Here is a 144,179-nt window from a genome sequence, read left to right on the forward strand (position 1 = left end):
ATGAGTATACCTACAGAACAGATTTCTATCACTAGTGCTCCATCATTTCCTCTAGGGTTGTGGGTCCTGCCTAACACTTGTTTTCTTACTTGGGCCATATTTTTTATCACTTATTACAATGAAAAGAAAAATAATGAATAATAAAATTATAGTTTAAGTCTTCTGAAACAACTGGATATACAATTTATATTTCAGCTGATGGTTGACATTTAATGTGAACATAGTAACAAGAATATATTATAAGATGTTTTGTGGTTAGAATCTGCTTATATAAACAAATGGTATTTATTTTCTGACAAATTGTTAGTTAATTTCATATATTTATTAACTCTCACTCAGAAGGTAATACTTTATGTATTTACAATATTGAGGTGAGACAGAGTGTTTATCTTACAACTATCTCCATAAATGCCTTTCAAATTCAAAGAATTAGGTCTTAAAATTATAATTTGCAGGTAATTTTTAAAAGAATCTGGTCTTTTGGGATGCCTGGGTGGCTCAATCAGTTAAGTACCTGCCTTCAACTCAGGTCATGATTCCAGGGTCCTGGGATCAAACCCACATCTAGCTCCCAGCTCAGTGGGGAGTCTGCGTTTCTCTCTGCCCCTCCCCCTGCCCATGCATGTTCACTCTGTAGTAAATAAACAAAGTCTTAAAAAAAAAAAAAAAAGACCCCCCATTCTATTTTTCTGCTTGTTAGATTTTGCTCCCTATTCCAACATACAGAGTGTGAAGGACGTTATCATGGATGTTACTAGATAAAAAACAGGTTTCTCAAATACATTCATTAATGATCTACTTAATTTCATAGCTATGTCTGTGTTTTCAATTAAAATTGAATTGAATAAGAATATTTGAATGCCAATCTAGTAGACATTACTTTAAAGTGAAAGCCTGGGGGATTAAATATTTTCTTTTAAGGAGAAAGGAGAGAAGGAAAAGGAAAAGAAAACTACTATATGATCTTCATGAGGAGTTAGCATTTTGCTTGTATAAGAGGCAGTGATGTGAGGGGTTAAGAGTACGGCCTCTGATAGGAGACTGTATATGCCTCTTCCTAGCTATGTGAACTTTGACTCTTCCTTTAAACTCTTTGACCTAATTTTTTCTCCTATACAACAACATACTAATATAAACAGCTCATGGAGTTATGGTGAAAAGTATATACACCTGTATCTAGGTGAAGAATTTAGAACAGGACATGATACATACAAAACATTCTGTAAATATCAGCTATTGACAGTATGCATGTTTTACTTTGTGTGTAAATAGCTAAAATACTTAAGAGTGTGAAATATCTAAACTTGATTGTTTAATCTGGCTAATGCTATCATCCTATTGATATAAACAAATTGTATGTCACAAAAGTATTGCTACAAATTGCAAAAGTATGTATACATTTTCTAGGATAACAGATAAACTCCTGGATATCACTCAAGACATTCTGTTAGTAATAGTCACTAGCATAGATTAGGTTTCATGCTTGCTTTTATTTTTATTTATTTTTTTTTAAGATTTTATTTATTTATTTGACAGAGAGAGAGATCACAAGTAGGCAGAGAGGCAGGCAGAGAGAGAGGAGGAAGCAGGCTCCCCGCTGAGCAGAGAGCCCGATGCGGGGCTCAATCCCAGGACCCTGAGATCATGACCTGAGCCAAAGGCAGAGGCTTTAACCCACTGAGCCACCCAGGCGCCCCATCGTGCTTGCTTTTAATATGCACTACAGTAACATTTTGAATTGATTAATTAGCTTATTGATTGAAGAACTGGAAAATTTACTATCTTGATTCAACTTTCCTGTTTTATTTTATTTTATTTTTTTATTTGACAGAATGAGAAAGAGAGCACAAGCAGGGAGAGCAGCAGATTTTTTTAGAATTTCACCTTAAAATATTTTAAAATATACTTTTTAATCTGTTACATTTTTGGCATAGCACTTTTCCTTGTTTTTGATATTTATTGATTATATTTAATAATCTTATATAAACATAGTTGTTTTTAAGCTGGATTTTAGGCTTTTGCTTTCAAAAGACATTCCATGGTTAAAAATTTTATATATATGCCCCTTCTAAAAACCATATTGTGGTTTTAAATCTAAATCACATAAATATGCATAGACACTTAACATACTTATAGAAACTTTATCCAAAAATATACGATATCATATGCAATAGAAATAAAGAAATATCATATATATGTATGTGTTTTTCTATTTCAATTATTAGCTATCATGCTGACCAAGCACCTTAAAAGTACACAAACTTGATTATTTAGGGAGGTTTTATTTTCATAGTATGTAACTTTAGTATTACCTTTATTCATAAATACCTTCACAGTTGAAAAATTGATTTAGCACTTAAAACTGGATACTTATTTATTACAATTATTTTGCAAATGGCTTTACAATAAACACCTTTATTTTTCAACCCTAGAACTAAAATGAACCAAACCACTATGTGACTCTGGGTCACTCAGATGCTATATTTTGTATGTTAGATTCCTTTTTTATATTATGTATTTATACATAGCATTTTTGTTGGTGGGAACTGAATGTAAAAGTTAAGATGTAAATATTTGCTAAATTCTTACTTTGGATTATATTACTAGATTTTTAAAAAATTCTGTGTATTTTTCATGAAAAGGTGCTCAGCATCACTCAGCATCACAGAAATACAAAGCAAAACCACAATGAGATACTACCTCACACCAGTCAGAATGGCTAAAATTAACAAGTCAGGAAATGACAGATATTGGCAAGGATGTGGAGAAAGGAGAACCCTCCTACACTGTTGGTGGGAATGCAAGCTGCTGCAGCCACTCTGGAAAATAGCATGGCGGTTCCTCAAAAAGTTGAAAATAGAGCTACCCTATGACCCAGCAATAGCACTACTGGGTAATTACCCTAAAGATACAAATGTAGTGATCTGAAGGGGCATGTGCACCCAAATGTTTATAGCAGCAATGTCCACAATAGCCAAACTATGGAAAGAACCTAGATGTCCATCAACAGATGAATGGATAAAGAAGATGAGAGGTGGTATACACACACATACACACACACACACACACACACACACACACACACACATATACATAAAATGGAATACTACGTAGCCATCAAAAGAAATGAAATCTTGCCATTTGCAATGACATGGATGGAACTAGAGGGTATTATACTTGGCGAAATAAGTCAATCAGAGAAAGACAATTATCATATGATCTCCCTGATATGAAGAATTTGAAAGGCAGGGTGGGGTTTGGGGGGTAGGGAAGGAAAGAAATGAAACAGTATAGGAACAGGAGGGAGACAAACCGTAAGAGACTCTTAATCTCAAAAAACAAACTGGGGATTGCTGGGGGGAGGGGGGTGAGGGAGAGGGTGGTTGGGTTATGGACACTGGGGAAGGTATGGGATATGGTGAGTGCTATGAAATGTGTAAGCCTGACCACTCACAGACCTGTAACCCTGGGGCAAAAAATACATTATATGTTAATAAAAATAATTAATAAAAACAATTCTGTATATTTTTAAAAGTGTGAATTCTATAAAAGTAGGATTTTTCTATATAAACATAAATCTCTACATATATACATCTCTTATAGACATATATATATGCATGTGTGTATATATATGCTAATGCATAAATTTTCTACATAAAAATACACAGATATTTATTTGTATTGATATAATGCTTTTTTTCTTCTGCTAGATTTTTGCCAGTTACATGATCTGCTTGATTTTTCCCTCAGAAATAAACAAATAATCACAAACTCACGAAAACCAACAAAAATAGTAGGCAAGTTTAGAAAGTCTTTGAAATAATACACTGATAATTTATACTGTGAACCAATTGAACTAATTCATAAAACAACTAATCTTATTAAAATTAATGGCCAAGAGGCGCCTGGGTGGCTCAGTGGGTTAAAGCCTCTGCCTTCGGCTCAGGTCATGATCCCAGGGTCCTGGGATCAAGCCCCACATCGGGCTCTCTGCTCAGCAGAAAGCCTGCTTCCTCCTCTCTCTCTGCCTGCTTGTGATCTCTGTCTGTCAAATAAATAAATTAAAAACAAAAAATCTAAAAAAAAAAAAATTAATGGCCAATTTAATGAACAACAAAGAAACTCAAGCTGACATCATCAAACAGTGCTGTATCGTTGCTTTGACACTAATTTGCTATAATAAGACATGATGTATCACAAAAGAGGTCTGTACAATTAATTGCTATTCTCAATGGCAATTTTGAGGAATTTGAAATTTATTGTTATTTTATCTTTCCCTCTCTTTTATTTTAACCAACTTTTTTTAGAGAGGGTTTTTTGTTTTTTTGTTTTTGAAGATTATTTATTTAGGGACGCCTGGGTGGCTCAGTGGGTTAAGCCTCTGCCTTCAGCTCAGATCATGATTTCAGGATCCTGGGATTGAGCCCCACGTCGGGCTCTCTGCTCAGCAGGGAGCCTGCTTACCACCCCCTTGGCCTGCCTCTCTGCCTATGTGATTTCTCTCTGTCAAATAAATAAATAAAATCTTTAAAAAAAAGATTATTTATTTATTTGACAGAGAGATAGAGAGAGAGCAGCAGTAGGCAGAGCAGCAGGCAGAAGGAGAGGGAGAAGCAGGCTCTCCGCTGAGCAGGAAGACCAATGTGGGGCTCGATCCCAGGACCCTGGGATCGAGCCCCACATCAGACTCCCTGCTCAGTGGGAAGCCTGCTTCTCCCTCTCCCACTTCCCTTACTTGTGTTCCCTCTCTTGCTGTGTCTCTCTCTGTCAAATAAATAAAATCTTAAAAATTAATAAATAAAGGCTTTTTTTAATCTCATAAACTTATTTAATGAATATGGCATGTAGAGGAAACAAGGCAAGTTGGCAAATGTTAGGATTTATAACCTGGTTATCAGAATCCTTAACCCATTCTTAACCTGGTTATTAAAATTTTGGATATTTTCTGTATCTCAGTTCTACTTTCTTAATAAGTAGTTATTGCCATTTTTAACCAAAAGATGATTAATTTTTTGCAGTGTGTTACTACATATGTTTTGGGTCATTTCACAAATACTTACTGATCAATAGGTCAAAAAAATTCTAGATGAAGCCAATGTCCTATGTGCTTAGATAATTTGCCATGAATCAGATGGCTTTCTAACTACCATTAAATCATTCTTTATATTTATTTTGCTGGTGGGAAAATGTTCTATTCCAATCACTTTTATTAAAAAATGTAAGAAGTTATAAAATTATGACTCTTATTCAATGATATGCTTATCATTAAAGCTTTTAATAAATTGGAAAATGTATTTAATGTCGTTTTATTTTTTATTATTATATACTGAAAGGACACCAACATGATCCAATTTTAATATAAGAACAATCTGTATATACCATTGATAAAAACAATTTCATGTTGTTTTTCAGTTCCAGCTATCTTTAATAGCAAGCCAAATTAAATCTAAACCAAAGAATTTTATTAAGAATTTACTGTGTTAAAGCAATTTGCTTTATGTTGGGAAATCCTTAAATAATGTAAAAGGGGCAGATGTCATCATATATCTTTGGCAGGGAGTAGAAAAAATGTAATCTTTGGAGAAGGATTTTAAGGCTTAAAATTAATGGAGTATATAAATAAATAGATATTAGGACCTAAACAATTAAATGATATGTTAGTACTTCAAAAAAAAAAAAAGGAAAATCACTTTAAACAGAACAAAATTCAACAAAACTTCTATTTTTTTGCAAATAAAGGGTAAAAAACTGTTAATGTTTTTGATATATAATATTCACAAAATTCAAATAAAATGACCATAAATATTTCCCAGTAGAAACTCTAATAAGGGAATAGGGGGAAGAGGGCTGAGATCCAAGGGTTAAGTAGAGCCTTCTCTTGAACTCCTAAGGTAGAAAAGAGAAATGTCAGTTCTCCAGCTTCTGTGAGAGATGAGAGAAGTGGCACTATCTTTGAAAGGTAACTTTAAATTTCAGTGAAGCAACTGTGAAGCTCCAAATATTAAAGACATGAGCGCTTTGTAATCAATAAAATGTGTTACAAACAACAAAGCAGAAGATTTCAATATGTTTGTCTCATGAGAGCAAATTCCAAGGTCACATAACTGATTGGATTTGGATGACGGTGGGGTTACTAATAAGGTTAATTTTTCACTTATGAGACTATAATTAAATTAGAAACAAGAGGCTGAAGAAATTGTCACTTAGGGTGATGATTCATAATATGATGCACCAATTATAAGTGATTATATTTGTCAGTGTTCTCCAGAGAATAAAACCAGTTAGATAGTGATAGATAGACAGATAGTGAAAGGTAGATATAGATAGATACATACACACATGCACACATACATACATACACATACTATAGATACTATAAGTATACATAGATATATAGATAGAGATAGCTGGTTACACACATTCATATATACATTTGTAGAGAGAGAAGTATTTTGAGGAGTTGGTTCATGAAATTATGGATAATTGGAAATTAGGGAGAATATGTACCACAGAATTATTCTCTGCAAACTGGAGACCCAAGAAGCTGGGGTTGTAGTCACAGTGCAATTCTGAAGGCCTGAAAACCAGGGGAGCCAACAGTATAAACCCCACCTGGAATCAGAATTTTAACCCCAGTTGGAATCTGAAGGCCTGAGAATGAGGAGTGCCAATGTCTAAGGACAGATGATGGGTGTCGGGGTTCAAACAGATAATGCAAATTCCCCCTTCCTTCATCTACTGTTCTCTTCAAGCCCTCAGAAGATTGGATGATGCCCACCCACTTGGTGAGGGAAATCTTCTTTACTCAGTCTAGAGATTCAGATACTAATTTCATCTGGAAACACCCTCACAGACATACCCATAAATATTATGTTACCAGCTACTGGGGTATCCAACACAATAATATAAGTATGGTGTTAGGGAGATCTAAAAATTACTAAGTAGGCCTAGTTTAGAAATTAGTCTCAGGGCCTCAATTTTAGCTTCAGTGAATTTTTACAGTGTTATATCTTACTAATCCAATCTGTTTGATATTAATCACTTGTCCCATCTTTCAGTAGATATGGAGAGTGCTGATAACTTGAGCATGACAGCCCCTTTCTGTGTCTTGAAACTTAAAAAAAATTATAAATCATTTTATTTTCATATTTTCTAAGTTATTAATTGAATACTCTATCAAATACTATATTCCAACATTAATTAGTTTTAATACTTCTATTGTTAGCTAATTTACATATATTTCTAATTGAAATAGTCAAGTGTAGTTCAACAATCTTTTGCCACTCTGTAATCTTTTGGAATATTATAATGTAAATTATTTGTGCTTAGTTTCAGTTGTCTTTAATTGTCCAAATATGTCTTAGGTAAGGGATTAAGCTTGAAATATATTCTTCATCTACTTTTTCTGGAAGCTATGTTTAAATTTTAACAGAGTGGAGAGAAACTTGCTCCCAATAACTTGAGAAAAGTAATTTCACAGTATGACGCGTTGGTATTTTCAGAATTGATTTAGATTCAATAATTCAGTTACTAGGACCTTCAGTCTTGAATCAGGCCCTACTAGTGCTGCCTTTGACCATCATAGATTCCAGGTAGTCTATTTGCCTGCCAAGTTTAATGTTTCATCATAAATCTCTACCTTGTTAATTCACATAGCTGACCTTGTTCTTTCTCAAAATATTATGGGCTATCCTTACCCCTTATGTTTAGCCTCAGACTGCAGCATATTAATTTTCCTCTTTTAAAATGTTTCTACTCATCTGGAAAAACAAAGATTTTAGGCTAGTATTTTAGCTTAAATTCTTGCTGCAATTTATTATACTTCCAAGAAATTCCTTGAATCATTCATGCTAAGGAGGTTTGCTGTCAGACTGACAGCTGGATTTGTAATGTCAATAGAGGTAAACTATCAGAAATATGCCATTAGCTTCTCTTTCAATCCATTTTAAATGAAAATACAGAAAGAAAGGGGGGATTTTAATGCACAAAAGTAAGTGAAGTAAATCTTAAATGGTTTGTAATTGTTTTTGTTAACCAGTGATTACCAAAATCCAATTGCAATCTTCTCAGTGATTATAAGGACCTAAATGTTCAAGAATTCTATTTGCTATAAATGCCACAGGGAAATGGTTACATGAATGAGCAGGAACATAAAGCAGCTGACAGCTATTCTGTGACTGAATTGACTATAATGTCAATCAAAATATTCTGCATCCAAGTGGAAAAACTAGTCTTAAGTGCCAGTAAGTGTTTAAGGGTTGATTTATCTTTCATCTCTTTCTTTAACCAGCAAACTCCTTAAGTAGGCATTAGCATTAATTCTTTTAGTTCAAGTCATATATACTGGAGTACCTATTTGATTGTTAATGCTATAATCAGTCATCACAACCTTAGGTTAAATCTAGCAACTGGACAGTCACCAAAATAGAAACGGAAAGTAGCCTAGTTGAATTTTATGCATATTTCACAGGGAGAAGGGAGAACTCTAGCATATGGGGTTTTCTCTGGTAAGTATACACATACTTGAGATCTGATTCTGATCAATACAACAATAGAGAGATCACCAATTAGGTGGATAGAGCCTTTATTATACACTCTTCATTTTAACCCAGCCTTACTACTCCCTTTATATCCTAATGTACAGACTTGGTCTTTGAAGTCTTTTGGACTTGAGGGCCATTCTTGACTCTACTACACTGACCCTAAATGCTTCTCAATTATTTCAACTTGAAGTCAATATTGCTTGCTTTGTGTAAACCCACTTAATTTCATTCATCCCCTGGGATCCAACACAATGACCAACCCACTTAGGTCCACTAGGAACAAATTACTTCTGACCAATAATACTGGTAAAGTAGATTAACATAAAGGCAATTTCTGTCTTTTATTTATATGAATTAAATTATGTAAGTAAATTAATTAAATTATATAAATAAATGACCTAAATAAAGCATAATATATCCATACATGATAAATGATACAAACTTATAAATAATATACAAATTTCTTAAATTAGTAAATATTTTTGAATGAATATCAATAAAAATAAAATTTGCTATTTATCTTTATCTCTTCAAAAAATAGGCAAGGATGAAACAACAAAATGACAATAAATTTTCTTTAGGTAGTGAGATTATAGGGAAATCTAAGATTTATTGTTCCTGGAATTCTTTGTCATTGTCCTAAGTTTCTATTTTCCATAAATTTCATTAATTACATTTATCCCTACCCAGCACACACATACATAATCAAATGCTGTCAAATGAAAGACTATGAATGCACCATAGTGCATGCATAGACTATGAAGCAGAGGGGTATGCCACAAGAGTACAAATATAAATAAAAATTTCTAGGGAAAACCCTTAAAAGTAGGGCAGTAGTATAAAGTACTACAATATCCACAGTTCTCAGTGTCTCACACTGAAAGTTAGGTGTAGAGAACCTGCATGCTCAGTGGTCAACATTGTAACTGAGAGGGGACCTGCACACATTACATTCTACACATAATGTTGCTTAGGAAACCTTTAATCTCAGTGGCTTAAAATGATAGACTTTTATTTAGCTCATAAAGCTTCAGATAGACAACCTACCTAGGTCTGGCTGGGTAACTTTTCTGGTCATGTTTGGGAATACTCACATGCCTGGGACTGAGCTGGCTATCATTTGAGAAAATAGAGGTAATTAGGTCTTGCATTTCTTTTCTTCCAGTAGCCTAATTTGGAAATCGTCTTTTATTAGAGATGAAAAAGTTCAAGAACAGAAAATTGACATGTGAAAAAGCTTCTTATGGTATCCCATTTATGATTCCTTTGAACAAAGGGAGTCATAGGACTTAGTATGAAGTCAGAGAACCAGAACTCTGTACATTTATCTGGCAAAGGGTATCTATATAGAGAGGAATGAAAAATTGGGGCCATTGACAGCAATCTAACATAGAATATCTATGTAGCAAGGCAAATTTCTTAATCTGGGAACTGGACTTTTTTTTTTTTTAAGATTTTATTTATTTATTGGACAGAGAGAGAGAGATCACAAGTAGGCAGAAGCAGGCAGAGAGGGAGGGGGAAGCAGGCTCCCCGCTGAGCAGAGAGCCCAGTGTGGGGCTTGATCCCAGGAACCTGAGATCATGACCTGAGCCGAAGGCAGAGGCTTAACCCACTGAGCCAACCAGGTGCCCCGGAACTGGCCTTTTTAAAACATGCCAGAATTTAGAACCCAATGATTCTTATCAACCTCTACTTCTCAAGCTAGCTCAGATGAGCTGAATCAGATCTGCTAAGTTACTAAAAGAACATTGTTAATGAGCCTCTAGCCTTATAAATTTTGTCTCCTCTGTCCCCCTTTGCCCCATGGGCACTAACTAAATATCTCTATTGGCTCTTATTTGTGACAAGTCATTGACTTTTCCACAGTGATGTCTGAGGATGAGGCACACAAAAGACTCCATGAAGCTGGGTCATAAGGGAAGTAAAGTCCTTAATCAAACCAAGGCACATGTCAACATGAATTAGGAGCTATTTGTCAATACTTAGAATAATAAAAAGTTATTCAAACTCTATTGACTCTACACAAGTCTTCTGGGGTTACATATATGTGTTCATTCACAACCAATCAAGATCCATCACTTTATGCCCAATGATGGGATAAACCATAGTAATGTTTGCTTTTCCAGAACAATCAGTCCCACAGAGTTACTAGGATTTCCATTTCCCAAGGCAAGGTTAGTGTCCAATTTCACATAAGGCTGTTACCCCAGTCTAGGTAATATAAACTATGAACACAGTCACTGAGGTCACCTAAGTTATCCATAAATCTACTGAAGTCAAAGCAAGCAAAAAATGAACTGTTGGTCAGCTGAGATTTTTTTTTTTTTAATGAGTTTCTTTTTTCTTTCTCTGTGGGGAAAAAATAAGCATAAAATGTCCTTCCACACTCCTTCTTACCCTCCTAATTTCCTTGTGTAGGATTTCATCCAACACAGGGGAGGCGTGGCAATGCTGATTAGAATTGTATTGCATTGATCCCTTAAAATTTTCTAATATGGTCCCTACATTCCTTTTTCCTAAATATAGCTAGTGCTTTCACATCTCATACAATTTTTTTTTCAAAATATCTCGCAATTTTCTTCAGAGTGATCATTTTTACTCATTTCCTAAGACGTTTATTTTTGTGCACTATTGTGGTGCTATTCATATATTAGAAGAAACCACATACATACTTTTGCTTAAATGTGCCTTTTTAAAAAAATCAGGTCCATCAAGACTATCAAGTTTAACTGGGTAAAATGGTCACTTTTACCATACTTTCTCTGAGTGGGTGGAGGGACCACAGGCTCCATTTGGCTAAGATCCTGGGGGTGGCTAACAGAATTCTAATTTAGATACTAATACGGTATCAGCAGAAGTATGTGTCCACCACCAAAGATCCAAAGCAAACAGGTAATTTGAAAGTGAAGTGGATTTACTGTATAAGAAATTTCCATCTTGACAGGTTCCTGGTACACAGAGAAAAGGGAGCTATAGTTCAAACTATGAAGAAAAACAAACAAGCAGACAAACACACACTTATACAAACAAGAAAATACCACAAAAATTTATGTGCTTTATGGTCAAAAGGTGAAGGATGGATACAGTTCAAGGAGCAAGGGAAGTTAGCCACGATGGGACATGCTATGAAAAAACAGTGGCAAAACAGATGGGCTGATTAAATACACACACACACACACACACACACACACACACAATAGTTGTGACCGCTCCACTAGAACACAGATTTATTAGACAAGCTAAACTGAACTAATTTAAATGTATAATAGATATGCCAATTCAGGGGAGGAAACAGAATCATATAAATTGCTCAATTAAAACGACAGAACGCAGAAAAAGAGAGAAAGACAACAGAGGACAATTACAGTGAATTAATGCTATGAATTAACAGCCGTGAAAACAATTACAAATATGGTAGAGTAGTTAGGGTCTCTTAGGCAAGGGTAAATTAGTCTGCAGCACAGCTCTTTGGCTTCCCCTATCCAAAATGGCCAAGACAGATAATACTGATTATCCAATGCAGGCTGAAAAGTTTCAAAGAGGCGTAGTTGGAGTTTAAATAAAAAAACCCAGTGATCATGAATATAAGCTTCAGAATCTGACATGAAAGATGATAACCTCACTTAGGTGAATTCACATGGATGAATCTCAAATGATCATTTTTATTCCCTTTCACAGTGGCAGAACTTTTTTGGGAGGAGGTCAAGGGCATAAAATCAGCAACAATTGTGGTTAGAGGCGAGTGGGAAGGGTAAAAGTGAAGCTAAGAATTTCTTAACTTTCATTATTCAACACTGCATGAAAACAGGGTTGCTGATCACAAGGAAAACTGAGATTATCTTGTATTTCCTTACAGACATGTTACAGAGTTCTTGAAATTGAGGGGTTTTTGTTTTTGTTTTTTGTTTTTCCATTTTATTTTATTTCTTTTCAGTGTTCTGAAATCCATTGTTTATGCACCACACCCAGTGCTCCATGCAATGTGTGTCCTCCATAATACCCACCACCAGGCTTACCCAAACCCCCACTCCTCTCCCCTCCAAAACCCTCAGTTTGTTTGCAACCCAATCTCTGAATTTACTTTAATGAGATTCAAAGAATATTACTTCAGTATTAATTTTCTATTTTTAAAGGTCCCATTTAATTAGAAATATGAAAATAATTAATTGAAGTAATATACTGATCACTTAAAGATGTTAAATGATAACACCTTGTACACTAAGCATGATTTTATTTAAAAATGTGACCTTGTGGAATATGGAGCCATTTGACGTAAAAGGGGTATGACAATATGCCTACAAAATGACTACTAAAACTTACCAATTAATATCTTCAAGAAACAGAAAGGGACATAATTTTGTAGAGAAGGCACATGCAAAGCAATAGAAGAAATTAGTTAAAAATTAAAACTTATATAGAAGAAATTAGTTAAAATTAGTTAAAAATTCAACTTATTAAACTAATTAAAAATTAGTTTAAAATTAAAACTTTTGTTCTTCAGAGGCATCATTAAGCAAGTGAAAATGTAAGCTGCATGTTGGTCATATGTCTGACCACGGACTTTTTTCTAGAATATGTAAAAATATAAATAACTCAAATAACTAAATTTTAAAAAGACACATAACTAAAAATTGACAAAATATTTTCAACATGTATTTACAAAACAATTTATAGACAGTAATCACATGAAAAGATGTTCAACATTACTAGTCATTGAGGAAGTTCAAATTAAAATCAGAATAAGAAAACTTTGTCTAATACCCAGAATGACTAAAACTAAAAAGATAAAACTAAAAGTTTTATCAAGAATGTGGAACAACTGAACGCCTTATTTTCACATTTCAGTGGAAATATAAAACAATTACGATAGTTTTGGGGAACATTTTCATAGGCATTATCTAATAAAGTTAAACATAGTCCTACCCCGGGGCGCCTGGGTGGCTCAGTGGGTTAAGCCTCTGCCTTCAGCTTAGGTCATGATCTCAGGGTCCTGGGATCAAGCCCCACATTGGGTTCTCTGCTCAGCAGGGAGCTTCCTTCCCCCTGTCTCTCTGCCTGCCTCTCTGCCTACTTGTGATCTCTCTCTGTCAAAGAAATAAATAAAAATCTTAAAAAAAAAAAATAGTCCTACCCAATAACCTAGCAATTCTACTACTGGGTATTTATGCAAAAGAAAACATATGTTTATTTTTAAAAGCCACACCCAAAATGTACATGTAGCTTGTACTCCTTTTCTATCACTGTAACAAATTACCAAAACCTTCCCATCATTATCTCACAGTTCTATAGGTTAGAAGTACAAGAAGGCATAACAGTCCACTTCTTAGTGTTTCACAAGGTGGAAATCAAGGTCTTGGCTAGGTTACTTTATAAAATATCTGGGAAAGAGAATACTTCCAGTTTCATCTAGGTTGTTGATAGATTTCTGCTCTGTATAGTTTTAAGACCCCCTGCCCCAATTTCCTTGCTGGATGTTATCTGGACATTTCATTCAGCTCTTATAAGCTAGTCTTGGTCTGCTTTGTGCTGTATTTGCACAGCCTACCAAACTTTTATAGATTTAACCAACTTAAGTTGGAAGTTTGAGTAGCTGGCATTTAAGTAAAGGAATATCTTAGGGTCCTCCTTAAAGGGGCTCTGGGCATATGTATTGGCAGAGGTCTACTATGCATATTGGATTGAATTTTACGCCTCAATTTTAGCATAAGTCATAGGTGATAATTTCAGCACAAGGCGTAGGAATGACTCTTGGCCCATGATCACTGGTTGTGTCTCTCAGGCAGGCATCAGACCCAATTCTACAGAGTTCTCAAGGAAAAAAAAAAAAAAAAGAAAGAAAGAAAGCTAACCTGTGCAATATGTAAGCCTACTGGGTTGTTGCTCAAGTGTGAAAGAACAGTTAATGTGGCTTGCTGACATCCATACTCCTAAAATCAAACAGCTCACTAGGAGCCTACAAAAACCCTTTGCTGCTGCCTATGCCTCTTTCATCAAAATAGAACCTGATCCTCAGAGTTATCAAACAAAACAACCATGGTCCTCCCAAGGCAGCGGCCACAGAAGTTTCACGTCCACTCCTCTTAAAGGGACAGAGAATACTATCACTCTATCAAACCTGTGAAAATACACACTGACCTGTGAAAATACATACTGACCTAGGCTCTGGGTTTCACTGAGCAGCAGGGCTCATAAACATGAAAAGAGGCTAACTCAAACCCAATGAATAAACTCCATAAACTAAAAATGTCTGTGGGGAAGTCCCCTAAATACGATGACAATGACTTGGAAGTCTCTGAAGGAATAATCCCATAAGATGCCTATTACATACTTGCTGAGTATATAAAAATACATAGTTCCTCACAAAGGGAAAAAAAAAAGATGATGAGCTATTGCCCCACTCAAAATAAAAGGCCCCACCAACTTAATATATATTCCTGTGTGTTATTTGGTCAATCAAGGGCTGTGACATCATGACATTGTTAAGAAACAATTCTTGACCCCCTCAGTACCCACAACATTTACGTGAGCCCAACTTCATGCAGGCCATTTTGTGTTTGGGAGGCAATGCACTCCTCATTTATATATTACACTTAAACCCACTTACACAGATATTCCTAAACTGGCCCAGTGGGAGTGCCACCACTGCAACAAAAGACTCTAAAATCTACCCCTACTGCAATGCAACAGACTGTATGTATGTTCATGACCCCATGAACTCCTTCCTTGTAGAGGTTGTAGTGGTCTCCTTTTGTGTGTCCTGGGATCTCTGGACCAACTAAGAACTTCTGGTACAAAACATGTCCTTCTTGGCTTTGCACTACATACCATTAGAACACCAATCTGCACAGTGAGTTCTTTTGGACACAGAGGCTATTACATACCCTAAGCCTATGACATTCCACATTTTGCTGTCCGTTATCCCTGGGGTCGTGGAGGCAGCACCTGTACTCTTGGCAAAGCCATTGAGACCTCCTTGTTAAAAAGAAAATATATAAAATATATATAAACCTATAAGACAAACTAGAATTTGGGACTTCTGGTATATCTCTCCCGCCTAGAGTGGAAAATGGTTTCTCTCATCCTCAGTTTCTTGCCAGTTATAATGAAATTGTTGAAGTTCACTCCTCTACCATGCTCATCACAAGTGTGGGGAACACTTTAAGATGATCTAATGTACAGAAAAAGGAACCTGTTTATTTTGTGAATCATAATGGCACTACATGTGATGACACCTGTCAGGAGAGCTGCTACCATCTATCTCCTTACCAGGACGTTCCCAATCAAGAACGGTACCCAAGAGTCAGAAAAACTGGCTGGACTTCCAGCAATCACCTTACAGCTCAAAGACTCCCTAACGATGGATTTCATCTGAATATTTTTTACAGATTCTTGGGCCACTGCCATGGTCTGCTCTCTGGTCCAGCTAAAGGCAATAATTCCTCATTCAACTTGATTCTTTGGGGTAAAGGACTAGCAATTTTCTTGCCCTAGAAATACCCAAAAATGTAAATTAAGGTCAAACGTGTCTCTGCATCTCTAAAACCATAAGGCAACAAGATGTTCCTTAGCCAGGCAGAAAAAGACACGATCTGATAAATATATAAATAGAAAGTTTCTCCATTTTATTTTTCATGATTCAAATGTTTTATTTTATAAATTATAAAGCATATGAAAAGTATGCAATTACAAGCTTCAAAATATTATACATAAACACTATATATTACATTCATATATCATTTTATAAAGCCTATATTCATGTGTGCATGCACATACTCATTATGTGCTTTAAATGAGCTGATGCTCATTATTATAAATTAAAAACTCATACCATTATTAGTACAAACTAAAAATGCATTTAAGTCCTTATCAAAGTGCCTAGCACATCATAAGCACTAAATAAGAAGTAATTTCTATTATTTTTCTCTACCAATAGACAATTAACTCTATGAGAATGAAGATCTTTTACTCAGTATTAAAACCCTGGTATTTGACATAAGACCTACAATATAATGCACACAATATATGTTTGCTAGATGAGCACCAACAAATAGCTGAAAAAAAAATATATGTATGTATGTGTATATACATACACACACACATACACATACACACATATGTATCTAGTTTTTCAACATTTGTTTGTTTTAGTGTAATTACCTAAGAGTTTATTGAAATGGTAAAATTTAGCATTTCCTTTACCACGTCTTTTTCAATTAGGCATAGCTCTTTACATTTAATTTCAAATTCATTTCTCTTAGTACCTGCTGTTCTCAGACACATTTAGTATATGTAGATATGTCCCAAAAAATGGAAGCATCAATTTATCAAATGGCTCAAATCCTTTCAAGAAATTAAAGTATCTCATCCAGTGAGATCTTGAAACAGTTCCGTGAAGAATAAAATATACAGGGCAAAAATTAGACATCCTTTGTTGCAAGCAGGTTCTTATACACAGCATTTGAACACAACTCACTTTTTGGGCTTCCATTTCTGTGTTTGAAAAGCAAAGTGATTCAAGTAGCTTATGTCTATATGAAACATTTTTTACTCCAGTTCATTGCAATTCCACTGCACCCAATTCAATCTATATCATCCTCTTTTCAATCCACACTGTTTTGATGAAACCGACACCACATTATCAGACACTGCCAGCTGAAGATAGGAAGGGTAAGACAAGATTCCAAGAAACATGGCCACACCGTTCATTCATTTCTGTGCTATGGATGTCTTTGTGTTATGACAGCAGAGGTAAGTAGCTGCAACAGAAAACATTTATCCCTCACAGACTAGAATATTAGCTGTGTGACCCTGGAGAGAAAAGTTTGTCCAACTCTATTGTAGACCATAACAATAAGCTCCCACATCATAACCCACTCTTGTTATATGTCCGCAAACCTGGAGATTCAGCTTCAACATGTCTCAAGCCCTGGGAAATGGATTTTAAAGAACCAAACCGACTCTGAGATTTCTCTTTTCTGTTCCCTTTCCCATCGCTATCACTCCATGCTTCCAACTGAGGATCTCTGGTCTAAATGTGGAATGATCAGAGGATATGCATCAACAGTGGAGCATCACTAGAATGAGGCTACTTGGACGTACTCATCTGTCCCTAATGGGTCCAGCTATGTCTAGTATGTAACTGAAAAATAAAGGAAAACACATAAAGCTCCCTAGTAACTACAGCAAAAGTATCAGCATAGAAGAGAACAAAGCAAATAATAATAATAATAATAATAACTTTCAAAAATATTAGCTTTGTCTTTAAATATTTATCAACAGAACTCCTCTTATCAAAACTTTGTTGCAAAAACACTATCTAAAAACACAAAACTTGGGGCGCCTGGGCGGCTCAGTGAGTTAAAGCCTCTGCCTTCAGCTCCGGTCATGATCCCAGGGTCCTGGGATCGAGCCCCACATCGGGGTCTCTGCTTGGCAGGGAGCCTGCTTCCTCCTCTCTCTCTCTGCCTGCCTCTCTGCCTACTTGTGATCTCTGTCTGTCAAATAAATAAATAAAATCTTTAGAAAAAAAAACAAAACACAAAACTTGCCACTGATGTGGATAAAATCCCTTCCTAAGGCCTTAAAAGCACAGACCTTAGAGAATTCCATAATCCACCTAACCCTTAATCACAAATAATCCTATAAGCCACCATTTACCCATATAAAATAAATTATATAAATAAGTGTAGATTATGTTATTTTACTGTTCATCCTCTCATCTTTGGAAATGTTTCTTCAGTACATTTTAAATGTAATGTGTTCTAGTGAAATAAAAAACCAGAATCTGAATTATCAATACCATTCCAAATATTCTGAATATTCCCTTTTATTACTCTTTGCTGCCATCTGTTTGTAAAAGGACCATAAAGACTTATACCACCCTGTAATTGTGCACTGGCAATATAACATTTTTCACTTCCCAACTCCCATATCAATGCAAATTATCGTAATATATTCATATTTGAAATTAAAGCATCATGTCCAAAATGCTGTGTGTGCACAAATGCATCATGCGTGTTGCGGACAGTGTGTGTTTGCTTCATTTTTGGTCTCTATTTTAAGTTTAATCATCCTCTTCTAATTAAATGGAAATGTTTTTAATAGGATAATTAAAAAAGGAAAACTGGGTGCTAAATAAGAAATAATATTTCTAGGAAAACTGACCTTATCCCAAAAGCAGACAGTAAGCAAAATGGATGTTATTTTGTTAACATTTCTCAAAATGATGGAGTTAATCTTTTATGGAAGATGGCAAAAATTTGAGGAGTTTTCATCTTGTTTTAATGTAGCTCCATAGAACTGAGAGAGAGCAGTGCTATTATCAGATTCCTACTATGATGGGTGTCCTTTCCACTGGGGATTTGGCAAAACTAGTGATGAATCAAATTATTAAAATATCTTTATAATTTTTTTCTACAAACTCTGGTCTCACTCTTCTTCCCCAGATTTTCTTTAATACCTGCTATTAACTTACTTTGAACCAAAGAAATAGGTTTATTTAAATGTGTATAAATTAATAAAGAGTAAAATATGTAAATTGCTTTGTAAAAGTAAAAAAAATGGTTCAGGTATTTTTAAATGAAATATATACAATAATACACATATGTACATTCACATCTACAAATGCATGTTTCTATTTATATTTATTTTGTGTTCCTGTTTTAATACTAGTTTCAGGGAGATTATAATAAAACCAAAATGAGAGAAGACCAAAAAGTAGCTTATCAGAACAAAGTAATACCTCCTCTTAAATAGGTCAGAGGGATAAAAAATACAGCATTGGGACTATAGCTGATAGTATTGTGGTAACATTGTGTGGTGACAGATGGTGCCTATACTTAGCACAGTGAGTAATATAAAAGGTATAGTATTGTTCATTTACTATGTTGTATACCTGAAACTAATATAATGTTGTTCACTAATTATACTTAGAAAAAAATAGAAGTAATGTAGCAAAGAAGGAGAAAAAAACTCTAGCTTTCAGTACCAGTTAAAATTTTCCAGTATCATACACTGAAAGGGAAACCTTAATTATATAACTCTCAATTGTCAGTGAAAAAGAGAAAAAGAAAAAAAAAACAAAAACAAAACAAAACCCAAAAAACCTTGTTCACCAGAAGATATTAACTATTTTTTTTTCATGGTACTTATCTCTCAGGAAAATGTATCTCCAGTCTCTCTACTCTCTCTATAAAAATCACTGAGCAAAATAACGGAAGCTATCCTAAAGAACTCTTCTACAACTCTTAGGCTACTTAGAGCGCAGTTTCTTTTATTAGCACCTGGTCACAGCTGAAGGGGCAGAGCTCACTCATAATTCTCTCCATTCCATATTAGGGGAGGACAGGAAATATGATCTGGATTTTAATTTTCGGTGTTTTACCTTAACACTTGAATAAAGATTAATGTTCTCTTTCATGTGCAGAATGTTGGTTCTAAATTTCATTTTAATTTCAGACACGTAGACTATTTTGGATACACCAGAGGAGACAATTTTTAGGCGAAATGTAGCCATTTATGTAATTCAGCCTATCTGTGGACACAGATGTCAAATACTCCCAGGAATCTTACTGAAAATCTGGTTTCAATGTATAGAGTTTGTAATCCTTACTCTATAGCACAAAGGACCATAGTGCGTCTCTAAGGAGTTCGGAACAGGCCAGTACCCTGATGGGTACAATGAAAGGTTTGTTAGCCAAATCTCAATCCCACATTGTTAAATAAATACACTATCATTTACATTTAAATACATCATTTGAATGTTAAAGTACATGACTTTTATGAACATATAATTTACATATTTTAAATGACAGTAAATGAACAAAAGCTTTAGTGTGTCTCACAGTTTTCTGTGCAAAGTAGTATTGAAGATATTAAACATGTGGGTCTTCCTGCTGTTCATCAGGAAAAATGTGTCATTTTGACTATAAATTATTCCAAATTATTTAGGTAAAGTTTCATCTTAGAGGGTATTTGGATAAGAAATCTCAGAGCTGCTGCCTCTAAAAGAGAAACCTGGTGGTTTTTGCTATGAGTGGGGGGAAGTAGTAGAGAATATTCCAGTAGACTAATAATGGTATGTTTTGGAGTTACTAATAAATAATGTATGGTATAGATAGGATAATTATTTTTTTCTCTATTTTGTGGGCTATATCTGAGAAAAATCATACTGAGCATTTTTTTTTTTTTTTAGTTTAAAGCATTGAAAGCCAACACATAAAAAGCCCTAAAGGAATGTTTTTTTAAATGACTCAATACAAGTAATCATATTTTCCACAAAGATTGTATACAGTCAGGGAAATTCCCATTCATGTAAAAAACTGATGGGCAGAAAGCACTCTTCTGACATCAGTGGATACATGCGTGGTGTCTGTGCATACAGGAGGGAGACCAAAGACACACAGTAGGACCCACAGGGACACACAGCACAGCACTGAAAATCTGCCAGGTTTTCACAGGTTTATACTAACATATATAGGAATTTAAAAAGTTCAAGACCTTGTTAATGTTTGGGTATTCTCAAGGAGTTTCTATGTCTACATCTAACACATAATAGTGCATTTGTTTAAATAGTCTTTTTTTTATCTTTTGGTAAATTTTTCTGTAAAGCCATTTTTAACTTCTTAAAACTGGAAAAACTAGGACTGCTTTAAAAATTAAAAGTGAAAAGCAGCTTAAGTATGTCATCAGTCAAGTTATCCTTTACTCTGCTAATCATTCATATTAACCCTCATCGGTTATGACATAATCAAACCCAGTTAGAAGGACAGAGGTAATTTGGTGAGAGTGTTAATTAATATTCCTGGCAAAAAACTATAATGATATATCAACTATACACAGACCTGTTTCTTATTCTCATAGACATTTGCAGAGTTTCCCTGTCTATGCAGAGTTTTATCGATAGTTAGCCATAGACAGTATAACTTTGAAACCCAGCTAAACTTCAGTGACTTTCAGGTAAAATTTTATTATAATTTCTTTGATAATCTGCAATGGTACACTAGTAATGACTTCCCTTTACTCCTGGTTACAGACATGGGAAACCATTAAAAATAATAATAATAAAGCCTGACCAGTTATAGGTGACTATGCTTTGGATACAAAGAGATGGAAACTTTCATTTTCCTGGGACTTGAGCAGAGAATCAGTTTGTCACTGACAAACTTTCCCGATTTGGGTGCCAAAAGTTCATTCACCTTGTTGCTACATCATCCTCAAAAGCCTTGTCATTTTCTATATGAAGCCATTTTCTACATGAAGCCATTCAAGAAGGAAAAAGTAGGAAAGCCCAAACGCAGGAAGCTTCAATGTGACAAGCCTCAGGGCACACATCCCTTCCACTGTCATCTCATTTACTTAAAATTGAGGCAGATAGCCATAACCAAGAGCAAAAGAGGCTAGAAAATGTTGTCTAGCTGCATGGCCCACAAAAATGGGAGAATGGGTTTTGTTGACAGCTAACCGTATCTCCTGCAGTTTCTGAGTTAAATTCTATAATAAGCATACAAAACAAAGGATCCTTATTGTTATGGACCTTAAAAATTCTGACATTCTCATATTTTAACTCCAGTTTGGTAACAAAGTACTTTTTTTTTTTTTAATTTCTTAATTGTAACTCACCCAATCCCTGCAAAATGTAGCTCCAAAGTTTCTAAAGTGTTTTTGTTTTTGAAATTCAAAGATAATGGTAGTTAATGCAGTTGTGTTTCATTCATTTTCTAGTTCTAGGATGAGAGCTTGGAATAATTGCTGGTTAACATAAACATGCCAAACACTCATTTAAGTTTTAAAAGTTCTTTCTCATTGCCATTTTTAAATTGCATTTAATTGTATTTTTAAAAACGAAAATCCAACTTAAGTTCTTATTAAAAACATATAGGTAAATAACAGAATAATAAAACAATTTTGATTTTGAAAACACGAGGTCTTGTATTATTTCTTTTAAAATATAGTCACCTATGAAACACTTTAAATTTCTTAATGAGTTTTAAACTGTGGACAAATTTTTGAAATGGCTATCTTTGTTTGAAAAATTGGAAATCTGGCCTTCAACGATTTTTGTTCTTAAAAATGCAGATTAATTTAAAACAAGAATAATGTTCTCTTACATAAGTAAATGATATTATATCTTTGAAATTTTATAGTGATAGCCTTGAAGCAATGCTTCTGAGAAGTATGGCAAAATGAATCTCCCTAAATAGGAATAAAATATAAATCCAGAGTTCTGGCCTGATTGTAAAAAGTACTAGATAGGAAAGAAGAAACGAAGTCTAGTGTTTCAGTTTTAATGTGTGGAGTAATTTTCTTCCATCAGTTCACATACAGCTTTCAATACCAATCTCTTCCCTGTAAAGCTGGATAAATCAATCCAATGAGTGTTGACATTTTAGTCTGTCACAAACTGTTGTTATGTGTATAACAAGTCATTAACTTGAAAATGATTAAAAATATAAGTACATGAATAATGAAAAAAATATATAATATATAACATCCATGCCTTTAAAGAGTTTACAAGCTACTTAAAAAGAATAAAGTCCATGTGATAAAAATGCCAAGTGTGTGGTTGAAGCAACAGAATTTTACCAAGATTTGCAGATTTAATTGATCTATTTTATGGTCTACTTCTAGCTTTATCTATTCTGTAATAACTTAATAAGTTTTTATATGTTAGTTCTTTGTCAGCAAAATATAATTTTAAAAGTCCATGTCAAAATCCAAGGATTATTCCTTTAATAAGTCTATGATTTTAACTAAAAATAAATTTTGTACCAATCTCACAACCATTTCTTATAAGACATGTGAAAATTCTAGACACTCTATCAGTGTCCCTTCCCAGATAGGGTCAAGAAATAAATCAGAATTTTTGAATCTTTGGTAGGGATAGATAGACCAGAAGATAGACCAGAATTTTTGAATCCTTTGACAAAGCATAGTCAACAGTTAATTTTTTTTTAGAAGTACAAATTATGAAATACAAAGCATTTAAAATATTCTTGATTGCTGGGGATGTACTAATGAGCAAACATAAGCAAGAAAAGAAATATTATATATTAAGGACAATTTTATCTTTATACTCTAAGTTAAGGTTTCCCATATAAGCTATCAGACAATGATTGAATTTGAATTTTAGATAAACAACAAACATTTTTTCACTACAAGTATGCATCAAGTATTGCAAGGGACAGGCTTATCTTAAAAAAGAAAAAAAATATGTTATCTGAAATTCAAATTTAATTGTAAGTCCTGTATTTATATTTGATAAATCTTGTAACCCCAGAGTCATAGGTACTCTTATTTTTTTGTGTCTTACAGGGACACACAATCATTAGAAAATAAAACAATGCACAAACAAAGATCACACACCAAAATCTAGAGACATATAGTCTTTTTCAGAATTTGGATGATTTTATATTTTAGAAAGAATATATGCCATATAATATGTAACACCACAGAGTGGGATCAGGAAGAGTAACACGAAATCAATGACTTAAATATTTCTGTAGCAAATTATGATTATTACATGGATTATATATATGTCTGGATAGAATAAGGCCCATTCAGATCTTGGCACCAAATCAGGTGTAGGTACTAAACCTATAAAGAAATTATTTTGAGGACTTTGAGCTCATGGATTTCAGATAAGTGGCTTTAATTATGCAGACTACTCTAATGACAGAATTATCATCTTTCAATTATTCAAGCATCAGTTCTCAGGAATAGGTTAGTCTCTGTTTCCTTAATTTTCTTCCTTCCCTAAAGAGGATGGCTTCTTCCCCAAGGATGGGATGTATACATGCTGCTTTGATCACAGAGCAGATCTTGTTTGTCTCTCACCTACATGACTTTCATGATCTTTTGCCATCCCAAGAAATTCTCTGATCTCACCTGATCCTCTTTTCCCAGATGGAGAGTAAGCGTAGAGAATGACTAGGGAGTTAAATTTATGAGATAAATTCAATTTTCTGTTTGGAATGCAGGAACTTAGTTACATTCAACTTAGATATAGTTGAATGTGATGGTGAAAACTGAAATTTGCCATGCTTACTACCTTGTCCTAGGACCTCTGAAAGTTACTTAACACTTCTGTTAATTGGCCATTGTCAAATTTAGGTAAATCTGTATAGTGTTAGCAGACACTATAGAAGATCTACACCTTCTTTGTCAGTTGGTTAAGATGTGGATATTTCCTATCATCCAAATAATACATTATTAGATATAAAATCTGTATTATCAGATATAAAGAACTGAAGACAGTTGATTTCTGTCTGCTACAAAGTAGATGAGAGTATAAGTTTTATTAATGTTAATGAATATGTTCTTTAATACCTAAGAAATCATTTTCACCATGTTCTTCCCTCTGTTTTTCTCTTCCTTGTTATCTCACTTTCAGAACATCTAAGAAATAACTCTAAATAGTCACCCTACATCAACTGAGATGCTAATTTCAGATCGATACTATTAGAGGAAGATGGCTATAAGACACATAATTTACCAAAGTATTGAACTGAACAGTTTTTGTATGTGATTATGTTATTTGGTTTTTGTTGTTTTTAATGAAAGTTATAATAGCATCTGTAGACAGATGTGTGGTCCAGTAAGTAAATGGAAGCCAAGAATATCCAATAACCTACCAGAAAGAGAATAAAATAGTAATTTTGATAGCTATCAAAGCAGGATTCAAAGCCCCAAATTGCCAAGCTGGGGTGGAAAAGTCCACTTTCACATTCATTATAGGAACATGGCCAAAGGTATAAAGTATATTTCTTTGGTAAAGGTTTTCAAGTAATTTCAGCCCCTCTCCCATTTAAACATCCTGACACTAAACACTAAGGCTTCTTAAGCTGAACATCTTGAAGATTGTAGTGATATCAATCTCAGCAGCATATAATCCTCACAGAAATCTCTGAGGTAGTTATTAAGATTTAATAATAGGATATCACATATTAGGACATTTTCTTATAAACAATATTGTATATTATTTGAGCATAATCAATGGTAAAAGAGTTTCACCATGCCAAGTCTATACTCATGTTTTAGCTCTGCTTTCAGTTTGTCAATAAAGTATTATAATGACAGTTTTCAACCATATTTCCAACAATTTTATTTCACTTAGATATTTAATGGATTTTTTTTCATTTATTAGAGTGAAGAATTAAAGAAAAAATTCAAGCCACTATCCAGAACAATGAATACTTTGCAGAAAAAGACCGAGATTTAATATTTAGGAAGGATTTCTACTCACTGACTGAAGTTCCTTTCTTCCATGCAAGTTTGGTATCTTTTCAAGAGTGTGATTTACTTAGTAGATTAGACATTTTTGTCTTACTTATGTAACTCTTGGGGTCTCTTTGCCATATCAAAAAATTATCAAATCTGATCCAATCCTCTTTTACTTAAAAATCTTATATTTGTATTTAGTCTACCAAGTAACTTTCAGCCTGGTTTCTCAAAATTTTTGGAGAATCATCTGAGATAATGCACAGGAACCCATCATGAAAATGCTGAAGCACTAACAAAGTTAAAAATGCTATTTCTAGAGAAGGGTGAAGTTAAAAAAAAGTAGAGTAAGATAATGTATGTATGTGGAAATGTTTTGTTAGGCGACATGCACTATCATAAATCTAATAATATTCAATATTCAACAGGTAAAATAGAAAATCTAACTGCTATTTTATTTTTAAAAGCACTATGCCCATTCCCAAGGCCTTGAAAAGTCATTATCATTCCAATTCCTTCATTTGTATTATTTATTATTTTATTTTATTTTACTATTTAATGTATTATTTATGTATTACTTCTACCTTTAACATGAGGAAATATATACATATATTTTTAAGGATAGGATTCTGTCTTACTCTTATGTATTTATCCTCAGCACACAGGATGAAAAACACGTATCTCCTTAAAAACCAAAGTCCAGTCATTAAATATATCTTAGATAAATTTGGTTTGTAGAACATTATAAGAAAATGTTGCTACCAACCTAACAGTAAGATCAAAGTAGATAACCTAAAAAATTTTATTTTTGAGCCCATCAGACACTTACAGTCACAAAGCAACCAGTGAACTAAAATTCAAAGGACAGGATTAGTTCCTTTGATGTTATAAGCTGTTTAAAGAAGGGGCACCTGGGTGGCTGAGTCGGTTGAGTATATGGCTCTTGATTTCTGCTCAGGTCATGATCTTGGCTAAGGTCATGATCTCAGGGTTCTGAGATCAAGCCCCAGCTATAGCTCTGTGCTGATTGTGGAGCCTGCTTGAGATTGTTTCTTCTTCTCCTCCCTCCACTCATGGCCTCTCATGGAACTCTCTCTCAAAAAATTAATTAAGTAAGTAAATAAAATATGAAGAATGAGGGCACCTGAGTGGCTCATTAGTTAAGTGTCCAATTCTTGATTTCTGCTTAGGTCATGATCTCAGGGTCATGAAATTGAGCCCTGAGTCGGGAGAGACTCCACTCAACGGGGAGTCTGCTTGAGATTCTCTCTCCTCCTTCCCCTTCAAATAAATAAATCTGTTTTTACTAAAGTATGAAAAATAAATTTTATAACATTTCTATAACAAAAATATATGAAAATAAGAATGCAAAGTACAGTACATTAAATACATTGTCATGAAGTCCAATAATATGGAAATCCATTATTATGAAGTCCTTAGATTTTTTTTAAGTTAATAAAGTAGCTTTGGATCCAAACTGGGATAACTTTAAAATTCATTTTTTAATGCCCAAAGAAACCAATAAAAAATAAGACAAAGAAGAACAGATAAAAATTCATTAGAGAAGATGAAAGGGAATGCTATAAGTCATTCACCAAAAAATAACATAGGAAGTTAAAAACAGAGGAAACAAGAGAATACAGAAAACATGGGAATCAAACATCAAAATTTAAAATACAAATTTATCAATAATTAAGTTAAATGAATCAAAGACCCCAATTAACAGGTAGAGCATCATAATACACAAAAAGCAAGATGAATTATGTTTTTACAAGACACAAACCTAAACATTAAGACACACACAAGTAATTTGAAGGTAAAAAGATGGGAAAAAATTACCACACAAACTAAGTGGGAGAAAGCCAGTGTGACTTACTAATGTGAGACAAAATAAAATTCAAGATAAAGGGAGTGACCATAGATAAAAGAGTCCTTTTTATTCACTATTTTAAGTTTTTATTTAAATTTTAAATTTTAGTCAGTTAATATATAGTGTAATATTAGTTTCAGGAGTAGAATTTAGTGATTCATCACTTAAATGTAACACACCGTGCTCATCACAAGTGTCCTCCATAATAACCACCTCTTTCCATGAACCCTCAGTTTGTTCTCATCCTTCAGAGTCTCTTATGATTTGCCTCCCTCTCTCTCTTACTCACTTTTTTTTCTTTCTCAAACAATATAAATGGTGCTAGAATGTATTATGCTAAGCAAAACAGGTCAGAGAAAGACAAATACCATATGATTTCACTCATATGTGGAATTTAGAAGAGTCATTTTCCAGTAAAGGAGTAGTCGGTTAAACAAGAAAACATCATACTAAATGTTTATTTACCCTCTAATCAAGTTTCTGTGTGCAGGAGAAAAAAGACTGACAAAGCTAAAGGGAATGAGGCACAAATCCCCCAATCATTATTGAACACATTAGCATACCTCTTAATAAATAGAACAAACAGAAAAAAACCCATAAAGATGTGGAAGATTAGAACTCTATCTTAGTAGTTGAAACTCAACCTCATTAGTTATCACAGAAATGCAAAATTAACTGTAGTGAGGCACAGGAGATACACACTAAAATGGAGAAATGGAAACACTGACAACACTGTAGAAAATGTGGAGCAACCAGAGCTCTCATAAAAGGCTGATGGGAACACAAAATGTTTCATATATATTGCATGTAATTTCCAGTTTAAGAAGGTGCATAATTCCACCCCTAGACATTTATCCAAAAGAATGAAAAACAAGGTCTACAAGAATCTTTCTAAGGAATGTTCATTATAGGTTTATTCATAAAAGCCAAAGACTGGAAATAATGCAGACTTCTACCATCAAGTAAATGTATAAGCAAATTATAGAATATTAATACAGGGGAATACTACTCAGAAGTAGAAAGAATGGGTTACTGATAGATCTAACAGTATCAATAATCTCACACATATTATACACAATGAATGAAACTAGGAATAAAAGAGTGTACACCATGTAATTCTATTTATATAAAATTATAGAAAGGCAAAACTAAACAATGGTTAGATCAAGATCTAACAATGGTTAGATCAAGGGTTTCTTACTGGTAGGGGTCTTGTTTGGTTTGACCACAAAGGTGTACATGGAAACTCTGTGAGGGTAATGGAAATATTCTGTGTCTTAATATTTAGTCATCAAATTTGATTAAATGATACATTTAAGATTTGATCATTTCATGATATATAAACTACATCACAGAAAAGTTTTGAAATTCATGTAAGGTATATCACTTTTTAAAAATATTAATTAAAATGTTTTAAGGAAAGCTGGCAAGAATGGTGGAAGCCTGATTCTACATAAAAGCTCCAAACAGCAACAATATGACCCAATCTTAAATTAAATTAAAAAAAAAAAGAATAAGAAAGACACAATCACTTTCTTCAATAGCAAACAGAGTTGGTACCATTCCATATATAAATTCACTTCCTCTGTGTTTCTCCATTAAATAGACTCTAATTGACCTGAGGATAGTGCTATTTATTTTAAGGGTGAAGACAGAACATGTACTGATAGGGTAGATGTAACCTTCTGACTTAGGGCTTTTCAGATCAGAGATTTTGATATTATTTAAAATATTTTCCTAGTGTCCCTCAGCTTTAACTTATTAACAAGTAAGAAAACATTAAGATGAGAAATAGAAAGGCAGAAATGGAAAATTGAAATTGAAAGTTATCATAGACCAAATGTTAAAATGTTAAAATGTTAAAAATGTTAAAACAGAAGCCAAAAATGATAGTCACTTTATACTACGTGAAGAGTATCTTTAATTATATATTTCTTTTCAAAATAGTAAATTGATCTAACCAGAAGTGTATCTGCCTATAACATTTTCGGCTAAGGTAATCAAACTACTATACTATTAGTGACAAATATATCTCACATCCAATATGAAGCCCCAGTTCTAAAATAACTATTACAGATAGACTGCTATGTACTAGAATACAGACAGATCAATGATGGTGCTGATGAAAACAATGATGACAAACAAGATACTCAAATCTCTTCTTCTTACTGACCACTTATTATGTGCCAAGCATTCTCCAAACACTTCCTCTAACTCTTCATTACATGATCCAACTGTTAGCATAATCTTTCAGAGAAAGTATTATTTTCTTTTAAAATAGAGAAAACTGATGATCTAAAATGTAAATGCTTAAAGTACCACAGGTGGTAAGTTGATAAATCAGAGATCAAACTTGGATCCAAATTCGGTTATGTCTTATAACATGTATTTAACCATGACTACATATAACCTCACAAATAGTAATCACCTTACCCTTAAAAAGTAAAATTAATAATCATGTTCTATGTACTTTTGTATTGCTAGCATAAAGCATGGCCGTGGAAAAGAGGAGGTCATGTATATAAATAGTTCCTAAATCGATCTGTACAAAAAAAAAAAAATTAAAGAAGAAAAGAAAAAGAAGACACATTTTGGCCTCAAACAAGCAGTATCATTTCCACAGAATATGAGGGGGAAGAAAGAGAGCTTCTTTGCTTTTATTTTTTTTCCTTTAATCTTTTGATCTGAAGGTCAGGTACTTATAAAGGTGCTTGCAAAGACTTGAAAGGACTATACTTAAAGTAGACCCTGGAAACAGCATCTATTTCTTCTCTGAGATTAGAATGAAGGGTTTGCTCATTGTCTTACCTGTTCGTGAGACTCGGAAAGAAGAGCAAATCAAAAAGTTTTGAAGATGAAATATAGTGTCAGTCTGTCTTCATTAACTTCCTTCAGCCCACGGACCTACCAAAAGAACAGAACAAAAATATACTTTAATGCAAGTTTAGAGTATCTCATCCTTGTGATAAGAATACATAAAATCTTTTCAACTTGTATAATTCTTCTGCATCCTAATTAAATCATACTTACTTTACTATTAATAGAGTAGTTTTCTGAAGTGAAAAAAAATCCAGATTTGGAATTGGCATGTTTATAATAAACAGGAGATTACTTTATAGTAACATTTAAAAAGTGATTATTAAATTCATTTACAATAATTTCTACTATTGAAAAAGGTTTAGGATCAAAAGTGAGCATATTTAAATCCTGCAAAAATTTTCTGTGATAAGAAATCTAAAAGAAAATACTCATTTCCAGATATTGTTAGGATGGTCAAACCCAGAATTTTTTCCAAAAAAGAAAATGTATGTCAGATATTATAAAAATCACTTTTCATTTAAATGAAAAGAACCACGATGAAGTGTAAATTACAAGAGGGAACATCTATATTTCTCATGATCATGTCAGATATGGCAACATCCACAGAAATAAGTACTAATAAATTATTATTCATAGATGACGCATTTCATCTTATGTTTAAACCGTCATAATTTGTGGATGAATACTGGTTTTGGAAGAGCTTAACACACACTTTTCTAGCAGGGTCTTTTTATGCCTCTCTGGTTATACAGTCAAGCCAAACTGACAAAACAGACCGGGTAAAAGTCATCATTAAACAAAGTGACCTGGAGTGTCAACAGGAAAGCTTTTGACTCTACCAGCATATTCAAGCTTATTTGTTAGACAATTACTTAATCCTTATCCTGACCAAATCAAAGCCAGATATCCAGAAGCTAGAAGTTAGAAGTAGCATAAAGGTCTTCTAAACTACATGTAATTCTAACCTATTCAATCGTTGACCGTAAAATGCTAAAAAAGGAACAGGAAATTAAATCCAAAATAAGTAGGAGAGTGACATATTAATTAGAAATCAATGACAGAGAAGGCAAATAATGAAAATTAACAAATTCAAAGTTAATTGTTAAAGATTTATAAGACAAATCCCCAGAAAGTATGAACAGAGACATAAAAAAAGAGAAAAGGAAATATATGGCACAGAAAAAGATGGAAGATGCCCCTTGTCTGATTTCAAGGCTTAGAAAAGAGGTACAGCAGTCAAGAAAGTGTGATACTCATATTAGGGTAAGGAAACATAGCAATAGGATATTATGAATTCTAGAATTAGACCTGCATATACGTGAGCAGTTAATTTTTGCGAGCAAGATAAAGGATATGTGAGGATAAGGCATGGTTCTTGCACCTCACATGGGTCACCAATTCAGGACTGGTATAATCCAGAAAGGTGCTGATTTCATTATATAATTTCATTCATTTCTGCCATTACACTTTTGGAGTCCAGGGTTGTGTGTGTGTGTGTGTGTGCGCACACTGTGCACAAATACACACATGCATGCGGGCATACACATTATATAAATATATACTACACATATATAGTGCTCATTTTTCTCACAACTCACTTTCTCATATATCTCATATTTCATATGTACATCTGTATATATGTGTGTCTCATCAAGGAATGTGAGGTTTTTATCCTCCTAGAAGTTTTTATTTTCCATTGAAGAGGAATCTGAGAAGATGGTTCATGTGTCTTGAAAGTGAAGTACTTTTCAGATCCTTTGACATCAATCAAATCATTAATTATTCTCTCCATATATTCCATTTTAAATTGCTTCTACCGTAGGCAGGATTTATAAGTGAAATATATTTTTATTTCCCTTGGTATGGCAGATTAAGTGAGGTATGTAGTTAAATTATTAGAAGTTCACAAATGAATTGTGGATAGAAATCTATATGAATTTGAGCTCTAAATTTTTATACCACACATGCCCTTAATACTGTCTCATTGTATTCTGTAATTGGTCACAGTGTTTATGCAACAAATACTTATTAATAGCTGTTCTATTCAAAACACCAGTTCAGGGATCACCAGTGGTAAACACGTTCCAAAAAAGTTCAAACTCCTTTTTTTTTTAAAGATTTATTTATTTATTTGTCAGAGAGAGAGAGAAAGGTCTAAATTTCTTATCTTAATTGATTTCCCCAAGTCCCCCAGTGGTTTATGCTGTGGACTTACTTGGAGGCCCTGTGAGTCCCATAATAAGTATCATGTTGCTTTCTTTAGGTTGAGGGGTACCTTTCCCCCCAACCACTGTGTTCAAATAATCCTTACTAATTCAACTAGACTTACTGTTTCTGGCTACCCGTGCAGTTTCTGAAACCTGTCAGAACTCCCCAAAGATGCTTACCTCGTAGATGAGTCAGCCACAAACCCAAATGTTTGGCCCCTCAAGTCTCATTGTGAGAAATCTAGAGTCTATCTCACCCCAATTTTCCACCCTGAAAGATTGGGATGGACAAGCAAACTCGAAGAGCTCAGAAGGCAAAACAAGCAGAGCTCAGTCTGAAGGAAGCTTATCAGAGATCTTGGAGAGCAGCTTGAGAGGCAGAGAACCACAGGCCTTGGTGGGTATTTTCACATGTGTCTGGGAGCCATCCACAGAGTCTTCAGCAGCTGTCTTCCCATCTCATTGCAAAACTGTCAAATGACAAAATTTAAAAAGTTTCAAGGAAAACTAACTCATGGATTAGGGGAATATTCACAAACTGTGGAGCACTCTCCCTGGGGCACGTGGGGGCAAAACCAAGTTTTAAAGAGCATTAGCAGTGGCAACATGGAAAAGGAATGATTGGCTAGGAGCCTGGGGTCTCCTTTTAAGGGGAGCAGGTCCTATTTCCTAGAGCAAGGCAAACTAGCTAAAGCTAAGTTGGAGGACTGTGATTGGTGTGTGTTAGGTTTCCCCGAGTGACAGGTGTTTCCTGCAAGTGTAGGCTGACTTAGTTTTAGATTTGTGATGTGGGCTGGTCCACTGGGGCGGCCTCCATTTGTGGGTCCCAACAGACAAATTAACTTTATTACTGAGCAGTTCCCCTCCTGTGTATATATTTAATAGAAATGCGCACATAGGTACACCAAACTTCATGGTGAAAAATGCTCAGAGTAGCTTAATTTGATTAAAACTAAAACAATCCCCTTACCCATGAATAGTAAAATCTGTTAATTGTGGTATAATCTATACATTTGAATACTCTAGAGCAATAAAGAGAAAGGGACTCTTGCTCGCCACAGCAATATATGAATCTCACAATTATGTTGAACAACAGAAGTGAGACTTAAGGGAGTATGTAATTTATATTTCAATTTTATAAATTTTATAAACAGACAAAATCTATTTTGATAGACCGTTAATTCCAGGTGGTTAGTGACTGGCAGGTGGGGGGATGGGCAAAAGAACACCCTCTCGATAGTGGTAGTTAAGTATTTGTGATCTGGTTAGTTGTTTTGGGTAAAAATGTACAGATTCAAGTTTATGTAGGCTTTTTACAGGTATAGATTTCAATGAAAGATGTGTTTAATAAGTAGCTTAAAATATAAGTCAGAGGAGAATGGTAGTTTGAAGCAGGGCAGTAATACAATGAAAACTAGTTGAATCTATTTTGAAGGTAGAGGCAATACTCTGTTGTGAAAATTGAGTGTGTACTATGAGATAAATAAATTACAGTTGTCTTCTGAGAAGAAAGTTAAGTGTGCCGTTCAAAAGAAGCAGGAGTGTTTTAGAAGCAAGATCATATACTTGGTTTGTAATATGCTAAACTACATTTTCTTTTAATAGGTCAACTATAGATCAGGTTGGAAACTTTTATATACCCATCCATAGTTCAGAAGGGAAATTTTGGAAAAAATTAAGTATACAGCAAAGATGAAAGAAAATAATAATCAGAAAGTATATACATAGCAACTATTAAACCAAAAGAAATTTGGCATATCTATAGTAGTATTACATAACCACTGTCCATTGTTTTGTGTATGTATGTATGGGAGAGAGAGAAGTGTGTGTGTGGTGGGGGGGGGGAATGCAGAGAGAGATGGAGAGAGAGAATCTTAAGCAAGGGGTCAACCTGGGGCTTGATGTCACAACCCTGAGATCATGACATGAACCGAAATCGAATCAGATGCTTAACCGAAGAAGCCACCCAGGTACCCTCTCCACTGTTAAGAGAATTTTTACAGATAGAGAAGGAAAATATGTACTTATAAAAAATAAATTTAAAATTCACAGAATTATTTATATACCTCTCTCAGAAAATAAAGATTAAGCAAACAATAAGTCAAACAAACAATAGTTTTGGTGTACTATACTTGAAAAGCACAAATAACACAATTGGTCTGACTGTATGAAACACTAGCCATAACACAGAATATATATATGTTCTTTTCAAGCATGTTTGAAACATTTTTTTCAGTTGAATACATAAAGCCATAAAGCAAATATCAAAAACATGAAAGGCTCTTATTCATCAGGTCTCTAAAGACAATACATCTTTCTTAAACATCAGTAAACTCAGACACTGATGTAAACTGAGACAGTCTATTTTTTATGTCCAATATCCCATATCCATGGGGAGACATATAATAGGATGCACTCAGAAGTGTATCTGTATAGATGATAAAGTATATGTAACCATAGTTGTAAATGAATAATAAAATCTGTACTTAGATATATTTGGAAAAAAAAAAAAAACTAAATAAACCATGAATCAAAAAATACCATAAAAACTACAATCCACTTAGAACCAAACAATAATAAATTTCTATAAATCTAAACTGGTTCTCGAAAGCAGCAGTGTTTTCTTCTCAGAACTCCTTCACAATCTTAGACGATATTGAGAAAACTAAGAGCTTTTGTACATAAAGTATTCACCTTGAATATTTTCAGTATTCACAATTAAAGCTGAGAAATTTTTAAAACACAATCTATGAACACACTGACTAGCAACATGAATGAATCAATTTCTAATACTAAAGTCTTGTCTTGAGAAAACTCATGATTTCCATTTTTCTCCCAAACTGGTTATATCCATTTATGGTGTGTATTTAACATCTTCCTCCTTCTCATGTCATATTGCTAAGATTACAGTTTTAGAGCTGTAAGGTACTGCTAATCCTAGCTACTTCAATGTTAAAAATGTGGCTGGGCCATGAGCCACAGCTTGATTTGCCTTAGACAAGGCTGCCTCCCAGCCCAGGGAAAGATTAATTGCTTCCATGGTTTTTCTTTTACAGTTCCTTACATTGGGCTTCACATTTTGGACCCCAGGGCCCTTGTAAAATAGGAAAATCAAAAACAGAAGATGTTTTGTTCCATCTTTCATCCACTGGGTTCCCACAGGCAATGAACTGAAATTTTTTTAAAATGTAGAAAATTAGGGAAGAGAAAATACCTTTAGTAAAACCATGTCTCTCTTCCTATTTCAAGTGTTTTGCATTCTGGCTACATACTATATTATATTTGGCACAGGGACCAATTTTTTAAAATAGATATTCTCAGAGGTAAACAAATGAGAAGTCATCAGCTTTGATGCCACTTCAATATTTGTAGATTTCAAGCAGGAATAGAACTGCAACATCCCCTCCAATGCCTATTTCCTTTTTTGGAAAAACCAACCAACCAACAAAACAAACAAAAAAACCTGCTTGTTGCCACAGAAATGCTCAACAGTGACTGTCTCTCATCTTGACAGATTATCTCTCCTTTAACTCTCCTTGCAGGAGAGTCTTTATTTATTAGCCATAGTAATTTCCAGAAGGTTCACTTAAGACTGGATCTTTTGGCCCTTGTTGCCCGTTTGCTTTCTCATTTAGGAGAGGACCTACTCAAAGTTCCTTGGGTATATTCAACCAATTAATGGAGAAATGTCATTAGCACTGAACCAGGCTTTTTCAGGGCCCAAAATCATTAAGTTTTGAATGATGGTCAAGACTCTCACAATATTCCCCGATAACTGGGGACCTCACTGATGATGTTATTTTCTCCTGTCGTTTCAGCATGAATACAGTAATCACAGTGTTGCCAATAGATCTGAGGGTGGCTCCTATGGATCCATCTCCCTGTGTTCACATGTTCATGCAATCTAACTCTCCTGAATATAGATGAGAGTTGTGATTTGTTTCCAACCAATGCAATACAGCAAAGGTGGTAAGATATACTTAATCGTATGTATGTGATTACACAACATGTAACACCATCTTGCCTGAATCAATCTCTCTCCCTCTCTCCATTCTTGGCTTTGAAGAAGCAAGCTTTCATGAGTCCTACAACTGCAAAGAAATTAATTCTGACAAAAACATAAGAAAAGTTTAGAAGCAGATCCTTTCCCAATCAAGCCCTTGATGAGAATCCAGCCCTGGATGATGCACTACTTATAGTTTTATGAAAATCTAGGCAAAAGATCCAGCCAAGTCATGCCTAGTCTCCTGACCCACCATAACTAAGGAAATATATTTATATCGTTTTAAGCCACTGAATTTGTTGTAATTCATTTTGCAGCAATGAACTCATACACAGCATCTTCACTTTCCGTCAAAAAGATGATATTTTTGGAGGGAGGAGTCAAGAGAGTGGAGAAGTAGCAGGCTGAGACTACTTCAGGTAGCAGGAGATCAGCTAGATAGCTTACCTAAAGATTGCAAACACCTACAAATCCAACGGGAGATCGAAGAGAAGAAGAACAGCAATTCTAGAAACAGAAAATCAACCACTTTCTGAAAGGTAGGATTGGCTGTGAAGTGAATCCAAAGAGATGGGAAGATAGACCGCGGGGGAAGGGCCGGCTCCTGGCAAGTAGCGGAGCAACGGAGCACAAAATCAGGACTTTTAAAAGTCTGTCCCGCTAAGGGGTATCGCTCCAGAGGCTTAACTGGGATGAAGCCCACGCGGGGTAAGCGTGGCCTCAAGTCCCGCAGGGTCACAGAAGGATTGGGGATGTCTGAGTGTCGCAGAGCTTACAAGTATTAGAACGGGGAAGCCGGCTATAGAGACAGAGCCGAGGAGTGAGCTCACAGCTTGGGGTTACCTTGAACCAGTCGCAGGCTCAGTCAGCTCGGAGCGTGGCTGGAGGCCAGGGTGACAGGAGTAATTGGGCGAAATTCTCTGAGGGCGCATGGAGGAGGGGGCCCGGGGCTCTCGGCTCCTCCGGGCCGGAGACTGGGAGGCCGCCATCTTCATTCCCGTCCTCCGGAACTCTACGGAAAGCACTCGGAACAAAAGCTCCCAAAAGCAAACCCAAGGGGATTACTCAGCTCGGCCCCTGGTAAGGGCGGTGCAATTCCGTCTGGGGGAAAGACACTTGAGAATCACTACAACAGGCCCCTCCCCCAGAAGATCAACAAGAAATCCAGCCAGGACCAAGTTCACCTACCAGGGAGTACAGTTTCAATACCAAGGAGAGCAGCAGAATTCCAGAGTAGGAGAAAGCAAAGCAGGGAACTCATGGCTTTCTCCCCATGATTCTTTAGCCTTGCAGTTAATTTAATTTTTTTTTCTTTTTCAATGTTTTTTTCTCTTCTTCTGCCAAAATTTTTTTTAACTCTTACCCTTTTCTTTTTTAATGTTTTTTAGCTAGTTTATCTAATATATATATAATATATATATGTACATATATATATATATATTTTATATTCTTTATTCATTTTCTTTTTTTAATTGTTTTATATATTTTTTTTCTTTCTGAACCTCTTTTTATCCCCTTTCTACCCCCTCATGATTTGGGATCTCTTCTGATTTGGTTAAAGCATATTTTCCTGGGGTTGTTACCATCCATTTAGTATTTTACTTGCTCCTTCATATACTCTTAACTGGACAAAATGACAAGGCAGAAAAATTCACCAGAAAAAAAAGAACAAGAGGCAGTACCAAAGGCTAGGGACCTAATCAATACAGACATTGGTAATATATCAGATCTAGAGTTCAGAATGATGATTCTCAAGGTTCTAGCCGGGCTTGAAAAAGGCATGGAAGATATTAGAGAAACCCTCGAGGGAGATATAAAAGCCCTTTTGGGAGAAATAAAAGAACTAAAATCTAACCAAGTTGAAATAAAAAAAGCTGTTAATGAGGTGCAATAAAAAAGGAGGCTCTCACTGCTAGGATAAATGAGGCAGAAGATAGATTTAGTGATATAGAAGACCAAATGAAGAGAATAAAGAAGCTGAGCAAAAGAGGGACAAACAGCTACTGGACAATGAGGGGAGATTTTGAGAGATAAGTGACACCTTAAGACAAAACAACATTAGAATAATTGGGATTCCAGAAGAAGAAGAAAGACAGAGGGGAGCAGAAGGTATATTGGAGAGAATTATTGGAGAGACTTTCCCCAATATGGCAAAGGGAACAAGCATCAAAACTCAGGAGGTTCAGAGAACCCCCTCAAAATCAATAAGAATAGGTCCACACCCCGCAATCTAATAGTAAAATTTACAAGTCTTAGTGACAAAGAGAAAATCCTGAAAGCAGCCCGGGAAAAGAAGTCTGTAACATACAATGCTAAAAATATTAGATTGGCAGCAGACTTATCCACAGAGACCTGGCAGGCCAGAAAGAGCTGGCATGATATATTCAGAGCACTAATCGAGAAAAACATGCAGCCAAAAATACTATTTCCAGCTAGGCTATCATTGAAAATAGAAGGAGAGATTAAAAGCTTCCAGGACAAACAAAAACTGAAAGAATTTGCAAACACCAAACCAGCTCTACAGGAAATATTGAAAGGGGTCCTCTAAGCAAAGAGAGAGCCTAAAAGTAGTAGATCAGAAAGGAACAGAGACAATATACACTAACAGTCCCCTTACAGGCAATACAATGGCACTAAATTCATATCTCTCAATAGTTACCCAGAATGTTAATGGGCTAAATGCCCCAATCAAAAGACACAGGGTATCAGAATGGATTAAAAAAAACAAAACCCATCTATATGTTGCCTACAAGAAACTTATTTTAAACCCGAAGAAACCTCCAGATTTAAGGTGAGGGGGTGGAAAAGACTTTACCATGCTAATGGACATCAGAAGAAAATACGAGTGGCAATCCTTATATCAGATCAATTAGATTTTAAGCCAAAGACTATAATAAGAGATGAGGAAGGACACTATATCATCCTCAAAGGATTTGTCCAACAAGAAGATCTAACAATTTTAAATATCTAAGCCCCTAACGTGGGAGCAGCCAACTATATACACCAATCAATAACAAAATCAAAGAAACACATCAACAATAATACAATAATCGTAGGGGACTTTAACACTCCCCTCACTGAAATGGACAGATCATCCAAGCAAAAGATCAACAAGGAAATAAAGGCCTTAAATGACACACTGGACCAGATGGACATCACAGATATATTCAGAACATTCCATCCCAAAGCGACAGAATACACATTCTTCTCTAGTGCACATGGAACATTCTCCAGAATAGATCACATCCTCGGTCCTAAATCAGGTCTCAACCAGTATCAGAAGATTGGGATCATTCCCTGCATATTTTCAGACCACAATGCTCTGAAGCTAGAACTCAATCACAAGAGGAAATTTGGAAAGAACCCAAATACATGGAGAATAAAGAGCATCCTTTTAAAGATTGAATGGGTCAACCAGGAAATTAAAGAAGAATTGAAAAAATTCATGGAAACAAATGATAATGAAAACACAATGGTTCAAAATCTGTGGGACACAGCAAAGGCAGTCCTGAGTGGAAAATATATAGTGGGTACAAGCCTTTCTCAAGAGATAAGAAAGGTCTCAACTACACAATGTAACCCTACACCTAAAGGAGCTGGAGAAAGAACAAGAAAGGAACCCTAAACCCAGCAGGAGAAGAGAAATCATAAAGATCAGAGCAGAAATCAATGAAATAGAAACCAAAAAAACAATAGAGCAAATCAACAGAACTAGGAGCTGGTTCCTTGAAAGAATTAATAAAATTGATAAAACCCTGGCCAGACTTATCAAAAGAAAAGAGAAAGGACCCAAATAAATAAATTCATGAATGAAAGAGGAGAGATCACAACTAACACCAAAGAAATACAAACAATTATAAGAACATACTATGAGCAACTCTACGCCAACAAATTTGACAATCTGGAAGAAATGGATGCATTCCTAGAGACATATAAACTACCACAACTGAACCAGGAAGAAATAGAAAGCCTGAACAGACCCATAACCAGTAAGGATATTGAAACAGTCATCAAAAACCTCCAAACAAACAAAAGCCCAGGGCCAGACGGCTTCCCGGGGGAATTCTACCAAACATTTCAAGAAGAACTAATTCCTATTCTCCTGAAACCGTTCCAAAACATAGAAATGGAAGGAAAACTTCCAAACTCATTTTATGAGGCCAGCATCACCTTGATCCCAAAACCAGACAAGGATCCCATCAAAAAAGAGAACTACAGACCAATATCCTTGAGGAACACAGATGCAAAAATTCTCACCAAAATACTAGCCAATAGGATTCAACAGTACATTAAGAGAATTATTCACCATGACCAAGTGGGATTTATTCCAGGACTGCAAGGTTGGTTCAACATCCGCAAATCAATCAATGTGATACAACACATTAATAAAAGAAAGAACAAGAACCATATGATACTCTCCACAGATGCTGAAAAAGCATTTGACAAAGTACAGCATCCCTTCCTGATCAAAACTCTTCAAAGTGTAGGGATAGAGGGCACATACCTCAATATTATCAAAGCCATCTATGAAAACCCCACCGCAAATATCATTCTCAATGGAGAAAAATGGAAAGCTTTTCCGCTAAGGTCAGGAACACGGCAGGGATGTCCGTTATCACCACTGCTATTCAACATAGTACTAGAAGTCCTAGCCTCAGCAATCAGACAACAAAAGGAAATTAAAGGCATCCAAATCGGCAAAGAAGAAGTCAAACTATCACTCTTCGCAGATGATATGATACTATACCTGGAAAACCCAAAAGACTCCACTCCAAAACTGCTAGAACTTGTACAGGAATTCAGTAAAGTGTCAGGATATAAAATCAATGCACAGAAATCAGTTGCATTTCTCTACGCCAACAACACGACAGAAGAAAGAGAAATTAAGGAGTCCATCCCATTTACAATTGCACCCAAAACTATAAGATACCTAGGAATAAACCTAACGAAAGAGGCTAAGAATCTATACACAGAAAACTATAAAGTACTCATGAAAGAAATTGAGGAAGACACAAAGAAATTGAAAAATGTTCCATGTTCCTGGATTGGAAGAATAAATATTGTGAAAATGTCTATGCTACCTAAAGCAATCTACACATTTAATGCAATTCCTATCAAAGTACCATCCTTTTTTTTTCAAAGAAATGGAACAAATAATCCTAAAATTTATATGGAACCAGAAAAGACCTCGAATAGCCAAAGGAATATTGAAAAAGAAAGCCAAAGTCGGTGGCATCACAATTCCGGACTTCAAGCTCTATTACAAAGCTGTCATCATCAAGACAGCATGGTACTGGCACAAAAACAGACACATAGATCAATGGAACAGAACAGAGAGCCCAGAAATAGACCCTCAACTCTATGGTCAACTAATCTTCGACAAAGCAGGAAAGAATGTCCAATGGAAAAAAGACAGCCTCTTCAATAAAAGGTGCTGGGAAAATTGGACAGCCACATGCAGAAAAATGAAATTGGATCATTTCCTTACACCACACACAAAAATAGACTCAAAATGGATGAAGGACCTCAATGTGAGAAAGGAATCCATCAAAATCCTTGAGGAGAACACAGGCAGCAACCTCTTCGACCTCAGCCGCAGCAACATCTTCCTTAGGAACATCGCCAAAGGCAAGGGAAGCAAGGGCAAAAATGAACTATTGGGATTTCATCAAGATCAAAAGCTTTTGCACAGCAAAGGAAACAGTTAACAAAACCAAAAGAAACTGACAGAATGGGAGAAGATATTTGCAAACAACATATCAGATAAAGGGCTAGTGTCCAAAATCTATAAAGAACTTATCAAACTCAACACCCAAAGAACAAATAATCCAATCCAGACATGGGCAGAAGACATGAACAGACATTTCTGCAAAGAAGACATCCAGATGACCAACAGACACATGAAAAAGTGCTCCACATCACTCGGCATCAGGGAAATACAAATCAAAACCTCAATGAGATATCACCTCACACCAGTCAGAATGGCTATTAACAAGTCAGGAAATTATAGATGCTGGCGAGGATGCGGAGAAAGGGGAAGCCTCCTACACTGTTGGTGGGAATGCAAGCTGGTGCAACCACTCTGGAAAACAGCATGGAGGTTCCTCAAAATGTTGAAAAGAGAACTACCCTATGACCCAGCAATTGCACTACTGGGTATTTACCCTAAAGATACAAATGTAGTGATCCGAAGTGACACATGCACCCGAATGTTTATAGCAGCAATGTCTACAATAGCCAAACTATGGAAAGAACCTAGATGTCCATCAACAGACGAATGGATAAAGAAGAAGTGGTATATATACACAATGGAATACTATGCAGCCATCAAAAGAAATGAAATCCTGCCATTTGCAACAACGTGGATGGAACTAGAGGGTATCATGCTTAGCGAAATAAGTCAATCGGAGAAAGACAACTATCATATGATCTCCCTGATATGAGGGAGGAGATGCAACATGGGGGGTTAAGGGGGTAGGACAAGAATAAATGAAACAAGATGGGATTGGGAGGGAGACAAACCATAAGTGACTCTTAATCTCACAAAACAAACTGAGGGTTGATGGGGGGAGGGGGGTTGGGTGAATGGTGGCTGGGTTATGGACATTGGGGAGGGTATGTACTATGTTGAGTGCTGTGAAGTGTGTAAACCGGGTGATTCACAGACCTGTACCCCTGGGGATAAAAATATATTATATGTTCATTTAAAAAAATATATATATATGATATTTTTCTGTTTTATTTTCCCCAAACTTTTCACAGACTGAATCCTAATAATGTCTATGCTATTTTAGCACTGGAGACCAAATGAATTTTTGGTTACAGTGATAGAACTATTCCTTTTATTTAAGCAAGAGTGCAGGAATGTAAAAGTTACTGAAAAGTAGATATAGCACTAAAATCATTATTTAATTTAATCTTAAGTGGCTGATTGAAAAACTGTCCAAATCCCTACCATTTCCCTGTACTAAATTATAGCCTATGCCATTTTAAATGTATTTATTCTATTTTTATTAAAAGTAAACATATATTATGCATAGCTACATTCTAAATAAAAGTCTTTTAATAGTTGGGGACCTCATGCAGAATATTTAGAAACATTACTGATTTAACATTAAGTTACATAAAACAAGAAACATCAATAACTCAGTATTGTCCCTAAAATAGGAAAATTAATGGAACAGACTCTTCATATACCTGAATAAGTAAAATCCCCCCAAAACTCAACCTAATTAGGAATTTGGTGCTCTTTGTAATAGATAATATAGTATTTGATGAAACATTATTTTTATATGGAATTAAAAACATATTTCATAAAAAGACAGCTATCAAATTATCTATTTTAAGCACATATTTTTATAAAACCCATAAATACATAGAAATAAAAAACATCTAGCTGGTTACCAAACGTAGTCAGAAAGCTGGCCAAACATGGAAATAAAAAGATCTACATTTAAAGGTCGAGAAAGCAGAAATGCAAAATTATATTTCACACTTAAATTCCAGGAATATATTGGTAAGAATTTCAAGAATAAAGGCAGGAGGGAGAAGCTGAAACAGAAAAAACTGACAACATAAAATACCCATCAAACAGAACTCAGTCAGATAATTTTCGTTTATACAACTGTAACACAGGTGCTCTTTGAGCGGTAAGGTAAGCAATGGTTTCTATCTAGAGATAAGAGTCAGAAAAAGTAGGGGCGCCTGGGTAGCTCAGTGGGTTAAGCCTCTGCCTTCAGCTCAGGTCATGATCCCAGTGTCCTGAGATCGAGCCCCACATCGGGCTCTCTGCTCAGCGGGGAGCCTGCTTCCTCCTCTCTCTCTGCCTGCCTCTCTGCCTACTTGTGATCTCTGTCAAATAAATAAATAAAATCTTAAAAAAAAAAAAAACACACTAAAATAGTCAGAAAAAGTACCCTGAAAATAGTAGTGAAGGATGAATAGTGAAATTTAATGATCCTCAAGGTAATTAAAGTACTAGGCTATAAGACATGAGTCACCTGTTTAATTATCCCAATTATTTCTAAAAAGAAAAGACCTGTGGTAACAATACTAACTAACAGAACAATGCTCCGATACCTGGTAGACTAAAATTTGATGCTTATTCATAGCTGAGTCTCCAAAGGAGTGTAATTTTCTACTGATTTTGTGTTTGTTTGATTTTTCTCATTATACCCTATTGAAAATGCAAGTCCAGCTAACTAATATAAATTCTGGCCCAGAATTTATTCTGGGGTATTCCTAAATTTATTCTGGGGCAGAATCTATATTTATTTTTAAAAATGAATTCCAGAACAGACATAAATAAGAGGCATAAGGGGAAATACTAGGTTTGAGGTTTCATATGATATACAATATCATATAATATAAAACTACAATAACTGATAGAGCTTTGCTTGAAAGGCTCAGATGAACTATGTAAGAAGAACATATTATCAGATTTGGAAAGATGTGTTTTAATAACATTGATGATAATCTCCTTTATAATATGAACTGGTATTTTTTTATTTATTTAAATTCAAGTTAGTTAACATATAGTATATTATTAGTTTCAGGTAGAGTTTAGTGATTTATCAGTTGTATATAACACCCAGTGCTCGTTATGTCAAGGGCCCTCCTTAATGCCCTTCACCCATTTACCCCATCTCCCACCCATATCCCTCCCATGCACCCTCAGTTTGTTCCCTGTGGTGAAGAATCTCTCACGATTTGCCTCTCTGGTATTTAAAAAGGTACATGTTTTACTCATCCTTAACAAGACTTACTGTTTATTTTTAAACATTTTATTGTTTAAGAGTGTTTTACATATAATAAAATGCAGACATCTTAAACGTTCAGTTCAATATAATTTGAAATTTTTATACAGTGTTTTAACCACCCTCAATACAAGTTATAGAGAAACATCATCACCACAAAGACTCTCTTTTCGACAGTTTTCAATCAATTCTTTTCACCCACCCAAAGACCACCACCACACCACAGGCTGGTAACTATAAATAACCAGTGGAATCATACAGTATCCATTCTTTTTGTGTTCGAGTTCCTTTGATTTGCATATTGATTTTTAAATTAATTTGTCTTTGATTATGTGTTCTTTATTTCTACATTGTATTTAAATGTAGACGTTTATCTGTATTTGTTCATCTAAATTTAAGAACATTCTTGAATGAGTGTCCATGTGTATGTCTGTGCACATGGGTATCCACATACATGTGTATGTGTACATATATTTTCACTTACCTTGAATAAGTGGCAGGATATTGAATTACTGGGCCATAAAATAGGTGTATATTTAACTTTCTAGGAAACTGTTAAATAATTCTCCAAGGTGATTGTACCATTTTTACTATCCATCATCAATGAATGAACATATCCTGTTTCCCATACCCCAAAACATTTGACATTATTAGTCTTTTTCTATTTTAGCCATTCCAATCTGCATATTAAAAGATTGTTATTTTTCTAATTTATTATTAAAGTTTTTATTTAAATTCTAGTTAGCTAACATATAGTGTCATATTAGTTTCAGGAGTAGAATTTAGTGATTCATCATGTACCTGTAACACCCAGCGCTCATCATAAGTGCCCTCCTCAGTACTAATCACCCAGTTAGCCTATCCCTCTCCCACCCCCCTCTCTCAACCCTGTTTGTTCTCTATTGTTAAGAGTTTCATATGGTATTGCCTCCTTCTCTCTTTTTTCTTTCTTTCCTTTACCCTATCTTCATCTCTTTTGTTTCTTAAATTTAATTGTATTTCTTTTTGAGTACATATGCTTTTACTTTGTTTTCATATTTGAATGGCATCTTATTTGGACATAGAATTCTACTTTTTCTTCCTTTTAACCATGAGCCTAGTATCTCCAAGAACACACTTCTAGTCAATGTTTACTACCGCAAGCAGGACTGTACACCATAATCAAGCATGGGGCCCTTCTGTAAGAAATATAAGGAAGACTGGGGTGACTCTCCAAATCTTAAGAAGAGAAACTTGATATTATTATCTTTCTTATAGTTTGTAACATTTCAGTGTTTGTTTATGCTATTAATAACTCAAGAGAAAAATTTAAAAGTTTCCATTGTTATTGATGCTTCCATCACTAAGTTACTAATACTTACAGAGAATATATTCATTTTTCATCTCAACAGAAAGAGCTCGTGACTTTTATAAAGAAAATTTATAGAAACTGAAATTATTCAAAGCTTCCTCAGGGTAAGGAGGGATATGGTCACTTTCTACTACTTGGGAAGAAATCAAGATAGAATTTCTTTACTTGAAGAAAAAGAAAAAATTATGTGGTACCTACCCATAAAGAACTTTGACTGACTCTAATAAAAGCCTTTTATTTCCAACACTTTCAGTGAAATTCTTTGCTATGATGAGTCCCCCTCTAAGAAGCTGCTCTTAAAACACCTGTCTCAATAAACTAGTGCAACCCCACAGATTTTTTTTTTTAATGCCTTGGATTATTCCAGAGGGACAAACCAAATTGAATCAGATTCCAGAACTCAATCTTTTTTACTTCATTTTTCTTCATATTTCAAGTTTTTATTTAAATTCTAGTTAGCTAACATATAATGTAATATTAGTTTCGGGAGTAGAATTTAGTGATTTATCACTTACATATAACACCAAGTGCTTATCACACCAAGTGCCCTTCAATATTTTAATGACACTTTGCTAAATCATTTAATTATCACTTAAATAATTCAATCAATTATTTCTCATAGTCTTCTAGAACAAAGCATTCCTGGACCTTCAATCTTCTCATTTCAATAACTCATCCTGAAGCTCTTATAGGAAAGATAATGAAATACAGAATTGTGGTTTATCCACTGTTCCATTATATATAGCCACTAGGAAATATATTCTTTTCCAATAAAATCATTATTCAGAGCATCAGTAAAGAATTCCATTTGAACAACAAAGATGAACATTGTACAAAAAGAGCAATCATATAAGAACAGCAGTCTCCTGTATCTTCCTAAGTTTGAGTCCCACTCCTGTGCCAAAAAGTACAAAATCACTTATCTTGACTCTCAGAGATTTTCTAAAACACATTTGTAGCTATACCTCCCACTGCTCCCTGATAAAAACAAAACAAAAACCAATTAACCAATCAAATGAAAAACCTTTTTGAACACTGAGATTTAGGTTGTTAAGAGACCAAATGTGGGGAGACTCTGAAAATGCTAAATTGCTAAACTATAATAGAAATTGCTAAGATGCTAAAGTATTAAGATAGAATTTCTCTGCTAGTATGCTCTCCAAGTCTTCCCTTCACAGGCCCTCAAATCAGATTATGTTGCTGACAAAATGTAAGAAAAATGTGTAACTTAAGACTATCGCTGCTTCTAAATGACTGTTTTTCTTTGCCTGACTGTAGCTTTTATAAACTTGCAAAGAATATAGTTTTATGATAGCCCACTCTACCCCCAGCAGGGAAAATATTCCTCTTAGCCCAGTATATTTCTGACTGGAGTAAAAGGAATATTTTTAACTTCTCTTCAGCTGTCTCATGTACCATGTAGTCTTAACAATTTAGATAACCAGAGATTTTGATTACTCCACTTAAAAAACTACCCATGCATTTTATTCATGTCCTTAAACACATTGCTTTTTAACTTTTATTTTGCCAGTTGTATTCTTCTTTGAAATTCACCAGGCATATTCTAAAAATAATTTCTAATGCCATTTTGTCTTCATCCCCTTTACTAAAGTTATTTTTAACTATTCAATAATATAGAAATAAGTGCCCTTTAAAAACATGTGATTGCATATTATTAAATAGATTGACACTTTTTTCCTGATTTTTGTAGAACTATTTCATTGATAAATCCACGTTTTCTGAAATCTGTACTTTTTTTAAGATTTTATTTATTCATTAATTTCTTTCTTCCTTCCTTCCTTTCTTTCTTTATTTTAGAGAGGGAGAGAGAGAGTGTGTGTGTGTGCAAGTGGGGAAAGGAGCAGAGAGGGAAGGAAAAGGATAGGAAAGACCCTCAAGTAGACCCTGAGCTGAGCATGGAGTCTGTTATGGGGTTGATTTCAAAACACTGAGATCATGACCTGAGCCAAAACCAAGAGTCAGAGGCTTAACTGACTGAGCCACCCAGGTGCCCCTAAAATGTATACTTATTTTTAAACATATTTGAAAGCTCAGAAAGATCGTTTTCTCCCTCCCTAACCCATTCACATTTATAAAATAAGGTAGTTGTTCCAGTTTCAATCTCCCTAATCCCCAAACCAAAATCTATACTAGTTGTAGAATTTATACACTATTATTTGAATGCAGTTCCCTATTACCATATTAATTACACCCATCTGGCCTCAGCAGCTACAGTTTCTGGTTGGTTATAGTTGTGGGAAAAATTATGAGGGGAGTTAGTATAATAAATTTTATATCCTGGTGCTCCAATTGATCCTGATAGCATCTTTCTCCTCTGTCATCCTTTCTAGATTTCCCTCACATTTAGCTATTACTTCTACTGCCTGATTTTTTTTTTTTTTTTTTTTGCTTAGTGAGGTAAACAAAATCTTCATTGCTGAGTGGTCTAAGCCCATTATTAACACGGCCTTATTAGGTTGTAATTGCCCCACTTGCCAATTTACAGTTAAAACTGGAAATTGGAGAACAATAAGATACCCCATTGGATTAAGTGAGGGCTAAACATATTTTTTCCCCCTCCTCATTATGTAGAAAAACTCCTTGTTCCCATGATGATCAGGGACCAATTTGTTGTTTTCTCTGGAAAACCCTGACGAATAGTGATGTCAATAGCTGTCTAAAAGTTTTGAAACATTTTGGAAGCTATAAAGTTAATGAGTTTGTATTCAGAGACAAGCCAGAATGAGAAATCCTCAACACACGATTATGGAATGAGCTGATGAAATAATCAGTAACAGATTTCCAAACTGAGCCCTGAGAAAATTAATGATTTGTCAGGACAGGAGCAAGAAGTGGAGACCAAGAGCAGACTCTGCAGATGACTGCTACACGAGAAATATGTTCCCTCTCACTAACAGTCAAATGAATTTAAAATGAATTGTTATCTGAGTGGGAAAAATGGTAACTGTTAAGATTGTTTTTATGAATATTAGTATATATTATTGACAAATTTTGTTAAAGTAGAACAAAAAATTAACATTGGATAGAATTCTAAATATATTCACAATTACTATTCACTCTGAAGATAATGATTGTGATTTTAGTAAAACACATGTTTTCATCGGAAAGAATTAAAATTAAGTAGTAGAAATATACAGTGAAATTCAGATAATCTTAAATCTAGGATTGGTTGAGTTTTTTTTTTTTTTTAAGGATTTTATTTATTTATTTGACAGATGGAGATCACAGAGAAGCAAGGCAGAGAGAGAGGAGGAAGCAGGCTCCCCGCTGAGCAGAGCGCCCAATGCGGGGCTCGATTCCAGGACACTGGGATCATGACCTGAGCCGAAGGCAGAGGCTTTAACCCACTGAGCCACCCACGTGCCCCGGTTGAGTTCTTTTTTATTGAAGGTTTGGAAGATGATTAAAGTAAATGTAGAACATTACTTTATAGAATAATTTTAGACAAAGCTTCTACAAATTATATAGCTTAACTTAACATCCTACGTGATCTTAGATGGCTATCAAAGTCAGCTGAGCTTTTTTGTTACTCTGGAAGCTGGATCAGTATTTTCTCCCCCATAACTGAAACAGCTTTTTAACAAAAGAGAAGGAACAAGATATACTTTTCTATTGAGTTACTGAAGGTAAATATTTGAGCCTCTGAAATCAGAGCTCTGTTTTGCCATTAACACTCTTCAGCTTATTAGACTTTATTCTAGAATTTAACTATTAGTACTAGTACAATAGAACTACCCATATACCATTTTACAAAATACCATTTTATTATTATTATTGCTAAATTACTGGTGTTCTAGATGTAGAAAACAGTCTGGTTACTATAAACATTTGGAGCACGCTGTCTGTTTATAGCCATTTGGAGACTTCTCTCACAGTGTGTGTGGGATAGGTGTGTTTGTCTGAGTTATCACCCTTCTAGGGCAGTTTTCTTTTTTCTCCTCTACAGTTCATATTTTCTTTTTTTGGCTACTGCCAAATTAACCTTATTTTTTAATGTTAAAGGGAAAGAGTACTAAACTGAAAAAAAAAAAGTCAGATATTCTCCATGATCTTCTCTCTTGAATAAAGAAAATGGTGAAAATTATCTGGCAATTTTCTGATAATAATTAGATGATGAAAAGTTTAGGAAGAACCAGCAGAGTATTTGGACCATGGATACCCCTTTGCAAGGACCAGCTAGCTCATTTCTCTTCTCCTGTTACGCCTTTATATGGGAGACATAAATAACTCAAAGAGGGAATATAAGTTGTTAATTTTTGGAGGAGACACAGTGGCGGGAGCCATACAACTTATCTGGAAGATAGTAGTAGAAGTGATGACCCCAAGCTGAAACTCACGGGGGAAAAAGGGTACCAAGAATAAATTCTGTATAATGCATGGTGGTGATCACGTTCATCTCTACTTTCATCAGTGATATAATGAACAGAAGGAGTTAAAGCATTTCATATTATCATTAAAAGAAAGGAAAATGTAATAAAATTTTCAGGTCACTCAATTCATAGTCAAACACATATATACGTTGAAGCCTGAGAAGAGTCATTCTCATTGATTTCTGATAGTATCACTTTTGCCAAATTACATATGGTCACAATAAACAAGGCAGACACTTAGGAAGTTTTATGAGAACAGCCATCTCCACATGAATTTTAATAGTCATACTGTCGTAATTCCTCCGCAAGGTATTTACAATAAAAATGTTGACAGAATTTTTAAGTATTTCTTATTTTTATTATATTTATTATTTTAAGGTGGCGGTGACTTAGGAAACATCTTTATTTGCCATAAAATACATTGTGTGGTGAAAGCTATGTAAGTGAAATATGAAAATTATCCTAAGAGGTTTGTAAATTAATCAATTCAGTGCCTGAATCTTAAGAGAAAGGTGCTTAAGTTCCACTTTTAGGTGGACTTTCTTATGAAATTACCAAAAACAATAAAATATACCTGATGTAACTATAACAATTGCTTAAAATATATGAAGTCCTCAGTTTATTTTTAATATCACCAATGATTTAAAACAACTGTTAAATTGTTAAGCATATGTCTATACCTAAACTCCATCTATATCTGTATTTATATAAAATATCACAGTTAAAAATACAGATTAGCAATAATGTCCTACTTATGTGGTACAAAAGAGGTGGGCAGATATTCAAAAGGGAAATCAATTACTACACAATTCATAAAACTAGTAAAAATTTAGCAATTTGTTAAAAGATAAATTTGAAAGAACGGAAACAGAGAAAGAACCCAACAGGCTAGTGGAATATTTTTCATTCTTGGAATTACAGACGCGAAGTGAATTAAGATGTCAGAGACAGACTGACTGCACAAATTCAAGGTGTCAGTCAAAAACACTTCGTGAAAAATGTTCCAGGGGCAACTTGGTAGTGTCTGAATTGTCTCATTGTCTCAAAAACTGAATTACATATCCAACTGACAAACCCAGCCTGTACACATGGGGATGTATACTTCTTATTTCCCTAACTTACTTTGTCTAAAATAGGAGTAGTTAACAGCTATGTTGCCTCATCTTATTGACATCATGAACCGAACGGAGACTTTTATTTGATCAGAAGAACCCCATTATCAGTGTAAAGAGGCTTTGGAGAAGGGGCATTAAATTAAGCTGCTACTTAGATAATTTCCTTTGCCCTTTAGCAGGGGTCAGTTCAGAGTGACTGACCTGGCAGTCCTACTGGCAACTCCTACTGCCTCCTTGCTTCTCAAAAATGTAGAAGTCAGATGGCTGCCAAACTGAAGTAGCTTTCACAAACACTGTTGGATACTGTGAACTCATTAAGAAGAATGTCCAGGAGAAAGCAGGGGTCTAGCCCCCCAAAAATGGCTTTAACAAATACTCCAAGCCTCGAGTTTTGTTACATCTGACTGACAAGTAATCATAATTCATCTAAATCCTACCAAAAACAAACCAAAGTAAAAGGCAAGCTCTGGTTTGACCAAAGTCAACCTGTTCGTATAGACCCTAAAAGGCCTCCTTCCCTCCTTCAGATGTTTTTACTCAAAGCTGTAGTGGTTAGCATAGGCAAATATGTAAATCATTCTCAAAGCCAAACTAAAGAAGCAAGATGAAACCCCTCACTCCTACTGTGTTGTCTGAGGTGGGGAAGCTGACAGCCACAAGCCTGAAACAAAACAAAACAAGTCAAAATGGAAATCATTTAATATCAACTCTTGAAGTTTAACTGACTCAGAAGTCCCATTTGCTTTTGATTATTGTTTTAAGGGTTTGATTTCTGGAGAAAGTAATTTGAACAATTCAACTCTATGGAATTAATTAAATATATTAAGAGACAGATTTTTTGCCCAGTATGTGCATAAGCTGTCACAGGAAAATAAAAAGAAATAAAATAAAGCGATTATTGAAATGACAAAAATAAAAATTCCATTTAATCCCTCCCCAATATACACACATATTTTCTTCACTGGGAAGAGTTGTGTGTATACTTCTAATGCAGACTATTGGTGTACTACAGCTAAACATGAAAATTATCAATAAGTCAAAGTGTCTATAGTCCTTCACAATATAAATATACACATTGTCAAGAAATTTATCAGAGTAATTATCACCTGTCCATACCATTTGCTATTACTTCTAGTGATTGGAAGTAATCCTGGTGTCCTGTTGAGCTTGAGAATTTAATTCAATTTATTATGTGATAGAGTTTATACGTACCAAATCTAATAATAACTCGGGATCTAGAAAAATTGTGTTCTTTTTTTTTAAGTTTTTAAGGATAGGTACAGTTTAGTTTCAGGCAATTTATCATGAAGAACACTTGAGAGTAGGGAGAAAATTAGTTTCTTTGCTATGTTACAACTTACTTCCTCAAGGTGGTGTTGGGGAAGAAGGAGATTTTCAAGATGTGTTTAAAGTCATATATTGATATGATGGATTAATAATGAATAATATAAAGGCAGTAAAGAAAATAGCATAAAAATACAATGAGAAAATTTGTGAAATTGTAGCACTTTTTAAAAAATTATATCCTACAATGACCCAGTATCTCAGATGGTGCTTTTTGCAATGATCTGCCCCCAGGTTCCTTGTTTTCTCTCTCATATTAAAATCTCAGTCTTTGCCCCATTTTCTCTGCTTCTAACTTATCCATTTATAAGTGATTGGTTCCATTTCTAATTTCAGCAATTCTCACTTAGGAAGTTGGAGGGAAAGATGCAAAATGTGATGATCACAGAAATTTGAGTTAAAAATTATGAAGGTGGAAAAAGGACACTGAATCCAGAAAATGAGTTGGCAGAAATAAGCTAGAGAAGCTGGGGCACTGCTATCCTATTCCTGCAAAGTCCTAGTACCTATGTAATTCATTTAGTTGGTTAGGTCTGTTGAAATTGGTTAGTTTAATGGACATTTTGTGCCTGTCAAATGAACAGCATTATTTTTCTGGTAGCCTAAATTTTCTTTTATGGCACTATCACATCTTCATTTCTTCCCTACTTATGAAGTATTTCATATTTTCCTTGACATAAGGGCAGTAGTATATATTAATGCTGAACATCTTTTTACTAAATGTAGCTGAAATTATAATCTAATATCATTGTGACTCAAGAGTTTTGAATGAGATCAACTCTACCCCACAGCAGCAAAAGTAAGTAAACCTTTTTTGGCCAGTAACAGACATTCAGTGATTTATAAGCCTCTAATACTTTTATTGGTTAAGGTGTAATTGCTTAACCCAAGTCAGATAAGAGACTTAATAAAAGAATTTGGTTGGAATCACTGAGCCAGAAAATCTTTATTTCCTTCATAAAAGTTAACTGTAAAAGTAATATGTATTTGGAGTTGCTGAGGGCTATTGGGTAGAGAGGCACACATGACAATGAATCCACTGAGAAATTATGAAGCAGGAGATGTAGAGAGAGATTCAATTGATGGTGTTATTTAAGCCTCTGCATTAACGCAAATGAAAATGTCAAACCGAACATGAAATTTTAAGTTTTCAAAGGCTGCAATATCCCATTATTGCTTAAGTCAGTTTGGTTTTCCATCAAAGGAAAAATCATGAGCAATAAAATAATGAAATAATTACTGATGAAATGGAATTAATATCTTTTTGTCCATTATAATAACATTAACTCTACTAATCTATTTGGTCATAAATATTTTAAAATATTATAAAGCATAAGGAAATCAAATGTTGGTGTTTAGTGGAAGGTATTTCTACATTTCATAGCAACCGCACAAAATTAAAGTAAAACAGAATGTATCAGTAATTTAAGAGAAAATTATTTGATCAACAATTTACTTTTACGAAATTCCAAATATTTCACTCATTTACATTGGTGTCTATCAAAAATAAGTTTATAATTACTATTTTAAGTTCCAGTATCATGGACAGTTCATTTTCCTCTTGATATAACCATATTCATGTAAAGTAATATTATCTTGTTTTGGCAATTCAGAAACACTGAAAAGGAAGATACATCTCAATGTGTTTATTCTACTTCATTTGGAAACTTGTAGATAAATAATTAAAAGTACAAAATGCATTCTAAGACTACAAAAGAACCACAATTTAATTAAGGAAAAATGTCATTTATGCTATGATAAATTTAACAACTATTGACTGCATAAAGCCTAACTTTTAAAACTTGTATGAACATGTTTTAGATTTGCTTTATTATATTTTCAACTTATATTTTGAACCCAATCAAACTGTAATTCAGAAAACCAATTTACTTGTAGGTTTAGCTCTGAATCAGGTGTTTATGTACTTGGTTCCTACCCACCAATCTGTAAGGAGATCATGGCATAAACTGACTTTAAGGTATAAATGCCGTCAGTATCTAAGCATAAATTAGTTACCGCCTAAAAATACCTAATGTAAATTTCTCTTGGCAAATGCAAGACTTTACCCTTCAGAGTCTGATTAACATTTTATAATTCAGGCTGAACTAATGTTAATGTATACCAAATTGAGATCAATCATTTTCTAATTAACAGTTTTTCATTATTTACTTAAACTAACTAGAGCCACTAAGCTTTAGCTGTTCCTAATTTTCTTTTATGATCTGTATAAGATATATGGTTATTTTGTTATGTTAATACAGCTTGGAAGATTTAGAGCTCCAGTTCTTTGTGAGTTTATAATATAGGGTTCTCATATGTTTCTTTGTATCTCACCATCCTCAAGCAAAATGTCTGACAAGAGATCAGTACATGTATTTAATGAATGAATGAATACCTGCTAAATCATATACCTTCATGATTCTTTATTATACATTATTTGTGTGTTTGTTAGAAATTATTAAGGACCTTATAACAAAAATGTCATTGGCCAGACAAGTTGGTTTTTGATGAATGACTAACAGATCAATATTCCTCTGTGTGTGTGGTGTTATTCACATTTATTTTATTGAAAGCTGTTTTCCATTTATATGAAAGTACAAATATCTAGAGAGGGACAAGCATTCTAAAATCATAACAAAGATGGCAGCTAAATCACTTCACTGAGAAATAGATAGATGAGAATTACAATTAAACAAAGGCTGCATGCCAACAAAAGAATAATGAAGTAAAAGTCACAAAAGAAGTCCTACGTTGTTGGGTTTTTTTTTTTCTTTTTTTTCAGAAACAGAATAGATAAAACTATAAAGTGTTTTCCTTTTAAGAGCCGGATGTATGTTAAGGATGTTTAAACATGTCATATTACCAAAGTAAAGCTAAAATCTGTAGTACTACTGAAATCTTCTAACTTTTTAAATTATTTAGGCTACTGAAATGAAAAAGAGCAGTAGGCTACTAGACTAGACCGGCATTTACAATATCAGCTATGATTCTGGCATTGTGCATCACTAGATATGTAAACTTGAGGCATACTTAAAGCTCAGAAGGACTCATTTTCTTCTTTTGCAAATTTAAAATAACATCAGGAACAACCAAAGTGATAATAATGTTATCTGTTCAGCCAAACTTAAATATGGGGTTATAATGGTCTAATTGTCAGGAACCTTGCAAGGTATTCTAACGGGCATTTTTTATACCTTATGTCATTTAATAAGAATTAATATCCTATAAGATATTACTAATTATCCTTATTGTACAAACAAGTTTGTTTTACAGCACACTTCACCAACTATAAGTTCATTAAACAGAATTACTAATATAATACATCCAGATTCTTTGTTGAACAAAATGGAGAGCATAAATTACATCCATAATGTGTTTCAAGCCATCAGTTGTAACTCTGTCATGCATGCTTATTTATTCATGAAGCATAATTAGTTATATTTGCCAGACTCCCAAGAGAGATCCTGAGCTTCATGAAGAAAGTATCATATCTAAGTTATTAATAGAGTCCTTAAGTACATAGTAGAAACCAAGAGACAGAAAATATTTGATAGGTGATATAATGTCTACTTGGATTTTTGTTTGATTTAATTTTTTATTTTCCTGGCTGGATAATATAATTAGTTATAAAGTACATTCAGGTCGCTCACATACAGGGGGCTTTTTTAATTCATATTATCATTAATATCATGTATTACAAATTATGCATTTATTTGTGTAATATTTTTCCTTTGGTTTCAAACACATTTACCAGATAGAAAATCCTTATATGTAATTGACTGGTTACTTGAACAACATTCTTGAACAAGAATTATGTTTATTAAGTTACAATGATATTATAACTTATTTAACACTTTGATGAAGCAAATTTCTTACTACTCTTCTTTTTTGGAGTGATCCTGGCTATTTTCACTATTTAAAATTCTTCCAGTTAAGATTATAATCATTTACACACTTTAGAATTGTGTTTGGATTTTTGTAATTTTATGAGTGGATTTGGACTGAATTTACATTTAAAAATATAATTTCCCATTTAAGAACATAGTATACTTCCATTTATTTGGGATCTCTTTTGAGTCTATATTAAAGTTTTATTATGATCACCATAAGTCTTGAAAAATTTACATTTTTAACTTTTTTTAAAAGATTTTATTTATTCATTTGACAGACAGACAAGAGAGCAGGAACACAAGCAGGGAGAGTGGGAGAGGGAAAGCAGACTCTCTGCTGAGCAAGGAGCCAGATGTGAGGCTCAATCCCAGGACCCTGGGATCATGATCTCAGCTGAAGGCTAACACTTAAAGACTGAGCCACACAGGTGCTCCAATTTTTAATGTGTTTTAATTTTGTATTGTTGTATTGAATGAGATTTTGCTCTCATATTCTCTAAATATTTATGAATTACAAAGCTGGATGGCCATCTAAAAATTCTTCCTCTATTACTGCTAGTATTCAAAAAACACAACTTGTAAGTATTAACAGTTTGACTTTTTATTTTTAATTATTTCTACGTCCTTAAATTTTATTTTATATCTTTATAAACAGCATTAAGCAGAAGATCTACTGCATACTCCTAAAGTCTGAGACCATTTAATATGTCATTTTGCACATTTCCCAAAAACAAAATAGAATATCCAAAAAAAAACTTGTTCCTTTAACAAAAACTTAAGACGAAATGGAAGGTCTGTGTGTGGCCCTGACTCACTCCAGGCACTGACTATACAATCAGCCGTCCAGAGAACTGCATTCTGGTCAATAAGAGAATACCCCTAACATGGCTGGAGTTATTTGAGGTTTGTCTTCTTGTAAACAGAACAAAAAGTTCAAACAGAATGGGAAATTACAAAGGCACTCAGAGGCCTAAGAGAGGAAAAGGTACTCTCTGAACCAAAACCTACACTTTGTAACATGTTATTATGATCCCTGTCTCTTCCTTTGTTTTGTTTTCCTTCTGTGATAGTTCTTCAGGAAAATTCAGCCAAATGTTCTAAGATGAAGCAACAGTATGGTCTCATGTCTCCACGTTACTTACAACTTGATTTGACTTAAAGGAGAATTCTACCCTTGCATTGGTGAGAAACTGGGACACCGCTGGGGCAGAAGTTATCAGAATGTAAACACCGACAGTGCATTTGTTTATCACCAAATTGACTTCTAGCTTTATATGACTGTTGATTCCTCAAAGCCTCTGTCAGTCATCTAAGGACTGGTTTCTTTTTCCCCTCTGTATATATATTACTAATAAGTTCCCCCAGGTATTGTTTGTATTCAGAATGTCTGCGAATTTAATGTGATGGGGAAAGAGGATCACAAGGAAAAGAGGCAATACTGCTTTGTCTCATCCCTCATCACTTGATAAGGAAGCAGCTTCCAGGGCAAGATCTTAGAGGGCTTGGGTCTTGTTTCATTACCTTCTTTGTGCTTTTTTTAGTTGAGACCTTCAAGACTGTACTGTTGAACAGAAAATAGGCTTACTGAAAATCATGGGGACCGCTGTACATGCTATTCTTCAAGATCTCTTGTTTTTATAATGGCAAATCTCTTCCCACTACTACTCTGAACTAGTGCCACTGAGAGAACAAATGCAAGCAGAATATGGACACAAATTCACACAGGGGTTTTTAAAAGATGGAGGAAACAGGCTTCTTTGGAAACTTTGTAAGTTGTAGAGGACCTTGCTTCTAAACATTTTCTGTCAGGACACATGTAGCAGTCAGAAACCCAGGTGGATTTCCCAAGAAGTTTCTCCATTTCTGTGTGGGAGGAGGTGGGGGTAGGGTGTGTTGAGGAGAGAAGGGAGAGATTCTGTCTCATTGCTTTGAATCTTATCTGAACCTTGTGTAAGTTAGTAGATTCCTCTACTTGGTAGCCGATTGCTATGTGACCTTTCAGAAGTCAACTTCTATTTACTTTGCTTAAAAATAGCGAGGTTTATCTTTTATAATCACATGCCATTACTTTTCCATTCTTTTCTGTTTCTTAGCTGTACTTAGGAATAACAGTAGAGAAATAGAATCTACAACTACCAGGCTATTACATAAAGGAATTAAAAAAATGATTCCTACAGCTGAAGAGACTAACTCTAAGTCATATTATGACGGAAGAACACAGGGGCTTTGCAACAGCATGAACTGGAATCAAATTCAACATCTGACAAACCAGTTAAATGCCTGACCTGTAACATTCCAAGAATTACCATCCTCATCACCACCACTATCACATCATCCACAATTATCTAACTACGGTGGAGACATCATGACACTGTTGGGTAGTTAGTTGGACAGGAAGGAGGAGCGATAAAGCAGATGCTGGCCACACCCTCAGAATCCCCCACCCACCAGCCCCTTCCCCCAGGGTTGACAACCTTCAGAGTCACCTCTAAGGGCTAACAGAACTGGAAAGTCCTAGCCACAGAGCTGGCTCAAAAGCCACAAGGGGTCTTCTAAGAGCTGAGCATGCACACAAAGGAAGCAACTTGCCCTTAAGTACAAGTTAACGTCACAACAAAAGCTCATTAGACACTCATAAATATGTAATACATAAATATATTCAATTATAACACAGTGCATCATGGGTAGGCACATGCGCAGTAGCCAAAACGTTATATAACCACCGCTGTCAATCACAGCAAATTTACATATGCAGAAAGCAGTCTTAAAAGGAAATAGCTAGAACTTTCTGTGCCATTGCCACTCTTGGAGCGGCAGTGGCCCACTTTCACCTTTGAAAGTGTACTATACTTATCTACTCAATAAACTCCATCTCCCCATTCTGGTCTTGGGGCTCCAATGCTTTGGTGCATCTGTGACAATAACTGAGCGACCCAGCAACATAACAACTGTCTGTTCTTTAAGGCGAAATTCATCACATGTATTTTAGCATTTCTGGAAGATCTTTTGACAATTTTTGAGTAATCTGTTGTTAGACTACTGAGGTTTAACAGCCTGATATCCATCTTCTTCTGGTTAACCTTGCAAAACCATAGACATACCAGGCAGAAGGTACTATGGGAAAGATATTGTCTCAACCAGTAATTAACATTACTGAGTTTAGAAATCTTTGTCTATCATATTATAGCAAGGTAGAGAATACTAGTAAAGCAATCAGGGTGTATTGACCCACTGACAACTGTTCATCTTATCTGCTCCCTGATTTTGTGTGAATTCAGAGCTCATCAAATAGCAAATATCAATTTGCTGAACCAGAAACTTGTTCAAAACAGACAGACTACTCCTTCAGTGGTATTCACCCTAGCCATTTTACCTATGAGTACGGGGACAGACAGTGACTGGGGTGAAGGCATGGTACAGAAAAGGGTGGCACAAAGGAAGATGGTGAAAGAGTCCCTAATGGAGCCCTAAAAGGTCTTTGAAGAATGAGAAGCCTAGCCTAACATGGCGGCAGCCACATAGCATCACTCAACTTGGTTTTCAACTCCGTCAACCCAGGGAAGGAGGCATCATGAGGAAAGTAAAGTGTGAAAGGCAGTTGCTGAAACACAATGCCACAAGGATAACAAAAAATTTTCTATTTTTTCTCTAGACTACATGCCTCAGGAAACAGAGGATAGGCCGATCTACTCATATCTATATCCTTTACATGTGGGCCCATGTGTAATCTTTATTGGGCACTCAATCAAAATTAGAAAAATGAAGACAGAATTAATAAATATACAAATACTGAATAAATTATTAAAAATTATAATGGATATATAATTTGGCAGGCAGCAAGAAAAATCCCTTTGTGATAAGATAATTTTTGGATTCTTGAGTGGGATAAGAAGAACTTTGATTTGTCTTCAATTATTTTTTTTCCCAAAATTAAGGTCTGCTGGACATCTACCTAGGTCTAATAAATATTTTTAGTTTGATTATTCTTATGCAAAAGGTGTTCTTGCTATGTGACTGTTAGCTGATGATTAGGTCCAAGTCTCAGGATTCTTGTCTAGTCTTTAGGCCCAGAAAAATTGAGAAGGAATATGCTTGATGTAGATGTATGTATTTTGTGGGGGGCAGATTAAATAATCTGTGGTTCTCTGTATGATATAAAGAGCAATCTGAAACAAAGTGAAGAACAGTTTTCCTTCATCTCTGCCTTGGCAGACTGTGGCCACCTGGAGAAATTCCTAACTTTTTTTAAGAACAAAGTTTTATTTATTTATTTATTTATTTAGGAAATGATCAAAAAGCAATCCTATGTTCTTAAAATAACTGATGTTGATGGGATGGCATGTAACCTTCTGCAGATTTTCTTTATTCATAAAACAAGTGCTGGCTCTAAACAGGACAAATGGATAAATGGGTTTGCTCTTTCTGTCAGCTCTGGCAATAGATCAGAAGCTCAGGATTTATCAGAAACTAGATGAAAATACACAAGACATCTATTTACTCACTAAGAGGTATCTGCTCAAATACTGTACATAGTTACATATTATTATTTCTTGATGAGTTTATAAATGCACTATTATCTGTTTAAACTCATCAAAGTTTGGGCCCCTCTTTTGTAGTAGTGTACAACATAGGATGTCACTTATTTCATGAATACAGCAAATAAAAAAGCAGTTTTTAGTCGGCACAAGCACATCCCACATGGCTATACACCTGGGCACAAGAAGCAAACAAAATGCCCATCTCCTGTTCTCCCCAAAAAAGCACTGACTACATACCTTCCCAGCTGCTGCCTGAGGGTCCAGTTTCTAATCGTCCTGCATCTAAGATGAGTCTTGATACACCCTTAACTATTGGAAGCCATGAAGAACAAAAACAGACGCTTGCAGAGTCACAAAGGTTTGAGAGACAACCAAGAGCTCAGACCAATCTGATTGACAAGGTTCATTTCCTCCAGGAGACCAATCTGCCAAGACTGGAAGAAGGGGCTGATTTATCTATTGTGCAGACACCAAAACAGAGAGTCAAGAAAAATGAAGGAAAAGAGAAGTATTTTTTCAAACAGAATCAGAAATGTCCAGTTTCAAACTATACTTTAAAGATATAGTAATCAAAATAGTATGGTATTGGCATAAAAGCTGACCCATAGATCAATGGAGCAGAATAGAAAATTCAGAATTAAATCCATGGGTACATGGTCAATTGATTCATCATAAAGTAGCCAAGATTACCAAATGGAGAAAAAAATAGTTTTTCAATAAATGGTATTAGAACACTGGATATCTATAAGCAAAAGCATGAAACTGGACACCAAATACAACATACACCATACACAAAAATCAATCTAAAGTGTATTAAGGACTTGAATGTGACACTTGAAACCTTAAAAATCCTAGAAGAAAATAGAGGGGGTAAACTCCTTGCCATTGGTCTTGACAATGACTTTTAGGATTTGACACCAAAAGCAAAGGCAAAAAAAGCAAAATAAGCAAGTGTGACTACATAAAACTAAAAACTTCTGTACAGCAAAACATAAAATAATAAAACATACTATGGAATGGGAGAAAATATTTGCAAATCATAAATCTAATTAGAAGTTAATATGCAAATTATACAAGGAATTCATTAGCAAAAAACAAACAATAAATTTTAAAACAGAGCTAAGGACCTAAACAAACATGTCTCCAAAGAAGAAACACAAATGATTAACAAGTATTTGAAAATGTGTTCAAATTAACCATCATCAAGAAAATGCAATTCAGGAGAGCCTAGGCAGCTCAGTCGTTAAGCATCTGCCTTCAGCTCAAGTCATGATCCCAGGGTCCTGGAAGCCGAAGGCAGACAATTAAACCAACTGAGCGACCCAGCCACCCCTATCCTTGGAATTTAGATTTTGTTCATAAAGCATCTGCTGAGGCTTGCTAGAAGCCTAGAAACACATGGCATGGGGGGAGCGCCTATCTGTTAGAAGATGACAAAGAAAAGACCATGGCTAGATATCTAAGAGGTATACAAGAATTCCACTAGAAATATTCAATAACCAACAGACCAATGTAAACTCATAACCTAGGCCACATGCAACATTTTATGTTGGTGGTGTAAATAAAACTGAGCTCGAGTTTTTTGTCTAATAGTTCAATCTAATGGAAATATCCAGAAGGTAGTTAGAGAAATGGATCTAGAGTTCTACTGACAGATGTACTTCGAAGTACAGGTTATAAATTCATCAATATGGTAGTCAAATTATCAATGCAGATATGTTCACACAGATAATCTGATAAAAGAAAGAAGTTAATCAACTCAGAGGACACCAATACTGTTTTGACTACAAAATCTGTCAATTAAATAATTACCTTTCTAATAAGCATATATTTTCTTCATGAGCACTTCTGAATAGGAAATTGTTGGAGTTAAATATAGTGTTAGTAGTCAGGACCATTAAATTATAAACTTTAGAAGAATCGATTCACAGTGTGCCATACTTTTTTTTTTTTTTTTTTTAATTTGAGTACTGGGGCCCCTGGCTGGCTCAGTCAGTTAAGCATCTGACTCTTGATTATGGCTCAGGTCATGATCTCAGGGTAGTCAGATGGAGCCCTGCTCTGGGCTCCGAGCTGGGCTTAAGATTCTCTCTCTCCCACTCTCTAAAAAAAAGTTAAAAAATAAAAACAAAAATAAAAATAAATTTGAGTAATAATGTTTAAAATATGTGCTAATTAGATCAAAACACAACCACATTATATGATTTTTTTTTTTCCCATTAAAATCCTACATAAGGGGCATCTGGGTAGCTCAGTCCATTAAGTGGCTGCCTTCAGCTTCGGTCATGATCCCACCCTGGGATCGAGGCCCGCATCAGGCTCCCTGCTCAGCAGAGAGCCTGCTTCTTCCTCTCCCTCTGCCTGCCACTCTGCCTACTCATGCTCTCTCTCTCTCTCCATCTCTCTGTCAAATAAATAAATAAAATCTTTAAAAATAAATAAATAAAATCCTACCTAAAATACTTCCTAAGAATTTGTATTTCCATGTTTATGTAAGGTCTTTGAATTAAGAGACTATTTCATTCTTTATATCCTAAGAAACAAACCAAGGTTAGCTGTAACCCAAACAGCACACTCTATGTTTAACTAACCAATGAGACTGACTTGCTTCTGACTGGTTTCAGCTTTTAAAAGCACAGAGTCAATAACAAAAATTAACTGGGTATAAGCCTAGATTTTAGCTACATATTTTTATTTCATTTTAATTATCAGAATTCAGGAAAATAGGCACTATTTTGTCACAAAAACAATACTTCAGTGACCTAAAACAACAGAAATTAATTTCATATTTTCTGAGATTCTAATGTGAGTCAGCAGGGACGCTCCTTTCTCCAGTCACTCAAGTTCCCAGGCTCCTTTCATCATTTTATGTTTACGGATTTCACTTTCAGTTTTAGTGAGAAAGAATGGTGGAAAAGGCATTCATTGCTTTTAAGTGTCTCAAAACAGAAGTGACGCATGTTACCTTTTTTCTCCATCCACTGACAGAACTAGTCACAGGCCCTATTTTAAATGAAGGAGAGGCTGTAACATGGCAGAAGATGGAATATTTGTTGAGCACTGAGTATCTGCCACAGCATACTACTGACTAGATTAGACTCCTATGGATCCCCATTTCCTGTTAAACATTCCTTTTATATGACAATATTTGTTTAATGAACAGGCATAGACTCTCACCCAGACTTAATTAATCCTGATTTCAAAATCCTGCTAGCACAGGTGTATACTAAAAAATTATCCAACAAATGTTGACTCAATAGCAATTTTCCATAATTTCATCGGTTATTCACCTCAGGTTTCATTTATGCATCTGCTATGTCATTATCTGAGTTCATTATAACATTAGCTTTCAAATTTAATAGACCATTACATAAGAGAGAAAGGTACTAATTATAGAGGCTTATTGTTGCAACATAGTTCATCACAGGAATAATATTATATGAATGCTTTTATCTTTTGAAATGAGCTTGCTATAAAATAATTAAGTAAATATGTCAATAAAATCATAAAAATCTCCTTTCATGTTTATATATAACTTTCCTATGTCATGATCATGATAAATAATTAGAAATATTTGGGATACACTTTTAATCTAAATTGGGATAGTATGTACTAATATGCCATCATTTTTGAGAATTTTGAGAAATATTAGGAAGAATATAATCAGATTGGTCAAAATTATTCCCCATAACAGTGATACAGATTTCAAGCAGTATTCCTAGTTAACCAAGCACCAAGCCCAATTTAGAAATCTTTTGATTTTAGTAGAAAATGTATTATGATTTGTGAGATTCAGAAAAAGAGCAGCAACTGCTTTGTATGACTTAGGCTAAATTTGTAAATCACTAAAGTGGAAAATATGACATTTCAATTTTTGATATTATATTTTTGGCAGTTTCACAACAAACCATGAACAGTTAATTAAAGTGTATTGCAAGTGCCTTCTCAACTTTAACTTCAAGGGTACTGTTATAGTCATCACTACATATGTGTGTCACATCTTTCTACAGATGGTAAATCAATAGGTGTGGAAAGACTTAAAATAGTTCAATTATGAAAAAGCAAAGATATTTATAAAATGGGATTTGTCAGAAATATATTCTGTTCTTCCTTAATTCCAATATAAGTATCTATAAAAAACTAATAAGAAGGTCTTTTTTTTTTTTTTCTAAAGATTATTTATTTATTTATTGGACAGACAGAGATCACAAGTAGGCAGAGAGAGAGAGAGAGAGGAGGAAGCAGGCTCCCTGCCGAGCAGAAAGCCTGATGCGGGGCTTGATCCCAGGACCCTGGGATCATGACCTGAGCTGAAGGCAGAGGCTTAACCCACTGAGCCACCCAGGCGCCCCTAAGAAGGTCATTTTAATGCTGGTAAATATAAGAAGTACATTTTATTAAAAACATTGCATGCCAAAAAGTTTACTAACAGTGTAACATACAGTATTATTTAATCATATAATAAGATATGTGGTAAATATTATTATTCCCTTTTTTTTCAATTAGAATATAGTGTAATTTAGTTAAGGTCATACAATTATAAAAGTTATAGGCAGACTCTATACTCATTTCTGCCTAAAGCCCACATTTATTTCATTAAAACATGTATAGGATCATCCAAATGAGACCTTTAAAAAGAGGATTTAACATAAGTTGCTAGGAAAACCTGATTTTATAATAGATAAAAAGGAGAGAAGCCAAATCACAGTATTGTTTAAAGGAAGCATGCACATATGGAATAATATTATAGATATTTCACTGACCCTATCTTTGAGAAGTTAACAAGTGTGTCAGAAAGAATGCTTAAAAAAGAAGTAGGTGATCAAAAGTGTACATGATCATAAAATATAAAAGGGGTGGAGGAACAGCTTCAAGAGGATGATCTTGTCAATTATATTAAATCCTGGGAAGGTTGGGAAAGAAAAAGATTTGGCCCAGGAAGTCAATGTTATCACACAATTAGGACACTACCAATCACTTTATCAGAGTTTGATGACAAATAAATATAATCATTTTAAGTAAAGAATGATTTAATATTGAGAGTTTACACAAATTATGGAAGGACTGGAAGAAAAAGGACAGTAGACTGCTCTCAGGAAATACCAAAGTGTAAGTATCTCAAGTCTCTGCAGCCAGCAAACCCAGCTCTCTATAGCATCTAAATAAATGATTCTCCTGAAAACCTCCAGAATCAAAGAAAAGTTCCTGCTGATGTTCGGAGCTGTCTGTTCCAAGTCAATGTGATTTCAACTGCTGTACTACAACAAGTGGTTCTTGGTAGGAGTCCTAAGTCAAGGGGAGCTACAACCGATATTCTAAACTACCTATCTGAATCTGCCATCACAAATACTGGCTTTTATTCCCTTTCCACTTTTCAATATTTGATTAAATACTTCTCATGGGTTGAATCTAAGGGCCAAGATTCTGGGAAACGTGGCTTCAGCTTCTCCCCAAAATGCAAAGGAGAATGCTAAAGGAGGCAACAGTGCTGAGTTGACAAAGGCAATTCAGCACAAAGGCTCAGGAAGTGCTGAAAATGGAAGCCAGATTGCAAAGAATAAATTAACCAATTTGAAACGAATAAGTACATGCACTGATAGAAGAGTACTCTTTAGGGAGGTCTAGTAAACATGCAAACTGAATAATGAAGGGAAATTTTTCCTTGATACTCCTCATTGATCTTAGTGTGGCAAAACTTGTGGACAGAATTATAAGACCTGGATAATCTGGATGTTGAGGAAAAAAGGGCAAAATAAATGTTCATCAATAGATGAATGGATAAAGAGGATGTGAGATATATATATAATATATATTATATATACATGTATATATATAATATATACATACACACATATGTGATTTGTATGTATGTGTGTGTATGTGTGTATGTGTGTGTGTGTGTGGTATTACTCAGCCATAAAATAAAGATATCTTGCTACATGGGTAGACCTAGAAGGTATTACAGTAAATGAGATAAGTCATACAGAGAAAGAGAAATACCATATATGTGGAATCTAAGAAACAAAACAAATGAGCAAACACACAGACTTAAAAATAGAGAACAAATTGGTGGTTGCCAGAGGGGAGGGAATAGTGAAACGGGTGAAACAGGGGAAGAGAATTAAAAGATACAAACTTCCAAAAAAAAAAAAAAATACAAAGTTCCAGTTATAAAATAAGTCACAGAGATGAGAATTACAGCATAGGGGACATAGTCAGTAATATTGTAATAATGTTGTATGGTGATAGGTGGTGACTACACTCACTTAGCATGGTGATCACTGAGTAATTATCAAATCACTGTTATAGAATAGAAAGCAATATAACGCTATAGGTTATACTTCAATAAAAAAGTTTTAAGGGCAAAATACAATAAAAGGACAATTGAAAGATAAAGGGCTTGAGGAAAAATGGTAAATATATGAAAAGTAAAATTAGAAAGAGAAATTTCATTTGATAAAGTCTAACAAGGAACTCATTTTTTTCTCATAAAATTAATAAAAACTGACTTATTTGGGACAATCTTTTGGCATTGCTAATTTAGATGGATGTTGACACCAAGTGATACATTTTCCCTAGCTTCTTTTGTGCCTCTAAAATTTCATAATGAAGTTTTGTAGCACGCAACAAGAGTTTTCAAGATTTCATAGTGAAATCTTGTAGTACGCAACAAGAGTACTAACAGTTGAGAACTTTCTAATGTCTCCTAAGCTTCAGGTAATGTATAGTACACATATACATCTAATGTCTCCTAAATATAAACAATAATATAATCTTAAATCATGGAAATAAAAATATTAAAATGAAGTTTTCTATTCATTGGGCACATGTCACTTTGGTGCACTATACTTTTAGATTTTCAAGTTTCGAAGCAACAGTCAATCACCACAGACCCCTACCTCCACTAGGACCCTATTATTAACTAGGAAGAAAATTAAGATGAAAAAATGAAATTGTGATGTAAAAACAAACTATAGCAAATGCTATTTAGAATCTTAAATGCTTCTGCATTTAAATGTGTATTTGGATAAGACACTACAGGTTAGAGAGAAGGAAAGAGGAATTTATGAGTTTCTAAAGAAAGTTGCACGATTTGAAATCTCTCAAGATCTCCAATGTAGTGGAGTGTTTTAATCATTAAAAAGAAACTTTTCATCTTGAACATCATGATTACCTAGGATTATGTATCCCTTAGACTTATATAAAGTCATAACTACAGATACATGAAACAGACTGTTATAAAAAGAAATTTATTATGCAACACTAAATAAAAAGTGGAAGTGGCTAGAAGTTTCAAAAGGACAATTTCAGTTCAATGTGAATATAGTCTTCTGAAAACTAGAGACTTTTATATTTGAGAAAAATATTAATACATAAGATTGATAACCATCAAAAATACGATTTCTTAAAATACATTTGTTGAAGATTTAGTTTAGCTTATGCACCACTGAGTATAATCCCATGACATAATAATATATATATATTCATATATTAAATATCTCACATACATATATATTATACATATTACATGTGTTGTGCATGTATACATGCAGATGATCATATCACATGTTACATATGTATAATGATGTTATAGACAATAAAGTATACATACATATATGAACACACACATATTTGGTGAGGCATGGCCACTAGCAATCAAAACAGACATTGCCATAATCACCTTAAGGTAATCGTAGAAGGTCTTAATTGAGTATCAGTCTCAATTTTATGAAAATATGAATTTGTGAAATCTTGCTTTATATATACCTCTCTTAGAGATTTATAAATTAGATTGTTAAGGCTCTGGGAAGACCTATATTTACAGAACATGTTTAATTATATTACTTCTGTGTTTCCTAAAAGTATTCAGCTTGACAATTGATTTATCCTGACTTTTTAAAAATCTATGCTCTATAAAACATTTTTGGAGAATTAATAACCTATAATGGTGTTTCCATTGGATAGTAACGTTTTTCTCGGCTTCAGTGGATGTATGTTTTGCAGTCAGTCAGCAGAATCAGGATAGACATCACCTGAAATTTGGTGCAGATGTAAAGGCTGATGATATCCAAATACCCAGATAATTTGAGAGAAAATTATTTAATCACATGGGGTACTGGTGGACAGACCTAGACACAAACTAGCAGGTCTGAGCTGGCTTGGACAAAGCAGAGGTTGTGGGCTGGGCACTTACAGTGATGAGGAGATGGGACTGTAGTAAAATTCCTTACTGTGGTTTAAATTTCCTGTATGCACCAAAGGAGGAGGTGCTTGGGTTTTATCATCAGCCTGTCCAGATACGAGGCCGAAGGAGAAAAGGGGAGTGAGGCATAGAAGAAGTCAAATATCAATAATGGACTCATTTATTTTATTACATTTATTACAATTGACTCCCTGTTGTTTGATTGATGACAGACATGTGCCTGTCTCATTTAATTGAAGTTGCATTTAAAGACAAACCTTGGAACCATATGACCGTGTAACCATCTATAATGAAAATGAGAAGACCTTGGAAGAACAAAAGCATCCAATTACCCTGGATAGTTGAGGAGAGCCAGGAGAAGACAACCGTGAAGTTCAAGGCACTTGCTTAAGTACCCTAGGGACATTACTGACTTTAACTTGTCTTATTTTCTATAACATCTGAGCAACTTTGCTTGTATTGCTTATCCATATGAAGCAACAAGTTCAGTGCACCCAAACTCCATGCCCACAGTCACTAGAAAATTTTACTTTAGTATTTTTATTTCCAAGGCTTAGCTGGCTGATGGACAGTCTAATGCTAGACCTTTATCAGCAACCACAAATGCCAGAAAGGGTAGACATTCATCTATAATTTTGAGGGTAGGAAAGGTTTGAATCAGACTTGTGAGTATTATTTTGAACAGTTCTGGAATGGCATCAATTAAAAAAATTTTTTGTATAATATTGTGGATTCTGAAAGCAGCACCATGTCCCACAATGTGATTAGCAGAATGGGGTAACTGGCAAGAATACAGTATACTTGGAAACAAGATTGGTGTGGTTTAAGGACAGGAGCTCAAGAGAATATAGTAAAGCCCTAAATGCAGATGGTAAAAGTAAAAATAAGAGGAGAAATATGAGGAAAAGTAATAAATTAGCTCAGAAGGATGATAAAACCATTAACGTTTTGAGGATAAAGTCTTGAACCAAGAATGAATATGTTGTTATATCAGCTCTAGCACTGAATTGAGCCTCAGGTGGGCAGAGACAAATGAAATCTTAATTTGAATCTTTGTTCACTGAAAGTCAGGAATTCCTACAATTATTTACCCCAAAAAGGACAGCCTTGAGCAAAAAGTATTTTTTTATGGTGGTTGTTTTTTGGAGTTTTTTTGGTGATGGCCCAACCAAATGACTAGATAGACTATTGACAATGGTCTAGGGGTCTGTGAAGATTTATAATTTGGGTCAATTGTTGGCCTGGGCATCTTCCAATAGCAATGTGACTACCTGGAATTTGGCCCATTGTGCTTAGTATTGGGTTCCATCCTTTACCAAGAATGTTCTAGTTTAGGGATGAAAAGCAGCAGTTCTCTAATGAGCTCTATCTATACAATGTGTGATTGTGGTACTTCTTCTCTTAAAGTATTATGAACGCATTTACTCTTCACTCAGTTGACCCCAAGGGGCTCCTCAGGTAGCCAAGGAATCTAGGAGAGTGGTGATCTTCTCTATCAGGATGATACCTGGAAAAGGGCTGAGAGCAGAAGAGACCATCTCCTCTGCTATGGCCCAGATTTGGGTTTACCATATAAGCGCAATCTCCCATCTCAGCAAGGAGGCCTCAGTGGCTGTGTTGACTTTGTGGAGTTCTGTTACCACAACCCACAATGTTGTAGTGAACTGTAGACTCTCACAGGTTCAAGTTCTATGAAAGCCTTAGTTTCTAAGAGGGTCTGGTAACTTTATATCCAAACATCATGTAATATAGGAATAAATAAAGCAATTTTTTCATGCAAAGTAACTTGCAGCCCTTAAGAGTTGTCCGGAGACTCCAAGAAGCACAGGTCTTCATAAGAGTTTCCTCCATAAAAGAGTATCCAAGATGTACTAAAGGGTATGCCTGCGCTGTGGCCATCTGTACTGACTCTTGGGCTCTCTGGTATAAACAGCACCGTATAAAGTGGGAGGGTTTATGGGTGACTAAACAAATAGGTTTTGGTGGTGTACATAAATGGGAAATATGTTGTTTCTAGAGCCAAAGAGATCTAAGTGGTGTTGGGCTTACCTGACAATGGTCAGTGCTGACAAAGTTAGGGGTTGCATTTTAACTATATCACGAATAAAGCAGCTCTTATTAGACCATATGATACCTAAGAATCGTAATGAGATGGTAATGAGATGGCAAGCCCTTGAACCTTACATAGGCAAGAGCCCACTCCCTTTTGGCAAATGCAATGATGAATGTTTACATGTTCTGTGTGAGAGTGGTCCAGTGAATCTGCAGAAACCTGACATTAATGGAGAGTCTAAGCTAGGTGCCTGGCAAGGGCTCCTTTTCTCCTTGGTTGCTTCTATCTCACTTCCCTTTGTGTTTGTTGTTGTTGTTTGTTTTACTTTTGAGTGTCTCTATTTGTTATGCCATAAAGAACTTTCTGGGGGTTCATATATTGCACATGATAAAACAGTATTTTCCTTGAGTATTCTATAGACTGCCAATATTTAGCGGAAACACACAGCCTAACAATCATAGAGTTCAAGTGTGTTCTCTAAGTCTAGCATCAGTCCTAGACAAGCAGTTCATTTGGTGTCACACAGATAGGTCTGGCCTGAGATGAATGATCCAGGGATATTTCCAGGATATCCCTGGATCATGCAGCCCCCAATCCTATGCTCATGTCCTTAAACTCCAGTATCAAAACTTTTGATCTACGTCAGCAAAATTTTGAAAGGGGCTCAACAAGACTCAAAGGCAGCACAATACAGCACAACTCAAAATGAAAGCTTATCAGCAAGCAGCAGGGTCATCCCACACATACGTGCAGAGCAAACCAAGAGCCACAGAAAAGAGATGTCAAAGGAATGGTGGCCATAGCTTAAAGCATGCCAATAGAATCCTCCTCAGTAGGCCAAGCCTTTTTTTGGTCACCCCATGGAAGTAGAACGGACTGACACCTGAAATTTGGTTCACTATCAAAAGGGATGACATTCCATACACCTGTAAAATTTGACGAAAAGTTTACTCTTCACAAGAAGGATGGCTGGTGAGAGCTGGTCAGGTTTAAGGAGGTTTGGTCTCACTTGGGCAAACTACAGGCAAAGAGTAGTTTGGGGAAAGGTTGGACTGGGGACAGGTTCCTGTGCATGGGAGTGCTAGGAAGAGGCCAGGAATCAGTACCAAAGGAGAAGATACACACATGTGAGTACTTTCTCATCTAAATGTGGAACAAAAGGGAAGGAAAGACTTTAAAAAAAAAGTCAGGGGTTAAACATCAAAAAGGGAGTCAGGCTCTTTATTATAATATTCCAAGTCTAAGAAAATATAACTGTGACTATACTACTGTTACAACTACTTATTATATTAATGACAGTAATGATATTTATTGTGTGATGTGTAGTGTCTTCTATGTGCCAGGCAATATGCCACACATTTTAGTACATATTCTTTATTGTCACAATCTTAACAAAAAGCTAATGTCATTATTCCCATATTTGAGGAAGATGGGGATCGGAAAGGTTATTAGGAGACCACAAATTTTACTCATGGCTTAAGACTCAACAATTATTGATAATCATATATTTTACTTTGTAAAATCCCCTTCTTTCTCAACTAAGGTACATGGAGATTTTAGAACATTTTATTTCAATTGCTTATTATCTCTCTGGTTTGATGTTTTATAGAAAATCTTATGAATTCTTGCTTTACTCATTTAAAATTTCTCATAATTCATAGCTGTGCTCATGTAGGAGTTTTTTTAATGTACATGTGAAAATAATTTGATTAGAAAATCTGTGTGTGCTCTAAATAAAATATATATATATATACACATATATACACATAAATAATGTAAATATATGATATGTATGTAGTATTTAAAATATTAATATATTAAGCTTTATTTTTTTTCAGATATCCTAAATAAAATGTGAATATCAAGGTATATTCAACACTAATGTGCCTGCCATTCACATTATAACTTACTGATTAGTAGTCCGTTTAGGAAGTGTATGTTTGGAAGGTTTTGCTACACAAAACAAGAATGATCATGAATTCACATTTTCTTTCTTAGGACATTTTATTTCCTATTAATGGTTAGAAGCTGTATCTTATTTGCATAAACTAATTAACTTATTTCTCAGGATAAAATCCAGGCTTTTTATATGCATAATATCCTGCTGAGAATGGTTGGAACCTGGCATATTTCTCATCACCTTTTTCCTCCTTTCTTTTTCTTCTTTTCCTTTTTTTTTTTCTTGCATTAGTAAACGTGAATATGCTAATAAGGACAGTATGGAATTTATTTGCAACTGACTTTCGCATTCATTTTTTTCTTGGTGTCAAGAATTCAGAAGCTAATGAATATTAATTTAAAATAAATATGCTGTAAGAAAGCTATGAACTGCTTTTATTATGTAACATGCTGAGGTCTTTACCATTGATCAGGGAGACTTGGCACATTATTCTTTCTACACATAGATCATAGTAATGACCCAGGAAGTCACAGAAAAATAAAAATTTGCATAGCTTGCTTTATATTAGTCTTATCTCTACTGTTAAAACATAGTAGACTAAAGGTGTAGTGGTTTTAGGCCAATAGGATAAATTCAGATTCTTAAATTGGTTTTATATAGTGCATTGTCTTAATATAGAAAAACATAAATGGGCCATGTTCTATACATCAACAGAATAATGTTTTTAGAACTGAAAAGAATTATTTTTACTTCTCCTGCATTTCAAATTGCAGGATAAAATTTGAGTCATCAAGCTGCATAGTCCTGGGCATTAAGACAAGTTTAGGTTGATTATGTAGTTTAATAATTGATTAATGATAACATATTTATTAAGACTACATCTTGCTGATCACATATTAAATGTTACATTTAATTTCAGGATATATTTAAAGACTAATTCATAATAGCTGACCTTATAGACAAGCAGTATGAGATTATCAGAAACGGGCAGGTATAAAGGAAAGGAAATAAAAATTACTCTGGGTTAATGGTAAATTCAAGCACAAATCCATGGTCCTATGGAAGCAAAAATTTTTTTTTCTCTTTTTTCCCTTCTTTTTATATAATCATATGTATTGAAAAAATCAGTTTGAGACTGATTAGAACTACTAACATTAACTCAGATTCAACATTATTTGAAATGAAAATAATTTCTCAAACATTATTTTTGCTACTAAATATGGTTGCTTATTAATGAATAACAAGTCTATTATTCAAAACACACAATTCATCTTGCTTGTGCATAGTATTCAAGTTACTTTTACAAGTATTACTAATGCTATATCACTTGTTACTAAAACAGAGTTGGAGTTAAACACAAATTTTATAGCTTGATATGGGTCATAAAATCAGGAAGAAAATGTCATATATTCATATCTTCTTAAATACTGGAAAATAGTTTAAATCAGTAAATAATACCAATCAGTAAAACCATTGCAACTCTCAGCGAAAGCGTGCTTGTTGCTGCTCTTTATCTTGCACAAATTTCTATTAATTCCAATTTTTCTTCAACATTTACTCTTCCCCCAGAAAACAGGCAAACATATGTTGGTGCATCTGGGTCGATTGCTAATTTTTGTTTCTCTAGAAGCGGGTTCTCTGTTACATTAAGGGCAGAGCCCTTTCCATTCCTTTGAGACTAAAGAAGTCACTTTGTTATGGTATCTTTAATTTACTTGCTCAAGGCTCAATGGCTTTAAGATCACTCAATAATTGTTACCTTCGAAGAAACGTAAGGTCACTCATTATTTATATTTGGCCAGAAGCTAGAATATTTTAATTGTTTTGATTTTTGATAAAGTGCATTATTCAAATAATATTTTTAGATTATTGAGGCTTTTTAAAAAAATATTGCCATACATAGGAGATCTTTTACACAAACTATGCTGTGGAATGGGTAACCATTTATGTATAAACTTCAACATGCAAAAGCATAAATGATTTGTATATAACTGAAATATAAAACAGTATAAACAGCACAGAAATACATCAGTTCCCCATCATGACTATCAGGGAAGAGCAAATCATGCAAATTTTCATGAAGCAAGGATTTAAGAATGTAGTCTAATTTTTAAAGTCTGCTTTCTAAAGTGGTTGTATGGTTTTACACTTCCACTAGCAGTGTCTAAGAGTCTACTTCCTTCACATCTACAGTTGATAAGGACTGATTTTTTTTAAAGATTTTATTTATTTATTTGAGAGAGAGTGCACAACGGGGGGCGGGGAGCTTCAGGGAAAGGGAGAGGCAGGCTCCTCGCTGAGCATGGAACCACATGCAGGACTCATTCCCAGAACCCTGAGATCAGAACCTGAGCTGAAGGCAGACGCTAGATGACTGAGCCCCCCAAGCACATTTGGACAGATTTTTTTTTTTTTTTATTAATCTGGCTAATATACATACTATTTTAGCTTGTAGTATACTCATTTAGGTGTGCAGTAGTAAGCCACTGTGTTCCTCCTGCAGTTTTTGACTAAGGCACACGACCTAGATTTCCTTCCAGCAGGCAGTTAAATTTGATTTAAAGAAGTGAGTAACACTCTATTTTCTATATAAGGGAAAAATGACCTTAGTAACCTAGTAATTAACAAATATCCATCCCTCTATGCTGTGAATTGTGTTTAAATTTATTTATGCAGCATGCTTTCTGAATATTCTTCTTCCCTTTCTCAGATAAAGAAATTCCTTCCTTTTTTAAAAACACAAGTAAATTCTCACATTCTTTGTGAAGCTCCTCTTGATTTACCCCTGGTCATAGTAATTGTTTGTCAGCATTGGATTTTTCTCTTTCTTTGGTATCTAGAAAATGTATATATACTATTGTTTACACACTTGAGACAGTGAATTATAATTCTTGTTGATAAACATGTTCCCCCAGTACATGATTTATGTATTCTTTTATTACCACCACAGATCAAGCCAGACAATTGAGAACAGATTAAAATATTTGGAGCAGTAATTTCTTAGAAAATCCTATAATTTTGAGACCAGGGAGTATAGATTTTTTATAAGACAGAACACACTTAAGCTTAATAATTTTATTTTTTTTTCTCGCTATTAATTGCAAAAACATAGAAATACACAAAGTTTTTTTTTTTTAAAGATCAGTGAAATCATCTGAAATGCCACAAACTAGAAATGAACACAATTAACATTAACATATTTTTCAGATGCTAAACCTATATTTCATTTTAACTGTTAACCATTTCTCTTTTTAGCTTTTCTGGTAATTATCATCAAAACTTTACACTTTATATTTGTGACTCTTGTCCTGAAGTTATAAAACTTAGATGCATTCCACTAACTCTGCATTAAAACTGAGCTGTTCAGTGAGTTTATCACCAGATAAACCTGCTTCTCCATGGGGCGCCTGGGTGGCTCAGTTATCTGAACATCTGATTCTTGATTTCAGCTGAGGTCATGATCTCAGGGTCCTGGGATGAAAGCCTGCCGGTCTCCCTCAGCCAATTTTGTTTTTCCATTTTAAAGATAGTGGGAGTTCCTAGGCAATTTGCTCAGGGTAGATACTAACAAGGGTGGAAAGAGACATGAAAAAGAGGACCTAGAAAGAAAATGGGGGGTATTTTCTGAACATTTTAAAACTATGTAGGCTTCTGGAAGACTGAGACTAGGTCAAAGCACAATGATAATTCACTTAAGATATCCAGTTAGGATAAGGTGAAGGCTAATTATAGCTATATGCCAAGGAGGTCATCTTCTATAGAGTGGCCATTAGCACACTATTTTATTATTTGAATCAGAAAGAAGAATATACAGAATCAGTATCTTTAACATAGCAATAATCTCTTACTATTCCCTCTTAATCCCTTTCTGTTTCTTCTGCCTGTCCACCCTCACCCCATCCTCAGGCAACCACAAAACCACCTTCTACTGCTTTCAATCACACAGCATAATTAAGATTTAGCCATGTTAGCTACATGTATTAACATTTCTATTTTTAATTCCAAGTATTATGCCATTATAAATACATACACCACTCTGGATTTGTGACAGCAGATTCATCTGTCAGTGGATATATGGATTGTTTCCAATTTTGGCTGTTACAAAGAAAACTGCCATGCACGTTCATGTATAAGCCAGTGAATGGACACAGGCTTTCATGCCTTCATTTTCACTAGCAGTGGAATGGCTTCATATATGGTATGTGTTTCATTAAAAAACAAATAACTAAATTGACAAACCACTTTTCAAACTGTTTGCCCATGTTACATTCACACAACTATCAATCTCACTGACATAAGATATAACCAATCTTTTTAATTTTGGCCTGGGAATAGGTATATTGTTGTATTGTGGTTTTAATCTGCATTTCTCTGATGACTACTGATACTAAGGGTTCTTTATTTAAGTTTTTTGTTCTAAGTTTTTATTTTGATTCCAATCAGTTAACCCTCAGTGTTATATTAGTTTTTGGTGTATAATATTGTGATTCAACACGTCCATATAGCACAGGTACTTGTCACTCCAAGTGTCCAACTTTAATCCCCATTACCTATTTCACCCATCCACCCAGCCACCTCCCTTCCAGTAATCATCAGGTTGTTCTCCAGGATGCATGGGTGGCTCAGTTGGTTAAGTGTCTGCCTTTGGCTCAGGTCCTGATCCCAGGGTCCTGGGATTCAGCCCCACATGGGGCTCTCTGCTCAGTGGGGAGCCTGCTTCCCTTCCTCTCTCTGCCTGCCTCTCTGCCTACTTGTGATCTCTGTCAAATAAGCAAATATTTTTTTAAAAAAAGATATTTAAGTAATCAAAAAAATTACCCATATGTATACTACGTCTTGTACTATTTATCTGTTGATACCCATATATATATTTGATATCATTTATCTTCTGCGTTAGAACTCTAGTATTTCTTGTTATAGTTATGAATTTTTTCAGTTTTTGTATACATGAAATAGCCATTTTTCTCTGGCTACCTTTAAGATTCTCTCTTTATCACTGCTTTTATACAATTTGATTTTAATGTGTTTTGTGTAATATCATGCATGGTTAGTTTTTTCTCTTCCTCTTCTGTTAGGAAAGTCTAATTATGTATGTATTTTGCACCTTGAAGTTTCACTACAAAAACTGAAACTCTCTTCCCCTCTCTCCCACACTGCCCTTAGGAAAGGATCTTCTGTCCTATTTTTTAAAAATTGTTATTGTTTTTCTTCCTATTTATTTAGTCAAGTTATTTCCTATCATTGTACCTGTCATCCCAGACATAACAGTTTTCATCCTCAGAAACTTCATTGGGATATTTTTAATTCGTATTTCCTTTCTCCTGACAATATATTTGATCTTGAGCTTTTTGAACAATTGGAGTAGAGTTGGAATAACTATCCTATGACATCATGCACCTAGTCTGATATTTTTAAAACCTGAATACTTCTGACTTGATTTTGATGAATTTGTTTTTCTCTTTATATTCTTCTTTTAAATTGCAAATCTGGTAATCCTTTATTGGATTTCTGACACTATGAATTTCACTTAGTTGATTTTGGATTTTTTTTTCTTAATTCCTAACAATATTTTTGAGCTCTATTCTATAAGGCAGTTAAGCTCCTTAGAAAAAGTTTGATGTTGGGGTACCTTGGTGGCTTAGTTGGTTGGGCACCCAACTCTTAGTTTCAGCTCAGGTCATGATCTCAGGGTCATGAGATTGAGCCCTGTGTCAGGCTCCACACTCAACACGGAGTCTGCTTAAGATTCTTTCCCTATCCCTCTCCCTCTGCCCCTACCCCACTTGTGCTCTCTCCCTCTCTCTTCAAAATAAATAAAATAAGTCTTAAAAAAAAAATCTGGGGACACCTGGGCAGCTCAGTCATTGAGTGTCTGCCTTTGGCTCAGGTCATACTCCCAGAGTCCTGGGATGGAGCCGGGGATCCAGCTCCCTGCTCAGCAGGAAGCCTGGGTCTCCATCTCCCACTCCCTCTGCTTGTGTTCCCTCTCTCTGTGTGTCTCTATCAAATAAATAAATAAAATCTTTTTTAAAAAATCTGCTTCTCCATTTCCTATTTTGTGGGGTTTTTAAAGTTCTAATGGTTCCCCTTAAGTATATATTTAAATACTTCCATTCTGAATAATTATCTTTAAACAAACATATTGACTCTGCACTACTGTAAAAGAACACACACATCATCATCTGTACAAAGACTATACCTCCCTCTCCACCACTCAGATACCAGACAGATATATCATTTCATACTGCTTTAATTTACAAAATAGACTATCTCATCTATAAGTATGTTAGTGTACTTGTATAAATGCTGATTATATAAATGAAAGACAGTATGAATAGCATCCCCAATATTATGGGAATTTAAACACACCTTTCTACTGAACAGGGTAATGTGATCATATCAATCAAAATAGTGTATAATTTCATATGACTGTATTTATGAAATCTGAAAGAGACCAGGGCAGGTATGAAGAGCAGATGAGTGTGCTTTTTTAAAACACCTGTGAAAGCTCAAAATTGTGTCATCGTTATGCTCCATATTTTCAATATTTTCTACATGGCTTGGTCATCTACCTTAGAGATTTTGAAATGCCTTTCCACTGACACTATTTACATATATTTTTAATTATAGCATTATGTTTTTTTCATTAGCTTTATCATACAATCACTTCTTTCGCATACTGAATTAAGCCAATTGCTATGGAGGTCCTTTGCTTCCCTCTCTGTGTTGCTTTGCTTTTCATTGCATTATACTTGTGACTGGCTATTTTCTGAATCACAATTATGATCATTCTTATATTTCAGTTTCATTTTTGTAACATATATCTTTGACTAATATTCATTTCAGAAAATGTTTGGTGAGAGAAAAACTTTCCTCAGCCTACGACTGTTCAAAATACCTTTATTCTGCATTCTTACATGAATAATGTCTGGGTAAGTATGTAAGTCTAAATTCGAACGTATTTTGACTCAGAACCTTGAGGGCTAGATTGAGTGCCTCCCAAAGATTCTTTTGTGGAAGACAAATCTGGAGTCAAAATGATTCTAATTTTTATAAAAACTTTATCAGCAAGCTTTGTAGATATTTTTGCTTATCCGTAGGTATCATTTAATTACACTACAATGCATGGATCTCTCTTCATCGTTTTCTTATTCATTTCTGCTTAGCATTTTTTTATGATTCAAGAATTTAAGTCACACATGCAAAACTCCCACTAACTGCATTAGCAAAAGATCAATGTAAAACCACTAGACAGTTCTGCTATTACTAATTTAAAAAATTTTGTTTTAGTGGCTGAAAGGTCCAACCTTATATTCTTGCCAGTGGGCAAGCTGTACAGAACTTTAGCACAGAGCACAGACTTATAGAACCCTCACAGAGTAACTGCCTCAAAAATGAATTCAGTGCCTAGTTTCAGGAGGGATGACAGGCAGGTCTAAGAAAAAGGAAAAGCTTAAAACAGTTACCGATAATACCAATCCTTCTTCATCACTGGTTGCATTTGACAGAAATTAACCTTTTAAAATTTTACGCAAGACACTTTTACTCCGTTTAATTATGATGTGTACAATGCAGTGTAAATTAACCGCCGAATTTTGTCAAAATACAGTCTTTATTCTTTGATCATAATAGGTGCTGCCCACATCTCACCCCCGTCAGCCCACAGCTAAAGCAGATACTTCATGGGAGGCACAAGGAGTAAGAGGCCTATTCAAAATCTGAGCAAAAGTGAATACCCTAAGTTTTTTTGTTTTTTTAAGCCTCATTCCAAAATCAAATCAAAAAGATGGGATCCAGTGTTAGGGAATGGACAAAGGTTGATAAGCTACGCAGGATTAGATGGCAACATTTCATGAAGGAAGCTGTGTTGCTTTTGTATGAGAAACTAGTTGAGAACTTGGGAAGTTGCAGTCTTTCCTTAAAGACAAAGATCTTTAATGGTGAAGTGCTTAGTGTTCTCAGCACAACAATGCAACATAGCTGACAAGGTGTTTTTGCAACTCAAGCTGAGGGACCACAGAGGCTTTAGAGAAATAAGGCTTTAAGAAAGTTTGCCATTTTAGGAATAAATTTTAATTTAATGTGAGAGTTTGAAGTCTTACACTTTAAACAAATAAAACCTAAATATTCCTGATCGGTTCAAAATGGTTTTATGAAAAAACTAATCTGTAACAAAAGCTTGGCACTGAGTGGAGGGCTTTCACCATTTTTGAGCAAAGAATAGGAAGATTCTGAGGAGGACAGGCCAGCACAGGGGCCCAGTGGGTAGAGGGGCCCAGACATTCAGAACAGCTGGCATTTTCTCTTCCTTGTCTTGACTGAAGGAGGGCAGAGAACCACTGGGAGAGCTACACCAAATACTGTCTTGAGGCCTCAATGGGGTGGGGAGCACTGAGTGTATTTGATCTCCTTAGCCATGGCCAAAGCCTATGGGTAGGGGGTGGGAGTCAGCCTTGTCTCCTTCAGTTTCTCAGTAGTGTCCCTGTGGTCCATGAGACTGAGTTTAGTCCACACCAGGATGATGGGACTGTTGGAACAGTGAGGTCACCCTCCCCACCCCCATCGCCTGGCCATCCAGCCCACGGGAAGCCGGAGCCCAGAAGCAGCTGCCACCCAAAGCTGGGGAAAGCTGCAGAGAAAGAGGAGCTTTACTAAAGAATGTTCTAAATTCTAGGATTCTCGGTATTGAATATAGCAGACTAATATACTTATCATTATGGAGGTTACTGTACATTGACAAAAGAGACAAAACATAAAGAAGTTAAGCAGCATAATGGCATTTGGAGAATTTAACAGAGGATGAAGTTCTATTAAATCTTGAAGTTAGGGTAGATCTTACTGAGACAGTTGCATGTGGACAGACATGGAAGCAGTAAGAGTGTTAAACATGTGAGCATCTACGGGAAGAGCAGTATGGGCCAACCAAAGCGTCAGTTCACACAGCCTGAATCCGAGGGTCCTCAGCCTAAGGGAATATAACAGAAGGCCGGTGACCAGAGGGGCTGAAGCAAGGAGAGTTGTAGGTGAGGAGGTCAGAGAGATGGGCCGTGCTGATCAGTCAGGGCCTGATAGGTCACTCAAGGAATGTGGCTTCTGGTTGTAGAAGTAGGAATGCACCAGCTTTGGACAGAGAAGCAACAGGATCTGTCTTTGCACTGCCGCTGTTTTGAGAACCATCTCGGCAGGTAAAACAGGGAATCTGCTTACTGCAGTCGTCCAGACAGAGAGGTGGGGGTTCAGACCAGGGCTTTTGCAGTGCAGGTGGTCAGAAGTGACTGCATCCCACATGTCTGTATCTGGTTCTGAGGCCAACAAGGTCTTCTAATCTTGGAATGAATGCACACTTTGAAAAAAAAAACAGGCTGCACCTTTTCTGAAACTTTCTTCAGTGTCATTTTTGACAGGAAGCTTCTATCTACTTCAGCTTAGATGTTAAAATGGTATCATGTGCTCCCGCTCTTATAGGAACTCAGTCCCTCCTCAGAAGATGACATTTTTGTTTTTCTTGCTTTCTGTTCTCATCTCTTCAGTGTCAGTACCTAGCTCTAAGTTACAGAGTACTTCAGTGTTACTCTGGGTAGATGGGAACACAAATTCATGTTCTAGGCTCTGGCATTATGAAAAATAATTCCAGTAATTATTTTTTAAGACTGTATTTTCTAGAGCTGTTTTAGGTTGATAAGAAAAGTAAGAGGAGATACAGATATTCCCCATAAGCACCTTCCTGTCACAGGTGCACAGTTCTCCATGATCAACATGACTCACTAGAGTTATAAATTTTTACCAAGGATAAACCTCCATTGTTATATTGGAATCACTTAAAGCCCACAGTGTATGTTAGAATTCATTCTTTTTTTTTTTTTTTAAGATTTTGTTTATTTATTTATTTGACAGACAGAGATCACAAGTAGGCAGAGAGGCAGGGCAAATATATAATTACATATATCTACCTTATACTATCACTCAGAGTATTTTCATTGCCCTAAAAATCCTCTATGCTCAGCCTATTTATCTTCACACCCCCTCAAAAGACTTTATAAATATTTTGTTACATAACACCACATTTTCTAAAATCCAGTTTGTTCTTCCTCCAAAACCAGGGTGATTTTATCTTTCATTGTCCACACTTCAGTTACATATATTCTATGATTTTTTTTAATTATTAGGAAAACATAGATATTATTAAATTGACCTCATGGTATTTAGCTGGGTAGTATGGAGAAATGTAGGAGACAGTGATACATTAGAAATGGTGGTCAGGGCACTTCTGTTACTGTTAAACACCCAGAGAGAATGGATGCTAACTAATGCAAGCCACAGTCTTATTCACAATTGCTGCAACTGGTCCTTAGGTAAAGTTCACAAGATTAACCATTTTAGGTAAGAAAACCTTGAACTGAATATCCTTTCATAATTTTATATATTAAAGCATTAAAGAACATAAGCTGAAATGTGTGGAATATATGTATATGCTAATTGATTGCAAAATGTAAATTTTCCTATAATTTTAATTCAATCATAAAAAAACAAATTATCTTAATTTTTGATTTTCATTTTGTTCTCTGTTATACTTCAATTGACTGAAAACCTTTAGCATTATTTCAGTGTGAGCTCTCTTATAACATAGCTACATTATATAGAGTAATTTTTAGACAGCTTTTATGAGACAAAATTTAATTAAATTTTCAAAGCTGATTCTATATCAGGTTTTTGATGAGGTAGCACTTAAAACACAGTATGTGTTTTATTAAGTAAAAGTTAACAATCCATTTGTATACTTAATCATTACAGAAAACATTATCTCAAATTATTGAGGCAAAACAGTAAAAAGGCAGTTCAAGCTAGAAAGATTTAAAAGTAATAATTCCAGTTAAACTACCAATCTGCTGACGCCTATTTGCCACAATTACTTTGTCAGTCCTTCTTTTATTTATTAATTCAGTGAACTTCTACAGCTGCTTACAGTGCTTGGTACTAAAAAGAGATACCATGAGACAACTCACAGACATCTTCCTCAAGATGCTGACAGTTTCATCTAAAACAAAAGATTAGCAGAGACACAGCAGAATGAACGCATGCACTACTGGGGTGTGCAGAAGGGCTAGAACACAGAGGACCAGGAGTCCCTCATATAGATTCAGGGTGAGGAAGGTGCAGTTTCCCAAAGGATGCTTCCTCTCCAAAGCGACAGGGCTCTGTGTGTTGAAGAGTAAGTAGGAAGTGAGCACATGGGCAGTCAGTTTTCTAGCCAGGAAAAAAATGTCTGGCAAAGTCTTGTCTGCATTGGCAAGATAGCAGATTTACAAACTATAAGCTCTGTATGTCCACCATCTGTGGCTCTCTGATCTGTCACTCTTCAAACTCAGTGCTTTATCCTTAGTACCTTTTATATTTTCAGCAACCTCCTCAGTGTGTCCTCCCCCCAACCTGTGTTTTTGTCTTCCAAGTTAAACTCCACATAGATGAAAGAACTATATTTTCCCTAAGTAGCACAGTCAAGATAAATCATGTCAAGATCAAACTTAAAAAACATCTCTGACTTCCCACATCCCGTAAATAAAATCCTAAAACCTTAGGTTGACACTTGGAATGTGCTTATCCCTTTGAACTCAGGCTGTACTCCCATCCCTAATCCTCACTCCCTCAATCCCACACAAGTGACCACTGTGGAGAGCCATCCTTGCCAGCACACGCCACACTCAGCATGAGTCTGCAAATGCTTGTTTTCTTAGTACAGAATCCTTTCCTCTCACTTTCCCCCATCCTTCACCCTGTCACTTTGTACCTGAAAATTCCTATTTGCTCTTCAAGATCCATTTGAAAAATCATCTCCTAGTGAAGTATTTACCATCCCAGATGTTAAGACTGAATTAACACACCCTTTTCTTGAAACATTTTGTTCATATTCATACCTTTTAGTGTTTCAAATGCCAATTATTTCTCATATATCCAAGGCCTCAGCACTAAGAATTATACAAAAGAAATGTTATGCTTGCTACCCTTACAGAGATCACGTTTCAGGAAGGGAAAAAAAAAAAAAAAGACTTATCTATAATACCTAAAAGAGATGGCAATAAAGAATATCATAAGAATATATACAGAGTATTCTGGACACGGATGAGGGAACATTTAATATAAACTTGGGCAGGAGATGGAGGAAGCATTGGTCAGAGATAGCTGTGAAAGGAAAGTAATATTAGCGCTGCTCTTGCGTATTTAATAACAGGAGTTACTGGTGAGTGTAAAGGCAGAGACTGGACACATACACTCAGATGGGAACAACGACTAAGACTGAGGAGCAGATAAGGCGCTGTCCAAAGGAACCAGGGTGTGAACCCCACTAGGAGCATTGTGTTCATTTCCATCTCCTTCCTGGTTCTTGGAGACATGAGATTTTGGACCCCCACTACAGCAGTCAGTGGTTGCTAGGTCATGAAAGAAAAGATAATCCATGGCAGGAGGTTAGGCTTTATCATGGAGCAATGGGGTGATTCAACATTTTGAACAAGGAGATTGACGTAATCAAGTGATTCTTTAGAACTATTGCTTGAAGGCAGTGTGGGGAATTCACTGCAAGCCTTGAAAATATTGCTTCCTGGGATAGGGGTTGGGAGTTTATTGCAAGAGTTCAGAAGTTCAGCAAAGAGAAGTAAGAGCTTGACCTAGAGTTGTGACAGCTGGAACGAGGTAGAAGATTTGAGCTTGAGAGTCTTTTTGGAGACACTATTCACCAAATTTTCTGACCCATAATAGCTAAGGGATAAGTAGGTACAAAGGGGACCAGGTTTCTGCTTGGGTTACTGCGCTCATGGCAATGCAGTCAAGTTAAACAGAGGAAGACAAATAGACAATCACACTGGAGAGAGGAGATGAGGGAGAAGAGACACTCATAATTGCACATCTTGCTCTTTTGATTACATTACACATGTAACAGGTAAAGATATAACTTTATAAAAAATGAATTCACTATTTTTAATAGCTGGATATACCAATTTAACTACCTCTTTTATTACCATTTAGGTAATTGGAAGATTTTTTTCCCCTACTACAAAACTAAATATATTTTTGTGGGCAAGTTTAAGAATAGCTTATGATGCCTTGAAGTAAATTTCTGAATCAAAAGGTATATGCATTTTTTGATAGACAAATATTTTTTGGGGAACAGATCTGGAGTATAATAAAAGCTCAAAGAGAAATCTATAGTTTTGCTCTTTTGCAAATAAGCATCTAGCAACCATGAATAATGATGGATTGCTTAGCTCCTGATAATAAGTGTCATGGGCAAAAGATGGTAGTCAGGAGCTTTGACATCAGGTATCTTTCAACCAAGAACATGATAACAATTATCATGATAAAGGTTATTATGCAGCAAAATGATTCAATCCCCCAAATATACTTTATTGTATGAAATATATACAATAATCTATATGCAAATGAAAATCTCAGCTCTATAAAAGCACTAATGACTACTTTTTTATAAGTGTCTTCTCTTGAAATGATGTCTAGGTCATGCAGCTTAACGAGGCATGTCTCAATTTCTTGGAGCAGAGGAAAAACACTGAATTAAGAACTATGCAGTATCAGTTGAGTACTCAAATTGTCCTTAGTTGGCTATGTATTTTAAGAAACCTCTTTAATTCTCTAAATATCCAATTTTCTCACTTTATTCATTGCACTGTGTACAATTTCACCACAGTAAGCATGAATTTTGGATATTACTGAATATAGCAGGATTCAGTACACTTATTCTGTAAAGCGTTAGGTAGTAAATATTTTAGGCTTCGTAGCACATTCAGCATCTGTCCCAACTCCTTCCCTCTGTCACTGTGGTGCAAAAGCCATCAGAGACGATACCCAGACAGGTGTGGCTGTGTTCCCATAAAACATTACTAAAAGGTGGCAATCTAGATTTGGTCTTCAGGCCATGTAGTTTGCTGACACCTGTAATCCAGGAGTGAAGGAGATGCTTAAAAAATTATATTTTAGGGGCACCTGGGTGGCTCAGTGGGTTAAGCCTTTGCCTTTGGCTTAGGTCATGGTCTCGGGGTCCTGGGATAGAGCCCCACATCAGGCTCTCTGCTCAGCAGGGAGCCTGCTTCCCCCTCTCTTTCTGCCTGCCTCTCTGCCTACTTGTGATCTCTGTCAAATAAATAAAATTCTAAAAATAATAATAATTTTTCATATGTCCTCCAACCCTGAGACACCATGATCCTAAAGAGTTTGTCTTTTGGTAATAAAATGTTCTAATTAACAATGTTGGGGAGTATATTTATAGATATTTTTCAAAGTAGAAAGAAAATATGGATAATATAAAAGGTGCAAAAATCAAAAATATTCCAGGATCCACACTAACAAGTTCTGACACTCCTCGATAACTTTCTAGGACTCTTTCAAAACTATAGGAAACTCAAACAGCAGCAAACTGCACTCTCAGCCTCTCTCACAGAGGCCATTCTCTTCCAGCTAAGTTTCCAAGGCCTTCCTTATCTTATTTTGAAATGCAGGAATGAGCCTACAGAGACCAACCTGAACAGAATTGTTTGGTTTGAAAGGGTGTAATTGTCTTAAGTGTTGCTGTGGTTCCAGGTTTGAATTATGGTTACATTCTAGTTTTAATAAAGAAGTGGCCCTGAAAAATACAGACTCGGGGTTTTAACATTAACCACAAGTGACCAAAACAATGACATAATCTAACAATGTGCAGGGTATAGACCAGTGTCTCTTTTATTTACTAATAATAGTTCTGTTATGTTATTTTCCTGCTAAAGGAAAGCTACATTTCTTTCCATCATGTATAAGATGGAATAGCATGCCACAAAATTAAACATTATGATTTATGGGACTTATTAAGTGTAAAAAAAGAGTATTATTAGTTTTCCAGTGCTAGAGGCATGTCTGAATTATTTGAGTGGAATATGGCTGTTTATGTGATAAACCTATAATTGTGAGTCAATGATACCTCTCCCTTTTAACATCTAGAGCTTTTTAAATATCGTTGTTGTTGACTGTAACTGGACGATAGAGTCATTAAAGCTTATAATTCATCTTTTTTGAGGCTCTTTGTAAAGACTTCTGAAAACATGACCTGGCTAGCACTTATCTGAACCTATAGACAGTTTAATTAATCAAACAAAATTGACAAAAATAATAAAATTATGGAAAGTGGCATTAACAATGAACTTACTCTTTTATCATGCCATTTTTTAGACTCACATATCTTACATGATAAAATCTATTAGAATTTCTAATGGTGGTAAAATCTGACATTCGACTCCCAGCCCATGGTCCCCTTCTCCAGAATACAGTTCTACTAAATGGTATTGTTCTTCACCATTTTCATCATTCTGGGTCTGAAGCTGAAGGGATACACAAGGGAAGCTGTTCCCGTGGTAATCTTAGAGGCATACACACACAGAAAAAGAAAGAGAATCCTAAGAGTCCCCTTATGATCTCGATTCATCAATGGTTCATTGTCATTGTCATTTTCATAAACATATTTTTGTCCAAAACAACATAATTAAATCCACAATCTAGAAATACGGGGGAATGCTGTCCATATGATGAAGCAAAAACAAAGGTATGGATATTGGTAAAGATGAACAATTATGGAGAGTGTTTCAATCTATCACACCTGCCTACTGTGCAAATAATATGGTCATGTAGATAAATAAATAAATCAAATATAAGATTTAAAATCAAATATAAGATTTACCTTATGTCACTTTTTTCAGAATAATTAAGAGATGTAACAATATTAAATTTAAAAACTGTAGTTACAGTTTATTTACCAAGTCTATTTAGAAAGTTAAATCTAGCTTACAAAACTATTAAAAATAACTTCAGAACTGGGACACCTGGGTGGCTGGTTAAGTTGGATAAATTAGTTAAGATGGTTAAGTTGGTTAAGTGTCTTCCTCTGGCACAGGTCATGATCTCAGGGTCCTGGGATTGAGCCCCATTTCTGGCTCCCTGCTCAGTGGGCAGTGAGGAGTTTGCTTTTCCTTCTCCCTATACCCCTTCCCACCCTCATGTGAGCACTCTCTCTCTCTCTCTCAAATAAAATCTTTAAAAAATATATATCTTCAAAACAGATAATTAATTTGATATTATTGCCTATTATGCAGTTATCAATATACCATTTATCACTGTAAAGAATACTTACAGACACAGCTTGTACTCTCAAGGAATTCACAACTTACTGAGAAGCACAGATGTGTAACTGAATGATAGTATATTGAGCCAAAACACTGTGATAAGTTCTAAATTTGACAAAGTAATATGGAAATTTTGGAGATAACTCCACTTTGAGAATACAGTGAAGTGAAATACTGAAAGAGAAGTAGAACTTCAGAAGCAATGGTAAAGGGCATTTCAGGCAAGAAGTAATAACCAGAGCACAGACACAGGCATGTGGGTGAGGGTCTGCCTTGTCCCCTGACATGCTTGGCATGCACTGGACTCTGAAGACTATGTGTGAGATCAGGCAAAAATACAGAGATGGAAATTACTATCACCTGTTCCAGAATATCAAAGATCTCAGTGTGTTTGCTGTTTGTGTGCCTGGGCTAAAAATAAATGGCTAGAAATAAAAGGAAGATAAGTACATACAGAGCATTTTAGATCACATGTCTTGGTGTGGGGTACCCTCCAAAAGTATATCATCAGACAAAGATTTGGGGTAAGTAATTTGCAAGATAAGCACAAGAAGAAGAAAAGGTGGAAAACAAGAAAAGAATAAAGAGAAAAAAAAAACAAAAATAGCAACAAAAAACAGTGTGTCGATGAGTGTGTCACTGTTGTGGCCAACTCTTGTTTATTTCTTCCAGGAACACTCAAAGATGTTGTGAAATAAGACTTGTGGAATGAATACATCAATAGGAAAATGAGAGACAGCAATTAAAGATGGAACTTAGCATAATTCAGAACCTTAATCCTTGAACAGTTTTCCCCTCCATGCCTTAAACTCCTTTTTGGGCTCTTCAATTGTTCACACAAAACAGTTTTGTGAATTTTGCTCTATCTGTGATCCTCCTGAATATCATTTGGTTAAAATTTTCCTTTAAATCCATTAACTATTTGCTCTCCTCCTGGAAATAAGGACTATGAAATCACAGTTGTATGTGTTAGCCTCATGTTTTCCATCAATCTTTCATTTGTTTAGGGCTGCTCCAGGAGTATTAAGTCTCTAGTATTTCTGGCCTGTTATGGATGAGTTGAGTGCTTTTCCACAGAAAGAAAAAGCTCTCAGATAAAAAAGCAAGAATGGAACACTGTTCCACAGACAAAAAATGCCTTCAGACAAAAAAGGAAGAGAAGAAAACATAATAAAGATTATAGCTCCTTGACATGGATTTTGGTAACTAATTCTTGGATATGATACCTAAAGCACAAGCAACAAAACAGAAAATAAACCAGTGGGACTACATCAAATTAAAAAGCTTCCACACAGCCAAAGAAACCAAACCAGAAAGAGAATGGGAAAAGATATTTGCAAACCACGTATATGGTAAAGGGCTAACAGCCAAAACATAAAGAAGTCATAGAACTCAATAGCTAAACACATAACTCAATTAAAAAATGAGTTAAGGATTTGAAAAGATATTTCCCCATATCAGACATACAGAAGGTCAGCAGGTATGTGAAAAGAGGCTCAACATCTATAGCCATTAGAGAAATGCAAATTAAAACCACAATGGGATATCATTTCCTGCCTATAAGAATATCCATCCTCAAAAGGACAAGAAATAACAAAATGTTGGCATGCACATGGAGAAAAAAGGAACTCTGATGCACTGTTGGTGGGATTGCAAACTTGGTATAGCCACTGTGGAAAACAGGATGGAGGATTCTCAAAAAATTAAAAGTGGAACTACCATGTGATCTAGCAATTCCACTTCCGGGAATATATCCAAAGTAAATGAAAACATATGCAGAATAACTTGAAAAGATATCTGCACTGCCATGTTCAAAGCAGATTATCAATAGACTTGGAAAAAATCTAAGTGTCCATGAATAAATGGGTAAAGAAGTTGTGGTATATATAAATAGTAGAATATTACTCAGCCATAAGAAAGAAGAAATTCTACCATTTGTGATGATATGGATGAATCATGAAGGCATTACGCTAAGTGAAAGAAGTCAGACAGAGAAGGACTAATACAGTATGATCTATCTCACTTATATGTGGAACCCGAAAACAAAACAAAAAACCCAACTCTTAGAAAAAGAAATCAGACTTGTAGTTAACAAAGGCTTAGGGTAGGGTAGAGGGAACTAGAGGAAAAGTGGTCAAAAGCACAAACTTCCAGTTATTAAATAAATTCTATGCATGTAACGCAATTTTTTCAATATATATGGCAATACTGTATATCATATGTGCAAACATAGTAATATGGATGGCATAGAAAGAGGCTACAAAGAAGCTTAATAACTTTAAGATGGTAGTTGCCTCTGGGGAGAAAAAATGGAAAAAAAAAGAATATTTCTTTTAATGGAATCTCCATTCTTATTTTAAAAATAGATCTTAAGTAAATATATTAACACATAAACATTTGCAAAACTGTATGAGTGCAAAGGTGTTTTTGAAATATTTTCTGTCCATTTTTTATGTTTGAAATATTCTGCTACTTCCAAAATGTGTAAAATAAAATGCTTGAGTGTAATGAAGGAAATTTGCTTAAATCCTACCAATAACCAATATCTGAGCTACATTATCAATTTGCATCATTCACAGAGAAACAGTATATTTAAACTATAGTAAAATTTAACTCTAAGCAATTATCATACAATTTAAATTACTATAGCCTGAATTTATAACATTTGGTTATAAATATGGTTATAAATAATGAGTGCAACACAAATTTCTTTAGGGCACGACAATCTGTAGGTACAAAGAGCTCATATAACCATCAGTGTTCAAATTTATTAATGATTCCCATCTGCATTTATTCAAGATCTCACCTCTAACCAGATACATATGACCTCTACTCTGTTAGTTATTCCTCTCAGAAGGCTCTGTGTTGATGACATAGAAGCTCTTGGGGCAAAATTTGCTTTTGTCCTCTTACTATCTTTTGACCATTTTGTTGTCAGATGCCTGCAATACAACTAGGGAAGCATCTGTTTAGGTGAACCAAGAATTAAAAATCCTGCAAAACACTGAGCTGTCACCGAATTGTTTAATCTTCTTTTGGACTCTCAAACAGATCTGTTGGTGCCCTGGAGTCTTAAATGCTTTTTATGATCTTATGTTCTCTCTCTCTCTCTCTCTCTCTTTTTTTTTTTAAGAGATAGAGAATGAGAGCCTGCGCACAAGCAGCGGTGGGGCAAGGGAAGAGGAAAGGACAGAGAAAATCTTCAGCAGGCTCCACGCTCAGTGCAGAGCCTGACATAGGGCTCAAGTCTCAGGACCCTGGATCATGATCCGAGCTGAAATCAAAGAGTTAGATGTTTAACCAACTGAGCCAGGTCTCTTTAATGTTTTTATGGCTCTCTCAGTCTTTTTTTTTTTTTTTCTTTTCTTTTCTCTCAGTCTTTATTTAAAGTTTCCCATGTGAAGAATCAGATCTGTTTTGGGGGAATTGCTTAGATACAGATACCACCAAGTTTCCACAGTTGCCCCTAATAAATACTTTAAAACTTGGATACTGGATCAACTCAAGCAAGAGGTTAGAGGGCTTGTGCACTACTAGTTCATTAGATACCCATTCTCCTTATATAGGCTCAACAAGGTTACCACTCAGTGTCTGATACTATTTTTTTTTTTTTTTCTAAGAGAGAGAGGGGGAAGCAGGCTCCCTGCTGAGCAGAGAGCCCAATGCGGGGCTCGATCCCAGGACCCTGAGATCATGACCTGAGCCGAAGGCAGAGGCTTTAACCCACTGAGCCACCCAGGCGCCCCTAATACTATTAACTGTGGTGATAACTTTCTCGCATTTTATAATTCAGGGAGGCTTTCCTGAATATGGGATACAATTTGTGGGCAGAGCCTTATGTTATAAAAGCACTAACAATAACACCAAATCTTTAGTATATTCAGGAAATAGAATTGACCCTTCAACAACAAGGCCTTGAACTACGTGGGGCCATTTACACAAGGATTTTTTTTTTCAATAAATACAGTACAAAACCATAAATGTATTTTCTCTTCCTTATAATTTTCTTTTTTTTTAAAGACTTTTATTTATATATTTGATAGACGAGATTACAAGTAGGCAGAGAGGCAGGCAGAGAGAGAGGAAGAAGCAGGCTCCCCACTGAGCACAGAGCCCGATGCCGGGCTCGATCCCAGGACCCTGGGATCATGACCTGAGCTGAAGGCAGAGGCTTTAATCCACTGAGCCACCCAGGTGCCCCTATAATTTTCTTCATAACACTTTTTCTCTAGTTACTTTATCATAAGAACACAGTATCTAATAGACAGAACATACGAAATCTGTGATAACTGACTGTTTATGGTATTGACTAAGTAAGGCTTCCTTCCAGTTAATAGTAGGCTCTTAGTAAAGTTTTGAGGGAGTCAAAATTCACACACAAAATCCAACTGCATGGCGGGCTTGGTGTCCCTAACCTCCTGTTATTTAAGGGTCAGCTGTACATAAGTAGCTTAATGTGGTCAGGTATATTTATGTTTGACTTTTCACTCTTACCAATATTGATGTTAAAGTGGCAGTTGCAAGCAGCTTTAAAATTCTTGGCAACTCAGGGCACCTGCATGGCTCAGTTGTTTAAGCATCTGCCTTCAGCTCAGGTCATGATTCTAGGGTTCTGGGATCAAGTCCCATATCTGGGTCCTGCTCAGTGGGGAGTCTGCTTCTCCCTCTCCCTCTGCAACTCCCCCTGCTCATTCTCTCTCTCTCACTCTCTCTCATAAATAAAAATAAATCTTAAAAAAAAAGATTCTTGGCTACCCAATACCATAATAACTATATTCATTATTTGCTAAAAAGCAAAAAGGGAAGTTGGAAAATATACCAGACAGTGGTCTGTCCTTTAGAGAATTGATTAAAGAGAATGAAGAACCCCTAATGCAAAACCCTTAAATGCACCTGGAGATAAACTTTCTGAAATTGTATCATTGTTTAATCATTGGGAACTAACTAAAGCTCTGAGTTTTTCATTGAGGATCTAAACTGAAATTATAGTATATGCTCAGAGGCCATATGAATATTTCTGACAAAGACAAGCAGTGAAACGAGTTGATGCTTCTGTTGAAAAGGGATAAAACCAGTCTACTGGTGAGGCATTTATCATTACAGGAAAAAAAGTATCAGTAATTTTATTCCCCATTCTGAGATTATCACTCACAGCTATGGTCTCTGTTATTGCAATAACAAATTGAGAAATAATATTTCCCCCAGGAAAATGTGGGATGTTTTAATGTTTTATGGCAGAAAGACATTTTTGCAGACATTGCAGAAAGCTAATGTCTCCTTTAAATTGGGCTATAATTCAAAGAGAACTATGAAATGCAGCTGCAGAAAGTCAGCCAAATAAGTAAGCTTATACTTTCTAGTTTATTTTTAAATATCTTTTATTTTTTTATTGTTGCTCATTTTGTGGCTATCGGACTTAGTACAATTAGTTTGTATCATATCTGTCCTTGGTTAGAGAAAAGTTAAGTATCCCTAAGTAATAAGGTATAAGGCTCAATGTAAGCGGAACCTTATATAGATATATGTTGATATATATCTTTTATAAATACATATATCTTATATAGATACAGATAGATAGATCTAGTAATGTCTCCACTTGCATTTTACTATTATTTAATGCAACAGCCCATTAACAAATATATATTGAGCAAGTTCCTTTGCCGAACAATATGTTACATGTATTATACACATTATTTAAGGCATGATCTCCATCATGAAGCCTAAACTTACTGGTTTAAAAGACAAGCAAGATCAAGTTAAAAATAAAAATATATATAATGAAAATCTGTGATAAGATGTCAAAGAAAACATAAGAGCAGATTATTTCAGAGAGGATAATCTATTTTTAAAATAATAATTTTCTACAGAATTGTTTTATTTTCTAATTGAAATAAAATTTTACTATAGTCAGCTATATATTCATAGATTTGTTATTTTAGTCTTTATTGTGGTATACACTATTAATTTAGAAAAGTATATAAATGTAGAATAAGTCAAAGACTTATAATAAAATCAATACTCATATATACCCAGCTTAAGAAGTAGCATATTCCCAATACATGTAATAACTCTCTATGTCTCTCCTCCAAAGAATTATCTACCCTACCTCTCAAAAGGAACCATTATCACAAATGGTTTGCCAATTCTATTGCATTTCTTCATAATTTTACTACCTACATAGTTAATATTACTATCATTAAAAATTTTAAGAATGGAATTATATGTATTGTTCAGCAATTTAGCTCTTTTGCTTAATTTCTTGCAATTTCTCCATTTCTATATATGTAACTGAAGTTCATACATTTTAGTGCTTCATTGTATAACAAAATTGGGTTTTTCCACTGTACCTTTGATAGATGATGAATTGCTTCCCTTTTATTTTTCTTTTTTTTTGGCAATTATGGACAGAACTTAAATGAGTAGAACTGTACATGTCTCCAGGGACAGGGGCATAATCATTTTGCCCATGATATATTTACTAGTTTACATTTACATTACATTGCATGCTTAACTTTACTATCTAATGAAAAGAAAAGGAGTTTTAAAATAGAAAACAAAAACATTTAATGCACAATATTAACAGGATAAATATAAAAGTCTTACAAGCGTCTTACTAGATACAGAAAAAATCATTTGATGAAATACTAATTCATTAAAAACAAAACTACCACACTAAAAAAACAAACTATAATATCTGATAAAAGATATCTTAAATAAAAACTAAAACAAACATCGTACTTAAAGACAGAATTTTGAAAGGTTTCCCTAGATCAACATTAAGATAGAAAGGGCCACTATTGTCCTTTCTAGTGAATGTTTTACTCAACGTCCTGACAAGAAAAGGCGAGAAAATATATGAAAATCGGAGGGAAAAAAAACCTTAAATCATCTTGGATTTTCTACATAGATTGTCCTATTATTTGAAAAGTATGACATTTTTGCTTTTCCTTTTCAAACTTAATACATTACATTCCTCTTCTCATGACAATGCTGCACAGATATGTTAGATCATAGACATCTTTGAAATTGTTTTGACTAAAAGGAAATGGCTTTATTATTTCAAAATTAAGTGTGATATGTGTATAGTTGTATTATAAATGCTCTTTTTTAGTGTAAAGATGTGTCCTTTTCTTTTATTGACTAAAATTTTGTGTAAAAGGTGTTCCACAATGATTGATTTCGCCAGTGAAGCAGGTAACCATAGTATTTTTGTTATAGTAAGACTTTTAACTGCTCATAATTTTCTTTCATGGCTATAAAAGTATTTTGTGTCTTTAACAACTTTAAGAGCCACTACCAGAAGGTATTTTTAAAAGTAACGATTTCTTTGAAAAATTTAAATTACTGGCCTCAATTTATTTATATTTTTTGTAAGCTTTATGGTTCTGTCCCTTTTTCATTTACATTTTCTTTACTTTTACTTTCTCTTTTGATCTTGATCAATCTTAAGACGTTCATGTTATTATATGTTTCAACTTTCAGCTTTGTTGATTTAATTTGCTTTGAATCTCAATTTTTTAAAAGATTTTATTTATTTATTTGACAGAGAGAGAGATCACAAGTCGGCAGAGAGGCAGACAGAGAAAGAGAGGGGGGGAAGCAGGCTCCCTGCTGAGCAGAGAGCCCTATGCAGGGCTCAATCCTAGGATCCTGAAATCATGACCTGAGCCAAAGCCAGAGGCTTAACCCACTGAGCCACCCAGGTGCCCCAATCTCTCTCTCTCTTTTTTTTAATGTATTTACTTAATCGAGAAAGACAGCATGAGAATGAGTCAGGGAGGGGCAGAGGAACAAACAGACTCCCTGCTGAGCAGGGAGCCCAACTCTGGGGCCTGATCCCAGAACCCTGATATCATGACCTGAGCAGAAATCAAAAGTCATCTAGATGTTTAACCAACTGAGCCCACCCAGGCGCCTCCCTCCTTTTTTTAAAAAGATGTATTTATTTATTTGAGAAGGAAAGAGAGAATCTCATTAATTAAAGATTTCATCTTTGACATTTCCTTCTATCTATTGTCTGATTTATTCCACTTTCCTTTAGTTATTATCTAATTATGGACTCTTAGCTGAAGTTTCTCAAAGGAAAGCTATATATTTCCATCTAAATACAACTTTACCTTTCAGACATTTTAAAACATAATTCTGCATTTTTATTTATTTATTACTTGTTTGTTTGTTTTAAAGATTCTATTTATTTGAGAGAGAGAGAGAGAGAGCGTAAGCAGAGGAAGAAGGAGAAGCAGACTCGCCACTGAGCAGGGAGCCCAATGTGAGACTTGATCCCAGGACCCGGAGACCATATCCTGAGCTGAAAGCAGACATTTAACCACCATCTGAGCTACTCAGGTCCCCTTGCAGTTATTATTTTTAATACTTTATTTCTATTCTGGTTTTTCATCTGTGGTTAGGGTTGAATTTTTAAGTTTTAAAAATACCTTTTTAGTTGTTTTTAAAATGAATATCTAATTGCTTCTGTTCAGAAAAATGTCTGTATGAACACAGATGTTTACAGGTGTTCAAGCTACCACGTCATTGCAGTAGAACCTCAAAGTCTCCAGACCCTGATGATCTTTTAACCTCTAACTCTCCTACTTTCCCTTCATCCCAGTCTTTCTTTGGATTCCTCCTTACACGGCTAGCTTAATGATTTATTTAAAAGTTGTAAATGACTTTTATTCACAATTTTACTTATTTTTGCCAGGCATTCTTTGGCATTATCTATTCTATAGGCCAACATAACTTCGAGTCCTCTATTTTCTTTCAATCTCAGAAGGTGAACAAATCCTCTGAGTTAGTTTGCATTTAAACTCATTTGTGTGATTCCCCCATCCACATATTTTCTGTCCATGTGCTTATTCAGCAGAGATTTTTTGAGTCCCACTATTTTCCAGACACTGTTTCACATGCTGGTGATATAACTGAATGTTCAAAGTTTGTCCCTGGGAAAAACATAAATAAATACTACATTAAATGAGATACTAGTTATTGGTAAATCCTAAGAATCAAAACAAAGCAGAATGAGTAAATGATGAGTGAAGGAGGATGCTCCTTAGTCATAAAAGACCTCTCCAAAAGGTGATATTTGAGCTAAGATCTGAAGGTCTCACCTGAAGGAGTCAGATGTCTATTTGTAGGAAGACTAATTTGGCGAATAAAAAAGTACAAAAGATAATGAGACAGGAAGACACGTGACATGTCCAAACTGCAAGGAAGCTGGTTTTGCTCTACCTGAAGGATCTTTTGGAGAATAGTCAGAGATAAGGAAAAAGTAGTAGCTAGATACCTGTGTTAGAGTTTCCTACTGATTACAAATATTAAAAGCAATTTTTGTGAATATTGCTGTCTGGCATTTGATTTTTCATAGAGAAAGGGAAATTGTTTTATTTCTGTTTTTTCTCCTGTTTCTTTTGTTAACCTCTTTAGCTTAGTATATGAAATTATTTTTCTTTAATCTTCAAAATACAAGCATCTTTCCAGAGTCCATTAGTTTTGCATTGATTCTGCCAACAATAAGGTGAGTAGTTTTGTCCTACAGAAACAGGTTATTTTAGAATAGAGATATTTTTGTTTAATTTTCATTTCTACTTTATCTGTTTGTTCTGTGTACTTCTTTTGCTATTCTATTTGTAATTAGGACATTTTCCTCACTAATCCTCAATTTTGATTAGCTTCCCTTTTCATATTTGTATTTTTTGTTGTTGTTGCCATCATTCTTCAAGAATGAAAAAAGTTTACCTTCTAAAATTTCTACTCCCATTTCTTCAATTTCCACTCAAGATTTTATGGCGTCCAATGAGAATTATAATCATTATTGTATTTTTTATTTCCCTGCATTGCATTCTTAATTAAACAAGTTCTTTTGCTCTTTGCAACCTGCTTCTCAGATTTACGTCTTTGCATTTTTGCTTGCTCCCCTTATGTTACTGTTTTATTTTTATAGGCAATTTCACCTTGAACTTTTTGAAAATGCAAAACTGTACTCTGTAAAACTTCTGTTGTTGTTGTTGTTATTTTCTATCTCAGGTCTCATTCAGAGGTATTATTCTCTTTAATTCTTCCTGGCAGTGGTTCTCCTTACTGCACCATTAATTGTTGCCGTCTATTTTTCATTTACATTATACTGTCTTATTGTTGTTCAGTCACATTTAAATGAAGAAATAAATACTCAAGTGCTTATTTTCCAAATATCCAAGTTGTGGTCTTTTGCTTATTTATTTGTTCTAACAATCTTGCTCCCCTTACTTATTTTCCACAGGCTGTTGGAATGGAGAGTCGGAGATTAAGCCATGCAAGAAAAGGGTAATACACAAGGGATAAGAGAAAAAATAAAAACAAAATAGAGAAACTTTCTGAAACCATGGAGCCACCGGACTGCTTATACTCATAACAGCAAATCCTGCACTTTCAAAGGATATTAAAAGAAAAGCTGAATCCGTATTTTTTTCAATCTTAAAAAATAATCATCAAAGAATGTTTAGAAATGTGGCACTAATGAAATCACATTAGGAAAATATCTCAGGTTCATTTATTGATCGAGCCACTTTTTAAATTATCATTTATAAATACACTCAATTTTATTAACTTTGAAGGTTTATATTCCTCAATGTTAATTTCACATCTTGTATTTAATAAAAAAAATAGAGATTGAAAGTTAATATAAAATAGCCATACTTCTCTACACACCTTTCACTTCATTTGGAATAAAGTTGCATCTGGGCCATTCTTCTTTCTATTAATTTATATCCTTTTAATTTACCTTCAGAAAATATTCTTCTCAAGTAATGTGAAAATAAACTTCCTAACTCATCCCTTTTGGATAGGTCTTTTGAAAGTATTTTTTTTTCTCTAAACCTCATATTTTGGTGACTATTAGTCTTTCTTTTTCAATGTTTTATTTATTTTAGAGAGAGCACATTGGGGGGGGGAGGCAGAGGGGGAGAGAGAATCCTGGTACAGACTCAGTGCTGAGCAGGAAGCTGTTAACCACTGAGCCACCGAGGTGCCCCCTGTAGCTATTAGTATAGCTGTGACCTTCAGCAAGGACTTTAAGAACAAGCTTTTCCTTTTAGCAATGGTTGGATTTCTTTTTTGAATGACTGAATTTTAAATCTGATTTTATGACCAAGTTGTAAAATGTACAGATGGAATTGTGAAGGGTGATCTTAAAACAAATTTATAAAACCGAGATACCAATGATTTTTGGCTATTAAATTGCTTATATTCTTGGTACTAATAATAAAAATCTCACTGTAATTTTTTTCCCTCTCTCATATAGAAGAGAAGAGCTTTTAACCTTAGCATTCTGGCCTAATTCCAATTACTTAACTAACTTCTTTTTTATTCTACTTACTACCTTTTCAAATTACAGCAATTTATTTCTTTAAAATATATGACCATCTGAGATCATTCTTCCCCAGAAGTAAAACTCACAAACAGCTTAGTGATATTTATAACTGAGTAAATAGCTAAATTGTGAAAAACTGGATAAAATAAACTGTATTTTAACTCTAGCTACTGTAACATATTGATCCAGAACTGATAATGGTTCAAACCCAATGGTTTATTTCCTCGAATACAATAGCCCAAAGTAGGGGTCTATGTTGGAGGCTCTGCTCTGCTCTAAACAGTTGTTCAGGAACCCAGGCTGGCCAAGGCGCTACTCAGCATCTGAATTCCAAGGTTACTGTGACCTTCCTCATCCCCATCAGCATGTGTGGGAGGTCTCAGTGGGCCAAGCCTGAACCTAAGACACAGTACTTCCTCTTCTGTAACATACATGGCCACATTTAACTGCATGAGGAGCTAAAAATTAGAGTTCAGCTCTGTGACCAGGAAGAAGAGTGGACAGGAAGCTGTAGAAAAGGGAACAACCCCACCATAAAACACTGAAAAGTATAAAACATTCTTACGAGAGTAAGTCCATCAATGGTTCCGGTTTGCCTGGGACTATCCTGATTTTAACACTGTAATTCCCAATCCTGGGAATCTCCTCAATCCCAGAACCAGGATAATCTGTCACTGAATTTAGAAAATTAATGTATTTTAAAATATTAAGGAAGAATGGCTTAAGTAATGATTGAATTTGAATAAATTTTGTCATAGGCAGAAGTAATCTAAAAATGAGTTATTCATATCATAATCATATCATCATATCATAATCCTTCATATTTTTTTTCACTGTGAAATATGGCATACAAACTTGGAATTTATATGATCAGGAAAAATATCTTGAGATCTATGAATATTTGGCAATATACTTAAAGATTTTGTATATATTTACACTTTTTAACGAAATGGTTATAACTAACAAAACAGAGCATGTTTTTCCACAAAGCTGGTTTACTTTCTATAATTTCAATGTCTTCACACATGTATTTATTCTCAAAAATTATTCATTAATACTGACATTTTAAAAGAGACAATTCCACCAAACAAATAAAATAATGCCAGATTCCTTTCATACAAATAATATCTGGAAAATATTTCAAAAAATGTAATCCTTTAATTCAATGATAGCGGACTATTCATGGTATATTATAATGTTACATAAAAAGCAATGCTTGTTCAATATTATCTCTACTATTTAAAGAGATACGTTTAGATGTATGTAAAGATTTATTTATTTATTTGATATACAGAGTGAGAACAAGAGAGCGCACAGGGGTGGGGGGACAGAGGGAGGGACAGAATCCTCAAGCAGACTCTCCACTGAGTGTAGAGCCTGACATGTGACTCAGTCCCAGGCCCTGAGATCATGAACTGAGCAGAAATCAGGAGTCAGCCACTTACAAGACTGAGGCACCCAGGCGCCCCTGTTTACATTTATATAAAAATAAATACATGAGAATGAAAACAATGCTTACTTCCAGATGCTAATATTCACAGGTTACTGAATTTTCCTTTGATGCTGAATATGCATTTCTTTATGAGAAAAGGTAAACACTATTAAAAAATAAAACACATTTTAAAATTCTTAGTATATAAGTAGTAAATAAATCTGCACTTACACACCAGACACAAGGTTGAAGAAATCTGATTTTCTTGTTTGTTTCTCTGAAGCACACTAGGTTACAGTATTTTTTTTCTTAACTTTGAGTTCTTTTTTTAAATGTTGGTTTATTATCTTGATTTCCATATGGAAGTCTTTAATTCTATAATGAAAAATTAGTGATAGAGAATTTATTTATTTAGTTGTCACTAACCTTCCTAGGACTTTTGGAAAATTCAATGTTCCTTTTCATTTTCAGAGAACACATAAGAATGCAAACGTTCTTAACAGATAGAAAACCAGTGGCTCCTCAGTGGCTCAGTTGGTTGAGCATAGGAGTCTTGATTTCAGCTCAGGTCATGATCTCAGGGTCATAGGATCGAGTCCAAGTCCAGCACCATGTTAAGTGTGGAGTCTGCCCCAGATTCTCTCTCTCTCCCTGCCCTTCTCCATCTTGCATGCATATTCTCTCTCTAAATATTTTTTTAAAAAATAGGTAGCCAGTTTTTAAAAAAATCTCATGTGACAATTTGATATACAAAACTGGTATTTTAAAGTACAAATCTGAATATATACTGGAGTGTGAGTGTACATATATTAAAATTTGTGTTCAAGAATATGTAAAATGACATAGTCAAGTCTGATCTAGTATGAACTCTTGTCTCCTGCACAGGTTTCCAATCAACAATAATAACACTTTTTGAAAATAAATATCTACTGAGGGGCACCTGGGTGGCTTAGTCAGTTAAGTGTCTGCCTTCATCTCAGGTCATAATCGCAGGGTCCTGGGATCAAGATCCCACCTGGGATCGACTCCCACAGTGGAGAGTCTGCTTCTCTCTCTCCTTCTCCTGTTCTTCTGTTTGTGCACGCGCTCTCTCTCTCTCTCTCTCTCAAATAAATAAAATCTTTGAAAATAAATAAATAAATAAATAAATACTAAATATCTTCTTCGTGCCACACTAAAAACAGATTTAAAAGTATGAAGCTTCATATTCCTTATAATGAAGGGAGACTGAAAATTATTATTTTATTACAAATAATTAATTTAGGTATAAAGTACTATGGACCCACAGTACTTACTGTACTTATAACACATACTATCTGTTCCTGAATAATAAAGGAAAACCTTCAGGGCGCATGGGTGGCTCAGTCATTAAGTGTCTGCCTTTGGCTCAGGTTATGATCTCAGGGTCCTGGAATCAAGTCCCGTCAGAGCAGGGAGCCTGCTTCTCCCTCTCCCACTCCCCCTACTTGTGTTCCCTCTCTTGCTGTATCTCTTATTGTTAAATAAATAAAATCTTTGAAGTAAAAAAAAATTTAAAAAAATAAAGGAAAACCATCTTTTGCTGGCGTTGGAAAGCATATGGAGTAGAAGCAATTCCAGAAAGCAGAAATAGCTTGTATAAAAGAACAGGGTTGTGTGCAAACACAGTATCATACATCACATATCTTTATACTTCTCAAACAGCTGCCCTCTTTCATGATGCTTTGTAAAGGCCATTTAGCCTAGGCTTCCCCTCCATGTTCTAACCTAATGCGGTCTTCTATATCGCAGGAATTCATGCAGACTTGCACCCTGCCTTGCCTGCGTAATGACACCAGTGCTGTGCTCATCATCCTTTTTAGGTGTCAGTGATCAAATAAAGGTCTCCAATTTCAGTGTAAGTATCATAGGGACATGATGCTGAACCCAGGAAGCCTGGGAAGCATTCTGATTATCTAAGTTTGAAGTAAAAGAAGAAAAAATATAAGTCATATAAGTCAAGAAACAATAGAAGACATTTATGGAAACACAGGCATATTAACAAGCTTCAAATAGCACATGGCAAATAACCCCCTACTGCTTTTATATTCTAGATTTAACTTTCTTAGTGCAGGCTGAAATTTTAACAGAAAAAGTATTCTTATCTGCCTCCACTGACATGATGTTTTTCTTTAAGTAATTATGATAAAAGACACTGACATTTTACGTGGAACTACTGTTTATCCTAAGTGCATCTAACTGATTGTTAACTATCTTTAAATAAGGAAGTTCCTGTTGCCACTTATTTGGGATAATGCTAAATAAAAAGAGCTTTCTCTGCAAGAAGCATCTTAATCACAAACAAACCTGCAATTTGGAGTGATCTCCCTTAAAACAGAAAATGTGAGGAGCATGCAAAAAAAATCACTGTTTATTTTCTCTGTTAACACTGAGTTAGCATGTGTGACAGTCTCCAGTCCAGCAGTCCAATGGAACCTTGCTGTAAGGTGGAGTCACAGTGCTGGAGGATATATGCCTATCATTTCAGCTGTCCCTGAGGTTACTCATAAGCCATCTCTATTAGCTTCTATTGCTGGGCAAATACATGTCCCAAACTTAACTGCTTACAAAATACATATTTATAGGCACCTGGGTGGCTCATTTGGTTAAATATCAACCTTTAGCTCAAGTCATGATCCCAGGGTCCTGAGTTCGAGCCCCACATCTGGCTTCTTACTCAGCAGGGAGTCTGCTTCTCCCTCTCCCTCTGCTCCTCCTACTCCTCATACTTTCTCTCTTGCTCCTTCTCTCTCTCTCAAATAAGTAAATAAAATCTTTAAAAATTCATATCCTGATAAATAGATCGTAGCATAATTTTGAGTTATTTAAATCCTCAAAAGCTCACGACTCTGAGTTACTTCTGGAATGTTAATCAAATGCAAAAAAAGGAATAATTCTATTATATACAGTATCATTTTAAGGAAAACTAATTTTTAAAACCTTGCTATTTTATAGCCCTTCTCAGTTAAAATAAAATGCATAATAGCATGATTAATTTATATAATATTTCAAAGTTATTTCAAGTTACAGAGAGTACAGTTCAACAAGCTACATAACAAATTAGAGAGATGCTACCTAGGAAAGAATAACCAGCACAATAGCAACAACCCTCAGAGTTGCGTTAACATGGTAATTTTGCCAACATCTCAGGCCCAGCAGTCTTAAACATCTGATTCTGACAAGACACCATGAGCTAATCCATAACTCACTGGAAGATTCCCATTATTTCTCTGTAGGTGATTAATGGATGAAAAGAACATTCTCTTTCATAACATGGCAGATAAACAATCAGGGATACTCACATAAACATCACTTCTGTACCTGTTCCTAATTGCAGACCTGTAGAGCATGTCAAGTTTTAATAAAATTAAAATAGTACTTTTTGTAGCAGGAATCGTGTGCATCATGTTGCTGTTAAAGAAATCTGGGTTTGTGGAAAGAGTAGTTCACAGTGAGTCAATGCTTAGAATATGGTTTTATTTTAACTCTAGGAGATCCCAGGGATAACAGAGACCTATGAAAAAGGTCAAGATGTTTAGCTCTCTAAATAACTTCCTTTTTCCTTTGTGTCCCAGGTTTCAAAAAAGTTCATGTTTTATGACAAGCTTTGTCACATACTTATGGCATATTTTAATGTTTTATTTTCTAAAGGAGTTTACACGCAAACAGTTCAATTTCATACTGGATGTCCTAATCATACAGAACATTTAATATCACACACTACTGCTCTATGTCAAGGGAATATAGCTTAATTTATACAATCACCTGAGTAAAGATCCCAGAAATAGTATGGGAACAGACTTCCAAAGCACATGATATTTTGCCACTGTTTTGGATTATCTGCATTAATATTACACTTCATTAACATAGACAATCAAGAGTTGGCAGTATTGATTGGTATTGATGCCAAGAAAACAGAAAGAGAGGTAGCCTGAATTTGCATGAATAAGAATGGATTTATGAAAAACTCTTGGGCATAGGAGTAAATGTGAAACTCATTTCAAAGCAAACACATTAGTGAATAGTTTGATTGACACAAAGCTCTGTGTAAATGACAGCTGCATTTCATTTGAATAATAAAGGTGTTGACCTTGGTAATCAATGGTTTATCTCTAGATTTTCACAAGTAAGAGGGAAGAATATTTGTATAATAATACAGTATATGCTATCCCAAAATGGGGACTAAGATTAATAATAGTTGGAATTTACTGATTTCAGATTCTGATAGAATTTGTATGATTTTGCAACAAAACCCATTATTACTATAAAATGGTTAATATAATAAAAATAAAAAAAGATACCATTTATTCTAATTTAGAGAACAAGGCCCAATATATTCCACTCTATGCTTTGGTAAGTTATTGACATCTCTGAAAAATACAACTGGGAGCGAAATATGCCATAGCCTGAAATTAAAAAAAACAAAACAAAACAAAACTGTAACAAAACCCAGTAACTCTAAAATCAAATTAGAAGATCATTTAGCTTAAATTTTAAAAGCAGATACAATCAATTTTAGGCAATGAATATTTAATCTGCCAAGGGTTTAGGAATACAAGCTTGTGGTGGATGAGTTACATGTGATAAAATTTCATTTGTCAGAAAGAGGAATTCTCAAATTCCCATCTTTGTATTCATTGATCATGTACTCTGGAAATGAATCCAGGGATTCCTTTAATCCCAGTTCTATGGAGAGTTATTGACTTTTAGATAGTAAATGAACACTAATTAGGTAAAATTAGTCCTTGTGGTAAAACAATAGCTTGAGGGGAAAAATATAATACTTGAAATGCCTTCATTGAGGACCAGAAAGGGATATTACACTTTGCAATATTTTGTACTCATGCTTCACAAATCCCTGAGTGAGGAACTAAAAATAGGTGCATAAAAAACTAATATATGCATTTTCTTGATTTCCCATATATGATAAGTTCACAGTTTATTGTATATAATTTATGCCTTCTTTATAATAGTTTCTTTTAAAGCTCATCTGTTCAGGCATTTTGCTATTGTTCACTGCTGCTTCAGACATTGCCTAAATGAAAGAATAAAATGAATGAACAAATGATTCTTTGTACACTTGCATTTTTGTACTTACAGTATTAAAAGTAATGAAACAACAACATGATGGTCAAGGTCTGGATCACAAATGGATTACTATGGCTTTGTAACTTCCAGTGTAACAAGACCAGACTGGATGGTTGATGGACTATTACATACAAGGAGTGGTGCTCTTGCACACACAAAAAAGAAGAGATGCCAAGAAAATGAAGCAAGAGATGGCCATTATATCTCCTATTTTGTTCTTGTTATCTATACTACAAGTTCTGAACAGTTGCTCTCGTGTGGACATGGACATTACACAATTTAATAAAAATAAGCAGTAGAATACTTACACTAATACAAATAGTGTACATCTAAGTATAACAATAATTTTCAGTGATTTAATTGGTCTATATATTTGAGAATCCAGAGGAGTGCTAAATACATGGTATGTTCAAAGTTCCTGTCTACAAATGTAAAAAAATAAGTAAATCAAAAGTAATTCTTTAGTACTTATGTCATCTTGTACAAAGTACTTAAATCCAGAGGCTCATTCATAAACTGGGCATTGTAATGGTTCTAAATTCATAGATTTGTCATTGAGATTGCATGGATTAATATACACAAAGTGCTTGGAAATGTGGCTGGCATGTATTTAAGCACTTATTAAAGTGCTCAATTTTAAGCTAAGCTATTTTCATTATTATCACCATTATTATGTTTATTTTGCTGATTTAGTCATACGGCCTTGTTCCCCTTGTCACATGAGACTGAAAACCAACATACTATCTAAAGACTTCCATAGACAGATTAGGGAAATAATATCTTGTTTTACTAAGATGTCCAACAAGGTAAAGCTCCCCAAATATATGAGGACATTCTAATTAGACTCAGTGTTTCAAGTTTTTTTAGTGTAAAACTCACATAGGGAATGCAGCAAAGTTAGAAAGAATTCTACAAGCAGAAAGAAACTCAGACTCCAAGAGAAGCTGAAGCACACATTAGAAGAATGAGGAGTGTAAAAGGGAATTAATACCTACTTCATAGGAGATGACAAGAGAGAGAGTAACCAAGGATATTGTTAGCCCACCAGATGTATTATTTAATCCTGAATATAAATAAATTATGCTCCATTTCTCTGCCAGGCTGCAGAACTTTTATATCCTTGCAATTAGCCTTTATCCCCTGAAGGAAAGAAGTTTCTGTTGACTAAAACACTAAAGAGCCAAACTAACATACATTCTTTCATCTGTTCTCACAGTGATCAAGATGGAGGCTAGGGCTATGGATTGAATACTATAGTCACATAACCATGTCTTTGATATGACAAGTCTTGATTACTCTCTCCCTGAAAGTTCAAAACTTTCTTTCACCTCAGGAAAGCAAGGTCATTATACATTAGCTTTTCTACATTAATGAGTCATATATAAAGCTATGCACATATTCTTAAGCTAGTACAGCTATGGTTATTTTTTTTAAATAAACAGGCACAAAATATTTCCATCCAAATTGGTTTAGTGACCTCTGAGACTGCTTTCTCCTTTTAAAAAAGATTAAAAAAAAAAAAGTATTCTGCAACAATTCTCTTCCAGCCTAGAGATGAACAGGACAGACATGACATGAAGATTTTAGGAGCACTATAAAAAGACAGAACCTCCCCAAGGCCATCCTGCTCAGGGTCCACCTGCTGGGGTTGCCCTGTAACCACCTAGGTTTATGATGAAACAGGAAGAACAATATTTGACCCATATTACATCTAAACATGAGGTATAATGAAAAGACGAGGATACTGGAATATATAAAGCTGGGGTGCCTGGGTGGCTCAGATGGTCAGGCGACTGCCCTTGGCTCAGGTGATGATCCTGGGGTCCCAGAATCAAGTTCCACCTAAGGCTCCCTGTTTAGCAGGGAGTCTGTTTCTCCCTCTGACCCTCTCCCCTCTCATGTTTTCTCTCTCTCATTCTCTCTCAAATAAATAAAATCTTTAAAAAAAAGGAATATATAAGGCTGGCTATATTACTAATTATCTCTATATTTTTGAAAAAGTAATTTAATTTCCCTTGTCCTCAATTTCTTTGCCTCTAATGAGATGTGGTTATAAAAGATCATCTATAATAAACTCTTCAACACTTCAATTCCATAAATTAGCTTGTCAAGCCCCTGACATATCTGTATAATGCTAAAGATGTTATTACACTGAACATAATTTTATATCAGGGATTTGTTTAACTCAAACAAGAAATCGTGCTTTGAATATGGTAACTTTAAAAACTGATACATGAACTCAGCTGAGATGTTGAGATGTACATTTAATCACCTGAAATGGACACAGTTTTGTCAGCATTGAATACGTTTAGTAATACATTAGTAAGTTATGCAGATAGGTAACAATCCACATGGTTTATTAATTCTTGAGAAAAAAATGGGGCATTTTATGTCAATGTGCTTTTATAACATGAGAAGAAAATACCTTCTCCCTTAATTGAGTTTCAGTTTTAGTCTGCTTGTTTGCTTTTTCCCACCGAATATTAAACTGGAAAAAATGTTATTTTTTTATTTTTTTAAATATATTATTTATTTATTTGACAGAGAGAGATACAGCAAGAGAAGGAACACAACTAGAGGGAGTGGGAGAGGGAGAAGCAGGCTCCCCGCTGAGCAAGAAGCCAGATGGGACGTGGGGCTCCATCTCAGGACCCTGGGATCATGACCCGAGCCAAAGGCAAAGGCTTAACAATAGCCACCCAGGCGCCCCTGGAAGAAATATTTTAAGGTAAAATGAATATTCCAGCATTTATTTGATAAGATTTGGATTGCTATGACATTTTAAGGCATGTGTAATATGATTTTCCAATGGCAATTAAAAAGGACTTAGGTTTAAATCTCAACTCTACCTTTAGTATTTTTTCCCACCTGATTGCAGGCTCTCTTTTTTAGTGATCATGTGTACTTACTAAGGCAAACACACTGGGGAAGGGATGCACACACTGAGGTGGAAAGCAAAGGAAGGAGTTAGGTCAGCACAGGAAGGGGAATTACAAACATTTCAACCTTCCTTTCCTACCTTTCTTGGCATTATGAACCCTCTATTTCATGAGATACCTCTTCATGGTAAATTTGGAGAATATCTCCTCCTTCCTTCTCAGTACTCCTCTAGAACCATAATTATGTTTTACCTGTAGTAACTACAGAAACATATCTTAAAGTAATTATATTTGTGAATTTTCTCCACACTAGGTTATTAATTCCTTTAAGACAAGAAATCAATCTCAGTTTTCTCTGTATAAATCAGCACACTTTCCTAAAAAATAGTAACACAACAAATATTTGTTCAATCATATTGGACCTAGAATCCTTAGGATTAATTTTCTCTGTTAATATTCAACTCTTTCTCAGTATCAGTCAGATTATAATGGAAAATACCCAATGGTTCAATGAATAAGATAGTAAGATTTATGTATAGAGCAGCTATGCTTAGTAATAAATGACCTTCAAAGCTCAGCTACTTGCAATTGTGATTATTTCCTGCTCAATTTAGATGGTGATTTGTTGTATGAATGTAACTACTCTCCCTGCAGTTTTTCTAGGTGGTGTTTGGCACTGTTCCATTTATCATTTCTTTAAGAAAAGAGGGAAACCCTAATGTGAAATATTGCCAAGTAGCATGGAAAAAGGAAAGAAAAGATGGCTTACCTTTATCAGAAAATGGTACTTAAAGGCTGTGACCAAATGAGCCGGTTCTTAGAAAAGATCAACAAAATTGATAAAACCTTTAGTCAGACTCATCCAAAAAAAGAGAAAGACAGAGAGAGAGAGAGAGAGGGAGGGAGAGAAAGGACCCAAACGAACAAAATCAGAATTGGAAATAAAACAGGAAAAATAACAACTGAAACTAAATAAATGCAAAGGATAAGAGAATATTATGAAAAATCATATGCAACAAACTGGACAACTTAGATAAATGGGTAAATTCCTAGAAACATAACCTCTCAAAACTGAATCAGGAAGCAATAGAAAATTTGAACAGAACAATTACCAGCAATGAAATTGAATCAGTAATTTTAGAATTCCCAAGAAACAAAAGTCCAGGACCAGACTGCTTCACGGAGAAATTCTACCAAAACCTTTCAGGAAGAGTTAATACCTATTCTACTTATACTATTCAAAAAAAAAAATAGAAGAGGACGGAAAGCTCCCAAAGTCATTCTACAAGGCCAGCATTAACCTGATACTAAAACCACTACAAAAAAAAAAAAAAAAAAAAGAAAATTTCAGCCACTATACCTGGTAAACAAATGAAAAATCCTGAACAAAATATTAGCAATCCAAATCCCACAATACATTAAAAAAATCATTCACCATGATCAAGTAGGATTTATTCCTGAGATGCAAGATAGTTCAATATTAGCAAGGCAAAGAATGTAATATATCACACTCATAAAAGAAAGGATAAAAGCCGTATGATCATTTCAATAGATGTAGAAAAAGCATTTGACAAAGTACAATGTCCATTCATGATAAAAAAAAAAACCCTTAACAAAACAGGTGTAGAGGAAAAAATACTTCAACATAAAAAGGCCATATATAAAAAACCTATAGCTAATATCATATTCAAGGTTGAAACACTAAGAGTTTTCCCCCTAAGATGAGGAACAAGACAAAGACCTTCCCACATTCACCACTTTAATTCAACATAGTATAGGATGTCCTACCACAGCAATCAGACAAGAAAAAGAAATAAAAGGCATCCAAATTGGTGAAGAAGTAAAGCTTTCATGATTTGCAGATGACATGATACTACATAGAGAAAACCTTACACACTCCACCAAAAAAACTACTAGCACTGATAAATAGATTCAATAAGGATGCAAGATATGAATCAATGTACAAAAATCTGTTGCATGTCTATACACTAATGATGAAACAACATAAAGAGAATTAAGAAAGCAATCCCATTTTGATTGCCCCAAATGTAATAAAATAGTTAGGAATAAACCTAACCAAGGAGGTGAAAGAACAGTACTCTGAAAACTGTAATATTGATGAAAGAAACTGAAGATGATATAAACAAATGGAAAGATGTTCCATGCTCATGGACTAAGAGAACAGATATTGTTAAAATATCCATACCTCCCAAAGCAATCTATAGATTTAATGCAATCCCTAAGAAAAATACCAATAGCATTTTTTGCAGAACTAAAAGAAATACTCCTAAAATTTGTATGGAACTACAAAAGACCCTGAATAGCCAAAATGATCTTTAATCAGAAAAACAAAACTGAAGGTGTCACAATTCCAAATTTCAAGTTATACTACAAAGCTGTAATAATCAAAACAGTGTGGTACTGGAACAAAAACTGACACACAGATCAATGGAATAGAACAGAATGCCCAGAAACAAATCCATGATTATATGATCAATTGATCTTTAACAAAAATGGCAAGAATATGCAATGGGAAAAAAGACAGTCTCTTCAACAAAAGGCATTGGGAAAACTGGAGAGCATCATGCAGAAGAATGAAACTGGATGACCTTTTTATACCATACACAAAAATAAACCCAAAATGGATTAAGGACCTTAATATGAGAAAAGAAATCATAAAAATCCTACAAGAGAACACTGGCAGTAATTTCTTAGACATCAGCCATAGCAACATTTTTCTAGATATGTCTCCTGAGGCAAGGGAAATAAAATCAGAAATAAATTATTGGGACTACATCAAAATAAAAATTTTCTGCAAAGCAAAGGAACCAATCAAAACTAAAAGACAATCTACTAAATGGGAGAAGATATTTGTGAATGACATATCTAACAAAATGTTAGCATCCAAAATATATAAAGAACTGATATAACTCAAAATCCAAAAAAACAAATAATCCAATTCAAAAATGGACAGAAGGACATGAACAGATTTTTGCCAAAAAGACATCCAGATGGCCAACACACATGTGAAAAGATGCTTAACACCGCTCATCATCAGGGAAATGCAAATCAAAATCACAATGAGATATAGCCTCACACTTGTCAGGATGACTAATATCAAAAACACAAAAAGCAATAGGTGTTGGTAAGAATGTGAAGAAAAAGGAAATTTTGTGTACTGTTGGTGGGAATGCAAACTGGTGTAGCCACTGTGGAAAAAAGTATCGAGGTTCCTCAAAAAATTTAAAAAAATAGAACTACCCTATGCTCTAGTAATCACACTACTGGGTATTTACCCAAAAAATACAAAAACACTAATTCGAAAGGATATATGCACCTCTATGTTTATGGCAGCATTATTTACAATAGCCAAATTATGGAAGCAGCACAAATGTCCATTGATAGATGAATGGATAAAGAAAAGGTGCGGTGCCTGGGTGGCTCAGTCATTAAAGGTCTGCCTTTGGCTCAGGTCCTAATCCCAGGATTCTGGGATCAAGACCCACATTGCGCTCCCTGCTCGGTGGGAACCCTGCTCTCCCTCTCCCACTCCTTCTGCTTGTATTCCTTTTCTCACTGTGACTCTCTCTGTCACATAAATAAAATCTTTTAAAAAATAAAATAAGGAAGAGATGGTATAATATGTGCAGTGGTCTATTATTACTCAGCCATAAAAAGAATAAAATCTTGCCATTTTAAACACCACGGGTGGAGGTAAAGAATGTAATGCTCAGCAAAATAAGCTAGTCAGAGGAGGACAAATACCATGATTTCACTCATATGTGAATTAAAGAAACAAAACAAATGAATGAACAAAAGGGGGGGGGCAACCAAGAAACAGATTCTTTTTTTTTTTTTTTAAGATTTTATTTATTTGAGAGAGAGAGAGAGCATGAGCACAAGCAGGGAGAGTGGCAGGCAGAGGGAGGAGCAGGATCCCCGCTGAGAAAGGAGCCCAATGTGGGACTGGATCCCAGGACCTGGGATCATGACCTGAGCTAAAGTTAGATGCTTAACCAACTAAGCCACCCAGGTGTCTCCAAGAAACAGATTCTTAACTACAGAGAACACACACCCCTCTGATGTTTACCAGAGGGGAGGTAACTTGGGGGATGGGTGAAATAGGTGATGGGGACTAAAGAGTACACTTACCATGATGAGCAGTGAGTACTGTATACAATTGTTGAGTCACAACACTATACACCCAAAACTACTGTACTGTATGCTAACTATACTGGAATTAAAATAAACCTTAAAAAAAGGATTGTGCCCAATGAGCTATATATTACACAGAAAAGCATGTCATCAGTTATAATAATGATCAATTTCCATATAATAAATTCCACCCATTCTAAATGCACAGTGCAATGCGTTTTTGACCAAGAATAATTGATATGAAAAATATATAGTTTGGTAACTTTAAAAATTCACCCACCGGTCTTTTCAATTGTATATAGTCATATAGCCACAACCACAGTCAACATATAGAATATTTCTATTTCCAAAAAAAATGCCCTTGTGCTTTTTTGCAGGCAGTTCCCTTGCTCCACCTCTTGGCCCCATGAAACCACCAATCTTTTTTCACTATTATTTTGTCTTTTGTAGCATTTCTAACACAAAGGAATATGTAAGCCTTTGTGTCTGCTTTCTTTTATTTTCTAAATACTTTTAACACTCCTGCAATGATGCATGTATTAATAGGTCTTTTTATAGCTGAGTAACGTTCCACTGCAAGGATATATCACAATTTACTTACTGATTTACTTGGTGAGGAATATTTGAGTTGTTTACAGTTTGGACAATTATGAATAAAGTTGCTATGAACATTCACACAGAGGCTTTTATATAGACATGTATTTTCCTTATTCTTGACAAAATACCCATGAATTTATTTTCTGAGTTATGTAGTAAGTATACGTTTAATTTCATGAGAAACTGACAACCTATTTGTCCATGTAGCTGTACTATTTTGCATTCCCACTAGCAACATCTGAAGAGTTCCAAATGCTCCATTCCCTTGCTAATAGTTGATACTGTCTTCTTAATTTCAACCATTCCACTTATTTACTTACCAACCAGTAAGTAGTGATATCTCACTGTTGTTTTCATTTGTATTTCTGATAGCTGATAGCATAATGCCCACAATATCATTTTATTAAACTTTTCTGGCTATAACATCTCAGTTCATGTTAGTGTTTGTAAAAATGGCCACAATAATTCTTCCCAACCCTGCATGGCACTCTTTTGAAATATAAATTTAAATATCCTCCCAACAGTGAATGCAGTTTATTTTTTTATCCCCTGCATCTGAGCTTAAACATATCACTTGCTTTGGCAATCTGCCATTTGGAAATGGGTGGGTCACAAGTAAGAAATTAAAAAGCCAGAATCAAGTGGAAAAATAATCTCCTTTAAAAAAGACAGTGTTTATTATCTGCCCTCAATTCATTGATCTATCAGCAACATTTGATACAACTCTTCACTCTTCTTTGAGAGACACTCTTCTTTGACTTCCAAAACACCACACTTGTTTAATTTTCTTGCTGTCTTTCTGACTCTTTTTTTCTCCATAGCTTCATCCAAACAACCTCTTAAACATGGAGTATACCAGGATACAGTCTTTGGAATTCTTTTCTTTTCCACTGAAATTCACTCTTCGTGATCTTATTCAGTCTCCTAGGTAGTAATACATGTGTATGCTGAAGGACACCAAATATATAACTTCATCTCAGGCCTCTATGTGTGAGCTCTAGGTTCCTATCCATTGTATGCCATTTCCATTTAGATGTTGCCTGGTTTTCCTAACATTAATATATGCAAACTGAATTCCTCATCATTTACCCCAAACAAAAACCTTCTCATCTTGAAATTCTTGCAGATCTCAGCTACTCTTGTGAAAATATTCTTGGAATCATCTTTGATCCCTCTCTTTTTCATGAATCCCTTATCTAATTCCTCAGAAAATTGTTAGCTCTAACTTCAATATAAATTTAGAAAGATAGATATTATATATATAAAATGAGATAGGTATATGTATATATAACCCAACAACCTCTCAATGATTCTAACACCACAGAGCTGATTTGATCACTATCATTCTTATCAGGATTATTATCATAATCTTTCAACTCATCTCCCTAATTCTGTTCTGGTCTTTATCCACCCATTTTTACTCTAGAAGCAATACTATGCTTTTAAACCATTATGCCATTATAATATATAATATATAATGCCATAATATGTCATATTATGCCATTGCTCACAATCGGATCACTGCTCACAGTTATCAAGATAGTCTAGTACTCCGTTACCTCTTTGGATTCACCTACTATTCATTCCCCCACTTTCTCAGCTGCATTTGTAATGACCTCCATACATATTGCAACACCATAGTCTTTGAGCTGGCTCTCAAATTTGACTGGAATTTCTATCATATATCTTCACTGATTCATTCATGTTCATTTTTATTCTACCACTGATTTTTCAGTGAGTTTTCTCCTAACCAACCCATTTAAAAATGAACTCCCCTTTCTAAATACTCATTCTTCACCTTCCTGCTTCTTTTTTCCTCCTACAGCACTTATCATTCCTTAACACCATACATGTACACAGTGTACATACATACACACATACTGTTGTATTTACTCTCTAAAATATGTTCTCCATTATAACCGAGTATGTGTGATTAACTGCTTCTTCATTGTTCTATCCCAAGGGCCTGGCAAAACAGTAGGTTCTTAATAAACATCTTAAATAACTGAATGTATTAATGAATCTAAATTATACTTTCATAGTTACAGTTGTCATTAATATAATAAGATCCAGTTTCTCTCTGGCTTCATTTTCAATGAAGTGGATATGTTAAATGCACAGACATAAAATGTATCTCTGATTTTCTGTGAACTGCTAAGTCTTTCAAATAATGCAGAGACTGAAACTACCTCATAAAACTTACTGAGGTCATTTATCACACTAAAATTACAGAGGATAAATGATGAAACTCAGAATGTTGAAAACGTATCACCGAAATGAACATACAAAAACTGTAGGTTAAAACATATACCAATATTACACTGTATCTACTGATGAAAACTAACATACTCCAGACTTGAAACATTAATATTAAATCACTAAATATACCCTCATAATGGTTACATGACCAACTCAAGCTTTGGGTACTGTGTACTTAGTTGCTTCCATATAGTTTAAGAGTCATGGGCAATGATATAGAAGTTGTTTTGAATGAGATTGTACCAGTCTTACCAAATACGTAAACTATATAATAACCAGTGTGTAAAATAGTAACCCAATATGACTTTCAAAACACTTCCTCAACATAACCATAGCTTAGCCACTATTCCATATTGACTTGTCAACTACAATATGTTGGTTGTGACCAAAACCCACTGTAAAAACAAACAACACACACACAAAAACCATTCCAGGAAACTCTTGGTGTGGGATAGAGGGAGGGTTAATTCAATGACAGAAATGAACATGAAAAAGGCTATTTTACAGAAATGGAAAATACGTTATTCTGTTAATAATCAGCTTAGAAAATGTAATTTTCCAAGCAGGAAATATGAGAAACTGTTTCTAACTGAACAGTAGGAGGAATTTGGAAGGCATGAAGGGGATATGTTCATGATAGAAGATAGCTGCATATCCCTAATTGCTTATTTTACTGTGTAATTGATTAAAATGTAATATCACTTAATATATAATATAAGTATTTAGTACTCTCCTTATTCTAAAATAGAGTTTAGGTCAGTTAAGAGAGTTTATGAGTTATAACAAAAATAATTGTAAAATAAAATAGTTGTAAGAAGGAAAATAAATCAAGATTTAAAAAAATACATGAAAATGCTTGACATGCATTCTGATTACATATTTATGAAAAATAACTCAGGAGGTAAACTTTTGTCAAGTTAAACTGTTTGCAGAAATACAGTACATGAATCACAGAGGAGTAAGACTGACATAGATATAACAAGAGCATGAACCCACAGCCCCATCATCTTTCTACCTATGGGTTTCACAGAACATACTTTAGAAACCACTCTAGCAACACCTGCATGGCTGGGTTAAGCGTCTGCCTTCAGCTCAGGTCATGATCCCAGGGTTCTGGGAATGAGTCCTGCATCCTGCATCAGGCTCCTTGCTCAGTAGGGAGCCTGCTTCTCCCACTTCCTGCCACTCCCCCTGCTTGTGTTCTCTTTCTGACAAGTAAATAAAAATCTCTTAAAATAAAAATAAATTTAAAAAAAATTTAAAAAAAAAAAAGAAATCACTCTCCTATCCTAATGTAATACAATAAGGAGCTGAGTGTACAGGTATAATTTGGAAACATGAGGACAGAATACATTGGTATGTTTTGATGTGTTTTTCTAGTTAAAAGATAGAAAATTATTTAAAAAACGCTACAAAGTTCACAAGTTGGCTGATTAAGCAATCTTAAAAAGTTTACTCTCTGAATTTTCCTATACACAAATCCACACCCACAAAACATATTTTATATAAACATAAATACATGAAAAATAAGATAATAAACATATAAAAACACCCATATAATTCTGATGGAATAAAATTTTATCAAATGATTTATAGTTCTTAATAACCTAAAAAAACACAAAATGGGGGCGCCTGGGTGGCTCAGTGGGTTGGGCCGCTGCCTTCGGCTCGGGTCATGATCTCAGGGTCCTGGGATTGAGCCCCGCATCGGGCTCTCTGCTCAGCGGGGAGCCTGCTTCCTCCTCTCTCTCTGCCTGCCTCTCTGCCTGTTTGTGATCTCTCTCTGTAAAATAAATAAATAAAATCTTTAAAAAAATACCAAAACCACAAAATGTATTATTCTTTTTTTTCCCCCAAAATGTATTATTCTGATAACGAAATGGAAAATGGAATCAAAATGGAATAGAAGAGAGAAGACTTTAAATTTGAGAAAGCAGTCATGACAAAATTGTTAGAGTTAATGTAGAGCATGAAATCAGCCATAATACCTGACTTGCTTTAAAATGTAACACAGAGGCCATGATGGGGGGGTGGGGGGGTGAAGGGAGGTTTCAGAGAAGGGTGGGCCTTTGGAATGCCAAGGCCTGTATGACCACTCTGCAGTTGGAAAGCCTCTAGGAGTTGCCTTCCCCCAAAGCATTCTCACCCCAAAGAGCCGCCCCCCCAATCTAAGAGATGTATGCATTGTCCCTTCGGCTATGTTTAGCAGCACTCAAAGAACACACAGACTAGCATATTGTATCTTTCCTGTAAACAAATCCTCCCAGTTTCAGTAAGACCCCTTGCCAAATATCCCGAGCTTGAGAAACAGTGATAAGGACTTGTGATTATCCTGCAGAACCAATGAAAACAGAAGCAAAGAAGAGCAGAGGGTCTCGGTCTCCAGAGTTGAATCGCTTGCCTTCTCCTTCCTCTCTTTCACAGCAAAGTTTGGAGAAATCTTTCATCTGTTCCTACAGGGATTGCTGGCCATTCCCAGCACAAAATACTCTCAACAGGAATATTTGTGACAGCAATATAAACTAAAGCAGTAACAGTGGAAACATGAGGGAGGGAAGTATTCAACTGATGTTAGAAAGTAATGTCAACAGGACTACATGACACAAATAGGGAATAGGTAAGAGGGACATGTATGATTAATTTTGGGTAAAAATATTTGATGAACAATGTAACACTGATTTCTAGATTGGGTTGGGTTTACCTTGATTATTTATTTTGCATTCCTTACAAAAGCCAGTTAACAATCTCATTCAAAAATTACTAAGGATTTAGATTAACCCAATCAACTACCAGATGAATTTATAAATCAACATCTCTTAGAATGGTGACAGAGTTACCACTCTTTGTGTTGCCCATTTGCTACATTACACAGAAGAGGGGAAAAAAAAAAAAAAAAGGATAGATTTGAGCATCAAGAGTTCTGGCCCAAAAAAGTTAAAAGCCACATCTTGCTTAGAGACTTCATGGAACATAAAGGAAGGTTAAAAAAAAAAAAAAAAGTAGTCTTGAAATTTCTTACCCCAGAAATAGTTTATTTTAAAAAAATTTCTCAACCAACTACAAAATTTAAGTGAGAGACTGTACTCATTTCAGTAGAAAGCATATAATTCTAAATATTAAGTATTTATAAATATTATATTTGTATTAAATGTGTGAGTTTATAGCCATTCATATCCTTAGTTAAAAAATTCAAAAATATTGCTGTATTTTAAGAAACAGGCTGTTAGCTGATGAACTTCATTTATCCCAGTATAGTTTGGTAGGGATTTGTGTTTGTTCTAACATATATCCTCCATGATCTAAATAAGAACAAATAATCATAGTTGCACTGATGTTCATTTACAGTTATTTTTTGGAATAAGAAAGAATTTGGAACATTTGAGTCAATATGTTCAGAGTTCAATTGTCCATTGGAGAATTCCTTTCTTGGGGAATGAATTAGCAAATGAACATAGATTTGCAAGTTCCAGTTAAAACAAATTATCTGTTTATTTTTATAAAGAAAAAATATGAGAATAGCTTAACAAAGCCAATTAAATCTTTAACATACTTAATTTCAGTCTTTAACATACAATTCATTCCCCAGGTTTCATCTGTGCACAGACACACTTTCTTCATGTCTTTCTGGTTTTGTTTCAGATTAACAGATAATTCTGTCCTTGACTGCCAATATTAACCAGCAGAAATAAGACACATGGGAGCAAAGCTTTTAGCAAGCTATCCCTAGGCAAGAGTTATTTTCCTTTAACTATTTCCTATCTCATGACAAATAAGGTTTCAATATTACTCCCATAATATTTTTAAAGTTAAAAAATTAAATTTTTAAAAATTATGGTTAAAGAGAAAAATCTGTATGTTGCAATTTTGCCATTTGACTTTAATCAGTTAAATTGTCCTTTTTTATTATGTAGTAGAATCTGAAGTTCACTCCAACAAGTAGTAGTCTTAAAAATATGAACCTGTTCTGTTTCTTAAATACATGTGACAGGAAATGTTGGCTAATAAATTATTCAAGGAAAGTCAAAATCCATCTGACAAGTCTCAACTAACTAAATCAGAATGTGTCAACTTACCACCTACTTTTAGTGATGATAATTTTTATTCTAAGAGATTTTCCACTTCTGAAGAGAATTCATCTCAAGACAACTTCAAATATCAAACAAAATTTGGTCACTTAACAATTAATTTGCAATATTTTGTCTGATTATTATCTTCAGAGAAATGGCTTTACAAACTGTAAAGCAAATGTAAAGAAACAATAAAGAAAGAAAGGATAAAGAATCACTAGCATCTTTCAAAAAACAAATATTAGGTTTAAAAAACAAAGCTAACTACCTAAATATCTAAGGTCTATGTTTCTACTTTAAGTCTTTAGTCATTCAGAGCAAGGTCTGCAGGTATTAGTCATTCAATTTAAGAATTTTTAAAAAAGGCACTTATTTTAATAGGATTCAAACTAGAAAAGGGAAATGAACCCAAATTGTTTGAGCTACTTAAATCATTTTTATCAGGCTATCTCCCTAAAGCAGGATAATTTAATTTGAAAAGATCAGAGTATTGACTTAGACATAGATCCCTAGGTATTTAACAGATAAATGAAACAGATTAAAATGAAACCTATCCAGTGTGACAACACTGTACGTGGATATTTATGTTTAGGACTCCGTCTTAAGGCAGTAGATTATCTAGAATAAAACAGTGTTGTTTTTTGTTTTCTGGGGTTTTTTTTAATTTTATTTTTTATAAACATATATTTTTATCGCCAGGGGTACAGGTCTGTGAATCTCCAGATTAGAATAAAACAGTGTTTTAAGACATTAGCTTTCATCAGAGATATTAAAGAAGAATATAGCAATTGCTGACATAACAAAAGTAGTCATAAAACAAAAAAGCTGGCATAAAAAAGATAGTCATTACTATCAAATCTGAATGTAGGTCTGTTATAAGCTACATAAGAGTATAAACTTCTTCCCCCATGTGACTAAAGGAGCATTTTCAAATTCTAATATTAGGAAAGGCAGAGGTGATCATTAATAATTTGGACTGTGGGGGCTGCCTGGGTGGCTCAGTGGGTTAAGCCTCTGCCTTCAGCTCAGGTCATGATCTCAGGGTCCTGGGATCGAGTCCCACATCGGGCTCTCTGCTAGGCAGGGAGCCTGCTTCTTCTCTCTCTCTCTCTCTCTCTACTTGTGATCTCTCTGTCAAATAAATAAAATCTTTAAAAAAATAATAATAATAGGGGTGCCTGGGTGGCTCAGTGGGTTAAAGCCTCTGCCTTCGGCTCAGGTCATGATCCCAGGGTCCTGGGATCGAGCCCCGCATCGGGCTCTCTGCTCGGCAGGGAGCCTGCTTCCTCCCCTCTCTCTCTCTCTGCCTGCCTCTCTGCCTACCTGTGATCTCTGTCAAATAAATAAATAAAATCTTTAAAATAATAATAATAATAATAATAATAATAATTTGGACTCTGGATTCAAAAGTCCCGGATGTGTTCTTACTAGCCGAATGATCCTGGGTGAGTTGCATACTACCTGTAAGCATCAACATTTTCATCTATAACATGGTCGTGCTGTGGTGATATTATGGTTAATGAGAGGAGCTACCTCAAAGTGGAGATTTAATGATACCATACTTTTTTTTTTCTTTTCCTTTTAATTAGTATTTAAAATATACACAGAAAATGGCAGAAAACATACATTTATAGTCTGACAAATTCTTCTAAAGCAAATATCCAGGTAAATATCCGGTGAACACCAGGTTAGAAACAGAAAATTGTCAGCAGCCAGAAGCTCCAACTCTCTCATTTTGATCACTTATCTCTCCTCCTTGCCAAAAGTACTGCATGTTAATATTTATAAGAAAAAACTCCGTTTCTTTTCCATAGTTCTGCCATTTCCCTGTGTTCCCTCTAAACAATGTGGTTTAATTTGGTCTATACTTGAACATTATGCAAATAGATCATATTCTATGCATTCGTAATGTCAACATTATGTTGTTAACATTCATCCATCCCATTGCATATAGGGTTAATTCATTCATTTTTATGGCTGTATACAATATTTTATTATGAATATATATCACAATTTACTTAATCATTATATCTTAAAAAAAAAAAAAGATTTTATTTATTTATTTGACAGACAGAGATCACAAGTAGGCAGAGAGGCAGGCAGAGAGAGAGAGAGCAGAGAGCCTGACGCAGGGCTTGATCCCAGGACCCTGGGATCATGACCTGAGCGGAAGGCAGAGGCTTTAACCTACTGAGCCACCCAGGCGCCCCTTAATCATTATATCCTGATGCCTGTTCTAGTTCTATTTCTGCTTCTACTTTTTTCTCTTAACAAACAGAGGCACTTGAAATTTGTGAGATATTTCCCTAATGTTTCCTAGTGGCACTACCTATTTGCCTTGAGGAAAACACAAAATATACAACATTTAAAAAAAAATTTTCTGTTTAAAGAAATTCTCTCGTGCTGTTGATTTTAAAATTCATAGGAGCCCTGACAAAGAGACTCTCTCTTCATTATCAGAAACAGTAAAATTTTTCTTTATATTCCCAATTTGTATACTAGAGTTAAATTATAGAGTATAGAAACATTATTATGAAGATAGTATGTAAGTTTCTGCTATTAAGTAGTGAATCAGGATGGTGTGATAGATGAGAGAGTATAGATAGTACAGGTTCTTTGGGTTATAAGGTCATAGGCAACTAAAGCTAGCTTGAAAAAATGGTATTTAATTGTGAAGGGTAGTATAAAGGCATATTATAGTATTCATTTATGAATAACTGCAGGTAAGTAACTGCGTAAAACATGTCCTGTGGAAGCTAGAACCAGGAAGTAAGGGAAATGTTTTGCTCTCTGTCTGCTGGACACTGCAGCAGCTTCTCTCATTTTTGCCTTTTCTATATTTCCCTCTTGCAAATAATCCTCTTTCCCCAATGTTATTCCAAACTGACTGAAGGAGTTGAAAATATTCATGTTTCACTGTATTTTCTTTTCTTTCTTTCTACCCCTCCTCCTATCGTCAAGCTGCCAATTATAAGATTATATTTAACCCTGCCCAAGATCTTACTTTATTAAATAAATTCGTAAATGATTTATTTTTTTAAAAAGATAGCTCTTGGTTTTACTGATGGTTTTATTGTTTATGTATCTCCCCATCAAGCCAAAAATATGTCAAAAATTCCCATCAGCTGTATCATTGATTAAAGTCTCCCTTGTTTCAGTTAACAATGAATGAAGGCTAATAAGTAATCTGTTAAGTGGATTATCGAATCAATAATTCATGCTAAAACAAGAAATCACATCTCTGCAACAGGCTTGCAAATGCTCACTATGCCTGCCTTCATTAATCTTGGGAGTAATTAATTAATTTAATTAATTAATGATACACATATTCTATTGCCTCTTCTATTGCAGAGCTGATAATATGATTCTGACACTAGCAGCCCTTTAATTATTGTGTTTAATTTGTCTCTGAAATCAAACTGGTGTTCTCCAAATGCAAAGGATGGAAAGAGTAAGAACATGGTAAGAGTTAAGTAATAAAAGGTACTGCTCAAGTCATAAAAGGACTGGTATTTTAGTCAAGGTAGCATGGAATTGCAGTTGCAAAGCTTGGAATTGCTGACTCAAAGATCAGGAAGCCAAACCTGGTGACTCTGTATTGTGAGTAAAGCTGTAAAGCTAATGCTGGCTGAAAGTAAAGGCTGATAGGAGATTTAGATGTGAAAAAAGATGTAAAATCATCTTTGAAATTAGGAGAGTCACATTACTGAGGTAGTTTTGCTTGTCTATTTGATTTCCATAACATTTGTGGTTTTGACCCTAAACATCAATTTCTGGAGCTGTGGAATTTTCAACATCAATACTTAGCTGCATGTTTGAAGACACGGAGAAAATAGATGGCTGTGTTGCTAAATTAGGAAAATGGAAACAGAGAATAGGATGATAAATGTTTTTGGAAAAGAGTGCTTATAATGATGGACTACTGACTACATGATAGATAACAAATTAAAGGAACGCAAGAGGAAATTTACTTATGGGTAGAAAGTGGATTTGTTGGGTCAATAACAAATAATTTTTGCTAAGGGTGAACTATAGTATATAATGCTGGAATTTATACATTTAGAAATAATAAACTCTGCTCATCTAGAAAACAAAAAAAGTATACATATCAATTCATGCTAAAATTGACAAATAGAAGAAGGTATGAGTGCTTTAATGACTTAAGTTATAGATTTGAGTGTTTATTGGTGTTTCATCAGAAATCAAATGTTCTAGAATGACTTTTCCCCTAATGGGGAAATTTCTTATGAAAAAGAATAGTAATCAAGTCTATCAGTCTGCTACTGTCCCTACTTAATGTATGATAGTTTGTGCACCATCAATTTGAAACTATCACCAAATGTATTGTCCTACTATATCAAAATTCAGTATATGGAAGCCAGTGAAACATCAAGCAACCTTCCATGAAAATAACCTATTTGAAATAATTACATATTTAAAAACAAGGATAGACTTAGAAGATCAGCATGCATCTTTATAACTCAGATTATTCATGCTTAATTTTAAAACTTTATATAGTTTGTGATTTATCAAGTACAACAGAAAAAAATATGGATGAATTTGTAACTTATCAGAAAACTACTGCTTCCAAGGTGAGAACATCTAAAACTGTGGAGAGAAAATATTAAAGGAATAAAAGCATAAACACTCATATAACGAATACTGAAGAAATACAGGCAGTCCTTACAGTAAAAGTAAATAGAAGAGTTTATAATTTCCACTAAACTGCATGTAGGAAAAGTAAGTATTTGATGTTCTGTTTTACGAACATATTATAAGAACCTTGGTCTACCATGACAAAACTATAGCCTACAATATAGCACTGTTTCAGTTCTGCAATATAAATTTATGTTTTCTTCAGAAGTAAAAATCTTTTGGCAGAGTTGAGGAAGCAAAAAAAAAAAAAAAAAAGAAAAGTTCCAGAGACAAGAGAATAAATGGAATAGATGTGATAACTCAGTGAAAGCTTTTGCTTCAATGTTAATTTGTCCTACAATGAGAAGGTTATTGGCAAGGACACAAACTTTGCTTTTTGTATTTATCAGAGTTATAATATGTTAAATGTTTATTTGAAAAAGGTCAAATGGGCACTCCCACACTTTCTCTGAGATCGCTAGAATAAAAGGAAGCACTTTGAGCAGACCAGGTTGGATAAGACTATGGGATTTCTGAAGACCTTATTTTCATCACACAGCCTATCATTTTATTCGACACGGCCAAATGACAGAAAATTTCTCCAGGATAAGAAAGTATTTAGTTTAAAAGAAAGCACCCAAATGTCTAGAATCAATTCACCCTGGTGAAATATTACCTGCTTTTTATTTTACAACAAAGAAAAAACATTGCAAAATTATTGGAATGACTTTCTTTGCTTTTAGACAAATTGGTAACAAGTGGGACAACGCCCCCTCCCCAAAACCTCAAGCAAATCCTCCTATGCTTTCAACCAAACTCCCGCACACCTGAAGCCAACGGAGCAGCCTGTGTGTGTGGATGGTGGATGAAAACTGCAAGAGGTCCTTTCTCATTAAGGAAGATGTAAAACAGAACTCCCACTCTTGGCCTACAGTGAGGTACTAAAGACACAACTGAGCTGCTCACTGTTGAGAACAATTTCCATAGCCCAACCCCCAGGGTAATGTGCTAAACACAACTTCTTCTGAAAGTATTTGACAGATTAAGTAGCAGTTGTTACTTGAGAGCTATTTGCAATCCCCATGGCTCCTGGATGCTTTGAGTTGATGGTTTCTTGGCCAGTAGTGATGTGTATGCCTCTGAATAGTTCCTAGTGGGTGAATGATTGGGGGGGGGGGTTGTGCAGAATCTGGTGTTTGTGATTCACCTGGCAATGGTTATACAAACAGAACCTACTCAGCGCTGTTTCTAAAATCTCCTTGAAATCCACTATTTTGTGGGTTTACATTTTTTAATTTTTAGTACTAGGTAAAATTCAGCAAGTATTACCTGATGTGCATTTGCCTAGATCATTCTTTCTGTATCCATACATTTTTATAAAGCTCGAGATTTCTAGGCAGTAATATAGTTTGTTTTTTAACTACAGGGAGCATCAATCTGGCTTTGGTAAGAAAATAGCTTTTGTTAGCATATTTACATATTTGCCAAGCTTTCCACTTGATTCAGCGTTTCTCTATTTATATGACTTTTTTTTACAGGAATAGTATTTGCCCTGCATGACTTAGTTTTTTATTTGCACTGTGAGTTTATAACCATGCAGTTTAATGCTTTGGTCTTTGAAGAAAGAAATTTCAAAATAAGCCTAACCCTTATTCTGCCAGAGCTCTTAGCTCAATTATTTATTTTTTACTGAAGTTATTGATGTTGCAATTAAGGAGACAGAGCTTACAGTCTGCATAAACGATGTATTCTCATTTTATTTCAGAACACTACAACAATAAAACTACTCTTTGAAAAAGGAACATAAAATATTACACATTAACCATGGATCAGCTGGAAAGGACCCATGAAACATCCCTCCTTGCATCAAGCCATCCTTCATTGCAACTTAAAATGCAGGGAGGGGGTAGCTAGTGCTAGAACGGAAAATAACTGCGGTGAAACCAAAGCTAGGGGAGGGGTCCACTAAAAAGTGGAAGAGATCATCCGGGTACTTTTAGCAGAATTTGGGGAAAAAGAGAATTTCAAAATAGGCATTATGTTCCAGACTAGAAATAAGGAATACAATGGCAAGAAAGAAACCTCTACTTCACAGCCAGAATGGAAAATCTTCTCAAAGTACCAAAGTTACATCATATATTTTTAGATACTTTCTTTGTAAGTTCCTATTAAATTTTCAGATTCTAATTTGGGTTAGAGACTTTTTTTTTTCCTGTATGCCATTTGATTATTTCCAATGAAGAATTTGAGATTGAGGGTCTACAAAAGCAATTTCATTAACTGCCATTTCAAAACAAATCCACCTTTTCCTGGTGGCTGGTGTTAGTTATAAAGAAACTTAATTTTCAGACTACTGGTTGTAACTAAGGGAGAAGAGCTAATACAGACAGGATTGGTTAGCCACATAGCTTTCTCATAATTGTGCTTTGTGGTGGGGGGGATGCTATTTTAGGAAGTGATAAATATGTACATTATCTAACACTGAAGATGGAATCTGTTACACACGCTTCCTTACTTTTCCCATTGTTACCGTCATAATCACACATCTTACATGTGATGAACCACATCCAAATACTATTGATATGGAAAGGATTCAATCATTTATTATGAATTCTTGTACTCATTTTCTTCACACACTGGGAGATTCTTGAAGATAGAATCAATACTTGATTCATTTAAATTCTCACCACTGAGCCAAGCGGTTGTGACAAAGTAAATACTTAATAAATATTTAATGTATTTTCAGAGAATAAATGGGTGAGGAAATGAATAATCTGAGACCCAGGTATTTCAACTGAAGATGTGATATATGTTTTCAAAAGTATTTTAATTATTATTTAATGTTTTTAATGTTTACTTTGCTCATAGCAATACACTTAAGTGACCACTAACTAAACCAAGATCATAGGGATTTTCATACCTGTGGGCAGTTTCCTTATGCCTTTTTCCATTTAATGACCTCCTTAAAGATATTTCTAGGCATACTAGGTTAATATAAACTAATCTCCACAGTTCTCAAGCTACATGTTAATGAATTCACACAGTTTCCATTTGTTTGTTTTTAGCTTATTCTACTCAACATGTTTTTCAGACATATCTGTAGTGTTACCTGTATTAGAAGTCTGCTCGTTGTTACTGCTACGTAGTATTTCATTGTATGAAGACATCACTATTTGTTTATTCTCCCATTGAAAATCATTTGGAATTTTTCTTGGTTTGGATATGAACACTAAAACTGTTATATAAACATTCTTGTATAAAACACTTTACAGACTTAAGCGTTCTTCTTAGATCCATAATTAGAAATAGAAATGTAGAGTTAGAGTTAAGTGTATGTTAAAACATATAAGAAATTGAAAAATAGTTTATCAGAGTGGTTTCATCATTTATACTCCAACTAGAAATGCATAAAAACTACTTTTTTTTTTAAAGATTTCACTCTACTTGGTATTTTTGAGTCCACTATATTACCTTCTGTTTTCAAATAAATCCTTACATAGAATGTTATTTGTTCATATAGCACAATGTATAAGTCTAGATTGTCTTCCACCTGCCATTTAATATATTTCCTCCCATTTCCCACACTGGGTAATTAAGGGACAAAATAAAAACAATTTGTACTAATTTAGCTTTGCCAACGTAAACAGTATAATAAATATTCTGTTGTTAATTGAAAACATAAAAGCTTATCACATATCTGTATTCCAAAACCAATCATGGATATTTTTCTTTTGTTATATCACTTTCAAACACACACACACACACACACACACACACACACACACACAATCACAATGAAGCAAAAAAATATAGTTGTTAGATTTCACTGGAGTTAGTATAATTCATAATTCTCACAGTATCAACACTGGATATAGAGTTTTAAAACAAGAGCTAAACCAAAAAAGGCTCCTGAAAGAGTGGTTACTTTATTAGACACTGAAGATGTAAATACCTTGAAAATATCAATAGACATATTTCCAATGTACTCCACAGATTAACTATAGATTCTGGAACAATATCTGTAACAGAGACAATAAACAGTCTACCAAAATTCATGCTCACTCTTCCATAATGTAGAGTTGTCACTAGAAGAAATCTGTCCGTTCAGGGAATGAAATAAAACCTTCATTAGCTAATACCAAGTGTTATGTATTATTTTATCCCTGGTGTTGATGCTAAGCCTAACAGAGAGTAGGCCCTTGACCACCACATAATGAACAACTCTAGGAATCCCTAGATAAACAAAATTCTTTTAACTTCAGTCATTAAACTGGTTTGCTTTAATTAATGTCATGCTTATGAATGCATACCCTGTTTGTACTGAAAAAATGTCAGACACAAAGAGGTTCCAAAATATGTAATGGATCAAACATAGTAGAACTATTATGCTCAATCATTTATCCATTAATAACAGATCTGATTGGGGGTCATCTTGCTGCTACAAAATGCTAAAGAAACATTAGTGACTCTGCTATTCCCCAAGCCTTTGTGTTTCCTGAACGCCACCAGTGGAAGAAGAAAATGCAGAGTGGGCCCACCAGCTTCATAAAGTCCTGGTCTGGAAATGTCACATGTAATTCTACTTTATTAGCAAGAACACAGTCATACAGTCTCATCTAAATTTAAGAGGGTCAGAGAACTTCATTTCTGGGTACCCAGTAATAAAAGGGAGTGACTATTTTAAAAGCAGCTTGAAGTCACTGTGAAAACTTAGGTGTAAATCATTGTCAATGTGACCGATTTATACTCTGTTGCTAAGTCCTGATCTGGTAGAATTCCAGTGACTTTATTTTTAAGTGTCAATTACACAGTGAATTCGCCTTATTTACACATTTTAAGGTTTACTTAAGATAATAAAGAAATACTTAGAACTGAATTTGCTTTATTTATACATTTTAAGGGTTCACTTAAGATAATAAATATTTAGACTACTTTACGACATCGTATCATTCTACTATAGTCAAGCATTGGCAATAGAGCATTTGTGGAAATCCCCTGAGTGTTGACACTTTGTTAATCAGATAAAATTACATTTAGTTTCTCTGAAGATTTTTTTTTTTTGACTGATGTGTGATCTCTTGAACTTCCTGACCACCTGTGGAAGCAAGGACAGGTACTGATGAATGACACTGATGTGAGTCATTGGAAAATGTCCACTTTTAATTTAATATGTTGTCTACATACTGTATCTAACATCACACATTCCTCATTGATGGGTATCACATGTTGTTAACATGTTGAATTTTGTGAGATTTCGGGGGGAGTTTACACATTACATTTATGATGGTCAAAAAATCAAACTATTATTCAGGTAAAGCCTGGTAAAAGTCTAGAATAGCTAGATTTTGTTTTCCCCTTGACTATAGAAAAACTAACTTTTTGGAATATTGACTGGAATATTGTGCCAAAATTTATAAGCATACATGAAACCTCCAATGATTTTCCTTTAATTTAAATAATACAAAGGCTTATGTTTTACTGAATACTGAATTTTTTTTAGCAATTCCCTCTGTTTCAGCAGGGCTGGTATTATATTTGAAATGAGATAAAGATTTGCATTCATTCACTCAAGAAATACTTATGGGTATCAAGCACCTTCCAATCATGGTTTTAGGCACTGGGAAACAGCAGTGAAAAAAGCAACCAAATTCATAGAATTCAGAACATAGAAGTATGTGGAACCTTATCATAAAAGTCTTCTAAATATAAGATATTGGATGAGTCCTGTGATATATTTATTTGCTTTAAAGTATAAATATCAGTATCTATCCAATGCTTTTGGACAAAATAGTTAAAATGAACTTACACAAAGTTCTTAGTGCAGTGTCCATCATATATTAAGAATGGTAGTTTTCTTTACTAGAGCAAACATTTACTGGGCATCCAACCTCTGCTGGACACTACACATGCGTCATCAGAGTTAATTCTCATCATGACCCTGTGATGTAGGTATTTTCATTCCTATTTTAAAGATAAGGAGACTATAACTTTTCCCCACTACAAGACAGCTAAGTAATGAAGGAAATTACATTCAAACATTTTTTTCTTTAAGTGCAAATACTATGTTCTTTCTACTGTACTACACTATCTTCTTTTATCTGCTGCAGTATGCAGAGCATTTAGTTGGAAAAATGTAGATTTCATCTGGCACTAGAATAGTATTCTTTTTGATATTATCAGTATTAGTATACTAGAAGTATTATTATTGGTATTAAAAATTTAGGAATACAATTCTTGACAGTTTTTCTTTTTCCTTGCAATACTTTAAATGTAACATCACATTGCCTTATGGTTGCATTTTTTCCTGATGATAAATAAGCTATTGATCTTATTGGAGTTCCTTGTAAGCGAAAAGTTGGTTTTCTCTTGATACTTTCAAGACTTTATCTTCATTTTGTCTTTCAACATTTTGACTATGATGTATTTGTTAAGTGATTATCTTATTTGTTAAGTCCATATTCTTGGCCATACCCATCCAAACTAGTTTCCATAAGACCAATCTCGAGGGTGAGGAAGAGAGCAGGGGAGGGCTCAAATGCCACAGACTCTCTGTCCTTAACAAGATTTAGTAGACTTTCTCAAAGAAACACTTCTCCATTTTCTATATGCACTGAGGAAAATTTTTAGAAACTTTAAGTGATATTTTTATAATTTCCCCTAGTTAAATGTTTATTTTGTTAGGGAGAAGATCGTTCTAACTCCTTACTCTTCGATTATGAAGTTCTGTTCCCTCTATGCTATATAGGGGGAAAATGAGGTACAATTTCTGGACCTTAAAACAATCTATATAGAGTTATATTAGGAATTTTGAAATCCTGATATGAGTTCATTTCTTATTATAAGTGGAAATGAATAAATCAAAGAGATTTTCATAATTCTTAAAACTTAAGGACAGAGATAATGCCCCACTGCTTTTGGAATTTCAGTTGCTAGCATCTAATAAATATCCAATATATTAAATACATATTTATTGCATTACTGAATGAGTGAGGTGATGTAGTATAATTACCTTCTAATAATACTACTTTTAATAGATTAAACTTGCATGACAATAATAAGTGTGTACACTTCACTATATTCCAAGGTTGTAACTGAGTCCTTAGCATATAGTAAATATATAAGACCTCTCTGTTTACTGCATCATTGAATGATGGATGATAGAGGCCCCATGTGTAGTGTGAGCAAGTAAACTTGTTTAGCCAAGACAGTCTTTCTAAATTAAATTCTCTATGTTGGACTGAGTGGCTGATAAGGCTAGACATTAATTTTAGAAAAAGCAATACAAAAATTATTGCTAATAATGTTTGAAAACCATTTCTTATTTAGGTAGATGCTGCCAGATAGAGTGTCAGATTGCATCAGTGCAACTCTTATTCTCTGAGCCAATTTGGAAGAAAAAAGATGAAAAGAAGGGGTGTTGTTCTCATTCTTGGACTAGGACTGGATAGAGTGACAATTCTTGTTGGCAGTTGTGGAGACATTTTTTTTAAACACATCTAAGAAAATATTATAACTATAAAATGTTCTTCTGTATGTAGCAGGAAAGTAAAATGAGATCCTCCTTCTTTAGTTCCAGATTAGATACAAGTAGATTAACAATAAAATAATAGATAACAAGTATGCCCCAATTCAAAAGTAAAGTGCTAGACCATCTACAGAGGACTCTAAGAGAAAATGGCTTAAACTTGATTTTGGAACACTTAACCAGCAGCCAGTTTAAGAGTAGTGTAGTAGATTGTAGGTTCTACTTTTTTTTTTTTTTTTAAATCATAAGGAAGGAAAACAAAACAACACAAAACAACAACAAATAAAACTCAATGTCCCTGGAGCTAAGCCAAGCCATGTGACTAATTCTAACCAATATGCGGTGAGAGAATTTGGCATGAAGCACTTCTAGGCTAAGCCAGGGGGAAGCAGTGTGAAGTATCTCATGCACTTCTTTTCCTAGCAACTGAGGATCCTGAAAGTTCTAGATGGCACAGCTATTTCATGGAGGGGCTTCTATCACACTTGGCCCCTGAGTGTCTGAGAAAACAGAATACATCCATATCAACCTAAATGAATTAACAGTGTGAAAAATAAATTATTACATTAAGTTTTAAGATGTTACCACAGCATAAAGTTGTCCATCTTGATCAATACTGGGTAAAAGAGACAAGATTGAAGTGACTAAGAAAGTAAACCCTTTAAGAAAATGTGTTGATCCACTCATCAGGAGACAGCATGATGATCACCTTGACTTTGGCTGAGGCAGTGGAGCCTCATGGCCGCCAAAATGAAAGCATGACTTGTGTCATCTGGATCCTATTAGGATACAGAGATACTTAATAAAAGGAGGCAGGACTTGGCTGATGTAGTCTGTGTCATTAAAAGAACAGGGAGGCCATTTCTTCCAGAATTGCCAAGGTAAGTACATTTATAAGTTTGTTCTCCCTCAGCACAAACAAAAATGTAGACAAAATATCTAAAACTGACATTTGCAGAACTCTGGAAACTGACCAATGCTACACAATGAACTAAAAATCAGTTTTCCCAGAGAAAATACTTAATCTTGGTAAGACGGTGGGGTCTATGTTATTTTAACTTGGAGCTATTCCCACCCATTCCCTCTCCCATTATCAGTGAAATGGAGAAGAACAGAGAAAAGCTAACAGCTTTTAGCCAAAGAAGATGACTAACCTCTTTTGGAGTTCAATTAAAAACACCTTCCCCGAGGACATTTTGTCCTCATTCTCAGATTCCTGGAAAATCTCTTCTCAAGGTATGGAGCCTATTTCATTTGACACAGACCTCAGATGCACAAGGTATAGTGAGCCAACTTCTACGGCATTACTGAAACAAAATAAAATTGCTGCCAACATCTCAGCTTCCTACAGCTGTGATTTCAATTGGAGTAGTTTGGCCAGAAATTTAAACGCAAAGTCTGGAGAATAAGATGACAACAGGGAACTTTGGAAAGGTCCAACACATACCTGATGATCTAAAAGGTTTATAATATGTACAAAGCTGTGGGCATACCCAGGAAAAGACATGAGAAAGGAGAAGGCTGACCTTGAGACACTATAACACAAGCAGGTAGTGAAAGGAAAGGCTGTCATAAACTGCTCCAAGTTTGAGGGTATTCTTCTCACACAGATCCCTTTGCAAAGGGTAGAAAACTTACAGGTTAAGTAACAAAAGAAATAGTCTGACTAATCATTGGCTGAACACAAAACTATACTGAACTAGGTGTGCTGCACGAGAAGCCAGGCTTAAAAAGGGAAAAGAAGAACTTAACAATCACAATTAGGGGATAAAAAAAAAAAAAAAACAAACAAACTCAGTGGCCACAAACTACAGGGAACACAGAATCTACAGAATTAGTCCAGTAGAGCTGACAAACAAATAAGCAGGAAAAATGGAGAGAAAAAAAAATACAGTAACAAAAAACTTTGGAACGTTTAGGAGGAGAGCAGAGAAAGCTGACACCTGAGTCATTATGTTAGCTAGAATATCCAGTGTTCAAAAAATTATAAGATGTGAAACAGAAACAGGAAAGTATGCCACAAATATAGGGGAGTAGGGAGACATAAAATACTAAGGCGGCTCACATTTTGAACTTAGTGGACAAAAACTTTAAGCTTTTATAAACATGTCTGAAGAACTAAAGAAAAATACGTCTAAAGAAGGTATGCCAACAATATCTTACAAAACTGACCACACTACCAAAGAGATAGAAACTGTAGGGGCACCTGGGTGGCTCGGTTGGTTAAGTGTCCAATTCTTGGTTTTGGCTCACATCATCATCTCAGAATCCTGGGATGGAGCTCTGAGTCCAGGTCTGTGCTCACTAGGTAGCTTGAATATTCTCTCGCTCTCCCTCTGTCCTTTCCCTGCTCGCTCTCTCTCTCTCTGTCTCTAAAATAAATAAATAAATCTTTGAATAAGAAAAAAAAAAGACAGATGGAAATTGTAAAAATTAACCATATAAAATTCTGCAGTGAAAAATCCAGTAATCAAATAGTATATCCACTAGAGTGGCTCTTTGGGCAAGAAAAAAATTTCAGTGAGCAGGAAAATAAGAATCAGAAAGCATAAAGATAGCTCAATAGGGATTTTTAAATCTGAGACGCAGAAGAAAACTAATGAAAAATAAACAAGGCCTCATAGACCGATGGGACATCATAAAGGATACCAACATTCACAGTGAGAGATCCTCAGAAAATATTTGAAGAAATAATGGCCAAAAACTTCTCAAATTTCATGACAAATGTTAACTGAAACATTAAAGGAACTCAACACACTTCAAAAGGGAGAAATTCAAAGTTATGCATAGCTAAACATATCATCATCCAATTGACAAAATTCAAAGACAGAGAAAAATACAAAAGCAGAAAAAGAAATTAAGATACTCTTAGATAAAAACTGAGAGTAAACTTCCCTAAAAGAAATACTAAAGACGTCCCTTAGATTGAAATGTTAGGCCACTGAAGATTAACTTGAATCCACACAATCAAACAATTTAAAAAACTCCAGTACCTTTTATGATAAAAAAACATTCAACAAATCAAGACTGTAAGGGAGCTCTCAACTGAATAGCAGGGATCTTTGAAAAACCTATAATTAACATTATACTTTAATGGAAAAGACTGAATGCTTTCCCCATAAGATGAGGAACAAAACAAGAATGCCCATTCTTGCGATACCTATTGAACATTCTATTAAAGGTTCTAGAAGAAACATTTAGGCAATAAAGAGAAATAAGAGGCATCCATATTGAAAAGGAAGAATTATATATGTCTGTTTGAAGATGACATGATTAAATAAATAAAAAGTCACAAGGAATCTACTAAATAAAACAAAATGTTATAATTAAGAAATGAGTTGGACAGCATGGCAGGATACGAGATAAATACACAAAGTAATTGCATTCCTATGCACAAGTAATAACTCAAAAAATGAACAAAAAAAAATCTCATTTATATAGCAGCAAAAGGAATAATATACCTAGGAATAAATTTAACAAAAAATTATAAGACTTTTACATTGAAAACGGTAAAACATTGTTGAAAGAAATTAAATAAGATCTATATAAGTGGGAGATACTGTGTTCATGAATAGGAAGACATTTTAAAACTACCAGTAATTGTCCAATTTACCTTCAAATTAAACACAATTCTTATCAAAATATCAGTACTTTTGTGTATATCAATAAAACAGAATTGAGACCAAGATATAAATCCTTATGCATATGATCAACTGACTTGCTGCAAGTACTCCAGGATAATTTATTGAGAGAAGAAAAAAACAGTCTTCAAAAATCTTTAGTCTTGGGGCACCTGGGTGGCTCAGTGGGTTAAAGCCTCTGCCTTCGGCTCAGGTCATGATCTCAGGGTCCTGGGATCGAGCCCCTCATCGGGCTCTCTGCTCGGCAGGGAGCCTGCTTCCCCCTCTCTCTCTGCCTGCCTCTGCCTACTTGTGATTTCTGTCTGTCAAATAAATAAATAAAATCTTTAAAAAAAAAATCTTTAGTCTTTTGAAGGAATGGTTCCCATTACCCAAAGTATAAACCATGCCTATACAGAATTTCACTGTTGCTTAAATATATTTCAGTAGTCTTTCAGTAGTCTTTCACAGATAGATTAAGAATACCAGGAAGAAAAAAATAATCAATGGAGCTGACCTTGCCTGCTACTAGTAAAACAACCTGTCCTGGTACCTTTGAAGTCAGTTTAACCTGGCACTGGGGGTTATTTTTTTTGAAATGCCAAAAAATTCACTTTCAATTAATTATAGTAGTAAAGCCACTTATTTTTACCCTACAAAACAAAACGAGACAAAACAAAACTTGTGCTTAAAGAAGCCATTTAAAAATATCCAATAACTGGGAAACTCAGTCAGTTGAATGTCTGACTCTTGATTTCTGGTCTCGTCATTATGTCAGGGTCATGTGATTGAGCTCTGAGTTAGGGTCCACACTTAGTGTGGAGTCTGCTTGTCCCTCTCCCTCTAGTCATCCCCTGCTCATGCTCTCTCTCTATCAAGTAAATACATAAATAAATAAAATCTTTAAAAAAAAATCTCTAAGAACCAGTTTGGCAGGGTATGAGAAGTATAATTTTGAGAAGAGTCATATAATATGAGGATTGTATCATTGTTACTCTGGCAATACTGTTGTGATGACAGGATTTGTCTCCTCTGCCTTTAGAGTAGAACACAAAGAGGGAACATATGCCAATAACAATCTATGGTTCATAGACTATTTCTGAGCCTTCAAACAAAAACTCTTATAAGAGGAATTCCCTATATTTATTTAAAACACAAATTGCTTGCCTCACTTTTGACTCACTAATAAAGAAGTCAATACATGCAGAGATACGGGATCTGATTTTATTATTGTATCTCATCCCTGTTTGCAATTTCATCCACATTGTCCTAGACAACGACAATCTTTTTAACTTTAAAAAAAAAAAAAAGGAAAGAAAAGAAAAGAAAAAAAAAAGAAATCCTGTCCCTTTTAGTGTAGTCTTTTAACCTTTGTGTCCTAATTGATGTTTTCCTACAGGATGTTAAAAGCTAACTATTTAAAGTCATTTATCTCTAATTTATTCTCCATTTAAATTTATTTTCTTCCTTACATTCACTCTTGAAACCACTCCATTTAGAGGCTTTTTTCTTTACTACTGCTCTTGTCAATGTTATTGATAATCTCCATACTACCAAAACAATTATTCAATTCTCAGTTCTTATTTTAGTGGACATTTAAGCTGAATTTGATGTAATTAATAAATAGGATATCCTTTCTTCAACTGTGTGTGACTCTCTTTTGGTTCTACTCATACCTCCTCAGTCTCTTTCACCCAGTTCTTCCATATGTTGATGCTAGAATAGTTAGTCTTCAGAGTTTTCCAGTTCATAGGGAGGTTTATCAAAACTATTGCTTTATATATTATATAACATCTGAAAATTCCCAAATGTGTATCTTTAATCCTGACCCTTTCCACAACTCCAGATTCTTATAACCAATGGCTCATAGACATCTAGACTTGAATGCCTTGTAAACATCCTCAAGACAATATATTCCAAACCAAACTCTTAACCACTCATATCCAAATCTAATTCATCTCAGATTTTCTACATTTTAGTAAATGGCAATAGCATATTTCTAATTTCTCAGTCAAAATATCTTGGGGTAATTCTAAACTCATCTTTTAACATTACAACCCACACCTAACCCATCAACAAAGACATTTTTCTATGTTTTCAAATATATCCAGAATCTGCGCACTTCTCACCACCAATACTACCATCCTTGTCAATGATATTATATTTAATTGTGTTTAATATATTAACATTTTTAATGTTTATCCACCTTCTTCCCTACTCTATTCCTAGACTCTTTCTCCAAATATCAGCTGATATTCCTAAAGTCATATGTCAACCTTATGCTCCACATTTTCCAATGTGGAAATCAGAGGTAAATAAAATCAGAGGTAATTTGCATATCTTATTAGGCTCTATATAACATACATCTACTGAACTGATCTTCTTTCCTTTTTTTTTTCCCTTTAATAACATTCTTCATTGAAAGAACTTTATTCTTTTTTTTTTTCTTCTTAACATATAATGTATTATTTGTTTCAGGGGTACAGGTTTGTGATTCATCAGTCTTATGCAATTCACAGTGCTCACCATAACACATACCTCCGGAATGTCTATCACCAGCCTCTCCATCCTTCCCATGCTCCCACCCCTCCAGCAGCCCTCAGTTTGATTCCTGAGATTAAGAGTCTCTTATGGTTTGTCTCCCTCTCTGGTTTTGTCTTGTTTCACTTTTCCCTCCCTTCCCCTATGATCCTCTGTCTTGTTCTCAAATTCCTCATATCACTGATATAATATGATAAATGCCTTTCTCTGATTGACTTATTTCACTTAGCATAATACCCTCTAGTTCATCCACATCTTGCAAATGGCAAATTTTTTTTTTGATGGCTGTATAATATTTACTGGACCAATTTTCTAATCTCATCTCCCGATATTCTTTTCCTTGTTCATTGAACTCTACCTCCACTGGCTTTATCACTAAATCTCTAATGTAGTAGCATATTCTAACCTCAAAGCCCCTTCTCAGTGTCCAGAATACTACCCTCCTCATATACCCACATGGTTTATACCATATCTGATAAACATATCCAAAAATGATTTATTTTGTTCCAGTTCTCAAAGTATGGTTTCTGAAACATTTACATCAAAAAGAGCTCATAGCAGTTATTAAATATATAAATTCTATTCTCTCTCTAGATCTATGGAGTTAGAATCTGTAAGACTATGATCTTGGAAACTGTACCTTCAAATTACCTCTGAATAGATTCCAATACCTTACCAAAAATGAAAACCACTGACAGGAATCTATCTGGAGTCTGAATCAATACAATGAACACTACAATAAAGCTTATTTGCACATGGGAGATGAGTTTCAAGAGGTTCTGAGTCCCTATATCCATTCTTTAGCCTCAGACTTACATATTTCAGCAGTATAGTAGATGAGAGTTATAGAAGAAAAGTAAATAATTTATAAAGTTGATTAACTGGGCTATAGTTCCTGGATCTAAAGGTAATGATTTAATATGTTCCTTTTAATTTTAAGTTTCCCATGATATAATACTGACTGCCTAATCTTCAAAAAACCATATAACAAGGAATACAAATAATTATGTCTATATCATAATTGGAGAAAAAACATTAAACTTCAACTTATACCTGAGTGGAGAATGTCAATGTATATATAAGTGAAGGAAATAGCTAAAATCAGCAGTGCTAGGTTCAGAGCTCATGACAAACAAGTATTCTGAGACACTATACAGGAAAGAGAATAGGGCAATGAAATCCCAGCAGAAGCAAAACACAGATGTAATTGCCCTCAGAAAGAGAGTCTCAACTCGTATGTCAAATAACAAGAACTAGTCTGAGATCTGACAGAGCAAACATGTGCCAACTAAACAACCCAAAGGAAAGGACTTCAAAGTGAGTGGAATGAGAGGCAGTAATCTTGGAAGGCAATGTTTCATGAGGAGAGAAATATCTTGGAAAAGGACATATCTCTTAGAGAACCAATAGTGGAAAAAAAAAAAAGTTGCAAGAGGTAGAAATTAAAAGTACCCCAGAAACTGAACATCACAAAATTAGTAGAACTCTCACCCTCAAAGAAAAAACAAAAACATAATTCATTAATGTGAAGCTTCATTGGATGAAACAAAAATAATCTGGGACTTCAGTAACATAGGAATATGGAACAAAAACCAGCTTTGATAAAGTCTGATTTAGATGTTTTCCTTAGGGAAACATCTAAAATATCAAAGACACAGTGGGAAAAAAAAAAAAAGAGGTGAAGCCCACACATTATGTAGTAAATAAATGTCAGGTCATAACTTTAACATTTGTATGAAGAAGAAGCCAGTGTAAGGAAAGTCCCTGGTTATTCCTTAATTTTTCATTGTGTAACACAAGAATGTGCATGTATATTCAGAAATAATGTTAGTTTCCCAAAAGTTACTTAAAAGAAAATATAAAATGTGTCTAATACAAGTTGCATAATTTATCAGGATGTAGGGATGCCAGAGATGTAAAGAAATTAACCCAAATTACCAAGAGCATTGATTCTACTGATCATCTTTGGTTTTCAGTGGGCCTCAAAGCATGACCCTAAAGTCACAAGCCTAACTGTCAATGAGGCTCAAAATCTTGTGACATAAAACATTTTCACTCCGTTTAGATAAATCAGAAGTCCCAGTCTCTTAACCCCTGTGTTAGAGAAAAATTCAACGGGATCTTTTGTGTCTCTAATAGTATAAAATGTTTTCTCAGGTGAGTAGTCATTTGTGATACTCGCTCGCTCAAGAAAACATCCCTTTTTGATTGATAGTGCCCTTGTGACATTGGGCAGAAGAGTAGACTAACTTTGATTGATGAAAGAGAAGAAACTGTACTATATAAGAATGTGATCCAAAGAGAACCTGTGGTTATTGATTCCTGTTATATAACTTTCTTTTTCCAGCCTGCTAAAATTCCTATAAACACATATCCCAGGAAAAGGGATAAAAGATTTGTGTCTACACTTACATCTTATTAAATCAAAACAACCTCTCTAAAACAGATACATCAGATCTACTGAATTAACAAATCAAAGACTTAACAAATTTATTGATTCCTAAGAAACAAATTTCAATAACAGAAATACACTGATAAACAAGTAAATACATAAATAGACTCATAATAAATGCATTCTTGGGTAATACTAATTTAGTGAAATATCCTACTCTTAACCAAATATGAGATATTAATATTGTATCTTAGAAATCATTACATTTAAGAAATCCCCTTGGGGGCACCTGGCTGGCTTAGTCCATAGAGCATGTGACTCTTGATCTTGGGGTTGTGAGTTCAAGCCCCATATTAGGTGTATGAATTACTTAAAATAAAATCTTAAAAAAAAAGAAAGAAATCCCCTAAGAGATAAAAAGCAATGTCTTTTAATTCATTACTTTACAAATTTATATCATCACAGATTTCACCCCTTTGCACTGTACCATACTATTATACATACATATACGTGTACATCACCCTGCAGACTAGGAAGTATATATTATAATAGATTAATTATATCAGACTAGGAATTATATATTATACTAGATTAATTGTATCCTAGATCTGGGGTCAATCAGAAACTGTCCTGTGTGACACCACCCTTACTGAAGGTTAATGATTCTAGAAATAGTTAACTATGGAGAATCAATGTTAAAGGAGGTAAAATTTCTATTTCAGTTATGCCACCTAATTTTTGAGAAGCATAAAGAAACATTTGGATCAATTCATTTAGATAGTTAAGCAGAATTCACTCATCTTAAAATAAAGGTACATAGCAGATGTTCAACTAAAATTTGCAAGCCTGCCCCAAATCCTTTCATTTGCAACATATTTGAAAATTCTAGTAATTGCAGATGCATCCAGTGACTTCATTAATTAATTCTTTATTGATTCACTTACCAAACATTAACTGATCACCTTTTTACAGATCAGGTGATCTGTAAAATGGTCTTTATGCAGACACTACTTGGCATTAAGGATCTCACTGCTAGTGACAGTTTCATTCACTCAGGAATGATGAAGTCGAGAGATTTGGAGCTCTTAATTGCAATAAACACTTTATTTTATTTTATCTATCTTTTTTTTTTTTAAAGATTTTATTTATTTATTTGAGAGAGAATGAGTGAGAGAGAGCATGAGAGAGGAGAAGGTCAGAGGGAGAAGGAGACTCCCCAAGGAGCTGGGAGCCCGATGCGGGACTCGATCCTGGAAGTCTGGGATCATA

Source organism: Lontra canadensis, unplaced genomic scaffold (genome assembly GCF_010015895.1).
Source record: "Lontra canadensis isolate GAN:19392208 unplaced genomic scaffold, GSC_riverotter_1.0 scaffold19, whole genome shotgun sequence".
Classification (NCBI taxonomy): Eukaryota; Metazoa; Chordata; class Mammalia; order Carnivora; family Mustelidae; genus Lontra; species Lontra canadensis.